At 38.3% G+C, this 122,887-nt stretch overlaps 6 protein-coding genes and 2 pseudogenes across 12 annotated transcripts; 4 read left to right on the forward strand and 4 right to left on the reverse strand.

Annotated features, from left to right (window-relative positions):
• Positions 1–11,142: 11,142 nt before the first annotated feature.
• Positions 11,143–41,870, forward strand: LOC114266090 (nuclear cap-binding protein subunit 1-like; annotated as a pseudogene). The gene is made up of 20 exons (XR_014339095.1): positions 11,143–11,363; positions 11,511–11,570; positions 19,106–19,162; positions 19,850–19,921; positions 20,179–20,241; positions 20,893–21,069; positions 21,668–21,799; positions 22,101–22,166; positions 23,175–23,375; positions 24,257–24,327; positions 29,248–29,332; positions 31,140–31,208; positions 31,348–31,401; positions 34,684–34,748; positions 35,755–35,893; positions 36,669–37,165; positions 38,050–38,349; positions 40,584–40,756; positions 40,857–40,965; positions 41,490–41,870. The product of XR_014339095.1 is annotated as a nuclear cap-binding protein subunit 1-like (transcript).
• Positions 41,871–43,607: 1,737 nt separating this feature from the next.
• Positions 43,608–48,242, forward strand: RH36 (RNA helicase 36). Its single transcript, XM_028206940.2, has 6 exons — positions 43,608–44,374; positions 44,560–44,882; positions 45,718–45,921; positions 46,001–46,082; positions 46,508–46,606; positions 47,712–48,242. The coding sequence occupies exons 1-6, from the start codon at positions 43,766–43,768 to the stop codon at positions 47,868–47,870; spliced, it is 1,476 nt and encodes a 491-aa protein (XP_028062741.2). The 5' UTR covers positions 43,608–43,765; the 3' UTR covers positions 47,871–48,242.
• A 544-nt stretch (positions 48,243–48,786) lies between these two features.
• On the reverse strand, positions 48,787–52,133 carry LOC114266051 (nuclear transcription factor Y subunit C-2). 2 transcript variants are annotated; one of them, XM_028206943.2, is made up of 3 exons: positions 51,820–52,115; positions 50,058–50,519; positions 48,787–49,910 (listed from the first exon to the last, which is right to left on the reverse strand). In XM_028206943.2, exon 3 carries the CDS (start codon positions 49,851–49,853, stop codon positions 49,065–49,067), a length of 789 nt encoding a protein of 262 aa, XP_028062744.1. In that variant the 5' UTR covers positions 49,854–49,910; positions 50,058–50,519; positions 51,820–52,115; the 3' UTR covers positions 48,787–49,064. The 2 variants fall into 2 exon arrangements, with proteins under 2 accessions (XP_028062744.1, XP_028062742.1); XM_028206941.2 differs by lacking the exon at positions 50,058–50,519 and having other exon boundaries at positions 51,820–52,133.
• Positions 52,134–64,135: 12,002 nt separating this feature from the next.
• Positions 64,136–84,824, reverse strand: LOC114266052 (RAF-like serine/threonine-protein kinase 20). 3 transcript variants are annotated; one of them, XM_028206946.2, is made up of 10 exons: positions 84,518–84,680; positions 82,461–82,565; positions 79,433–82,216; positions 79,275–79,346; positions 66,724–66,876; positions 65,762–65,925; positions 65,408–65,555; positions 65,141–65,263; positions 64,716–64,803; positions 64,136–64,561 (listed from the first exon to the last, which is right to left on the reverse strand). In XM_028206946.2, exons 2-10 carry the CDS (start codon positions 82,461–82,463, stop codon positions 64,380–64,382), a joined length of 3,717 nt encoding a protein of 1,238 aa, XP_028062747.2. In that variant the 5' UTR covers positions 82,464–82,565; positions 84,518–84,680; the 3' UTR covers positions 64,136–64,379. The 3 variants fall into 3 exon arrangements, 2 of the variants coding, with proteins under 2 accessions (XP_028062747.2, XP_028062745.2); XR_014339094.1 differs by lacking the exon at positions 82,461–82,565 and having other exon boundaries at positions 65,408–65,667; positions 84,518–84,792; XM_028206944.2 differs by lacking the exon at positions 82,461–82,565 and having other exon boundaries at positions 84,518–84,824.
• Positions 68,277–72,556, reverse strand: LOC114277331 (uncharacterized). The gene is made up of 4 exons (XM_082884899.1): positions 69,911–72,556; positions 69,240–69,800; positions 69,024–69,142; positions 68,277–68,931 (listed from the first exon to the last, which is right to left on the reverse strand). Exons 1-4 carry the CDS (start codon positions 70,875–70,877, stop codon positions 68,467–68,469), a joined length of 2,112 nt encoding a protein of 703 aa, XP_082741025.1. The 5' UTR covers positions 70,878–72,556; the 3' UTR covers positions 68,277–68,466.
• A 1,913-nt stretch (positions 84,825–86,737) lies between the features above and the next one.
• LOC114266091 (protein FAR-RED IMPAIRED RESPONSE 1-like) lies at positions 86,738–87,724 on the forward strand. Its single transcript, XM_082885938.1, has 2 exons — positions 86,738–86,810; positions 87,075–87,724. The coding sequence occupies exons 1-2, from the start codon at positions 86,738–86,740 to the stop codon at positions 87,722–87,724; spliced, it is 723 nt and encodes a 240-aa protein (XP_082742064.1).
• Positions 87,725–94,233: 6,509 nt separating this feature from the next.
• On the reverse strand, positions 94,234–111,142 carry LOC114266053 (transglycosylase). Of its 3 annotated transcripts, none has more exons than XM_082884900.1 (14): positions 110,708–111,142; positions 110,530–110,590; positions 109,256–109,464; positions 108,661–108,711; positions 105,635–105,765; positions 105,402–105,518; positions 105,110–105,229; positions 103,606–103,673; positions 100,619–100,788; positions 99,810–99,863; positions 95,447–95,556; positions 94,833–94,946; positions 94,600–94,725; positions 94,234–94,518 (listed from the first exon to the last, which is right to left on the reverse strand). In XM_082884900.1, the coding sequence occupies exons 3-14, from the start codon at positions 109,430–109,432 to the stop codon at positions 94,491–94,493; spliced, it is 1,266 nt and encodes a 421-aa protein (XP_082741026.1). In that variant the 5' UTR covers positions 109,433–109,464; positions 110,530–110,590; positions 110,708–111,142; the 3' UTR covers positions 94,234–94,490. The 3 variants fall into 3 exon arrangements, with proteins under 3 accessions (XP_082741026.1, XP_082741028.1, XP_082741029.1); XM_082884902.1 differs by having other exon boundaries at positions 110,530–110,635; positions 110,708–111,078; XM_082884903.1 differs by lacking the exon at positions 99,810–99,863.
• Positions 111,143–117,460: 6,318 nt separating this feature from the next.
• Positions 117,461–118,048, forward strand: LOC145798396 (heat shock 70 kDa protein 17 pseudogene; annotated as a pseudogene).
• The last annotated feature ends 4,839 nt before the right edge of the window (positions 118,049–122,887 follow it).

Here is a 122,887-nt window from a genome sequence, read left to right on the forward strand (position 1 = left end):
GGCGGTCCTCAAGCAGATTCAAATCTGAGGCCAATATCATGTCGTTGCACCCTGTATCAAAAGCCTTTGATTTCAAAGTGGGAAGGCCGATTTCCAGAGGGATGATAGTTTCTGTCCCAAAGCACAAGGCGAACAATGTTTCTCTAGTGGCGCGACTCGGAGTGGTACGGTGAGCCCACAATACATTAGGCAGCTCTTCAACCCACTTACCCTTGGCCTTCTTTAATCGTTTTTTGATTCTGACTAGGATTACTTTGTTTGAGGACTCGGCCTGACCATTGCTTTGTGGATACGCCAATGAGGAAAAATAAAGCCGGATACCATATGTGTTACATAGTTCCCGATAGACGTCATAGTCAAATTGAGTGCCATTATCGGAAACAAATACTCTGGGTATGCCAAATCGGATTATAATACTTTTCCATACAAAGCGTTTAACGTTAACATCTCGGATATGTGCCAGTGATTCTGTTGCGACCCACTTCGTAAAATAATTTGTTGCAATAATCAAGAATCATTTGTTTCTCGGAGCTCGTGGTAGTGGTCCGATGATGTCAAGGCCATATTGAGCAAACGGCCAAGGACTAGTAACAAAATTTAATTCTTCGGTAGGCAGGTGAGTTAGTAGGGAAAACTTCTGGCATTGTTCACACTTCTTTACATAGTTCTTGGCATTAGTGCGCATTGTCGGCCAATAATATCCCTGCGTTATGGCTTGGTGGGCCAATGAGCGTCCTCCAAAGTGGGCACCGCAACCACCTTCGTCTATTTCAACCAAGAGGTCCTCAACTCTGTCTGGTTGAACACATTCCAAATATGGCCCTGAGAGAGATTTTTTTGTAAAGCTTTCCCTGGGGATCTAAGCAATATCATAGGGCTTTATTTCGCAGCTTATGGGCTTCTTTCTTAACTGTTGGCAACTATTCTAAGGAAAGAAATGCAGTGATGGAATCCAGCTAACTCAGCTCTGAGTTAATGATGTTGACCTGACAGGTTCGGGGGAACTGATACTCGGCTCTGGAACGAATCCCACTTCGATGGTTCACTTGATTTCTAAGTTGATGGTAGAGACAGGCAAGTAAGGGTATCCGCATGTATGTTCTAATCTCAGGCTATCTGATTTAGCTCGTGGTGGTCGAACTTCGTAAGCAATGAATTTGTCGTTTTCATATAGGCTGTCATTCGGTCGTTTTTAGCTGCATATTCTCCTTTCAACTGGTTGATGACTAATTTGGAACCATAGAAAACCTGTAACCGCTTGGTGCCTAGGTGAAGTGCGTTACGGAGGCCGGTTAGCAATGCTTCATATTCGGTCTCGTTATTTGATGCATCGAAATCGAGTTTCACTGCCTGTTCGATTATTGCCCCTTCGAGGGTCATGATTACTACGCCTGCCCCGCTTCCACGTTGGTTAGATGATCTATCACGGTACATCTGCCAAATGTCTCCGACATACATTCTCTAGTCTGGTTGAGATTGAGGTTGAGGGGAGGGTTAGTCTTACTTGAAGTCGGCGTGGCACCCGATAAACTCAGTTACAAAGTCGGCCAACACCTGCCCTTTGATGGCCATTATGGGAAAAAACTAGATGTCATACTAGCCAAGCTCCAAGGTCCACTTAGAGACTCGCCCTAATGCTTCCACACTACGAAGCGCTACTCGGAGAGGATAGTCCGTTAGTACCCCTATGGTATAAGGTTGAAAATAGTGCATTAGCTTTCTAGCAGCCACCACAAAAGCCTGGATGAGCTTTTCCAATGGTATATATCGTGTTTTGGCGTCAACTTTCACCTTGCTTACATAGTAGATTGGTCGTTGCTCCCCGAGTTCCTTCTTTTATAGCATGGCGTTGCCCACTGAGTAGATACCGCTAGATATAAGATGAGCGGATCGCCTGGGGATGGGGTTTCCAAGACTAGCATCGAGTGGAGATAAGCTTTCAAGCCATCTAGCACGACCTGGCATTCGGGGGTCCATTGAAATGCTTTGCCTTGTCGAAGTGTGTGAAAAAATGGTCGGCAGCGATCTGAGGAACAACTGATAAATCTATTGAGAGCAACGGCCATTCCCATCGACTACTGAACTTCTTTGGCCAACTGAGGAGAGCCGAGTTCCATAATGGCTGTGATTTGCCTCAGATTGGCTTCTATTCCGCGATGGTTCACAATATAGCTGAGAAACTTGCCGGATCCAATGCCGAATGCACACTTCAAAGCATTGAGTTTCATTTTGTACTTTCGGATGATTGCAAAGGTCACGGATAAGTCGGCCAGATAAGCATGCTTTTCCCTGGATTTCACCACCATATCATCAATGTATACTTCCATGATGCGGCCGAGCTATTCTTTAAACATAGTGGTCACCAAACCTCTGGTACGTTGCCCCCACATTCTTCAGTCCAAACGGCATGACCTTGTAGTAATAGGTTCCCCGCAAGATGAAGAATGCGGTCAATTCGGGAAAAAAGAGAGCAATCCTTGGGGCAAGCCCTATTCAAGTTCGTGAAATCGACACAAACACACCAAAATCCATTTTTCTTCTTAACAAACCACGGTATTGGACAGCCAGGTGGGATAAGTTATTTTACGAATTGCCCCGGTTTCCAGCAGCCTGTCGACTTCGTCGACAACGACCGAAGTATGCTTCGTGGCCAACCATCGACTTTTCTGAATAATTGGTTTAACGTTTCAGTCAACGTTTAAATGGTGTTGGGCTATGCTCGGATCTACACCCGACATCTCATATGACGTCCAGGCGAACATGTCAATGTTGCCGAGTAAGAAGGAAACTAACTCTTGCCATTCAGCTGCGTTCAGGGAGGTGCCTATAGCGATTCCAGTTTTGACCTGACTCTTGTGGTATCCCGGACTCGAGTTTAATTCTTTCATATTGTTGTTTACCTCTTGTTCCCCTTGTATCCCTTTAGAATTGGCTTTCGGGTTGTGGTCGTGCGTTTGGAACAGGTTGGTGGCTTGTTTTTCCAAACCTTTATTGCCCAAATTTTGGCTCTTGCGCTCGAGCAGGCTTCACAAATTTTACTTCTCCGCTCGAGCGGCTATTCTTGCGCTCGAGTGGGATTTGTTAAGTCTCAGTATTTTTGCAAGTCTGCAAATACTGGAAGAGTGCATCAGATGCTCGAGCGTTCAATCTTACGCTCGAGCGGGTCCTTTGTCTGCAAATATTCTAGAAGTGCGCATTCTACGCTTGAGCGCTACTTTCCATGCTCGAGTGAAACTTTGTGTCTAACGCTCGAGCGTCGCTTTTCATGCTCAAGCAGACAGCGTGTATAACAGTCCGTCAGAATGTCATTTTGAATCACTTTTTCATTTCTCTCTCTCTCTCTCTCCAAAACTTTCCAAAAACCCAAATCTTAAGTTTCTCTCTCTAAAACTCACATTCTCTCATAGATTTCATCTAGATCCATTGATCTCCTCACCCTTGTGCCTTTGAGAAAAAGATAGAGCATCTCAAGATCTATATTTTGATCCAAATAGAAGTAGGTTTCGGTGTTCTTGGAGTTTCTCTCTTGTTTGGTTTATCTTCTTCCTTTGAGGTAGGGATCTTTTCCACGCCTTCATATGATATTTAGCTTAGTTATTTGTATCTTGTGTAACAATGATGTGATTTGAGGGTGTTGCAAGCAAACCTAGGGTTTAGGTATAATATGGAAAGAAGGATTGTTGTTGAATATGAATAAGTGAGTGGGGATGTGAAAATGAGATTATGGTGGGTCAAAATGGTTGAGAATGATATTTGGGTTGATGTTTGGAAAAGGGAAATTTTTGCCCTAAAATGACTGTCATAAATATTTGAAACAAATAATTAAAATTGGCATTGAAAGTGTGAAATTGAGAGGGTATTGATGTGAATGATGGGATTTGTTATGTATTAACTTATTTTTTGAAAGTTTGAATAAATTATCTGTCATGAGATTAAATATTTGTTTAGAAATAACTGTATTGGGCTATCGGTGGAGGATAGCTATGATTGTTGTAGAAATTGCATTAGGATTAGATGAATTGAAACTAATCTCTTATTGTTTGTCATTGAATATGGCTATGTTTATATACATTGTACATGTATGATTATGTCGGAGTGAAAAGGGGATGTACTCCATTGTTTGACTTTGTGTCTAAATACATTGTATATGTATGAATGATTGTTTGGGAGGAGAAAGGGGATGGACTCCATTATAATTAAGTTACCTGAAGTATCTTGGGTGAAAGTCCCGAAATTATACATAAGTGTTTAGCCCGCGGACGAAATATCCGTAAAATAGCAATTGTAGTGCTTGTATAGCCTACGTTTACATGGGCCCCGTTTGAGCCGCCCTCAGATAAAATATCCGTGAATGGAAAGTTTGAAGTGCTTATATGTTGATGATGTGGTTACAAAATTAATGAGTTGTAGTCTCATTTGGGTTGTTGAGAAACGATGAAATTGGCTTGTGTAATGAAATAAATTGAAGAGAAATGGCTTAAGGGTTGAGTTTGGTATCTTATGACTATATAAAATGTGGATGTCTTTATCACTGACATTGTATATGCATAGTGTACTTATACCTTTGCTGTATTTCATATACTGTGTTATTTTATTTCTACTAGGCTGTGGCTCACCCTATTTGGGAATAACTTTTTCAGGTAATGACAGCATGCCTCCACCAAAGCAATATCATTGGAGGAACCTTTGAGAAGCAAGAGCTTCTTGTTTTGTTTTATTTTGTATAGCTAAGGCTAAATTTGTATTGAGCGAAGCTCATTTTGTTATAACCAAGTCAAGGCTTGGAAAGGTGTAAGCCAATAGGATATTTATTTACGTTAAACTCTTTGTATTCATTATGTAATTAAAGGACTAAGACTCTGATTTATGCTATCATTCATATATGTTTGTGGATGTGTTTATGATATTATTTTTGGGGGCGTAATAGTGCCGATAATGAAGAATTTGTCAGGTTCCCCTTTGACACCGATCCGATCGAGGTCTCCCGTCGCCTTATCGCTGGGGGTTTTTCCAATGTCCTCGAGAATTTCTCGATCCAGAACTTCAATTAAGTTCACTTCCAGTTCCTTCGGCCTCTTTGCCGAAGCAATAAGATAGCATGCCTTTGCCGATTTTTGAGAACCTCAAATTTGCTTAATGCCATGTTGCGTTAGAAAATAGAGTAATTTATGGTAAGTACTCAGCACCACCTGCATCGCGTGTAACCAGGTTCTTCCCATGATGAGATTGTATGGTGATGGAAGTTTGACGACCAGAAATTACACGTCCACAGATTTGGTACCTGCATGAAGTGGCAGTATGATCTTGCCCAGTGGATACTTGGGGTTGGAGTTGAAGCCGAACAGGAGGTACTCGACCAGTAGCAAGTCCGAATCGGTGAAGCCGAGTTTATTGAATGTCTTATGATACATTATCTTCGAGGTGCTCCCCTGATCGATCAGAACGGGTTTTATGACAAATCTGCTTATGCGCAAATCGATAACAAGGGCATCATTGCGGGAGAGCGTTACCCCTTCAAGATCGGTGTCATCGAAGCTAATTTTGCCGGTCTCATAAGGCCTTTTGGCTGGTGTGAATGGCTTGGACGAGTTAGGTTGCAGCTGGATCGTATGTACCTGAATGGACGGCGGTAGGCTATATATCATATAAATTACGCCAAGTGGAGGTGAATCCGGACGTAGAGCTACCGTGCTTGGTGGATTGCCCTTTCGAATATACTGTGCCAGTCACTCGTCTTATACCAACTCCTCCAGATGGTCCTTCAGTGCATAACAACTGTCAGTCTCATGGCCATGATCTTTATGATATTCACATCGCCTATCTCTTCGTCTAGTATCAGGGGGTCCAATCATCTTGGACGACCATTTAAAGAATGGTAAATACTGGGCTTTAGGTAGGATCTTGCCAATCGGCTCTGCCAATTTTGTGTACTTTTTGTTCGAACGTCTGGGGCGTCTACTATCCACTTGATATTGTTCGTTCAAACGGCACAAACACTGTTTGCCTAACCGGCGCGAATCCCGCCGATTGTCGCATTTTGATCGGCATCGCTGTTCAAGGCTCCCTGGTGGTACGACACTTATTGGTTGAACTAGACCGGATAGTGCCATTATCACAACTTTCTGTCTGGCCTTGACACGAAAGGCATCATCTTCCACCTTGCAATACTCCTCAACTTTCTTCATTAGCGCCCAGACTCTTTTAGGAGGCCGTCTGGTCAACGAGCTTCAAAGACGACTATCGGGTTGTAATCCCATTTTAAAGGCAGTGATGGCCATGGAATCATAGCAAGCATCGTCTACCAAGATGAAACATTCCCAGTAGCGCGCCGAATATTCACGAAGGGTTTCTTCCGGTTTGATTTGCATTGCCTAGACAGAGTCGGCTTGCTTCGGCTAGACCTCGTTGGTGATGAATCTTGCCCTGAAGGACTTTTGGAGCTGATTAAAACTTTTTACTAAGGTCGGCTCCAGTTTATAATACCATCTGACGGCCAATGACCCCAAGCTACTTGGAAACATTCGGCACATAAGTGCTTCATTATCAGCATGCAATGTCATTGCTTGTTTGTAATGACGAATATGATCCGTAAGGTCTGATTTACCATCATACAGGGTAAACGTTGGTACTTTAAACTTTTTTGGCATTGCAGCCCTTGCAATACATTATACGAAAGGATTGTGTTTATATTATGAATCCAATCCATCTTCTTTTCCTCGCCTATGCCGTACATACGGACTCCCCTCGGGTGAACCGAATGCATTAACTCACCCCTTCTTCCTAGGTTCCTAAGATGACGAATCAGAAGCACTACTACTATCATGTTTCTGATGCCGACATCGTTGATCATCCTCATTCTTTTCTGGCAACCGACCTCGGCCATGGCGCGGTGCGGTTTGTTGGGATTTGGCTAATTCCAGTGCTAGCTCCTTACGTAAGCGTTTGTTATCAGCCGCTATATCCTCTAGACGTTGTTCGTTTCGTTTTGCTTAATCCATGATCGTCTGCATGGTTTCCTGTATCAAGGTCAAAAGCGAAGTTTGAGCTGCTGGGTTAAAGTTTAGGGCTCTTTGCGCAGTGATATTCTCCAGACCAAGCATGGTTCTTGGTGTAACCTCATCTCTTGGTGTAACATTGTCAGCAACAAGCGAAGGATCATCTGTTAAGTCTGCCATGAACGCATTGTAGTATTTCCACAGACGGCACCAATTGTAGAGAAGTGGTTTGGAAATACCTGTTGGTCCCAAGCAGACTCCCTTGATCCTCGTTCTTGCACCTGAAATAGGAATTAACAATTTGGTCAGGGATGCCGGAATTAGCACCCCGACAGGCAATGTAATAACCCGACCCTCATATCTGTTTCTGGCATATTTTCAGTTCCTAATTCTGTGCATTTAAATGCTCAATGTGAAATTTTATGTGACATTAAGTTGGAGCCAATGGATCTTATGATTTGAGATCTATATCTGTTGAAAAGAAAAGTATCTGTCTCAATTTAAGTGTTTGGATCAGAAATTGAAGGCCTTAGAGGCTTGATAATCTAAAATTGATTTTACATTTGAGATCAGCATAATTTTTAGGTAATAATGAGCATTTCTGTGAAATTTCAATTTGAGGTGATTAAACGATTACTTTTTGTCCTATTCACCCCTTATAGATATATGTGTGTTCTTTGGCCATTTGATAAAAAAAGTTCCTAACACAAAATAGCTCCTGAGAGAAGAGTGAGGGAGAGAAAGGTTGAAGGGTAGAGGGAGAAGATCATCAAGAAGGTTGGGAAATTAAGAAACTTAAGCACAAGGTATGTTGATGTTTATCTTAATTAACTCCTACAACTCTCATTTTTCTTAAATAGTGGGAGATATCCTCATGATTATGACACTCAAGGGTTGGAATTGTGGTTCTAGGTGTGTGTAAGAAGTTACTATGAGTGTTTTGACTTAACTTGAAATAGCTATGAGAAATTACATTCTATTCTTCAAATTGAGTTGCTTGAATTCAATTATGTGGCATGGCTTTGTGTATATAAGTTTATGTGTATGTAAAGTTAGGAATCTCATGAAATTGAGTGTGTATATGAGCTTTGGATTAATTATTTAACTTATATTAGGATTGGTATGTGTTGGAGTTCATGTTTACATGATTTTGGAACCAAAGTCTATCAATGTATAAGCTTATTTTGGGCTTTATATAAACCTATCAAAGTGGGATTGTTGATGGAATTTCAGACTGCAAAATGTAGCAAATCGCTGCACGTGCAGGGGTCACTGCTGCACGTGCGGGAACCCACGTCGCATGTGCGGGAGTCATGGCCGCACGTACGGAAGAATGGTGAGTTTTGGGTGTTTAAACACTGCTAGAAAAGCATGTGCGGGGCATCACTGCCGCACGTGCAGGACCCTTTGCCGCTCGTGCGGCCCAAGCTGGAAAACATGAGTTGCTCCGTTTTACGTGTTGGATCCTCTAATATTGTCAAAATATGTATTTGATATTGTTTTAATGTCTTTAAATTTAGTCGAAGTTAAGAGAATCAGGAAACAATGTAATAAAGAAAAGAGAATTAATGTGTGACTTCGTGTGTGTGTAGGACACGCTTCGGGAGGAACAAATGCTCCACCAGCACACTGTGAGTAGTAGTACCGTAATCGCACGTTTACTACCGTAAATACTTATTCTTATTAATGCTCTACTCTTTGCGAGTAATTCCGTTAATGTTCATGTTGTTTGGAAATCGGTGAGAACGTTAAAGGACTCTGTGTACATTGGCATGACTCTGGCATTACCTTGCATTCTAGTTACGCATTAATGAGCTACAATCTGTAAGTTACTTATGACTCTGTATATGACTTACATACGAATTATTAATACTGTGCAATTGATTGTTGAGAAGGGATTGTGAATGTAAACCCCGCTCACGAACATGATATTTTGAATGTCCTATTATGGACTCCAATAATCTGGCTGGTTCGACGCATGTTTTATGATATAGATATCTGCTCAGAAGGGATTATCGAAATGAATAATCGAATAGAACCATGGATCTCCTTATACGTCAAAGAATTGAATATCAACAACATCGTTATATGACCCATGTTATGGTGTGAGTTGGTCCATTCTCATGAATAGTACTATAATGACACATGTACTTCTGTAAACAATGATTATTAATGCTCTGTTACACATATGACCACTGTGTTAATCTGTAACATACGCTATACTTATAACTAATGATGTCCATTGGCATTCTATTATCGCATGTTGATGATGTAATTAAGTGCATGAATCAAAGAAGGTAAGTAAATGATGGTAAGGATGTGTGCCTCTGTATAACTCTGACACTAATGATATGTGTGTCTTGTGTTAATGTTTTGATATACGTAAGACACTTATGTTAACTTGCTATAAACCATGAGGTTATTCCGTTCTGTTTATTCATCCCATTTATACTGTGGCATGATATGAATTGTTCGGTCTTGAGGACCTAATATTTTCTGGTAGGGAACTAACTGCTGTACGGAACTAAATACTGCAATGCGAGTCACCTCTAGAATCCGTAAGAGCCACCTCTTGAGTCCATACATATGTGAACTGAGGCCTATCGCCGTTTTGTGAAAGTTATGAGGCCTATGGGCAAGCTGTGACATCTGGGCCTATGGCCATTCTATATGATCTGTTAGTATGAAACAAAGTGCTGCACGGAACTAAGTGTTGCCATGCGAGTCACCTCTAGAATCCATGCAAGCCACCTCTTGAATTCATACATACATGATAAGGGCTATAATGCCATTCTGATAAGGGCTATACTGCCATTCTGATAAAGGCTGTAATGCCATTCTGATAAGAGTTTAATGCCATTCTGTTCAAGGGCTTAAAGCCATTCTGGTTAAAAACGAGGCCTAAGGCCGTTCTGGAAATAATTACAGAATAAAGTTAACAATATGCTCTCTGCACTGAATATGTACATTGTAATAAGAGTTAATTGTTAAATTGTTGATGTACTACTATTCACTGAGCTGGGCTCACTTTATGTTATGTTTGTTTCTGTAGGCACTCCACTTGGAAGTCAGTCTTAACCTATGACATCCATTCCCCTTTTGTCAACCTCAGAGAGTCCAGGCACTTTTGGAGGCAGCTCATTTTATGGGGTTTTGCTAAGTTTTTGGTTTTGTACCCTGTATATCTGTCTAAGGTTGAAGTGTATATAATCCCCTTACCTTTCAATGTTTTGTTATACGCCCAATTTTGAGGGCTGGGTCTGTATATATATGTACATAGCTAAATTCTCTGATGCATGTCACTATACGTTTATTTGCCTTATGTTTTGTTCGTGATCCTGGCATAGTAGTGATAGCTCAATGGATGTTTTGTATGTTATTATATGATATTTTATATATATACAATGCTTCCGTTCAGGCCCCATATGATATGTATATCAGGTTTAGTGTTCGTTTCCGAATAGGTCATGCCCAAAATTTTAGGGACGGGTTCGGGGTGTGACAGGCAAGTTAGTATTATCTCCAGTTTTTCTTATCTCTCAAGTTATCTTTTTTCACATATCTCACTTTTGGCTGATACTCCTCATTTTCATACTACTCTCCTGGGTCCCACTTTCTAATTATGGACACTTCGTCCTCACAGTTGGGTCATGTCATTTCGTAGGTTTTATGGCCTATTCGGTTGAAAAGTGCAGGTTCTATTTGGCCACTGCCGACCCACTTGTCATTTCTTACACGACTCCTATTTATATACGGCATCTCAAACTCGGCCCCCACAATCACAATTATAGTGTAATTATAAAGCTTCTTTTCATTTTGGGACACACATTTTATGGCATTGTATAATTTAAACACCATTGGATTCTCTAACAACAGTAAATACATAAAGTTCAACAAAAAAAAAAGTTTTTCAAAAAACAGAAACATCTTTTTTATATAAATTAGGACCAAATAAATTTTTATACTAGTTTTAAAGACAAAATGGTTAGCAAACAGAGCTATCTTTTCCCATATATATGATATGGGGCACCAAACAGTTTGGGTCGGGGTTTATTGGTCTGGGCTAATGAAAACCAATTTGGGTTTTAGCATTGGTGTGGCACTCGTATAAAACTCCTTTCAATCAATCAATCAATCAATCAATCCCCTTCTTCCTGTTCCGTTCATCTCCGCGCTCTGTATGTGTGTGTGTGTATAGTCGGGGTTCACTCTCTTTCACTTGGAACATCTCAATCTCCCATCTGAGTGGTAACAGCTGGGCTTATTTAGGGTTTATTGGTTAAAATGAGCAGTTGGAAGATTTTGCTTCTGCAAATCGGAGAGAATTGTCCCGAGTATGCTGGAATTACCGATTTCAAAGATCACACTGTCAGTTTCCTTTCCACTCTCCTCTTCTTTGCACTTTTCAAAAAACCCTAACTTTATTTATTTATTTATTATTTTTCCAGAACAATTGCTTAATGTTACCAGCACTTACAAATTACGCTGTGTCTTACTTTTATTTTGCAATTGCAGGAGACATGTTCTGGTGTGGTTCGATGAGTGTTAGAGTATTCCAAAACTGATATTTTGCATGTATCTTCTTTTACTTGTTTATTTTTCTTGCATTTTTTTTTAACTCAAATTGTATAATATATATATATATGTAAGTCCTTTGGTTAGGCAGTTGATAGGCACAGGGGTTTCCTGGAGATGGTATGAGCAAAAACATAGTATGCGAAAACATGATAAGTTATCATTGAATTTAAGAAAATTGAATTAATTTTATAAAATCACAATGAGTCGTTTATTCCGAAGTAACTCTTCAGTTAGCTCTAGATCTACAACTCTGACTCCTATACTCAGTACAGATGTACTGATTAATGAAGAAGAACGTGAATTTCAAGATGTTAAAATTAATTTAAGTTGGAATATTCCTAAAGTCAAAACTAAAGAAATCTACAAAACTAGTTTTTTACAATCCACCTTTAACATAGATTTACAAGTCAAAATTGTTGAACAAGTTTATGCTTTAACTAAGATACATAAAACCTGTCAATTATTATCCAAAGAGTCAATTAGAAAACATCCCAAAGATGGTCATAATTTTATTCATTTAGGATTAATTCAAGTTGGAATCAAACCATTAACCCCACAAGGATAAAACACTTATGTTCTTTTATGTTTACGTGATGCTCGCTTTATTAATTATTATAATAATTTAATGGGTATGATGGAATCAGACCTTCATAAAGGACCTATTCATTTCAATTGTTTCCCTGAATTTACTTTAAGTCTTAGAGATCCTCATATATTAAAAGCTTTAACGTTAAATATTCAATTATTTGGTGCATTTACTAATATGTTAGAAAATGTTCATAACATTGCTTTAATTTATCGAATTTATTACAAATGTATTAAAACTAATCTGAATGTTCAAGCTTTAACCAAAAGTCCAAAGAATAAAACATTACTCATCCAAGGTAGTACTACTGAAACTAATATTTCAGTCCCAAAAATGATTTGTTGAAAAAATATTGCTCTTCCTGATGATTGAGTTACAGTTAATGAAAATTATTCCCAAAATCAACAATCTTCCACTAGTCAAGATATTCAACACATTCAACAATTCACCGATGGTTCTGTGCATATTAAATTTAATCGACCTCATAGTCAATCTTCCTGCCATAGTACTTCTAGTATCCCTACTGATACTGAAGATGATGAAATCTTTACCACTCCTTTATTTACTCGAAAAGACAGGAAACTTCACCTTTGTGAACCTTCCTCACAAAACCTGCACACCACACATAGTAAATTAAAATGAATAGATAATTCCTCTACTTCTCAAATTAGTAAACCAGTTCATTTAACCCAAACACATCTTCATGGCGAAGATACTACATCACAGGATTCACCTACTCAAACTGATTTTAAAGTTGTTCCTCCTACCAACCCACAACTATTAACTCTGAGTAAATCATTTACTCCTAATCTTAATAAACTTCATGCTGAGTTAAAATCTAAAGAAAATAAGTCAAAAAGACACACCTATAGACATAATTATGATGGAAAACAACAATAAAAAATTACCAGGAAATGGTATAAATTTATGATTGAAATCAACGCTGAAATCAATTTCTTTGATTATTTAGAAAATTATTATCAAAAAGTAAATACTGTTACGAAAACTAAATGGAAAACTTCCCCTAATACTTCTGTTTCATCTAGTCACCCTTCTTTAGAAACCATACTTTTCGAACATAAAGGTACCATAGTTCATGCTTCTCCTTTCAAGCTTCCTAGACGATTCTGAAGTTAAAAAGTTATTGAATAAAATAATTATACTAATCAATGTTTAAAAACTATTGGGAAACAACTAGATAAAATTGAAACTTCTTTTGAAAAATATTCAACGAGTCATACTTCTACAAGTAAACCTTTGGACAAACCTTTTATTAATCTTTCTAGTACTCGGAAAAGATTAAGCCTAGTTACTCAAGATAATACTACTGTTGTAGCCATTGAAAAATTATTTAATAAAATGTCTACCTCTTCTACAGACAAAGGAATTACCGTATTAACACAACAACCACCTGTTCAACCTAGTAGTGATTCCAACACATCAAATGATGAAATTAGTCACTTAACCCAACAATTCCAGACCACCTATCTTAATAGAATCACACAACCTAAAGTTAATCCCACTACTCTTTCAAAGAATTGGTATCCTAAACCTACACCCCCAAATCTTCAATTTGAAGAAACCAATATTAATAATCAATTCGTTGTTTCTGCTAAAAAATTATATGAATGAAATATCGATGGTCTTAGTGAACATCAAATTCTCTAAAAACTAAATCATTTATCCATGGTTGCAAATAGCTACCTTACTAATTATTCTGATTACACTCAACTTGAAATTGTTACTTTAATTACTTCTGGATTTACTGGTATGCTCAAATCTTGGTGGGATAAATATCTCACTTCTGACCAACGCGAATCTATTCAACATGATATACAATATAGTTACTATGATTACATTGATGCTTGGTTCAAAATCCTCCTATATCAAAATAAGTCATATAGTCATTCTTGGTTTTTCTCATTTGTCCACAAATTCAAATCAGAATTCCCTTCTTGGTTCCTGAGATAGTGGTCATAGCATGGTGCCATCCCAGAAATCATCCCTTCTGAGTTAATAGAGCAAGTCAATTACTTCTCTTCCATTTACAAGCTCAGCCAGTATAAAACTCAATTTCCTTGGTTACTCCATTTCATGGCCAAATATAAAGTCCCTTGGATTTTTAAATGGCAATACAGCCTATCCAATAACATAGTTAGTCATCAACATTTTGTTAAATGGTGGGATGCATTCAAAGCCCATTGTATTATTGAACAAGTCCAGCAGGAATTTCCAGTTAACATTCATGCCCCAACTCCTGCAATGGTCAAGTCTCAGCAAAACCCAAATGCTTCAGTCACACAAGGAAGCCCACTTCCTCTCACTATAGTTAGGCTTGGAAGCCCATCAACCAACATTGAACCTTCCAAATCCAAGTCATCTAAGGCCAAGCCCAAAGCAAAGCCCAAGTCAACCTCTAGTGATGAATTGATCCAAATGGCTAAATTATTGATGGCCCAAGCAAAGTCACAAATTGAAGATAAAACCTCGGATGATTCAGCCTCCTCTGAAGCTTCAACTAGTTATGACCCATATGGTCTACAATTCCAAGATGCTCAAGACCCATATGCCTAAAAAAGTCATTGGATTCCATATATGTACATCAGCTTCAGTCATTACTCTTACTTTGAGAAAAGTTGCTGATATATATATATATATTGATTCCCCATCAGTCAACTATGTAGTCACATTCCCTCACTGCAAGTAAAAAAAAATTAAATAAATAAGAGTAAAAAAGTTATCGGTCACAGAAATATGCTCTCAGTACCCATGTACCTCTTATTTTTAGGCTTTTTAGAAGTCACAAGTTTCACAGTATTTTCTAACTTTTGAAGTCACAAGCCTCACAGCACCAGTCACGAACCTCACAGTTCCAAGTTCACAAGCTTAACAGTTATCCACTTTGCCTATAAAAGAAGCTCCTTAGTCAAGGCCAATTCAGAGGGAGAAAGAGTTCACAATTTTCTTTCACAGTTTCTCTCAGTCTTTGTAAAATTTTTAGTTTGTTATTTTAAAATTCAGTTTTTAAGGATGCAAGTAGAAGCTGCATTTTTTAGTTACTTCCAGTAAACAATTCTGCATTTTCCGATTACTTCCACTAACCGATTGTAAGTTAATTAAACGATTGTAAGTTTATTTTATTTCTGCTTATTTGTTCTTATTTAAAATATTCTATTTATTTTATTTTAGTTTATTTAAGTTTATTTAATTTAGTTTATTTAACTTATTTTAGTTTATTTAATTGAACATCATATGGAATAGATTCGCATTGGTTAGAAGTGGGATATTTATCCCACTAAGAGTTGAGCATACCAGTAAATCCAGAAGTAATTAAAGTAACAATTTCAAGTTGAGTGTAATCAGGATAATTAGTAAGGTAACTATTTGCAACCATGGATAAATGATTTAATTTTTGGAGAATTTAATGTTCACTAAGATCATCGATATTCCATTCACATAACTTTTTAGCATAAACAGAAAATTGATTATTAATATTGATTTCTTCAAATTGAAGATCTGGGGGTGTAGGTTTAGGATACCAATTCTTTGTAAGAGTAGTGGGATTAGCTTTAGGTTGTGTGATTCTATTAAGATTGGTGGTTTGGAATTGTTGGGTTAAGTGACTAATTTCATCATTTGATGTGTCGGAATCACTATTAGGTTGAACAGGTGGTTGTTATGTTAATACAGTAATTCCTTTGTCTATAGAAGAGGTAGACATTTTATTAAATAATTTTTCAATGGCTGCAACAGTAGTATTATCTTGAGTAACTAGGCTTAACCTTTTCCGAGTACTAAGAAGATTAATAAGAGGTTTGTCTAAAGGTTTACTTGTAGAAGTATGACTCGTTGAATATTCTTCAAAAGAAGTTCAATTTTATCTAATTGTTTTCCAATAATTTTAAACATTGATTAGTATAATTATTTTGTTCAATAACTTTTTTAACTTCAGAATCGTTACTAGGAAGCTTAAAAGGAGAAGCATGAACTATGGTACCTTTATGTTCGAAAAGTATGGTTTCTAAAAAAGGGTGACTACATGAAACAGAAGTATTAGGGGAAGTTTTTCATTTAGTTTTTGTAACAGTATTTACTTTTTGATAATATTTTTCTAAATAATCAAAGAAATTGATTTCAGTGTTGATTTCAGTCATAAATTTATACCATTTCCTGGTAATTTTTTATTGTTGTTTTCCATCATAATTATGTCTATAGGTGTGTCTTTTTGACTTATTTGCTTTAGATTTAAACTCAGCATGAGTTTATTAAGATTAGGAGTAAATGATTTACTCAGAGTTAATAGTTGTGGGTTGATAGGAGGAACAACTTTAAAATCAGTTTGAGTAGGTGAATCCTATGATGTAGTATCTTCGTCATGAAGATGTGTTTGGGTTGAATAAGCTGGTTTACTAATTTGAGAAGTAGAGGAATTATCTATTCATTTTAATTTACTACGTGTGGTGTGCAGGTTTTGTGAGGAAGGTTCACAAAGGTGAAGTTTCTTGTCTTTTTGAGTAAATAAAGCGGTGGTAAAGATTTCATCATCTTCAGTATCAGTAGGGATATTAGAAGTACTATGGCGAGAAGATTGACTATGAGGTCGATTAAATTTAATAGGCACAGAACCATCGGTGAATTATTGAATGTGTTGAATATCTTGACTAGTGGAAGATTGTTGATTTTGAGAATAATTTTCATTAATTGTAACTCAATCATCAGGAAGAGCAATATCTTTCCAACAAATCATTTTTGGGACTGTAATATTAGTTTCAGTAGTACTACCTTGGATGAGTAATGTTTTATCCTTTGAACTTTTGGTTAAAGCTTGAACATTCAGATTAGTTTTAATGCATTTGTAATAAATTCAATAAATTAAAGCAATGTTATGAATATTTTCTAACATATTAGTAAATGCACCAAATAATTGAATATTTAACGTTAAAACTTTTAATATATGAGGATCTTTAAGACTTAAAGTAAAATCAGGGAAACAATTGAAATGAACAGGTCTTTTATGAAGGCCTGATTCCATCATACCCATTAGAATATCATAATAATTAATAAAGTGAGCATCACATAAACATAAAAGAACATAAGTGTTTCGTCCTTGTGGGGTTAATGGTTTGATTCCAACTTGAATTAATCCTAAATGAATAAAATTATGACCATCTTTGGGATGTTTTCTAATTGACTCTTTCGATAATAATTGGCAGGTTTCATGTATTTTAGTTAAAATATAAACTTGTTCAACAGTTTTGACTTATAAATCTACATTAAAAGTAGATTGTAAAAAACTAGTTTTGTAGATTTCTTTAGTTTTGACTTTAGGAATATTCCAACTTAAATCAATTTTAACATCTTCAAATTCACGTTCTTCTTCATTAATTAGTACATCTGTACCAGGTATAGGAGTTAGAGTTGTAGATCTAGAGCTAACTGAAGAGTTATTTTGGAATAAACGACTCATTGTGATTTTGTAAAATTAATTCAATTTTCTTAAATTCAACGATAACTTATCATGTTTTCGCACACTATGCTTTCGCTCATACCCTCTCCGGGAAACCCTTGTGCCTATCAACTGCCTAACCAAAGGACTTACACTAGACGTGGGACGAAAAGTGGGTGGCTACTGACAGAGTGGAAGATAAAGATAAGGTAACAAAAAATAAGAAAGCTGGAATTAAAATACAGAACTCAACATAAGAAGAATTAAACTGAAATAACCAAACAATAACTCAACATATCAACAACTTGGCTCTGATATCAAAGAAACGGGGGTAGCACATAAATAAAACAAGCTAAATAAACTAAAACAAGTTAAATAAACTTCAAATAAACTAAATTAGAGAAACTTAAATAAACTAAAATAAAATAAAATAAATAAAATAAAATATTTTAAATAAAAACAGATAAGCAGAAAATAAATTTACAATTGTTTAAATTAACTTCCAATCGGTTACTGAAAGCAAGCGGAAAATACAAAATTATTTATTGAAAATAACTGAATCCTTACAAACTGAATTTTAACATATATATATATATATATATTTGTGAACGTACTAGATTGCTTAAGAAGATAGCCCCAAAATTTATTATCGCTGGGAAGAATGCATAAGTTTGCATATCGATTTTACAGTTAGTCTGTTGCTAACACACTTGTGTGACTGCTTGTGAAGTTCTCTTCACATTTTTTTTGGGTACGGTTTTGAATGATTTCAATTTCATGAAGAACCCATTTATATTCTTCAGGAGTTTGTTTTGATATCAAAAGACTGGATAGTTAATAACCTGTGTTCCCCTGATTCTACGGTACCTGGGTTTGAAGGATTATTAGTCCTTGTACATTTGGCGTGGGTTTGGCATTTGAAGAGCCCCTTCATCTTCTTGGCTTTTTTCATAGGTTTTATGAAATATTTGTTAAAACATTTTATGTATTGGACTACTGTACTGTGCACAGCAATTAAACAAAAGTTTGCTATTGTCATGCCCCTCTTTTCATAATTTATTTTGACACTTGATAAAAAAAAAAAAAAAAAAAAGGTGTATCACAATTAAATTTCTTCTGGCATTGTGACGCCATTTAGTTATCTCCCACCACAACATTTGTACTTGTTCAGGGTTCAAGTGTTGGGTGCCAGTCCAAGTATATCAGCAATCATGTTGAATCTACTTTTTATTTGTCTTAGAAATGCTAGGATTGGATTGTGATGTGAGTAATATTTGTTGATCCCTTCCTAATATAGTATATTACTTCGGACTGCGTGATAATTTAGATTTGCTATTCTAGGCAACTTTATGCTGTTTTTGCTATGATTGACGACTTAAATGATTCTTTCCAATGTGCTTTGTGCAAAAACACGTAAATATCAGTCTTTTTGGCGTTTCTATATTGCTTTCATTATATTTGGATGATGGTATATTTACTTTATTCTCTCCATCTTGACAGTACATTGTCCAGTGTGCTGAACAGTTTCCTCACAAGATTCCTCTCTATGGGACGGTGGTGAGACAAATGCTCCTTTTTTATATCATTTAATATTTTTTTCCTCGTTTCATTTTGGTTGACCCGTTCTCTCTGCCTACATTTATGTATACGAGTATAGAAACTATAGATAAGTGGATAAATATAAGCGCAGAAAAATTCTTGCACTGAATTGTTTTTCAAAGATCAAGCAAGCTTTGAAGTTTACTGAAACTAAAGAATTGAATTTGAAATTGTACCATATGGATGTTGACATCTAACATGGTTAAGAGAATGCTTGAATCCAGGCTATATAGATTAGGAGTTGCAAGATAATTTTGGGCTGGGCACTAAAAAGCAAATCCCTATATGTAGGGATGCTGGACAGAGATCAGCGCAGCCGCTTGAATGAACAGTGTTAATCAAATATCTACCCTTTAAAGTCCTTAATTTTGCTGCTAAAAACAAATTAGTACAACCTTTGCTACTTCTCTTGGTATGTGTGTGTGTTAGAGCTAGTATCTGTTGTTGTCTGTTTGTAGTTGATCATTTGAGTTGTATATCTCATGGAAGGATTTCTCATCCTTTATGCATCATCTATAATGCTGTTCATTCATTTGAAAATATGACCAGTCCGATCTTTTTTATTATGCATTTTGAATCTTTGATTGTTGTCTTCTGACGTATGAAATTTTTTGAACATTGGAGAAACTTTCTCTCTTTGTGCAGGTTGGTTTGTTAAACTTGGAAAATGAGGATTTTGTTAGAAAAGTAGTGGAGAATACTCAAACTACCTTGCAGGTGAGAAAGGCTCTGACCTTGAAAGCATAAGAAGACATCTTCTAGTTTTTTTCTGCAGTTGCAAGCTTTGTTTTTACATTATAATGGGTTTTGTTAACGTATAAGATAGCGTAAAAGATTGTACATTTTTTATTACATACACTTTCATGCAAAATGTACAATCTGTTTAAGCTTCTTAAGATGTGCCCTAAGGGCACACAGACAGTATTTTGCCTTTACTATTACTTGCTTTAGGCTCCTTTCTTGTGTATTTTCAGGATGCTCTAGTTGCTGGAAATTGCAACAGGATTCATATAACGATGCGGTTTCTCACTGTTATGGTAGGTTTCATGTACTGTTATCATTTTGTCATCCATGACTTAGCCAAGTTGAAGGCAAAGTCGGTTCATTGTGAACATTGACATTGCAGTTGGATTTGTTGAATAAACAATTCATGTATTATAAATCTTTATTGTTCTCCCATTTATTTGAAATGGAAATGCAGGGATAGAGTAACAGGGACTGTAATGCAGGACCATCCATCTACAAAATTTTGATTTAAGTAAGATGGTGAGATTTAGTAGGCAATCATAGCTTATACTACCATTCTAACCTCCTTCCTCCCCTTTTGAAAATTGAGGGAAAAGCTGATTGTTCATGAATCTGGGGATGTTTCTTATTCTTTTTCTTTATTTAATTTGGTTTACAATTCTTTATCTTCCACTCCACGCCCTATTTTCAGATGAAGTTCTAGTGACCACCTTTACTGTTCTAACTAATTGGCAATCCTGTAGGGTGTCTAGTATGGTTTTTGGCTTAGTCATGCATACCTAGGTCCCTAATATTTTTTTTTTGAGTCATCATCAAAATATTGATATTTATTACTATTAACTATCAAAGCTTCAAATAATAAAATAATATATCGCTTTTAGATCGTCTAGTTGTTGCTTTGATGTTCTCTAATGGTAATTTTGCCGTTTTGTTGTCTGAAGATGTGCAGCAAAGTCCTCCAACCAATTTCGTTAGTGGTTGTCTATGAGACACTATTATCATCCGCAACAACAAGGGTGGATGAAGAGAGAGGAAATCCCTCTTGGCAAGCATGTGCTGACTTCTACATAACTTGCATTCTATCCTGTCTCCCTTGGGGAGGAGCTGAACTTGTCGAGGTATCTATCATTTATTCATTATGTGAGGTTAGCAGGTGGTCACACAGTCTGAGATTTTATCCTAGGTCTCACCAAAGGTGTGGTCAAGGGGTTCCTCCTTAAGAAAAAAAGAAACTATCATTTATTTATTATGGTTTCTACCTCCTTCCCTCCTCTTTGTTCTGCTTATTTTTCTTCTAAGTTTTTGGTTCATAATTTTTTTGAAAGAAATTAACTGGAATCATTTGCTTTCTAATATATTTAGAACTAAAGTGACTATTAAATAGTTGCATAATTGATAAAATCATTGGACTAGTGATTTTACCCATATGATTAGATTCAATTCACCGCCTCCACGATTCAAGTGATGGGACAAAATTCATCTTGCAATCCATTTATGTCAAAATAGGGAGTAAGAGGATTCATTGTTTGTAATGTTTTGTGCAATTTGGTATCCTGTCCAAATTGCTAGATCCTTTTTTTGCTTCCCGCCAAATAAACTTTTTAACCCTTATTTAGGTTTTTACGTTAAAGTATACTAATATTTGTTGCGCTTACCTTCTTTGGTTATATCTAAAAGACAACAAATTTTATTTTTCTTTTTCTAATATATTTACAGCAAGTTCCTGAGGAGATTGAGAGAGTTATGGTTGGCATTGAAGCTTATTTAAGAATTAGAAGGCATACTTCTGATATTGGTTTCGCCATTTTTGAGGATGTTAATTACACCGAGAAAGCTCTTGATGAAAAGGTATTATTTCCTTATAGTAGTTCTCTATCATTTGATGAATATTGGATGCTGTAAATTTTTTTATCCTTGTTTTGGTAAGAAACTGAAATATTATTGAGATTGAGTGGTAGAGGTTGTAATATGAGATTATCAGGCTGTTGGTCTGAGTCAGGGTAAGTTTGATTTATCAGTGTTAGTTCGAGGTTTTTGGCTGACGAGTTTATGCATAAAATTATCAAGTATAAAGCTGTCGTTTTGTTGGAATAAATAATGGGCTGCAGATTCTCCACTTTTAACTTTTGCCATTATAATTTTATTTCAGGATTTCTTAGAAGATTTATGGGGTCGGATCCAAGATCTATCCAGCAATGGATGGAAACTTGAGAGCTTCCGTTCTCATTATTCTGTCAACTTTATTCCTTCTTTGATTGTTCTCTGCATTAATCATATAAATTTGTTAGTGTAATTTTATTCAGAATTGTATGATTTGATTTCATGCACTTTCTGTGTTGATCATTGAAAACTAAACGAGCAAAAGAACTCGAAGTGGTGTAGAACTTTCTAGAGAAGTTTCTTGTTATGAAATGAGAATTGTGTATTGACTTCTTGATATGATTTCATTTCATGCACTTTCTGTGTTGATCATTGAAAACTTAATGAGCAAAACAAACTCAAAGTGGTTTAGAACTTTCTCGTGCTTCTATTTATTGTTTCATGTGATGTAGTTGAGGAAGAACTTTAGTTGATGTACTGTCATGATCTCATCCCCTTTATTTAGGTTTGTGGATGGAAAGCTTCATCGTTTACCGCATCCTTGAAAGGTGATGATGGATAAATAGACAGGTTAGCTACATTGAACGATAACCATAAAGTGAAAATCACTCAGTTTGAGCAAAGATTTTGAGGAAGATAGGGATGCAGTTATGCCTGTGTTTTTTCTTTTCCCCCCTTTTTAATACTATTTTTCTTTTAGTTCTTTGGCACAATGCTATTCATTTCCAACCTTTTTCCTTTATGTGGTTGATTTGAACAGTATGAATCAGAATATTTCAAGCCAAAGGGACAAGGTAGTTTGGATGAAAACTTAGAAAGGAGTAACATGTAGGAAAACTTTGTTTCTTGCCTTAATTGAGTTTTTGCTTAAAATTGGAAAGTATATATATAGTTTGCCGTGGGGTGGTGCAAACAGATGTGTAAAATTGTTGTCTTTCAACACATATTTGTAATTCTGAACTATTCAATTGTGGCTTATATCTATTTCTTGCATTGTACTGCACTTTATGTGCATGTACAGTGAGTTTTGACAATCTAGATTTTACTTTAAAAATTAAAATTATGTTTATTTCTTTGTTTTGTTTCTGTTGCCTGATTGTGTGCAATCTTTTTTTTGGTTCTGGTTCCCAGGCCTCACCTTTCATTTGAAGCACAGCTGGTTGCTGGAAAAGCTCATGATTTGGAGGCAATCAATTGCCCTGAGCAACCAGATCCGCCTGCAATACTCTCTGCTATCACCTGTGGTAAACAAAAGCAAGAGGCTGAATTGAAATATCCTCAGAGGATATGCAGGCTCAACGTATTTCCTGCAAATAAAACTGAGGTAGTGTATTAGTTTAACATATAATCTTGTGCATTGGTGCTTCTATTCCTATTTTTGTATTTTCTTGTATTTACTTGTTTTTATGTTTGCTATGCGCTCGCCTTCCCAAACCCCTTGTGGGGTCGAGGGAAAAGTGATGCTGTGAATAACTATGTTAGTTCCTGGACATGATACTGTATTTTTTCCCCCTCATACTGGAGGGCCACAGAAGTTGTGTGTTTAGCTTCTTGAGCTTTTTGCATACTTGGTGGTGTAAATTGTTTAATGCATGTCAATACTTGTGCTATTTCTTCTTTTTGCATATTATAATAATTAACTTTTGTCGGATTTAATGAATGTTTCCATATAGTGTATAGTTTATAATCATGTATTATGTTTTAGTGATGTAGTAGTGATTGCTCTCATCATCTTTACCAATAATACAATATTGCATTTTGTTGTCTAAAATCTGAAATATATTTTGTGAATGCTTATGAAGATTGACACCACATGCTGAACATCTAGTAGGATATAAGCTAGCTCTTTTCTTTGTATACATTTAATAAATTTTTGGGCAGACTCTTGTGACAATCCCAACTCCACCCTAGGAGTGTCAGGCATGAATGGAAGGTATTATGTGTGATGTGTGTCTCTTCTATTAACTATTATGGCAATTAGGACAAGCTTTTGTAATGTCGTTACGTTACTAAATCTGTGTATGCAGAAATGTTTTGATTGGAGTGACCTCTATAGTATTTCTTTGAAGTTGTGGAATCTTTGGCATGACTTCTTGTTATTCTCTTTAATAGTGACAAATCTTTACTTTGCAAGGATTTTATTGTTGTCCTTCTTCACCTCCTCTTCTTTTTTCCTTTTCTTTTTTACCCCCATGTGTATGACAGGATCTGCAACCTATAGATCGCTTTGTTGTGGAAGAGTATTTGCTGGACGTGCTTTTGTTCTTGAATGGCTGGTTTGTGCTCGTCACTGGCTCATTATTGTTATGATTATTAGCTCAATATCAGCATCATCATTTATGCCTTATTAACTTCATTGAGTTATTGCACTAGTAGGTTAATATTATTTCCAGTTTGTCAGATGCATTTAGTTACTTTGGGTAGATAAATGATTCAAATAGCCTAGAAAGTAGAAATATTGTTTACTTACAGTTTAATCTTTGTCAAGGATTACTACAGAGACACCTAATGAGGATGCAATTCCAAGCATGAATAGATTCCAAAACTTAATGTGTACTCTGTGTTAATGTCTTTTTGAGGGAGGTCTTATGGAAAATGTTGAAACTTAATTTGGGTGGTTTTCCCCTGGCAATGGGAACTTATTTCATGTTGATCTTGGGTATAAATTTTGGGGATGTTCGTTGTGTGTATTTTACCTGTGTATTTTTGTTGATAAGTAAAGCAATTTCATTAAGGTGCCGCTGAACCCTGTACAAACAAACAATGTATACACCAACACAGAAAGACAAAACTATACCCTCCTATATATCTTCTGTCACTCCCAAAAAGTCAACGAAAGAAGATTTAAAAAAAAAAAGGAAATCTCCGTAGCACCGAGACTCATAAGTAGTGGTTAATGGAGTTGAAGTTACCAATTTTATTTTTTATTTTTTTATAGATACAAGCATTGCTCCTTTGAATCACAAAATCATGCTTTCTTCATTTTCAATAATATCTTCTATTCCTTTGTATGAAGCACGGATACTCCAAAATAGGTGCCGTACGAGTATTAGATACGAATTCGTGTCCGATACGGCAGGATACATATCGGATACTATAAATAAGTATCCGATTTTTTTTTTTTAAATATCGGATGCAGGAGGGGTACGCGAAGGATACTTTAGGGATATGGTAGGATATGCGAGAGATATGCGAGTGATACACCAAATAGTATCCAAATATTTTTCTAATTTTTTATGTTTTATATTTTAATACACCAAATAAGTATATAAATTTTTTTTCCAATTTTTTTTATATTTATATTTTTTCAATGGTCAATACTCTCCGCTCTCGTTCTTCTTCTTCTTTTGTTATTGCCAACCCCCCCCCCCCCCACCACCACCAAAATCTATTAGGCTACTTTATTTATTTATTAAAAGTATTTCTTTACCAAATTTTTAATTTTAGAAACTTTAATGTTAGTATTTTTTTATTTAATAGGAATCTGTCTCTTTATTTATTAATTTGCTCTAAGTTTTATTTTCATGCATACTACATTATAAAAATTGTTAAAATTTATCAATAAACCTAACCCACTACACCACTACCACCTCACCTACTCCACTAAACCTAACCCACTACACCTACACCTACATCTATATAAGGAACCATTTGTAATAGACAGAAAATATCAATATAGATCAATCAATAATACAATTCTCTCTATTTCTCTATACATAATTAATTCTCTCTATTTCTCTTTATACATTAAATTTCTACATGGTATCAGAGCTATAGGTTAAAGATCTTGGTGTTCTTTGCCTTCCGGCGGGCGGCAACCTTGCCTTGACCGCCCGCCGGACCTCAACCTATTCCGCTTATTTTCTACACAACACATACCTTCACTTTGAAACCAGAGAACATTTTGCTTTCAAGCCCTCACAGTGATGCAGTGCTAAAGATTGCTGATTTTGGTCTCTCAAGAATTTTACATCCTAATGATCACGCAGAGACAGTTTGCGGGTCTCCACTGTATATGGCCCCAGAAATTCTGCAATTTCAGCAATATGATGCCAAGGTTGACATGTGGAGTGCTGAATGTCCAGTCGTGTTCATGTCTTCCATTTTCCGAGCTCATCCCTTACGGTAATGCCAGGATGAGAGAGAGAGGTACATCACCAATTCCAGAGGAATGAAGCTGTTCACACAGTTGTGTGCCCCGCTGGCAAGTCACCGTACTTGGATTCGATATATTTCGATATCGCAGACTTGTTTGAGCCGTCCTTCTCCTTCAAAGCGTCAAGGGGAAGATCATCGGAATAGTCGCCGTCGTCCACGGGTTCACCGGCGAGTCGAGCTGGCTCATTCAGCTCACCTCCGTCCTCTTCGCCAAGTCCGGCTTCGCCACTTACGCCATCGATCACCAAGGCCACGGCTTCTCCGAAGGTCTCTCTCTGCTTCCAGATCTCCAGAAATCGATTGGAACCCTCGGTCAAGCTCTCCGCTCTGGCCGTGCTCAATACGTCTCCGCCTTGTTCGCGACATGCTACGGTTGTCTGCTGCCGGTTTTGGAGGTGCCTTCAAGAGGGACTGTACAGATCTATTCTGATTTGGCTCCTTTGCTTGAAGAAATTAGGGACTTCAAGACCGATTTGAGGCCTTTAGATGTTCTTGCTGCTTCGTCTTCATCAAATTCGAGTTTCTTGTCTGATCTCACTAAGACCAATCCCTCTGCCAGAGCTACAACACCCATCTCTTCTTTCTTTCAGGTTCCTTTTCTCTCACAAGCATATGTCTCACAGACCCATCGTTCCTCACTCTTCTTCAATACCCTTCACTCTCTCATCTTTTCACTTTCCAACCCACTTTGCATCCACCGCCACTTTCCCCACTTTCTTTATTTTTTATATATATATATATATATATATATATCTCTTTTTTTATTATAAAAAAAAAATAATAATAATAAAATAAATAAATAAATAAATAAATAAATAAAAAATAAAATAAAATAAAAAAAAACATCATCTCTCCTCCGTTTGATTTCAAACTCCATTATTTTTATTTATTTTCTCCAAACCACTTTCCTTATTTCCCCCATCTTTCATTTTTGATTTCAAATATATTTTTATTATTTCTTTCTTTATTTTTCTTTCACCTTATTTTTAATCTTTTTCCAATTCCATTCATACCATCTAGCTTTGCACACCAAACCATATTTTATTCATCTCAGGGATCAACCCCAATCACAATTTTACACAAAAAAAAAAAAAAAAAAAAAAAAAAAAAAAACAAACAAACAACCACATTCACAGGTGAGATTTTTTTCTTCTCTACTCTGCCGCCGGTCTTTTCTTCTTGCCTCCGTCCTGGGCGGCCCTTGCCGGTGTTGCCTCCGTGTTTCCCACTCCACTGGGCATGATCATTACTCCCTGCTCCTCCACTGCAGCATATGGTGGCCCTCCGAATCGGAACATCACGGTGGCCTTCCGCTTCAGCTCCTTGTTTTCTGCCTTTAGCACACTTATCTCTGCTCGCGCATCCTTATACATGCGTTGGAGCAGAGCCAGCTGGGAGTTTAACTGTTGCACCTCATTTGTCCTGCTCTGCAGCCGGTGCGACAAATTTGTGACCGCAGTCATGGTTTCCACGCATGACTTCAGAGTATACTGATTGGCCTCAATATCAGTTTGCACCGCCATTTTTTGCTCCACCGACCGCATCGGAAAGTTCAACGGAGCAAACACAGAGGTGTTTGGTTGAGGTTCACTGGCCACCGCACCAGTTATTTCTCTTGTGGACTCGTTAAGGTCTGGAAAGAGAGTGAGCAGACCACGGGAAGATGAAGCCATTTTCTGGACAACAGAGTGTTACAGAGTGTCTCTCTCAGAAATCTCTCTCAGAAAACGAAGAGTTTTTCAGAGTTTTTCTAGCAGGTTTTTTGTCTCTGCTTCCAAGCCTCAGCCTCAGCCTCTGCCTCTGCCTCAGTTTATAAAGACCCTGACGAAGAGGCAGACACGCGCATCATGCGTCTCTCGGTGCTCGCCGACAACTTGGGCGGGCCTTTTGATGGCACGTCTTTTGATGGCACGCCTTTTGATGGCACGCCTTTTTATGGATTGGGCATGCCTTTTGATGGCACGCTTTTTTGAAAAATTGGGCACACCTTTTGAGGGTGCGACTTTTTAAGGGTCCGACAAGACTCTGTAAACTGTCCCGACATTGATTCCGGTTAGCTCCTTCATGGGTCCGACAAGACTCTATAAACTGTCCCGACATTGATTCCGGTTAGTTTCTACAAGGGTCCAGCAAGACTCCGTAAACTGTCACAACAACTGTCACAGCATTGTCTGCTACAACGGTCCGACATGACCCCATAAACTGTCTTCTACATCGGTCTGACACCGCCATCCAGTGTCCTCTACACCGTTATGACACCACCATACAGTGTCCTCTACAACGTTATGACACCCCCATACAGTGTCCTCTACAACGTTATGACACCCCCATACAGTGTCCTCTACAACGTTATGACACCACCATCCAGTGTCTTCACCAATGGTCTGACACGACCATACAGTGTCTCCTATCCTCTTTTATTTTTATGTATTTTCTTGTTTTGTTCCTCTCTCCAAACTCAAGTTGGTTAGTTTCTATCCTCCTTGAGTTTGCGGGGGGCTGTTAAAATTTATCAATAAACCTAACCCACTACACCACTACCACCTCACCTACTCCACTAAACCTAACCCACTACACCTACACCTACATCTATATAAGGAACCATTTGTAATAGACAGAAAATATCAATATAGATCAATCAATAATACAATTCTCTCTATTTCTCTATACATAATTAATTCTCTCTATTTCTCTTTATACATTAAATTTCTACAAAAATTATAAAATATTTTTTTTACGAGCGTATCCCCGCTGTACCCATATCCTACTTTTTCAGATCCGTATCACCATATCCCGTATCCATGCTTCCTAGATTCCTTACCCTTCAAATAAACAGTCTAATTTGCATAAGAGAATACCAAGCAAAGAGAGATATTGTGCACCATACTTGATTTGCTGTTGTGGTCATGTTTCTTACCAGTTTTCAATATTTTTATAGTCAAATACATTTGTTTATCAAAATTATGCAATGTTAGTGCTGGGACTTTTTCAACCTCATTATTCTTTTTTTTGTTGTTTCCTGGTTCATGCAAAGCTAGTCGAAAGGAATGTGCTTCCTGCATAGTTGGGCTACCCGTTCCTTTCCGACATGAATATCTCATGGCTGAGACCATATTCTCTCATGTAAAAAATGATGTTTGCTCCATTTCTGTTTCTTAAATAATATTGAGTGGCTAAGTTGTTTTTATTCAAGTTCATAATTAGTTTTTGCTCGGTTTTTATGTATACATAAATATGATATAGTTTGCCTATGTGAGAAGTAAGCCACATTTGGATATTTTTCATGTGTCATGTGTAACCACAATTGTCTTATTATTAATTTTTTTTTTCAATTTTATCGAAATGACTTTCCTTCTGTGTAGATATTGAAGAATCATGGTGTCAGAAGTTAGTTAGATGAGATCAGTAAATTCTTTTTTATTTAAATTGATTTGAAGAAGTGAGCCTAAATTTATCTTTTGGGATAACGGGAAGTAGTCTTTTGTCAAACTGTTGGTCTTTTTTTTTCTTTCTTTTTTTCGTTTTTTTTGTGATGTGGAAAAGCTAGGAGAGGAAAATGCCAGCAGGTGGTGGATATCTGCTCCAAAAAGTAAGAAAGACTATATGCAAACAAGATTGGAAAAATGAAGGATAATTACATACAATGGGGGAATGCTTATTTGCTGGAAAGGTGGCCTCTTCAGTTGGCTGTCATCCTCAATCCACTAGATTGAAGTCATCATCACATGATATGACAATTCCAACAACACCACATTGTGGATATGGTGGTTTTCCAAATACAATGATCATGATGGTCAAATTGTTTTCCATGAGGATGCCCTACGAACTTTTAGAGATGGATGTCAACTATAAATTATAAAGAACAGTAAGTGGCACAGAACCAAAAAAACAAATGGTATAATTGGCATTTGAATTGCGGTAAAGGACTAGTTGGACCTGGAAATCGACAGGTGGGTGAAGAAAAAGGATTAAAATGAAAATGGCATATGTTTGATGAATTGATTAAAGCCCTTTTTTACATAGTCTACTGAGAAAGAAGTAGAGTTTTATCACAAAAAAAAAGGGCCATGATTGGATAGCCTTCTATGAGACTAAGTGATGTCTCCCATTATGTCATTTGTGACAAATAACACTGGTTGTAGACTTCATACATGCATACATATAAACACTTATGCATGCATGAATGTGTACATATGTACAGACATTCCTATGTGAATTCATATGTGCAGGAGTTCATAAAATCAGAATCTGTAATTGAGTTTAGAAAATATAAGTCTCTAATGGAGTTCGATGTTTATCACAGATGATACAATAATTCTCATTAGGGGGGCAGTGAGGAGGTCCATTTTTACTGGTCTATGGTGTTCTGAAATGGTCTGGGAGGCTTTTAAGATGTATCACGGGCGTGAGTTGCAGGAACTTTGAACTGGGGTGTTAGGACTTGTTGGATATCTAAAAAACCACTAGTGGGTGAAGAGAACGGTTTGAAATGAGCATGGCATTGGTTTGGAGTAATGCAATAAAAGAAGTGTTTTGAGGTGTTGTTTATCACCAAAAAGGTCATTTATTGGATCACCATATAATGAGGCAATGTCAGAGTCACAGAGTTCCAAATATTATCACCATGAGATAAATAATACTCCATGCAGAGTTTAGCAGATGCATGCATAGATTCAGGCATTAATTGTATAACTATACAAATACATACAGACATTCCAACATGAATGCACATCATCTGTATGTGCACGAGTTGGGCAAGTAAAAAGGCTACTGGCATAGTTTGACTTGTATACAAAGGGTATACTAATTTTATCATCATTGTTCTTTTGCTAGTTAAAATCTATGTTTGTTAAAAAATTTCCTTATTTCAATTAGATTGGTTTTCTCTATTGACAAGAAACACCCACTTTTTTCATTTTTTTCCCTGCAGCTACTCTTGTTGCCTCACCCCCTGTTCAAGCCAATGTATTACACATTGGTTATTATTGACCTCTGTAAGGTATTGGAATCTGTTCGTTTGACTAAATGTTATGTTTTGGTTCCGGTGAATATACTATTGAGGCTTCAAGAATGCAGTTCTGTAGATTGGTGAGCTTTCTTGCATTTGCAAAGCTTCTGGCTGTAAGGTTTTATTTTAGACTCTTCCAGGGGCCTTTCCAGCTGTTGTTGCTGGTGCTGTACGTGCTCTTTTTGATAATGTTAAAATCCACCTACTCTCCACCTACTTCACCCACTTAAACCTACTCCACTTTAGAATTTCCCATCTTTACCTTCACCTACTCCACTACACACTCCACTTCACCTACCTCTACTCCACTACACACTCCACTTCACCTAACCCACTATCACCTCCACTACACCTACTACCACATTACCTTCACCTACTCCACTACACACTCCACTTCACCTACCTCTACTCCACTACACACTCCACTTCACCTAACCCACTATCACCTCCACTACACCTACTACCACATTTTCTTCTATATATAGATTGTATAGGAATTGTAATTAATGCATCTTGTAATCTATCAATCAAGACATCAATCAATAATACATAAATTCTTACATGGTATCAGAGCAAGGTTAAGAATTTAATATTTTTTCGCTTCACCGGCGGGCGGCAACCTCGCCTTGGCCGCCCGCCGGACCTCAACCTAGTCCGCTAGAATTGTCTACTACATACCTACCTCCTCATCATATCTTCATAACATCTCATTCTCTCTCGGCATCATAGTAGCCGTGATACTGCTCATACTTCTGGACAGCGGAGAGAACATCGTCTTTCTCGATCTTTCCGCCGACGCCGGTGGCGAGATCCAAGGCTCCGGCTTTCGACATCACTCTCCCCAAATAGTCCATAGCAGCTTCTCCACCGGAAAGATACTCCTAACAGCAGCGGAAAAAAGGTGTTTCCCTCAGCCAAACAAGGCTCAATAGCTGTGGTCCTCATCAAAATACGTGTAATTGCTACTCCTGAACTTGGTTTCCCTATCCTTGCTAACAAGCTTCTCAAATGCTTCCGGGCCATGTTCTTCTATGTACTTCTCAGCAGCAGTTAGAATGTCATCTGGCTTACTGAAGATGTCCTTCTTCCTTGGGACATACTAGACGTTAACAGTCTGCTGTGGGTTAAGAAAGAAAGGCCTCAAATAATGCTCATAAACATATGCAGCACCACTGATACTCTTTATGATGGTGGATATTTCAATGCCATTACAACACAGCACCTTGAAATTTATTTTATTTTATTTTCTTATCTCTCTTTCTGACCATTACAACACAGCACCAGCACACTTGTTCCCACCTTTCATCATGGTCTCCACTTTCTTTTTCTTTTTTTATATTTATTTTAATCCATCTTTTTTGAAAACAAAACCAATATCACTTTTTTTAATTCCTTAATTTATTTTAATAACATGAGTGGCCTCTCTTTTCCACCATCTCCCTCTTTTTCTACACAATATTTTTGTACCACCGCCCACTCCATGATTTCCATATTAATATTATTATTATTATTATTATTTTCACAAAAAAAAAAAAAAAAAAAAAAAAAATTCATTCCAGTTGATTTTTCTGCCTTACCACACCTACCATTCGAGTTTGCCAAACACACTTATTTTATTCATGTCAGGATCAACCCCGATCATAATTTTACACGAGAAAAAAAAAAAAAAAAAAAAAAAAAAAAAAAAAACCACCACCATAACACACCCAACACCCACAGTGGGATTTTTCTTCTCTACTCTGCTGCAGATCTCTTCTTCTTTCCTCCGTCCTGGGCGGCCCTTGACGGTGCTGCCTCCGTGTTTCCTACGCCGCCGAGCACGTTCACTCCTCCATACTCCTCCACTGCAGCATACGGCGGACCTCCAAATCGGAACATCACAGTGGCCTTCCGCTTCAGCTCCTTATTTTCTGCTTTCAGCACACTTATCTCTGCTCGCGCATCCTTATACATGCGTTGGAGCAGAGCCAGCTGGGAATTTAAATGCTGCACCTCATTTGTCCTACTCTGCAGCCGGTTCGACAAATTTGTGACCGCCGTCATGGTTTCCACGCATGACTTCAGAGTATACTGATTAGCCTCAATATCAGTTTGCACCGCCATTTTTTGCTCCACCGACCGCATCGGAAAGTTCAATGGAGCAAAACCAGAGGTGTTTGGTTGAGGTTCACTGGCCACCGCACCAGTTATTTCTCTTGTGGGCTCGTTCAGTTCTGGAAAGAGCGTGAGCAGGTTCTGGGTAGCTGGACGGGAAGAAGAGGCCATGTTTTTGGGTTGCTAAGTGTTTCAGCGAAATAGCAATTTCAGACTGGTAATGTTCGGAAGGGTTGGTGACAGAATGGCAACAAAGTGTTCCACAGTTTCTCTCTCCGCAGAGGCAGAGTTTTTTCAGCGAAGGGTTGGTTTCAGAGGTTTCAGAATGGTATGCCTCAGCCTCAGCCTTCGTCTTGGTTAAATAGCCGAGGCAGCCACGCGTATCGCGTGCCTCTTGCCGCCCGACAAACTGGCACGCCTTTTCATGGCACATCTTTTGACAAAGTGGACACGCCTTTTGATGGCACGCCTTTTGATGGCACGCCTTTTGATGAATTGGGCACGCCTTTTGATGGCACGCCTTTTGACAAAATTGGGCACACCTTTTGAGGGTGCAACTTTTTAAGAGTCCGACAAGACTCTGTAAACTGTCCCGACATTGATTCCGGTTAGTTTTTACAAGTGTCCGACAAGACTCTGTAAACTGTCCCGACATTGATTCCGGTTAGCTCCTTTATGGGTCCGACAAGACTCTGTAAACTGTCCCGACATTGATTCCGGTTAGTTTCTACAAGGGTCCAGCAAGACTCCGTAAACTGTCACAACATTGTCTTCTACAACGGTCCGACATGACCCCATAAACTGTCTTCTACATCGGTCTGACACCACCATACAGTGTCCTCTACAACGTTATGACACCCCATACAGTGTCTTCACCAACGGTCTGACACGACCATACAGTGTCTCCTATCCTTTTTTATTTTTATGTATTTTCTTGTTTTGTTACTCTCTCCAAACTCAAGTTGGTTAGTTCCTATCCCCCTTGAGTTTGCGAGGGGCTGTTAAAATCCACCTACTCTCCACCTACTTCACCCACTTAAACCTACTCCACTTTAGAATTTCCCATCTTTACCTTCACCTACTCCACTACACACTCCACTTCACCTACCTCTACTCCACTACACACTCCACTTCACCTAACCCACTATCACCTCCACTACACCTACTACCACATTACCTTCACCTACTCCACTACACACTCCACTTCACCTACCTCTACTCCACTACACACTCCACTTCACCTAACCCACTATCACCTCCACTACACCTACTACCACATTTTCTTCTATATATAGATTGTATAGGAATTGTAATTAATGCATCTTGTAATCTATCAATCAAGACATCAATCAATAATACATAAATTCTTACAGATAAAATAGCTGATTTAGATATGGAATGCCAAACACGCCTCATCCTTTGGTTCTCTCACCATCTGTAAGTTCAGGCTTAAATTTTGGCATCCATGCTTATGCAATTTGATTTCAGGCTAATACATATTTTCCTGTTTTTGATGATGTTGAATTTAACTGATGCTCTTAAGCATAATGGCACCTTATAGGCCTTGGAATGTTCTTTTGGTTCAATATAGTAATTTAAATCCATGATTCCATTATCGATGGACTGTTTTTGGATCTAATTGGGAAACCGTTGGGAATGTTTTCAGAGAGAATCGTAGAATGATTTTAATATGGAATACACCACATACATGCAGTTGAAAATGAGAAAAAAAAATCTTCGAAATAGTGTTCAATTGTCAAATATATTGGCAATTCTCCAAGGATAGTTTTAGGTACCGTTTGGTTTACTTTTCAAAACTCAATTCTGTTTTTAAATCATAATTTGGATCAAAACTCATGACCAAACAAAATTTTAAAATACCACTCAAAATTACTTTCAAAACTCCTTTCTTCTCCTTTTATTTTTATTATTATTATTATTATTAATCAATCAATCAATCACTTTTGCTCTCTCATCTCTCCTCTCTCATTTTCTCACATTTAATACATCAATCAATCAAAAAAGAAATAAAAAAAAATTACAAATCATCCAAAAACTATTTTCAAAATTCATAACCAAACAAATTTTCTCTTTTCAAATCATGATTCAAAAACTCAAAACTCAAAACACTACTCCACACTCAAATCATAATTCTAAAACTAAACCAAACGGACCCGTAGTTTTTTATTTTTTTCATTTGATGAGGTGTACGGTATAGAGGGGAAAGTTTTGGGGATCTTTAGAAAATTGCCATTGCATGCATTTGTCAACTTGTAAATGGTCTAAGATTGAGGAATTTGCCATGTCTTGTCTTCATCCTTTTGTACTGTGTGCATATAAAACAATTTTTTCTCCTGAAATTGTTTGTCAGTCATTTTTGAATAATGACTTCTTGATTTTTTATTTGTTAAATTTGTTGGTTGGTGGCTTCTTGGTTTTGCAGATCAAACTTCCAATTCATTTGGCCATGGGAAGAATGGGCTTATGTCTTAGACCTTCCAAAATGGGCGCCACAACGTGTTTTTGTTCAGGAGGTCTTGGAGAGAGAAGTCCGTTTGTCATATTGGGACAAAGTTAAGCAGGTAGTAAAGTATGCCGAACTGCTAATACATTGATGGCGGCTTATTCAATTGTCTTCAGAGATTAGATTTGAATATTGTGACTGGGTGACATGAAAAAGAGCATTTAGTAATCTATATGTTGGCAAGGGCCTCAATTTCCTTGTCAATAATGCTACAGTTGACCATCTTTTCTACCACATTTTGTTCACATCCACAACCGTTGAATATTAATGGTGCTCACCCTTTACATTTGTGGTTGTGGATGTGCCACATCCGGTGGTAAATTAAAAATTGTTTAGCCTCCTTTTTCTTCATATGAATCAATTGCCGCAACATGTAGTTCAATTGCCAAAAAACAAGTACTGCAACAAGTACTTCATATTTTCTGCATGGTATAAATTTCTTGATACTGATTGGATATTAGATTCCATTTGATATAATAGTTATATGCTGTATTGTCAAATTTTCACTTCGAAATCATACATGTGTGCCTCAAGTGGACTTGTACAAATTGTCATTAGATGGTTTCATTTTTGGACAGAAGGGGATGGGTAATTAGTTGTGTTCAACTTACACTAAGTACCCTGTAGGGATCATTTTGCATTGCAGTGCAATTATGGAAGTTGAATTTTACTTGAATGGAAACGTTCATGTATCTACCTTGTCTTCAACTAGGGGAAAGTGGAAGGAAGAGGAAAAATTTTAGGTTTCCTTAATTCTAAAATAGTATGCTTCTCACTTGCATTTGGCATAGAGGAGTTTTGATATTTTTTTTCATTGTATTTTGTCTGCATAGAGCATTGAGAATGCCCCTGCTTTAGAGGAGTTGCTTCCTCCAAAGGGTGTACCAAACTTCAAATACAGTGGCGAAGACGGTGGAGATGGAACTGAACATGCACTTTCTGTGGAACTCAGTGGCATGGTGAAAGAGAGGCAAACTATCCGTGAAGTTATTTCATGGATGGAAGAAAATGTAATGCTGGCTCATGGTTTTGAAATTACACTTGGTGTGATTGTTCAGACCCTTCTTGACATATGTTCAAAAGCTTTACTCATTTGATCACTGTCTTGGAGCAGTATGGCCAAGTGATCACAAGGATTTGTACTGATCAGGACAAGCAAGTCATGCTGATAGCTGAAGTGAGCTCTTATTGGAAGAACAGTGCCCAAATGACAGCTATAGCCATTGATCGAATGATGGGTTATCGGCTTATATCTAATTTGGCCATTGTGACATGGGTCTTCTCTCCAGCAAACATTGAGCAGTTTCACACCATTGACCATCCGTGGGAGGTACACAACTGCATCATCTGCTCTATAGTGAATTTTCTTTTCCACAGAATTCTTGATCATTTCTTTTTTCTTTGTCCGTGCAAAATTCCTATTTTTATCTGATGTGGATTTGATGTCATATTCTGGATGAGCAATTGATATTTTTGGTTATAGCAAACCTGATTATGTGGAACACATAGCCTGATGGAAGATTAGGAAACAATGTATTTTCTTCATTAGAGTTGCATGTAAAATCTAGTGTTTGACCCCTTCAAATTATATACAAGATAACAATTTCCAATTTCCCAACAGAAATTACTACCCTCGGCATCCTGTTTGGAAATATTTGATAAACAGTACACTACAAATTTAAGGGTGCTTCAGCTTCCATATGATCTGCACAGAGTGAAGGAAGCATCATCAGAGAAAATCTACCATATGGCTCAAGGGCTGCGTAATATATGAAAAGGTCATTCCCAGTATCACAATTCATATGTTTGGCCATTCCCGTCTCCTTCACTGTGACCACATAATCAGGATTTGTATTTTTCGTGATCTTCATTGAGTCAACCTTTTCACTTCTGGTTACTTGTGGAAGTAGTTATCTGTTCTTCCTTCGCATACTCACTTTTTACTGTCCAAGAATTATTCATACAGTCACTTGTGAACCAATATGATGTTTAGGTGGATGTTATCACAGCTATTATTAATAAACCATCTGAGCTGGACAAATTCTGTTTTGTGCTATCCCAAATCAAATGGGAAAGAATTATGCTGTTTCTGTTATCTTTCAAGATGTATGTGATATGTTTCTCTATATAATTATAATTTTTTTTTTAATAATTAAAACAGATACCTTTTTGACTGGTTGTAAACATTATTTGCCCTTTGTTCATGCTTTACAGATTCTTAGAAATGCTGTTAATAAGACATACAATCGTATTTCTGATCTAAGAAAAGAGATTTCAGTCCTCAAGAACAGTGTTGTGTCAGCTGAGGAAGCTGCAACTAAAGCTAAAGCAGAGTTGGAGGGCGCTGAGGCAAAGCTTACGCTTGTAGATGGTGAGCCTGTTCTGGGTGAAAACCCTGTGAGATTAAAGCGTTTGAAAGCTAATGCAGAAAAAACAAAAGAGGCGGAGGTATCTTTTTGTGAATCTTTGGAGGTGAAGGAGGCTTTGCTTGCTCGAGCCCTTGAAGAAAATGAGGTACCTTTTACAAATGTTTTGTACTCATTGTCATTCTTTTTCCCAAAAAAAAAACTATTCGACTGCTTCTTGTTACGATGTCATACTGTTTCATAGAAGAAGTGCATTTCATATTTGCAATATATGCAAGATGCGGACGATTATTAGATTGCCTGCTAGAGAGACAAGTGAATTTCCAATTACTATAGGGTTAATGATCAACCTTAAATCCTTATCTTTTTGCTTTTGTTATGAATGAGTTGACGAGAAATATTCAGGATATTGTGTCATGATATATGCTTTTTGCAGATGATATCGTGTTAGTGGATGAGATTCGAGAAGGAGTTAACACGAAGTTTGGAGACTTGGAAAGAAGCATTTGAATCTAAATGATTTAGGATAAAGCAGAACTAAGACAAAGTACACAAAGTGTAATTTTAGTAACACTAACAATGGAAGCAGAAGAGAACTGAAGCTTGAGAACCCAGAACCACTTAAGAGTGAACATTTTTGTTATTTAGACCAGCGATGTTATATAGGTCGGAATGTTGGGCAATTAAAAAACATGTAGATAAGATAAGTGTTGCTGAGATGATGATACTAAGGTGGATGTGTGGCAAGATTAGAAAAGATAGAGTTAGGAATAAATATATTCGAGAATGGGTAAGAGTAGTATCGATAGAAAATAAGTTAAGAGAGAATAGATTGAGATAGTTTGGTTATATACAACGGAGATCAATAGAGGCAGTAGTAAAGAGATGCGATACAGTGACAGTAGATGGAAATGTTAGGGAAAGGGGCAAATCTAAATTGACGTGGGCTAGTGTAGTAAATAGCGATATAAACCTCCTTAATTTGACTAACGAAATGGCCTTGGATAGAGTCGAGTGGAGAATAAGGATTCATGTAGCTTACCCGATTTGATGGGACTTAAGGCTTGGTTTGGTTTGGTTCATACAAGATGCGGAAATCTCTTGTATAAGAATTTTGCCATCGTGGCTATAATTTTCCATTCTTTTGCATTTTGTTGGTGTGCATTTGTCTGTTAGCATGGTCTTCTTTATCATTTCATGTTGGATATATTACACTAACCCTCTCTTGAGGTTTAGAGAAGATGCACTGAGCCTCCCAAATTTGGCATAATTATTTTGGGCTCCCTTAAGGTTTTAATTCCATTATATTTGGTCCTTTTTTTTAATCAATAATTCATCAGTCACATAGATGAAAAAATGATGATGTCATCTCTTCTGTATTGAAATGTATATTTTGCCTTGTTTATCACTCTGTTTACAAACCATCTACATTCGTTCCGGATGCTTTGGCCTTACTAAAAGGGAGGTTAGTGTAGTTAGAGCATCCTTATCAGACTACTTAAATTTTACCTTAAAATATTATTAAAAAATTCATTCCTTATTTTAGGAATCACTTTTTTATTTACTTCTCCCAACAAACTCCCTATTCTTTCCCTATTTTATTAAAATAAAATTTTTAATTATAAGTGATGGAAAGCAACCGCTCATGCAAAGCAGCAGCACAGCACAACACAGCAGAGCGGTCGACCGGTCAGGCCAATTTTATGCTTTTTTTTTCTTCAGTTTTACAGGACAATCACAGACGTTCGGGGAGACCGGGAGGACATCTAGAAAGAGATTCCTTAACACCTTTTATCAGATATAAGGGAGCTACAGTGACTCCCCACAAATAGAGAGTCACTGTAGCAACACTTATGTTTGGGGGGTTGTTTAGAGGAGCTGATGGAGGTGTATAAAGGGATTTCAATCCCTTAAAATAGGTAAGGAGTGGGTTTAGGGAGACTGTTAGGGATGCTCTTATGCTAAAGTTGTGGGGCTTATTGTATTTTCTCTAAATCTCAAGGGTAGTCAGTGTAATTTTCCCTTCTATATTTCATTTGTTGGTGTAGAGAGAGTGAAGCTTTTGCTTCTGGATAAAGTCAAATAACTAAAATTGTGTGCAGTCCTGGGCCTTGCCCTCCTTTTTTTATGTCTTCTATTCTGAAGTATTCCCTCCACTGAGGGTTTTGATATGTGTTACGAATTAACATAAACCATCCACCAGAGGCTTAGTTGACGTCAACTTTTTTAATTACTGAAAGGAAGGGGCCATGGGGAAGGAGCCTCTGTGTTGAATTCATTCCAAAGTCCACCTGTTTGATTGTGCAGTGAAATTGCTTACAAATCCACCTGCACCAATTTCTTTAGTCCATAGCCTATTGACATTTTAAATGGCGTGTACAGGCATTGTTCCTTTCCTTGTTTAAAAACTTCTCAACTGTTATGATGGAACGTATACATGATGCATTTAGAGATGGAACAATGCGCCAGTCCCACCAAGCAGAAGAAATGGCAATTGACCTTGAAGACTCTTCTGCGATGGAGTTGGACAAAGAGAATGGAAAACCTAAGAAAAGGTTCCCCACTGTTCCTTTCTCATTTCTAATAGTTGTATTTTTGCCAGTGGTGTATTGATAGTCTTTGTTTCTTTTGGTTTGTTTTGGGCCAAATTGGTAGCCATTCAAATGGAGAACGGGCCAATGGTTATAATGTTGGTGAAAAAGAGCAGTGGTGTTTATCAACGCTGGGTTACGTGAAGGCCTTTTCAAGGCAGTATGCTTCTGAGGTAAGTGTAGTTTATGGTAGCTCTGCCTCACTTTCTTCTTGAATTTCTCCACAGTTTTGGTTCTAGCTCGTTTTAGCCATTCAATTCTTATGTAATCTTCTCTCTCATTTTGGGACTCAGTTTCTACACAATTTGCATGTATGATTGGGTATATACATCTTTAGTGGGGCCTATATTTAAAAGACCAATTTGCCATTTTGAACAATTTACTAGCAAATAAAATGCAATGCATTGCCCTATTGACATTTCTGGAAACCTCCAAATTTACAGCTGCCTATGCAAGTTAAATTTAACGCTGGTTGACAAAAGTAGTGGTGTTGGATTTTATTTTTGCTCCAAAATTAGAATGGCTTTGTTGCTGGTGAAACAAAAATTGAACTTTATGAGATTTGTTCCGGAAATTTCCTCTACTTCATGCCCAGACAGATCCTAAATTTCTTTAGAATGAGAGTAATTGCACCTGATTCCTGATTTGAACCTTTTTAGTCCTTTTTCTTTTAATCGGTTTATAATGTTTTTGACAGATACGGCCCCATATTGAGAAGCTCGATGCAGAGGTATTCACAGAGAATGGGCACCCTCTTTTCCGCAAGGCTGTCTATTCTGGGCTGAATCGACCTTTGAATGACTTGGGATCTGGTCAATAGTTTTGGTGACATTTTCTTCTTTTGACATGAGGTGTTTTGATAGTTGATGTAAAATGAGCAGAAAGAATTGATATTGGGATGGTTAAGTTTGTACTGACTGAGAATAGCTGTATCTGTTAAATTTGTAGAATAACTGGGGATATTAGAAGTTTGAGCAGTGGGATGGTGGTAATTTAGGACTTTATTTTTTTAAAACAATTCACCTATTTTAAGACACGTTTCATCCCAATCCTGATAATAAACAATGCTTTGTGGGTATCTATTAGCATTTACCTTTTTCTTTTCTTTTTTTGGGTGAGTACTCAATCATGGTTTTCACCTCGCGGTCAAGTGTATGTTCATGGTTAAGTTCTATGTGATTTTTAGTTTTCTCTTCAATTCATAAATACAAAAAATTAAAGCTTTTAATGAAAATAGAAAATTGTGATTTATGCAAAACATAGGGAAAAAATGACTATATATGGGTTAATTGAAGAAATTAGTTGTGTTAAATTTTTAAAAATTAAGGAACTCACAAGTGTCAAAAAATTATTGGTTTATTCAAGAACGTTGCATGGTCATGTCTTCACAATTCACCATGTCTTTTTTAGGTTCCTTAATTACTCTATATAAATTTGTTGGCTTCACTCCTCCACTAATAGTAATCACCACTATTGGAATATATTCGACCATAATAATAATATTGTTATTGAGCAGATATTTATTGCACTAGTACTGTTAGCATTCAAATTTAAGATAATTTGCAAATATATTTTCTAAAATTTGATTAAAATATGAATCGTTTCCGGTAAGTTTTGAAAATTACATTCCACTTTTTGAGATTTTTAATTTCATAAAAAATTATCCTTTTTATTAATAAATTATCAAGTCAATTAACAATTTTTAATGATATTAGAAATATGTTTCCATTAATAATTTAGGTAATTTTATTATTGTATAGAAGAGTAATTATGAATTTTATTTTTTCAATTGATTTTATTAAATAAAAAATTCTCACAAGAGGGTATTCATAATTTTTTAAATTGCAAGAGGTAATCTATACTTTAAACAAACTTTAGAAGTATATTTATGATTTATCCTAAAATTTGAAGTTAATTATATTTTACTTTAAAAAGTTATTATTGAATATTATTTTATTTTAAATTTAAAAATATATATATTTGAACCCACAATTATAAAAATTAGAAGAAATCATAGTTGAGGGAATAAAAAAAAAATATTAACATACTTTATTTACACACCACTATAAACATACTTATACTCTCATGAGTATGTAATTTTTTTCTCTCCTCCTACATGTAGTTCCTCCTAAAACTACTCTCCAGTCTCATGTCTCACAAGAATATATTTGTACAACATAATATATTTTATATAATTGAAGAATTTAAGTACTACTACATGATTTTAAAATTAGAAGAGGTAAAATGATATTTGATGGTAATGAACTTATAGAGGGGATGTTTGGGATGGTAATGAACTTATAGAGGGGGTGTTTGGGAACTATGGGTAGAGCCTATTTTAACCTCAAAGTGAAAAATAGCCTTTTAGCCTTAAAAAAAAAAATCAACCTACCCCATTGATAAAAAAAAAAAAAACAAAATAGCAACCGGCAGTGTAGGTATATTTGTAATTATAGCCTAGTCCCAATTGAGTAAATGACAATTTTATCTTTTTAGATTAATTTTGAAAAAAATGAAATTATGGACAAATTTGTCATTTCACTTTAAATATCATTTCAAACATATTTTTCAATACAACAATTCAAATAAAAATCTAATCTAACTTTTCAAACATAAAAATTAAAATAATTTATTAAAATAGTCAAAAAAAACTTTTAAAATAATCGCTTCCCAAACACCCCAAAATATATAGGTCTATTTCGAAAGAGTAGTTAAAAAGTTAATTTTTAAAATTTTTTTTAAAAAAAATATATGTAAGCAATATAAAAAATGATGTAATTTAAAATAAATTAAAAGTTGATTTTGACTACTAATCCACTCTCAAAAGAGCCATAACATGAATTGCAAGCGATGCAGCAGTGTAGGGTTTCGCAACTAACGTCTCAAAAAAAAGACAATAGAGAGCGGTACGTACTTGAATTGGTCTTCATTCAGAGAGAGGAAATTCATAAATAAACCTCGGAACTCAAAAATATGGAGGATGAAGAAGAAACCCTAATCGATGAGAATTTCCCATTATTTTCCCGGAAAATCAAACCCCCTAAACAACCACCCGCCAAGAACCTGAACCCTAACCCCCTACAGCTCCTCGAAAGAGAAAGAGAAACAAATGCCAACGCTAACCCTAAGCATAATCATCTCTCTTTCGGCGACCTGGGCCTTGCCGAATGGGCAGTCGAAACCTGCAAAGAACTGGGGATGAAGAAACCCACCCCTGTCCAACACCACTGCATTCCCCGAATTCTCTCCGGCCAGGACGTCTTAGGTCTTGCCCAGACCGGCAGTGGCAAAACTGCCGCCTTTGCACTTCCCATACTCCACCGCCTCGCCCAGGATCCTTATGGAGTCTTTGCACTGGTCGTCACGCCCACCCGCGAGCTCGCCTACCAGCTGGCCGACCAGTTTAGGGCTCTAGGTTCCTGCTTGAACTTGCGATGCGCCGTCGTGGTTGGTGGGATGGACATGATTAACCAGGCTCAGACCCTGATGCAACGCCCTCATGTCGTAATTGCCACTCCCGGGAGGATTAAGGTTCTTATTCAGCAGAATCCTGATATTTCTGCTGTCTTCTCTAAAACCAAGGTTAATTACCTTACTCTGTTTTTTTCTCTTCATCTTCAATCCAATCTGTACTCTTTTTTTCGAGTGAAAAATTGATTGCTTTTTGATATATATGGAACAAACACTCTAATCCTTCCTTTTTCTATACCCTTGATTTGTTAACCAATGTATACCATGAACTCATATTTAACCATTCATTGTTTTAGTTCCTAGTGCTGGATGAAGCAGATAGAGTTCTGGATGTTGGCTTCGAAGAGGAATTGAGAGTGGTGTTTCAGTGCTTGCCTAAAAATCGGCAAACTTTGTTATTTTCTGCAACGATGACGAGCGACCTACAAACACTACTTGAGCTTTCTGCAAACAAGGCATACTTCTATGAGGCATATGAGGGCTTCAAGACAGTTGAATCTCTCAAGCAGCAGTACATTTTTGTCCCTAAAAATGTGAAGGATGTTTATCTACTACACATTTTGTCCAAAATGGAAGACACGGGTGTTCGATCCGCCATGATTTTTGTTTCAACATGCAGGTACAACTTATTTCATGTCTTGATTGTCTCCTAGTTTTTGAGTAATGCCTTAAGTGTTTGTGATTGCATTGCATACACTGGTCACACCTGCCAAGAATAATTTCTAATCAATTTTATTAATATTGTATAACATGAAGGAAAAAAACAAATATATATATATATATACACACATTAGTGGTTATGCATTCACTGTTTTGTATATGTATTGTAAAATTAAATTGTTCAGTCTTGCTACCCACCTTGGTGTAGTCTTGCAGACTTGCAGTGTGAGTGGGTTTGCATACAAGATAAGGATAATACATAATAAATTATTCAATCTTGCTACCCAAACCTTTGCCACTGGCTGGGGTGGGGGCGGATAACATTTTTCATTGCACCATGTCACAACCTCTTATTACGTAGCCTCTCATAAAACCCACATGAGACCAAATTCTATCAAACGTAAATGTGATCGTAATATCAGAAGCACCTAAGAATATTCTCAAGATTGCCTAATCAAGTAGCAAGTAAATAAACAATTTTCTTGGTGCAAAGAGAGAGAAAGTGAGACAATGGCTTAGCCATCTTGCATCAACTTGTTTATATTTTCTTTATTGGCACTCATTTAGTTGGCCTGGAAAATTACCATTTATTTTTAGGATAAATCACCAATAGGTCTTACTTTTGGGACTTGTTACCCATTAAGTCCTATTGATGTCAAGTGATAAATTTATCAGTCTCTTATTTTTATGAATAAATTTACATTGATAAATTTGTCATTAGAACCTGTAGGTAAATAAGTTTAGTTAATAGGACTAATTGGTAAGTCCTCCTTATTTTTGTACTGTTTGAGCAGGAGTTGTCACCATCTAAGTTTATTACTTGAAGAGCTTGATTTGGAAGCTGCAGCATTGCATTCATTCAAATCCCAGTCTCTGAGGCTTGCTGCACTGCATAGATTCAAATCTGGACGAGTTCCTGTATTGCTTGCAACTGATGTTGCCAGTCGTGGTTTGGATATTCCTACAGTTGATCTTGTTATCAATTATGACATCCCAAGGTTATAATTTGTAGCCAATCTTTATTCTTTTTAATTTTTGTTTAATATTTCTTTCAGTAAAATGTATTCATTACTGCAGATACCCGAGGGACTATGTTCATCGTGTTGGGCGTACTGCAAGAGCAGGCAGAGGAGGGCTGGCAGTGAGCCTTGTTACCCAGGTAAGAAGTAAAATTCCGTTTGATGTAATTTTGAAGTTGTAATAAATTTTTTTTTTTTGTGCTTCAGTATTACCAATTGTTACTGCATCAAAAATGGCAACAGTATGTAAAATTCAACTGTATAATTTGACTTGCAAATGACTTATTTACATTGTCACTACCTGTATGGAATGATGTTAATTTATTTGTTGTGACAATGTCAAAACAAACAGACAAAAAAATACTAAATGATGCAGTCATTCTATGAATGAGAAATAAAATGAATTGATCGAAAATTGTGCCAGTATGTGGTGACTCTCTCTTTCTCTAGTATTGCATAATAATACATCTAGAGTTCCTTTTGGACATCTTCGTGTATCTAGTTCAGAAATATTAGGAACTATAATTATTTTTTCAATTTGCTCACTCTGTTGATTGTTTTGCAGAATGATGTAGATCTTATCCATGAAATAGAAGCTGTTCTTGGAAAACAATTGGACAAATTTGAATATAATGAGAATGAGGTGCTTGCTGATATTACAATGGTAAGACTTTTGGGATATACTTATTTAATCATTTTAACAGTAAAGTTTACAACGAAGTATTGGTTGCTAGTTTAACTACTTTCATTTACAATGCCATTCATCACTTTAGATGCGTCTTAACAGCATAAAGCTTTTGCAGGGATTTTTTTATTTTATTTCTGATTAATAAATGGGTCTAGAGTTACTTATTGTCACCTTCATCAAATTTTACTTTTTGAAAGAAGGCAGGATCATTATATGCTTATTTTACCCTGTTTTTCATTTGCTCGCGAGGTTGTCCGGGGCTTCACCCTGCTAATCCCATGCCCTGGGTGTATGTAGTCCCCTTGTACCACATGCACTAGGTAATTATATGGCCTAATAAGCCCTAGGGTACCCTCAAGAGGGAGTGGGGGAATGAAATAACCATTAGTGTACTCCTTGAGGTTTGAATTCATGACTGCCATGTACTTATTTTACTTTTATTTTCAATCTCCTTCACTAGACAACCAAATAAATGTCGAAATTTAGTATTTTTCTGAAATGTTCAACCTCTGCATAACTGGAGTGGTTTAGGAGAAATACTAATTTTTTTCCCATCATTTTCATATTGAAAAAAAAGTTGTGTTTAATGATGGAGTACAGTATCCAAGCAAATTTACGCTACAAAATTGCTTAAGAGCTGATGGATCCTATGTGTCTAGTTCGGATATTGTCTCACTGCACCCAAATCCTTCTTGATGAATAAAACAGATCCAAAGTTCGGTATTTGATCATGCTGAACAGGGAAACAACTCTTTTTTGTTGGGCTTGGGATTGATTATTGATGAGGCTCAAACCTTGAAAAACTACTAAAATGCCTGCTGCTCCCACTTGGACCTAAGGGCCACTGGTTCATACCTTGAAAAACTACTCTCTCTCTACGTTCAGGCTTCCATGGAACTCGAGCAGGGTGGTAGAGTAGATATATGTCTCAGTATGGTAGCTGTTATCATCATTTAGTTGTCTGCATAAAAGTAGAAATATCTAGGGGGGTCAGGATTTGTCAGTGCATGTACCTGTAACTGTTTGTGCTCCATTAAACCTGTGGAGAACTACTTTTCTTGATTTTGCATGCAACTCACAGGTTTACAAGGCCAGACGTGTGGCAGCAATGAAGATGATGGATGATGGGTTTGAGGAGAAAGCAATAGCACGGAAAGAGCAGAAACTGAAGACATTAGCAGAGAAAGGGCTACTGAAGAAGAGGAGTAAAAAGAGAAAAAGAGGAAGAGCTGCTGAATAGTGGGGAGATTGAAAAACTCTTACTCTACCACTGACTCTCTAGTGTGAGTGTGAGTGGATGGGGGTGTGTAAGCTGCAAGCAGCTCTCAAGAATTATTCAAATGACAAGGTCATAATTTATAGCCCTCTCTCCAGAATGCCAATTTTCTGCATGCATTGAGGCTGCTTCTTGTGTAATTTTGCTCAGTTCCAATTTTGTTTTTGTTTTTTTGGTTTTAACCTAACTGTTCTTTGGAGAATAATTAAATGAAGATACATGAACCTTTTTTTTTTTTTTTTTTTTTTTTGTAGATTTAAGAAAAGATGTGTATGCAGAGTATACTTGTTTCCTTCACGAAAATCTGAATACTGTGGGGTTGCTGCTTGCCCGTCATTGCAGTTTCTTGTTAGGACTAGTCTGGACATTCTTTTCTTTTTTTTTTTATAAATTTGAATTTTAGAAATGCTACGTATAAAATTATAAAAAAAAAAATGTAAGTACTCATAATCTGAATTTATGGTGTAGACTTGGTGCGTGGAAGATCACACATTAAAATTTTGATCTACACATTTTAAATTTTGAGTATTTTTGAAAACATTTTTTGAATACAGTAAGCATTGCTGAGACTGGAGATCATTGAGAGATAAAAAGCGGCACAATTGCGCGTCTGCACGTAGCTATGCGGAGATGCTTTCCACTATATGCTAAACTTCACTATATCTAGCGCACCTTGGTCCACAACCTTAACCTAGTTGCAACGGTGGAGATGTGGAGATGCTTTCCCCTGTATGCCAAACTTCATGTCTAGTGCACCTTGGTCCACAACCATAGCCTAGTTCAGTTGCAACCGCAACCCTGTCAAACGTCGTAGTTCCAGCAGCATATGAGCATCATCATCTCCATCATGGATCTAATTTGGCAAACCAACAATACTGTGTATCCAACAAAACCAAGCATACAATGGGATTTTTTTATTTTTTTTTCTTCTTCAATGGATGGATGGCATAACAGGGAAATCATCAAATCCTTTTGTGGCATTAAAACCACGAGAAAGAAAACAAACAAACAAACAAACAAAGAAACCTGATACAATTGCCACAACATTTGACTTTGGTTCTGAAAACACAATTACAGACTAAACTACCACTATCACTTCCAACGGATGAGATAAAGTACAGATATATGTCTCCGCCAGTCACAGCCAACACATTCTCTCTATTCACTTTGTTGTTGCTGGGTTTGTTGTTGGTGAGTCTGAGGCCATGGCATGAATGCCATGGGGGGCTGAGGTTGTTGACCAGCGTACAGTGCTGCTTGATCAACTGGCTTTCCCATAATTATCCCTGTCGGTCCCACTGGATGCTGTGGCGGTACATAGTAGTACGGAATAGAATCAGCTGGAGAACCTACCATAGGGATACTGGCCTTGGTGACCCCAAGTCCCTCTTCTTTCAACTCATCTCTTGGTATAATGTCAACTAAGAAATCAAAGACATCAGTCCTTGAAATGGCAGCAGCAATATCGTTTTTCTGAAGGGTCCTCCTTTTATTCTCTTCCGTGTTGATCCAAGAGCGCAAAGTCAACTCCAAGATGAACATCTCACATGCCTTTGCGAATATGACTGGAGCCTCCGCTGAAATCATTCTAACATCCTCATCAGCTTTCATTATTTTCTTGATACGAGCAAGTGGAAGGCTGTGATTTTTGAAGTCAGCCGTTCTCTCAATTTCTTGCATTTGGTTGGTCCAGAATACTTGAAGTTGCTGTTGTTGCTGCTGCTGCTGTTGGTGGTGGACGTTCTGGGCTTGTTGATAGGCAAGCTGGTGCTGAGAAGTAGAAAAGGTGGCAGGAGGCTCAGTTGAAGAATGTAAAGCAACAGTGGATGAGCCTGACACCACCACAGGTGCAGTATGGTAGGGTAGAGAAGCATAGGCCATTTGACCTGAACCTGCTACAACTCCCACAACCGGCAGCTGGTGCTGAGTCTGTTCTGGTTGATCCATGTCCCAATTATATCAGTATCTATTGCCCCTTCTTACAATTATCTCCTCATCAAAACCCTGAAAAGAGAGAACAGACTGTTCAGAGTCATAGTTAACCTTTTTCTTAGGTAATATTGAATCACCTAAGGATGCAAACAAGCTAAAACTAAAAAGAAAAAAAGTAATTCTTTTCCAGAGTGCAAAGTATAAACAAGTTAAACTCACATTCCATGCACCGAAAAAACCTAGGTAAGCTCTTAGGCCACACAGACACACCAAAGAAGAAAAGAGAGAGAAAGCAATCACATGAACAAACTACTTTTTTCCACTATGAGGACTAAAAATTTAAATTAGATGTCTGCTTTCTTGCTTTTTAGAGCATCTCTAATGCTTAAGGAACCTCGGTCCAATTCACTTCAACCAGTTGCTTCAACAACCTTCAGTTTTAGTATGTCTTCCTCATATAAATGTATGCCCAACTGATGTAAGTCAACATAATTGTAACTAATTTATTTTCACAGCAGAAGCGGGAGAAAACACTGCATGGAGGCCACACCACTAATTCTTCCTGCTTTATTTTTGCACTCTCACTTTCCTTCTTAATTTGTTGTCTAGCAATTAAAGATCCTCCCCATTTGCAAAGATACTGATCTTCTGTTAAGTGACTCACTCTAAAAGTTTCAAGCTCTGAAAAAAAAACAAAAACAAAAACAAAAACAAAAAAATAACGTGCTCTAACTATCAAAAATTGACATGTAAGATAATAATAGCACAACGGTTATAACTGTGCTTCTATTACATGCAAATGTGCCATGGATTCAACTTTCATATTAGATGCATGAAAAATGAAAGGGGAAAAGAATAAATGAATGGGAGCCATAGAGAAAAACTGCCTACTGCTACATAGAAGGATTTTTCAAATCTAGGGAGGACCACCGCCCCCTTTAGTATAGACATGGTTCCGCCACTATCTGTGGATGTCTGTCTGGAGTGCATATACATGCATTATGTGCGTGCATATTCTTGTGTATATGCGTCTATGTATGTGTCCAGTGCCTGAGCACATGAGACCTGCGACTTTATTTGAAAAAATGCCCCAAGGAGAGAGACTACAGAGAAATCCTTGACACTTTATACGTGTCAGAAGGTAATTCATTCTATTTGACAATCCATGCACAAATTTTTCACTCAATACAACATTTGAAAATGCCAAAAATATTTTCACGTTGAAACAAACAGAGCATATGACATCATTCTTAAAAATTAGGAAAGTATCATCATGCTCGATTTTAGAAATATTTGAAATCATGCCTCCAAACCAATTATTTGAAAACCTCCCTCTCTGTGACTTTTACAGTAATGACAACTAATCTTGAAAAAGTATATCATATAAACTGTAGTTCATATTTTCATATGTATATCATAGAGGGTGGTGTGGTGTGGTGGCTCTAGCTAATTTTTGTGTTCTTACACAAGCGCTGATCCGTTGGTGACGAAACTGGTGCTTGAAAACTTGGGGAAAACAAAACATGTGGTGTGGTTCTCGTCTACATCACAATAGACTCGTGCGCAGGACATGCATGCGAATAATATTAATATCAAAAGATAGATCCACACTCCACTGCTAAGTGAGAGTTTAGAGAGACCTTGACAAAAATCTCTGATTTTTTTTTTTTTTTTTTTTTTTTTTTTTTTTACTTGTTGACCTCAGAATCATCAACAATTTGACATCGTTGAAGGGTAAACCTAAAAATGATATAACGATCTGTATTCACCCAAAAAAAATATAACGATCAGCATAATTCTATCTATCTGTCTATCTTAACGAAGAAATAAAATAAAAGAAAACATACAAGAGAGCAGCAAATTGGAGAATCATTTTTAAATAACCAATCAGAAATTTAACTGAAGAAACTGAACAACTCCCAAAACCTCAACATGTGGCCCAAATTTATAAAATAAAAAAAGGTTGCAAGAATCGATTTACCCATCACCATCACCATCATCTTCTTCTTCTTCTTAGCTGAATCAGGTTGAAGAGTTATTAGATCTCGCAACCTAAACCCTAAGAGAGACAGAGTTACAGAGGAGGAACACAGAAATTGGCCTTCGGAGTCGGGGGAGAGACCGAGCGAGAGCGAGAGCGAGAGTGAGTGACAGAGACAGTGCGTGTGTGGTGGTGGGTAATGGTGCCTGAGCCACGTGGGTGTGACGTGTTTTTGAGAAAAATTACTGACTGGTCCCAGGACGTCCATGTCCTCCTAAATCACGATTCATTGTCATGTCTATGTCTATGTTTTTTTCGTTTTATTTATTTTGTTTTTTATTTTTATTTATTTATTTTTTTTTTATGTTTCCAATCACTCCATACAAATTTATAAATATTATTCATTTATTAATTATAATACTATACTATTCCACACCATCATATGAATCTCTTTTATTTACCAATTATAATATTATACTATTACACACTATGTGATGATACTTCATAACTAATCGATAATTTCTATAATTTTAGAATCTCAAGTCGTAAGAATGGACTCAGATTCTTCAAGCCTGGCCCAAAAGAAGAAGAAGCTCAACCTAGTTCGTAAATTAAATTAATACTGGCCTGATGAATATGAGTCCATACAACACAACATAATGCGTGAAGGAATTGTGTCATAATCATAATCATTGACATGGGTAGACCCATAAAAGCTACAGCTCACCATGAACAGCTCAAGCCCACCACTTAGAATCCAATTACATAACCCAACTAATAAGACCCAACACCATCTGGAAGTCAACATGGCATGAAGGACCAATGATATTCAAACACATGGCAGGTAAAGGGCAAGCCACACCAGCAGACAAAGATCTGCAAAGTTATTGCCACTGCACATCGCCATGAATGCAGCCCATCACAGCATTTATTACGATAATACCTCTCCGTCGGAACAGCACGCCCTCACCCTGAACAAGGTAAGCTACAGCATAGACTTTTGTCCAAGGTGACAGGTCGGAAAGGACAACGAAATGATAGCCAAAGGATATAAACAAACGTTGAAGACAAGAAGAAGGTTAAGCTTTTTATCTCTAATTCATCTCTACTCTCTAACTTGCTCGTCGGAGGGTTCACTAGGGGACTCCCCGTTCCCCGTTGAACTCGTGTGTAGGTTCTCTGGTGGGTTAAATTATTTAGATTCCGATTCGAGAAGTGTGAATCAGTCCGACCTGCTCTGCTTGGAACCTGTTACATCATCACTGTATCATCAGTTAGCGCTGTCTGTGGGAACGCCTAGCTCCGCGCGCCAGTTGTGCTCATTGCCGCCAGAGACCCTGTCCCAATAACCCTTTCTTACTACCCATCAAAGTGTATGGTCACAACTAAATCTATGGCTTCTCACTATAACGCTCCCGACCACCAAGCCGACTCCCCCAATCCAAACAACTCACTGCAGTATTTCATCGAGCTTACCAACAGCATTAACCACATGGCCGAGCAAAACCAAGCCCTGATAAATGCCCTACTCCAAAGGAACTTTCCTATACCCCCTCTACCACCTCCCGATATTCCGCCGAACCAAGAACGAGCCCCGAGCCATACTATCCCGCAGCCCTATCCACCCAACTTGGAAGGCTTGCAACCTCCTCTTCCTAATATGAATCCACCACCCCGGCCCTCACATCCATTGCTCCTAGCACCAGACCCTGAAGAGGAGGCCAGTAGCGTCCAACCCCCGCTGCCTTCCGGTGGTGATAACATTCCTCTCTGGGATGCAGAACTTCAAGCCATGAAGCTCCAACTCCAAGGGGTCATGCAGAACATCCAACATAAACCCTCTACCACAGCAAATTCACCATTTGTCGCCTCCATCCGGGACAAACCTCTACCCCCTAAGTTCAAAATGCCCACCATCGACTCTTTTGATGGTACGACGGACCCAGTCGACCATCTGGAGACTTACAGAACCCTTATGATCCTCCATGCATTCCCTGACGAGATCATGTGTCGAGCTTTCCCCGCGACACTAAAGGGATCGGCTCGGTTGTGGTTTAGCCAGTTACCAGCAGACTCCGTCTCCACTTTCTAACATCTCATTGACTCCTTCCTCAACCATTTTATTGGAGCCCAGCACCAACGTCGTCCGGCAACCCAACTTCTCAACATCCGCCAGACCGAGGGGGAGTCCCTGCGCAGTTTCGTTACCCGCTTCAACACCGAAGCCTTGCAGGTGGCAGAAAACGATGATAAGGTCATCCTTACGGCTTTCATGGCCGATCTACGGTCGTCTGATTTCCTCTTCTCCATCTCTAAAAACCCCCCACCTCCATGGCAGCCCTACTCTCCAAAGCCCAAAAATACATGAACGCAGAAGATTCCCTAGCCGCTCGCCAAAACCCAACAACTAAAAACCTAACCTCCCGAGAAAAGCGAAAAGAACCAGAAGCCAGAAATAACCAGTACAATAACCAAACACCGCATTATACAGACCGATCCCCCTGAGCCGACCGGTTCGAGCGGTACACACCCCTCAACTCCCCCATGGAGCAAGTCCTCAACCAGATCCAGTGGGGTTACCCCCTCAAATGGCCCCAACCATCACGAACTCCCTCCGGTTGGAAAGACCAGTCTAAATATTGTTGTTTCCACCAAGACCACGGCCATAACGCCGATGAGTGTATCAACCTCAAAGATCAGGTCGAGACTTTCATACGTCAGAGATGTCTTAGCCAGTTCATGGACACCCGCCCTCAGCAGAGGCAAAGGAATGAGCCCCCTAGAAATAACCGCCGGTGCACCCTCCCGGCAGCTAGCCCAACCTAACCCAGGCCATGATCGCCCTCCACAGCAGCCTCGACCGCAAGGTAATCCCCCCCACATGTTGGAGAAATCAGAGTTATTTCACGCAGCCTTTCTTGTGGGGGACCATCCCGCTCGGTTCAGAAAGCAGAGCTCAGAAAGATAAGGTAGGGCTCAGACAAAGCAGTTGCCACGGTGGACTGACCTTCAAACAGCCCAGGCAGAAGAACGAGCCTATCACCTTCACGGACGCCGACTGCGCAGGCATCCGCTACCCTCATGATGATCCTCTCGTCATTTCTGTCTTCCTCTCCAACTACAAGGTCAGAGGAGTTCTCATCGACAACGGCAGTTCTTCAGACATCATTTTCCTCAACTATTTTCGCCAGCTCAAGATTGGAGAGGAAAGTCTTTCTCCTCTCTAGACCCCTTTGGTCAATTTTACTAGTGACCGAGTGACCTGCAACGGCTCCATCGATCTTCCTATCACACTCGGCGAGTACCCGCGGCAGACCACAAAGTTGCTCACCTTCCTTGTTATCGACTGCCCCTCCGCCTACAATATCATCCTTGGCCGCACCGCCCTAAACGCTTTTCAAGTTATCACATCAACTTACCACCTTGCCATTAAATTTCCCACCGATTTGGGGGTTGGGACAGTGAGGGGAGAGCAGACAGTTGCCAGGGAGTGTTATGTCGCCTCACTCAAAGAAGTCAAGTTGAAGGAGGCAATGATCATTGAGGGGCTTGACGTTCGAGATGAGGACGAGCTGGTCAGAGGGGAACCTGTGGAGGAGCTCGTTGAGGTCCCCATCGACCCCGCTAACTCGACCAAAACTGCCAAAATTGGCAGCCAACTATCCCCCCAAGCAAAGGCCGACCTTACTGCCCCCCTGATCGAGCACAATGATGTATTTGCCTGGACTCACTCGGACATGCCGGGTATTGACCCCTCATTCATAACGCACCGCCTCAGCATTGAACCCCATTTCCGACCTTACCGCCAGAAGCAGCGCATCTTTCATCCGGAGCGCAACACTCTCATTGCCGCAAAGGTCGACAAGCTCCTTGAGGCACAATTCATCAAAAACGTGGACTACCCTAGATGGTTGTCAAACGTTGTCCTGGTCCGTAAGAACAATGGTAAATGACGACTTTGTGTCGACTACTCTGACCTCAACCGAGCTTGCCCAAAGACAGCTATCCTCTCCCCCGCATAGATCTGCTGGTTGACGCCACGGCCGGTCATCAAATGCTCAGTTTCATGGATGCCTTCTCTGGGTACAACCAAATTCTAATGCACCCGTCTGATCGTGAACACACCTCCTTCATTACAGATCGAGGTACCTACCATTACCGTGTGATGCCATTTGGGCTGAAAAATGTTGGGACCACCTACCAACGGTTGGTCAATGCTGTTTCCCATCATCAAATAAGTCGGAATATGGAAGTATATGTTGACGACATGCTTGCCAAGAGCAAACTCTCCGCTGATCACCTGACCGACCTGCGAGAGACCTTCACCACCTTACGAAAGTACCAAACGAAGCTCAACCCGGAAAAGTGCGCCTTCGGCGTAGGATCTGGGAAGTTTTTGGGTTTCATGGTCAGTTAACAGGGCATTGAAGCCAACCCTGAAAAGATCAAGGCCTTGATTGAAATATAGTCACCCAGAACGGTTAAGAAGGTTCAAAGACTCACTGGCCGAGTCGCCGTCCTCAACCGTTTTATTTCTCGCGCAACGGATAAGTGCCTCCCCTTCTTCAAAGTTCTTCGGCAAACTTTTGAATGGACGACCAAATCCGAAGAGGCTTTTCAATAGTTGAAGCAGTGTATGGCCAACCCCCCCTCCTTTCATAGGCACTCGCGGGCGAACCCCTTTTCCTCTATTTAGCCGTGTCAAGCACCGCAGTCAGTGCAGCTCTTATCAGGGAAGACGGCTCTATCCAACGGCCGTTCTACTACATCAATAGGGACCTCAGGGGAGCAGAGCAGAATTACCCATTGTTAGAAAAATTGTCCCTGGCCTTGGTCACCGTGTCCAGACGACTCCGTCCTTACTTCCAAGCCCATTCCATAATGGTCCTCACCGACCAACCCTTGAAGAAGGTAATGCAGCAACCAGAACTCTCTGGCAGACTCATGCAGTGGTCAGTGGAACTCAGCCGGTTTGACATCTCCTACCGGCCTCGAACGGCGATTAAAGGGCAAGCTATCGCCGATTTCATCCTAGAGTTCACTAAACCTACCCCAACCACGGCCCCTCCACCCCCACCAACCCCTACCGACCCAGAATACCCTTACTCTTGGACTCTCAACGTCGACGGGTCATCCCGCAAGGAAGGCAACAGGGCTGGTCTCATCCTCACCGCCCCTGATGGTGGTTATTTCAAATGTGCTCTCCGTTTCTTGTTCGAGGCCAGCAACAATGAGGCCGAGTATGAGGCATTGATAGCAGGTCTCCGCCTAGCCAGGGATATTGGTGTCAGCCACATCCGGGTGTTCAGCGACTCCAAGCTCATTATCGAGCAAATTACGGAGGAATTCGATACCAAGGAGGACACAATGCAGGCTTACAGGGATGTAGCTCTCCCCCTAGTTCGCCTCTTCAATACCTTCCATATCAAACACGTCCCTCGGGCGGAAAACTCCAAGGCCGATGAGATGGCTCAATTAGCCTTTGCAGATCAGTCAGATCTCAACCACGGTGTTCACCTCGAGTACCTGACCCATCCTGCCATCTCCCCCGACCAACAAGCGGTCCACTTCCTTCAAAATGAACCTATCCCCTGGGCGTCCGACGTCTTTCTATTTTTGACAACGGGAGAACTACCAGAGAACAAACAGCAGGCCGCCAAAGTCAGGGCCCGGTTGTCCAATTACATTCTTGTCAATGGTCTTTTGTACAAGAGGGGCTTTTCACGCCCATACCTCAGATGCCTCAATCCTGCTCAGGCGACTTACGTGATGAGAGAAATCCATGAAGGCGTATATGGCAATCATTCGGGTGACAGGTCCCTAGCCCACAAAATACTTCGCACTGGTTATATCTGGCCCACTCTCAATCAAGATGCGACAGACTTCGTGCTCAAATGTGATAAGTGCCAATGCTTCGCCAACATCCCCCATGCTCTTCCTACAGAATTGATCACACTCTGCAGTCCCTACCCGTTCGCCAAATGGGGAATCGACCTGGTCGACCCATTGCCCACTGGCCGGGGCCAAACCAAATTCGCCATTGTCACCATCGATTACTTCACTAAGTGGGTCGAAGCAGAACCCCTTGCCACAATTACCGAGCGTAACACAACTCGATTCATATGGCATTCGATCGTCTGCAGATTTGGCATTCATCAAGCCATCGTTTCCGACAACGGTAAACAATTTGACAATGCCAAGTTCAGGAAATTTTGCGCAGAGCTCCAAATCCAGCCATGTTTCTCCTTTCCAGGCCATCCCCAAGCCAATGGCCAAGTTGAGGTCACCAACCGCTCTCTTCTGAAAATCATCAAAACTAAACTGGAAACTGCTAAGGGACTCTGGGCTGAGGAATTACCGAATGTGCTTTGGGCCTACCGCACTACCGCCCGAACTCCCACCGGGGAGACCCCCTTTCGCTTAACATACGGCGCTGAGGCAGTCATCCCAGTGGAAATCAGTCTACCCACCCCAAGGGTTCTACATCCGGATCCACAACTAACTGAAGAGCTGAGTCGGGTAGACCTAGACCTGATCGAAGAACTCCGAGAAACCACTGCTGTCCGACGGGCCTCCTATCAACAGAAAATGAGAGCACACTACAACCGCAAAGTCAGACCGAGGGACTTCACCGTGAGGGACCTTGTTTTACGAAAAGTAACTCTTGCCACTAAAAATCCGACCGAGGGCAAACTGGCAGCCAAGTGGGAGGGACCTTACGTCGTGAAGGCCAAACCTCGTCCAGGCACTTACCGGCTTCAGGACATGGAAGGCCGAGATCTCCCCCACCCATGGAACGCTGAGCACTTGAAGCGCTATTTTCAATAAAAGTCCAATTCTTGTATCAATCTTTTGTTGTATTTCTTTTTTGGCCATTTGCACACTTTATTATTCTCATCCTTCTCTCCTGTGATGTAAATTCCTGATCAAATGGGTTACACTTTAATGACGACAACCTTATATTCCAAATATGTGTGTGATTTTTCAAATAACGCTTTGATTGCAGCCTCAGCCAGACTGAGCATGACAAGTCTCAGCCAGACTGAGCATAAAAGCCTCAGCCAGACTGAACATGACTGCCCTCAGTCAGACTGAGCATGACAAGCCTCAGCCAGACTGAGCATAAAAGCCTCGGCCAGACCGAGCATACAAAGCCTCAGCCAGACTGAGCATAAAAGCCTCGGTCAGACCGAGTCTACTCAGCCTCAGCCAGACCGAGCATGACAAGCCTCAGCCAAACTGAGCATGACAAGTCTCAGCCAGACTGAGCATAAAAGCCTCGACCAGACCGAACATACAAAGCCTCAGCAAGGCGGAGCATAAAAGCCTCGGTTGGACCGAGCCTACTTAGCCTCAGCCAGATTGAACATGACTAGCCTCAGCCAGACTGAGCATAACAAGCCTCAGCCAGACTGAGCATGACTGCCCTCAGCCAGACTGAGCATGACAAGCTTCAGCCAAACCGAGCATGACACAGCCTCAACCAGCCTGAGTTACTTCAAGCCACTAAATTACTTGCTAAGCCAGTTAATCATAGCTTGACCCCAACTGAGCACGCATGCAGAACTCGGTCAAGGCCATTCATGCAGAAGTCATGCTTGTGGCATTAGGATACACACTTGGTCAACATTCCAGGTTCATGCTATTACACCACTCTTCACTTAGTCAAATTCTAAAACTCCATTTTTAAGAATAATTTGAAACTCTACATCTTTGACATTCTTACATGTTTCCTTTACAAGTCAAATTATTTTCTCATTCTTTCCTTACCGATCAAGCCTAACTTGAATCAACCCCCCCTCGCTCACTTCAGACTCACCAAAATAAAGACAGTAGTGTGGCAAACACAAACTTATAATTTTATTGCATTTTCAACTTCACTCTGCATGGAGTTTTTCTTACAAGTTCAACTTCACTTAGCATTGCGTTCTTCTTAACTTTACTTTGCATTCAGTTTTTCGTTCATTTCAACCTTGGCTTTGCATTGAGTTTCAAGTCAACATTTTCATTCATCCCAGATACACAAGTAAAAACAATGAAATGAAAACACAATTCAAATTTTATTTATTCACAAACTTATACATACGTTCTTTACAGCAATCCAAAAAAAAGGAAAAAAAAAACAAACAAACAAAAAACTTGTACAACTCACACCAATAACTCTTCCTCACTTGACACGAGGTCTTCTTCTTCAACGCCCTCATCTAGGGGGGTCTGGGCCACGTCATCTTCATCAATCCGTACACCACTTAGGTCCAAGTCTAGGAACAGTTCTTCCGCCTTCCGCTTGAACATCTTCCAGCCACTGTCCCAGAACTCAGCCATTTCGTGTTTGTAGAAGTCCGACCGCTGGAAGCTCTCAATAACTTCTGCTTCAGTCCTGCCCCCAGCGGTCGTTCCCGACGAGCCCGTCCCCCCAAACACCTCCCTTGCCAAGTTGTTGGCGACCGCGGCATCGACCGCCATCTAAAATTCAGCAGACCCCTTGAATTGCTCCACTGCTGCGACATACAAATCGGGGTATGCTGCCCTTTCAAAGGCGGTCTTGGTTTTTTCCTCCTCTAACTCCTTCTCCAATCTCGCCTTCTCCTCCATGGCCTTGGTACGCTCATCCTCCAGCTCCTACTACAACCCAGCAATCTTCAAGTCTGCTTCCTCCTTTTCTTTGATCTGCTGGGCACGCAGCTCTTTATTGCTGGCCATAGCCTCTTCAAACCGCTCGGTGGCGACCATGCAAGCATTTTGAGCATCCCCCAACTTCTTCTGCTCGCCAGCCAGCTGGAACTGGAGCGACACTACCTTGCGGCGTTCGTACTCTAGCTCCAAATTGACCGCGAGCAGCTTAGCATGGGCTCGCGCGGCAACATTGCGCTGCACGATCGCCAGTACCTCCATCTTCTTGGCCTTTTCAGCCTCTTCCAAGCCCCTGGCGCACATACTCCGCGCTGCCCTCCTCCAGCTTACGCTCTCCCTCTTGATATTTTTAAGTTGGGCCTCCACCTGCTCCAACTTCTCCCTATCGTTCCTCGCTTCGATCTTTGCAGCTGCTGCTTTCTGAAGTAGGGCTCTTGCCAAGGCGTTCGCCTCCATCTGGGCACAGTACAACCCCTTTAGCAATTCGGCCTCGGTAAAACTGGCCATCGCACGAACGGTTGCATCTTCCACCACTCCCAACAACCGATCGGCAGCAGTCCTGGCCTCCCACACTTGTCCCTCCAGCCGGCCAGACACGGCCAGGGCGTGGTAAACCGCGGTCTTCAACCTGGCCCTCTCTCCCTCTCCCTCTCCTTAGGGCGCAGGACCCCCCTGGGGCTGTTCCTCTCCCCTTGGCTCAGGACCAGTTGACCCCCTTTCCACTTGTATTTCGGGGGCAACCCTCACGACCTCCACCTCTGGAACCACCTCTGTCACCCACTCCTTCATCATCTTCAACGATGGCCCCTCCTCACTCCCAATTCTCAAACCGGGCGCATCTGTAGCAACCTCCGTGGCCACCCTCCTTCTCTTCTTCTTCTTCAAAGGTTCCCCCTCCTTGTTCGCCCTTTCCTGCACTGGATCAACCGGGGGCGGTCGCGGCTCAAAACTACCCAAGTCTTTTCCCCCCAACGGTTTGGGTAGCGGTCGGATCCGCTTCCTGGGGATCGGCTTTGGGGCAGGCCCCAGCTGGCTCTCCTTATATTTGTCCGCTCGCGCGAACAACCTTATTTCCTCCTCCTCCTCCGCCTTCCTTTGCCTCTCCAACTTCTCCCTCGCTGGATCCCCTTCCAACGATTGCTGTCCCAAGTTCAGGGAAAATAACCTTGAAGGCACGACCAACTCGTCCCATCTCACGCCATTCTCTTCCCTCCATTCCCTCACACTCTTCACTCGGTCCTCCACCGCTTTGTCCAACTTTGGCTCGACCGATTTGGTGGGCACCTTCCACGTTTCGCGAACTCCCGCCCCACCATTCGCCGTCACAAAAAACCATCTCGGCCTCCATCCCTTTACTGACGATGGAAGCCCTACGACCAACCCTCTCCCCGCCACCGCCTGCAGAGTGACCCAAGTCTCCTGCTGACCAGAGGCCTTGTAGCAAGAGAAGAACTCCTCCACTGTCATCGTCACTCCCCCAGTTGCCTGAAGCCAGGTACTCGCGTAGGCCATTATTTTCTTCCAGGCATTTGGCATCAGTGCCCTGGCGCCGTTTCCAACTTGTTCAAAATGTCCACCACCATTCGGGGGAGAGGTAGCCTCAAACCCCCTCAGAATGCCTCCTCATATAAGCTGAATTCACCCAGCCGCACGTCCGATGCCCTCTCCGTGGCTGTGGGCAATCTTAGCCCTATTTCAGAGGGCACTTGGTACTTCCTCCTTATTCCCTCCAACTCCTCTGTCGTCAGCACGGATCTATCCGGTTTAGTGTGCCAATGGTCCGTCTCCACCTGGGTAATCGGTCTCGCGACAGACATCATTGTTGTAGGGCGAGCCCGCACAGCCTAACTCGTTTCTTCTCTGCCCCTACGCTCTGCGTGGTATCGTTCCGCCAAGTCTACCGCATCATCGTCACCCAGTGGGTCGACTCTTGTAGTTGTTGCTACCTCTTGGGCCATCTCTCTCGTGAGTCTGTGAATAGCTTCAGCTGCTGGGACGAGATACTCCACAAAATGTCGCAAGAGTGTATCACTTACAACAAAGGAGTCTACACTTGAAATGTTTTGATTTTTCAAAAAAACGTAGGTAAAACGTATAATCCCAAAAGCCCAACGCTTGTCTGTATTCTAGGGGTCACAATTAATTGCCGCCAGTTTGAAAAATTTTCAACCATCCACCAAAACTGTCTTTTCAACACCCATTATGACCTATCATTTCACCTCTGGCCCAACGCCTAACCTCCCCCACCACGAGATGATGACACGTGTACGACCACAATTCACTGCACCCTTCCCCTACCTTGTCTTTTCCACTTCAAGTCACCACGTGACCCGCCGCCTCTCAAACCCCACCCCTGCCACTTCTCCCTTCGCGGTCGGCCCTCCTCATGGTCGGCCACTCCACTCGGCTACCCTTCGTGGTCGGCCCTCCTCATGGTCGGTCACCCCATTCGGCTACCCTTCGCGGTCGCCCCTCCGCCTGGTCGGTCCCTCCACTCGGCGACCCCCCTCCTGCAGATCTCTAACCACCCTCATTTTCTTCATTATTCCTTTCATTGTACTAAAGCTACACGCGGAAATGGGGGACTACTAACATGAGTAGGCCCATAAAGGCTACAGCCCACCATGAACAGCTCAAGCCTACCACTTAGGGCCCAATACATAACCCAACTGATAAGGCCCAGCACCATCTGGAAGTCAACATGGCATGAAGGACCAATGATATTCAAACACATTGCAGGTAAAGGGCAAGCCACATCAGCAGACAAAGATCTGCAAAGTTATTGTCACTGCATATCGCCATTAATGTAGCCCCTCACTGCATTTATTACAACAACACCTCTCCGTCGGGACAGTGCGCCCTCACCCTGAACAAAGTAAGCTACAGCATAGACTTTTGGCCAAAGTGACAGGTCGGAAGGGACAACGAAATGATGACCAAATGATATAAACAAACGTTGAAGACAAGAAGAATGTTAAGTTTTTTATCTCTAATTCATCTCTACTCTCTACTTCTCTCTCTGACTTGCTCGTCAGAGGGTTCGCTGGGGGACTCCCCGTTCCCCATTGAACTCGTGTGCAGGTTCTCTGGTGGGTTTGATCATTCAGATTCCGATTCGAAAAGTGTGGATCAATCCGACCCACTCTGCTTGGAACCCATTGCATCATCACTGTATCATCAATCATAATCATATTCCTTTTCTTATGTTGTGTGCTCATGGTGCATAATATGTATATTCATATTTTTAACACATCGGTAAAATCATTAAGGTATGTCCCTAACTTACACAAGACCGACAAGATACTCTGCATGAACGAAAATAATGTATATAAGCATTAGAGCAACATTACCTCAATAACCAACTTTTGAGAATTTTACCAAAGACTATAACATTACCATCACTTAAAATAATGTTGAATATAATTTACATATTAATTATTAATTTACCCTAAAATTGCCAGATTAAATATGGAAGAAATTTAGATGGCTCACTTGGATCATTTGACAATCTTGATATCTTCTGGATCAATTACCAACTTAAAATAAAATAAAATCTCAAAACTACCAAATCTGGTTAGATACTCAATCTTGCCAAACAAACTACTAGTCGCAAAATGCCAACTTTTATGTGGAGACAATTTCTATGAAAAACTACTAGGCTATCTTCAAAAACAACTGTAACTAAAACAAAACAATAAAAGACAACTCTTTTAAATATTGATGGATTCGTTGTAACATACAATTTTTGGAATATAGAATTCCTTGTTTCTTCATGGGAAAAAGAAGCCATCTGAAAATTATTGCACGCGGGCCAGTGCATCTCAAGAACACTTCTGGGATCCAAACACTATCTTTTGAGTGTACAATTGAATGAATAAACAGATCATGTTGTATGGAGAAAACAGCAAAGTGGAATCATCCAACCATTACTTCGATGTCTTATTAGCCTGCACTTTGGTCTGGGACATCACCCGTAAGCGACTGGCAATTTCTGTGAAGGGTGGCCTCACCACAGGATTAGGGGCCCAGCACTCCTCCATTAGCCTTTTCCATTCCGGATCACAGAAGCTTGGAATGGAAGGCCTCAGTGTGTTGTTCACAATGCCTCCTGCATGTCACAGAGAGAGAGAGAGAGAGAGGATCAAATTGTGTAAAAATTAGCTCATTGTTCGTTGGGATTGCCTTGAACCAATCTAACAATTGATTGGGTTTTTAAACTAAACACTGTAAGATTAAGGATAGAAGATTGTTACATATCTCACCTATAATTGCACCATAGTGCATGTTCGCATAAGGCTCCTCACCAGTGAGAATCTCCCATAGGACAATACCAAAGGAGAACACATCAACCTGCAGATATAAATAAACAAAGAAGTGGGTAGATTTGTACAGGCAGTGTGTGTCCATCCAGATCATGATCTTGAAACCAGGACAAAGAGAAGAACAGAGAATTCATGCTCCACCAATGTTTAGTTTTTTTTTTCTTTTCTTTTCTTTTTCATTTTCATTTTAGTAAAAACAGAAGACAGACAGTTTAAAGTCACCTTAACAAAGAAAAATTTAAACTTCTCTGAAGTGAGAGGTAAAGACATTATGACATCGATAGGCTTGTAAGAGATAAAAATCATATATTGGTTTCGCTAATGCTCAAGTGTTGTATGTACACATGTATACAGTGGCATCTTACCTTTTCAGAAACTTTGTTGCTGCTGCCATTCAGCAGCTCTGGAGCCATCCATGGTAGGGTTCCCCTAACTCCACCAGAAACCAAAGTGTTTCGCTTAATTTTTGACAGGCCAAAATCACCTACCTAAGAAACAATGTTACTACGAATCAGAAACTGATTTAACTTGAAACCTATCAATTTCTTAATGATGTGTATGGGATGAAGTGATGATATTAGCAACATTTTTTCAAAAGTACAAAATATGAAATGCGATTCCATCAGGATAACCTTGCAAATAGGTCGTGAAGGATCTTTCAAGTTCACCAGCAAGTTGTCACATTTCAGATCAAAATGTACAATATTCTTTGAATGTAAATACTCCATTCCAAAAGCTGCATCCATGGCGATAATGAGTCGCTTGCGACGATCGAGATGTCTGCAAATTAAATCATACGAGGAGGAAGAAGAATATAAGAGGAAAAACTGCTTCAACCTGAAAGGAGAAAATCTTCCTTTTTTTTTGCATCTGAATTGCTTGTGAAGCTAATCTGTAATATTTGAAATTTTAGCACAATTTTAGTCAAGAACATGACCACAATTATGCCAAACCCAAATTTGTGGACCATGTTAGAGATATATTACCTCTCCTTGCGAAGTAAAGCATGCCTTAGAGAACCATCAACCATATACTCTGTCACAGTAGCTAGTGTGCCCCCGGGTCCATCTTGCACTACACCATAAAATGCCACGACGTTTGGGTGGTGAAGCTTGGACAGAATTTCAGCTTCTGTCCAGAACTCTATGGTCTAAGAATGACAGTAATATTAGTATCTAATGTGCCAATGAGAAGTCTCACACACATGAATATTAACCAATGAGAAGCAAGTAAGTATTAATTGACTTGTAAATGAGGCAAACAAAAAGTGTTGATGTTATCAAACTCCCTTCAATTGCTTATTATCAACTGCTATTGATTGGTTGGTTTAGCAAACAATTTTACAGCTAACACATCATATATGCGCCAACCGCCTTGCTGCAGTCATGAGCCTAGTGGTTATGTATCATCTGCAGACTATGCACTAGTAGTTTTCTTGTCATATGGAACAGTGTCTTTTGGTAGTTTAAGGTCATTAGATAAAGGGGCTCATTCAAAAGAACACATGCATCCGTAATAAATTTTTTATAGGAAATAACACAAATACACACACAAAACACCAACTGGGCCAAAGAAGTGAACCCACAGACTTTCTCCAAAAGGGCCTAACTTTTGGGGGACTGATGGTGACTTACACAGGCTTGCTAGGTTGCACATATAATTAGTTTGATTTAACGATTTTAGCTGTCTGATTTTGAACAACAGAATACTAAATGTTATGGCAAACAGCTACAATTGTTCAAATCAAGCATAATTTCTAAAGATTTTTGCACTTGGGCAGGGTTCACCACATTAGTCTCTATTTCCGAAAAGTAAAATATAACAAATCGCAAAAAACTGAGCGACGGCACACAAAAAACATTCCCTGACCAAAAGCAACGCTAAATCATGCAACTATAAACTCTCTAGGGAAAAAGACACTAATATCAGAGAGGTAAGGAGCGCATACCAATCTCTCTTGCTCTGACAATCGACCAGTGAAGCAGCTCTTCTTGATTCTCTTAATTGCAACATCTGTTCCTCTCCATTTTCCGTGATAGACAGTCCCAAATGTGCCAGAACCAAGTTCCCTCAGTTCTTCAAGATCTTCGTTATGTATGATCTAATGAAATCACCCCGGAGAAATAATTAATGAATGTTAGATGACAAAACCTGAGGCCAACAATCTCAGACTAAGAGATTGACACAATAAGGAAGCAATAAAATAAAATCCTTGCAAGTAATCATTGTAGCATTCAATAATTCAATAATTACAAACATCAATCAATAATACAATTCTCTTTTTCTCTTTATACATTAAATTTCTACATGGTATCAGAGCAAGGTTAAGCACTTAGTATTTTTCGCTTCACCGGCGGGCGGCAACCTCGCCTTGGCCGTCCGCCGGACCTCAACCTAATCTGCTAAAATTTTTCTACACATACCTTGAAATTTCCTTTCTGAGTGTACTACTGTTCAGTCGCCGGAGACCACCACCGCTTGCACGTCGATGTCCCTTTGCCAAAGCTCCGTCGCGACACCGGCCTTCCTTGCGTCTGGTTTCAATCCCCTGCTATTCCAAGCCACAAAATAGGGCACGACTTTTGAGGGCTCGATATCTATATCCATGTATATCTTTTGGGCAGTCTATATACACACTCATACAGTGTCTTCTACACCGGTAACATGGTACAAGGGCCCAACCCTTCTTGATGCCCTCGACATGATTACAGAGCCCAAGAGGCCATCAGACAAGCCTCTTCGTCTCCCACTTCAGGATGTCTACAAGATTGGCGGTATTGGTAATTTGGCCCACTTTTTTGATCAACACCAGCATATAGTTTCAAAGAGATAACTATGTAGAAAAATTTAATGTATAAAGAGAAATAGAGAATTGTATAGATATTGATTGTATTATTGATTGTTGTATTTTGTGTTTACAATGAGTCCTATATATAGAAGATTTAAAGGAGGTAGGTATGTAGTAGGTGGAGTAGTAGGTGGAGAGGAGGTGGTAGTGGTGTAGTGGGTTAGGTTTAGTGGAGTAGGTGAGGTGGTAGTGGTGTAGTGGGTTAGGTTTAGTGGAGTAGGTTTAAGTGGGTGTAGTGGGTTAGGTTTAGTGGAGTAGGTTCAAGTGGGTGAAGTAGGTGATAAATTTTAACAGCCCCCCGCAAACTCAAGGGGGATAGGAACTAGCCAACTTGAGTTTGGAGAGAGTTACAAAACAAGAAAATACATAAAAATAAAAGAGGATAGGTGACACTGTATGGTCGTGTCAGACCATTGGTGAAGACACTGGATGGTGGTGTCATAACCAGTGTTTTTAAAGGCTCAAGGCGCACTAAGGCGCCGAAGGTCTCTTGGAGCCTAGGCGCAAGGCGCAAGGCGAGGCGCGGGCTTTATTGAAGTAAGGCGCACAGTATTCGTAAAAAATAGAAAAATTAATATAGACTAATCATTCATAGTATTATTACAATTTTTTAAAAAATAAAAAGTAATCAAGATTCAAGACAAAATATAGAATAATTCTCAAAGCCATGAAAGTGCATATTACATAACATTTCAATTTTCAAAGATCAAATAATCCACATTCAATAAAATAAAAACATAAACACTAAACATCTAAAACATAAATATCCAACAAATACTAATATATGTCTTAACACTTAAAAACATCAATATCAAAAGAAAGGGTAGGTTAGGTCGGTGTCAGTCAATCATCATCCTCAACATCAATGGCAAGCAAACTATCATCTTCTTCTCCATCAGTTGATTTGTATCCCTCAACATCTTCCTCCTCTGTGTCATCTGAGCCCGCTTCCTCTTCATCTATTAATTGAAGTGGAGTCAATGTTGATGATTTAGATATCCTCGGTTGTGCCTTTGAGCGTGAACTTGTTGCTCTACTTGCATGGCTACTTTCTTCTACTCCAGAAGCTCTAGCAACAGTGGCCCACGTCAAGCCATCATCATCATCAAACACAGGCTCATTATCTTCATCTGATTCTCCATCCATCCTCCCAAGCAACCACTCATTGCTTTCATCAATATTTTGCAAAGATATGGGATCAAGAGTGTTGCGCATGTCATACCTAAATCTCAATGTTCTATTGTATTTGACATACACTAAATCATTGAGACGTTGTTGTTCCAATCTATTTCTTTTCTTGCTATGAAGCTGCAATTATTAAAAAGATATTAAATTCTATATAATGAGAACAAAAAATATTTGAATTGAACAAAAAATTAGTTAGAATGTTAAATACTCACATGTTCGAATACACTCCAATTTCGTTCACAACCCGATGAACTACATGTTAGGCTAAGGACTTTTATGGCAAAAGTTTGCAAGTTTGGAGTATAAGAACCATATGATGCCCACCAATCAGCTGCGATAATCCACTAGTTAGAAATAATTGTTACCAAGTATTGAGTTTTACTAAAAGTATTACTAAAAATAAACTCTATGAGTCTATAATATATTACCTGGTGCTCTTGTATTTCTTTGCCTAATCGCAACAGACTTGCCAAAAAGACTCTCAGCCTTCATATAAATACTCATCTCATTAGTGATCAAATCTTGAACAGTGACATCCGGGACCAACCTTTGCATGCATTCATAAAACCCATTCATCACTTCATGATCTCTTTGCACCTCTAACGCTTTTGGGTAAAAGAATTCTGGGTTAAGAAAATGTGCAGCTGCATGTAAAGGTCGATGCAATTGAACATCCCATCTTTTGTCAATGATTTCGAAAATTTCATTATACTTCTCTTCTTTATGATCAAATGAACTTGCAATGCATTCTTTTGCCCTATCCATTGCCTCATAAATGTATCCCATGGGAGGTTTCTTCAAATTTGTAAAGCGCCTCATCATGTTTAGCAACGTAGGCCGATTGTAAATGTAGCCATGTACTGCAATACCCCTTTCAAATGTCTTTTTCAGTCTAGGTATCTTGAAAATGTCTTCTAACATCAAGTCCAAACAATGAGCAGCACATGGTGTCCAATACAAGTGTTCATACTTAGCTTCCAAAAACCTCCCTATAATGTAACAATAATGAAGAATTATTATTTTCAAGTTTTTAAATTTTAAATACAAAACAAACTATGAGTAAACAATTTTGATGTAAGAAATGAGGAAATATTCTTACCCGCCAACACATTAGCTGCAGCACTATCAGTGATAACTTGCACCACATTCTCTTTTCCAACTTTCTCCACAAACTTGTCTAGTAATTCAAATAGCTTTTGCCCATCCTTTGAATAGCTAGAAGCATCAACCGACTCAACAAACATGGTTCCTCTTGGACAATTAACTAAAAAGTTAATCAATGTCCTTCCTCTCTTATCAGTCCAACCATCTGCCATTATGGAACACCCGTATTTTGCACAATCCTCTTTATGATACTTCATCAAATCTTCAGTATGTTTCACTTCTTTTTTGAGTTGGGTAACCCGCACTTCATGGTATGTCGGTGGCTTCATACCAGGACCATATTGGCCAATGGCTTCAATCATTGGTCCAAAACTCTCATAATTTACTGCATTAAAAGGGATGCCAGCATCATACATCCACCTTGCAAATCTTTGTAGTGCCCGAGCTCTCATTTCTTTTTTATAAGGGTCATTTGCATCAATTTTGGTTTGTTTCCCTTTTGCTTGGTCTTTTCGATTTTTCACCACTGATTCAGGATTGGGTGTGAAGTAAACATCCATAGGCCCTTTTCTCTTTGGCGTTTTTGATTTGGATTTGGATTTGGATGAACCTTGGCTACTACTTGTCAACTTGCGGTGTTGATTGACATTGATCTCAACGACATCATCATCTTCATCTTCATCTTCCATGTCCATGTCATCGAAATCAGGCAACATGTTCATTTCTTCTTTTTGTGTCTTTTTTTTGGACATGAACTCTCTAATCTCTTCTCTTACATGAGAAGGACACTTCGGGCAAACAGTGACATTCCTATAACCTCCCGCAAGGTGTTGTTTCACCCGATAAACACCTCCATTTGATACTTTACCACAAAAATTACACTCAAACTTGTTTAAATTATTCTCCTCCACCAAATGGGCATATTGCCACGCCGGATCTTTTCTATTACTTTCCGATGTCATTTTTTACTTAGTACTTGCTACACAACACAAAAAATAAATAATAAAAAAATAATTTCAGTATAATGAATGTAATGCATGTTATGTGATGAATTAATTAATGTATGTAATGTATGAATCAATTTTCTATTTTTTTAATTAATGATGAATTAATTAATTAGTGTACATTACATTCCATTACATTCATTCTTATGTTACATTTAATTTTCTTGTAATGTATGTAATGTATGAATTAATTAATGTTATGAATAAATTTTCTATTTTTTTAATTAAAGGTGAATTAATTAATTATTTATCATAATCAATTAATGTATGAATTAATGTATGAATTATTTTTTTAATTATATTTTTTTAATAGAATTAATGTATGAATTATTTTTTAATGAATTAATTCATACATTACATTTAATTACATTACATTTATTTTAATAATTCATACATTAATTCTATTAAAAAATAGAATTAATTCATACATTATTTTAAAATTGATTCTATTTTAAAATTAATTCATACATTAATTGTTACATTACATTTATTTTAATAATTCATACATTAATTCTATTAATAAATAGAATTAATTCATACATTATTTTAAAATTGATTCTATTTTAAAATTAATTCATACATTAATTGTTACATTACATTTATTTTAATAATTCATACATTAATTCATACATTACATTGAATTATTTTAATGAATTATTTTTTTTACATTCCATTACATTACATTTAATGTATGAATTATTCTTATGTTACATTACATTTATTTTTTTAATTCTATTCTATTAATTTTTTTAATACATTACATTCCATTACATTCATTCTATTTTTTTAATGAATTAATGTATGAATTATTTATTTATGAATTAATTAATTTATCATAATCAATTTATTTATTTATTTATTTATGAATTAATTTAGTTATTTATTTATTTATTTATTTATCATAATCAATTTTAGGCTTCCTATTTTTTTTCAGACTCAACACAAATAATTGAAAAAAAAAAATAAAAAAATAAAAAATTAAAGCAAAACAGTTGAAAAAAAAATAAAAGAAAAAAAAATAAATAAATAAAAGAAAAACAGTTGAAAAAAAAAATAAAAGAAAAAAAATAAATAAATAAAATCAAAACAGTTCAAAAAAAAAAAAAAAAAAAAAATTAAATCACAGAGAAGTCGACATCGAAGACGAAGAAGAAGGGGAAGGGGAGAACCTGCGATCGAAGACGAATCACAGAGTGACAGAGCTGAAGTCGATCGTGATTGAAAAATGCGAAGTTGATCGAAGTAGAACATGCGAATCGAACCTGCGAACCCTAATCGAACCTGCGAAGTTGATCGAACTTGATCGTAGTCGCAGAGGAAGAGGAAGACAGGAAGAGGCGACTTCGATTAGGGTTATCTGAGCCCTATTTGGCTCATATGGTCCATGAGTCGTAATCCTCTATGATTACGAGGCCTTTGATTAGGTCGATTAGGTTGATCTGAGTCGTTAGATGGGATCTACAACTTCAACACTCAGTCGCGCATAGGCAATCGCCTTGCGCCTCTCGCGCCTTGATCCAGTCGCGTCTAAGGCGCTCGCCTGGATGAAGTCGCCTCGCCTGGTACTTCAACAGGCGCAGATGGTGCGCCTTGCCTCGCCCTGCGCCTAGGCGCGCGCCTAGGCGCGCCTTTGACAACACTGGTCATAACGTTGTAGAGGACACTGTATGGTGGTGTCATAATGGTGTAGAGGACACTGGATGGCGGTGTCAGACCGCTGTAGAGGACAGTTTATGGGGTCATGTCGGACTGTTGTAGAAGACAGTTTATGGGGTCATGTCGGACCGTTGTAGCAAACAATGTGGTGACAGTTGTTGTGACAGTTTACGGAGTCTTGCTGGACCCTTGTAGAAACTAACCGGAATCAATGTCGGGACAGTTTACAGAGTCTTGTCGGACCCTTGTAGAAACTAACCGGAATCAATGTCGGGACAGTTTACAGAGTCTTGTCGGACCCTTGTAGAAACTAACCGGAATCTATGTCGGGACAGTTTACAGAGTCTTGTCAGACCCTTGTAGAAACTAACCGGAATCTATGTCGGGACAGTTTACAGAGTCTTGTCGGACCCATAAAGGAGCTAACCGGAATTAATGTCGGGACAGTTTATAGGGTCATGTCGGACCGATGTAGAAGACATTGTATGAGTGTGTATATAGGCTGCCCAAAAGATATACATGTAGATATATATATCGAGCCCGCAAAAGTCGCGCCCTCAAAAGGCGGGCCCACTTTATCAAAAGATGTGCCCGACAGAAATCATCGAGCGGCGAGCCATCAAAAGGCGCGCCAGACACGCGGCGATGCACGTGACCGACAGAACGCGTGTCGGCCTCTTCGTCAGGGTCTTTATAAACCGAAGCGGAGGCTGAGGCTTGGAAGCATAACAAACCAGTTGAAACCTCTGCATTCTCAGAGAGCTTGTCTCGAAGAGCTGCAAATCTTGAAACACTCTGTAACCAACCTTGTCTGACAGTACCAATCGGTAATCGCTGCTTCTCTGAAACACTTAGCAACCCAAAAACATGGCTTCTTCTTCCCGTCCAGCTACCCAGAACATGGCCTCTTCTTCCCGTGGTCTGCTTACTCTCTTTCCCGACCTCAACGAGTCCACAAGAGAGATAACCGGTGCGGTTGCCCTTGAACCTCAACCAAACGCCCCTGAGTTTGCTCCGTTGACCTTTCCTATGCGGTCTGTGGAGCAAAGAATGGCAGCGCAATCAGATATTGAGGCGAATCAGTATACTTTGAAGTCATGTGTGGAAACCATGACTGCGGTCACAAACTTGTCGCACCGGCTGCAGAGTAGGACAAATGAGGTGCAGCAGTTAAACGCCCAACTGGCTCTGCTCCAACGCATGTATAAGGATGCGCGAGCAGAGATAAGTGTGCTAAAGGCGGAAAATAAGGAACTGAAGCGGAAGGCCACCGTTATGTTCCGATTTGGAGGTCCGCCATATGCTGCAGTGGAGGAGCAGGGAGTAGTGATCGTGCCCAGTGGAGTGGGTGCGGGAAACACAGAGGCAGCACCGGCAAGGGCCGCCCAGGACGGAGGCAAGAAAAAGCGACCCGCAGCAGAGTAGAGAAGCAAAATCCCGCCTGTGGATGTGGTTGTTTTTTGTGTGTGTGTGTGTGTTTTTTTTTTTTTTTTTTTTTTTTTTTTTTTTTTTTTTGTTTTGTTTTTTTTTTGGTGTAAAATGCTGATCGGGGTTGATCCCCGGCATGAAGAAATGACAAGTTTGTAAAATGTTTTTTTTTTTTTTTTTTTTTTTTTTTTTTTTTTTTTTTTTTGGGAGTGTTGTGTTGAAAAAATAAAAATAAAATGAAAGAAAACAAGGGAGAAAGAAAATAGATAAAAAAAATATGTATAGATGGATTATATGAAAAATATCAGGGTGATTGTTTCAAAAATAAAGTGGGGGTATGTAAAAAGGAGGAAAAGTGATTTGGAAAAAATAAATAAAAAATAAGTGATTTTAAAATCAAATGGAGGAGAGTTTGAGTAATAGAATATAATAAAAAGAGATATATATATATATATATATATATAAAGTAAAGAAGGTGGGGAACAATATGATAAGGGTGTATTTTAAAATGATAAATAAAAGAAAGTTGAAGACAACATGATACCGGTGTGTATGGATGTGATAATGAGAGTGAAACAAACTTGGTGAGTGTGATTAAATAAATAAAAGAAGAATGGGTGTGCTTTCCTTAGTGCTCCTCTCTCTGCCTTCAAAGTCGAGATTGGTCTCTCCAAACGAAGGCTCAACATTCAAATCATTGTAGTCCTCTGAAAAGGTTCTAACCATGTGCCACAAAATTGGCCCCACCATTATTTGCCTGATAGATAGATGGTTGGAAGCCCTTGACAACACCAGCACCACATATGGACAAATGCATACACACACAATCACAGCGCTGGCACTACCGATGAGTATGGTGGATAGCCTCCTGTGGGCCATCTCTAACACCTCATCATCTCTATAACCAGATACTGATATTAAACAGAATGTTAATATAAATATCAGCAGCCCATAATCGTATCTTGCTTTCATTCTTGGAAAAAATCTTATGAATGTCACTACTGCAGCTAGTATGAAGACGAAAAAGCCCAAGTAGTATGGGCTCACATATTTCTCCAGAAAAACTAGCAATTCGATGAGCTCCAACGCCAAGAGTACTAGCAAGCAGTGTTGCAAAACCCCTATTTACACCCCTTCCAAGTGTTGCACCCACAGAGAAGTCAAAGACAACAACAATAGTAAGAACAGCCCACATTGCTGAGACACCAAAACCATCATAGAGAGGGTCACAGTAGTAGAACTAAAAGGTTGAGAAGGTGGTTGATCTTTGTATGTAGAGAAGTCGCCTCTGGTGGCGGCGAACTGGAAGCTATATGTATTGATAGAGATGACAGCGGAATAGGTTGAGGTCCGGCGGGCGGCTAAGGTGAGGTTGCCGCCCGCCGGGGAAGCGAAAATACTAGGTTCTAAACCTGCTCTGATACCATGTAGAAAAATTTAATGTATAAAGAGAAATAGAGAATTGTATAGATATTGATTGTATTATTGATTGTTGTATTTTGTGTTTACAATGAGTCCTATATATAGAAGATTTAAAGGAGGTAGGTATGTAGTAGGTGGAGTAGTAGGTGGAGAGGAGGTGGTAGTGGTGTAGTGGGTTAGGTTTAGTGGAGTAGGTGAGGTGGTAGTGGTGTAGTGGGTTAGGTTTAGTGGAGTAGGTTTAAGTGGGTGTAGTGGGTTAGGTTTAGTGGAGTAGGTTCAAGTGGGTGAAGTAGGTGATAAATTTTAACAAACTATATTATATAATTTTTTCTATTTTAAAATATTTTTCCACCGTCCAAACCTTATTTTTTTTATCTTATATATATAAAAAATTGGATGGAACTCACGTGGGTGCTACTTTTTCTTTTTCTTCTTTCCACAGCCCAACTTTTCCTTGAACCTCAATTTTTTATTATTAAAAATAAAAAAAATTTTAAAAAAAAAATTAAAAATTAAAAAAAAAAATTCATTCCATCTAATTTTTCTGCTCAGTCTTGTACCTTCAAGCCATTCGGATTTGCACAATACACTCATTTTATTTCTATCGGGATTTCGCCCTGATCACAATTTTACACCAAAAAAAAAAAAAAAAACAAAACAAACAAACCCAAACAACCACATCCACAGGCGGGATTTTTCTCTCTACTCTGCCGCCGGTCTCTTCTTCTTGCCTCCGTCCTGAGCGGCCCTTGCCGGTGCTGCCTCCGTGTTTTCCACGCCGCCCAGCACGTTCACTCCCCCATACTCCTCCACTGCAGCATATGGCGAACCTCCAAATCGGAACATCACGGTGGCCTTCCGCTTCAGCTCCTTATTTTCCGCCTTTAGCACACTTATCTCTGCTCGCGCATCCTTATACATGCGCTGGAGCAGAGCCAGTTGGGCGTTTAACTGCTGCACCTCATTTGTCCTACTCTGCAGCCGGTGCGACAAGTTTGTGACCGCAGTCATGGTTTCCACACATGACTTCAATGTATACTGATTGGCCTCAATATCCGTTTGCACTGCCATTTTTTGCTCCACCGACCGCATCGGAAAGTTCAACGGAGCAAAACCAGAGGTGTTTGGTTGAGGTTCACGGGCCACCGCACCTGTTATCTCTCCTGTTGACTCGTTGAGGTCGGGAAAGAGAGTGAGCAGACCACGGGAAGATGAGGCCATGTTCTGGGTAGCTGAACGGGAAGAAGAGGCCATGTTTTTTGGGTTGCTGAGTGTTTCCGAGAAGGGTTGGATACAGAGTATTTACAGATTGTTTCAGAATGACAAGTTCAGAGGTTTCAGTCTGGTTTGGTTTCCTCCGCCTCCGCATTGGTTTATATTGACACTGACGACGCGGCCGACACGCCGCTCTGTCGCTCACGTGCCTCGCCGCGTCTCCGGCTCACCTTTTGATGGCTCAACGCTTTCTGTCGGGCCCGACTTTTGATGAAGTGGGCGCGCCTTTTGAGGGCGCAACTTTTGATGGCACGCCTTTTTATGGATTGGGCACGCATTTTGATGGCACGTTTTTTTATGGATTGGGCACGCCTTTTGATGGCACGCCTTTTTTGAAAAATTGGACACACCTTTTGAGGGTGCGATTTTTAAGGGTCCGACAAGACTCTGTAAACTGTCCCGACATTGATTCCGGTTAGCTCCTTCATGGGTCCGACAAGACTCTGTAAACTGTCCCGACATTGATTCCGGTTAGCTCCTTCATGGGTCCGACAAGACTCTGTAAACTGTCCCTACATTGATTCCGGTTAGCTCCTTTATGGGTCCGACAAGACTCTGTAAACTGTCCCGACATTGATTCCGGTTAGTTTCTACAAGGGTCCAGCAAGACTCCGTAAACTGTCTTCTACAACGGTCCGACATGACCCTATAAATTTTCTTCTACATCGGTCCGACACGAGCCAGTGTCTTCTACATCGGTCTTCTACAACGGTCTGACACGACCATACAGTGTCTCCTATCCTCTTTTATTTTTTATATATTTTCTTGTTTTGTTACTCTCTCCAAACTCAAGTTGGTTAGTTCCTATCCCCCTTGAGTTTGCGGGGGGCTGTTAAAACCTATCACCTACTTCACCCACTAAACCTAACCCACTACACCACTACCACCTCACCTACTCCACTAAACCTAACCCACTACACCACTACCACCTCCACTTCACCTACTCCACCTACCACCTCCACTTTACCTACTCCATCTACCACCTACTACCACCTACTCTTCTATATATAGGAATCATTGTAGCATTCAATAATTCAATAATTACAAACATCAATCAATAATACAATTCTCTTTTTCTCTTTATACATTAAATTTCTACATGTATGCTTCTGTGTGCATCTCTGTTGCACAAGGTAAGAGAGTGGAGAAGTACATGCTTGTATTAGGTTCAAAAGTTTGAAGTGCACAGGTCTCCAAGAATGCTCTAAAATAACTAAAAGTATTGATAAATTTTTAAGAAAAATATCTAGAATCTAACTAACCAATAAAAAGAAATTAATAATTTTGTATTTTAAAAAAATGTAAAAAAAATAAAATTGATTGATGACTGGAGAGATGAGTTGCTGACCAGTTAATTAACATAAAATCCAAAACTTTAAGCTGGAAATTCAGAATTCCAAGTCCATGGCAAAAGAAGTAATTAAGTTCCAGAACATGCTGTTTGCTCACGAATCTCAATATTGAGTTTTGGCTCTTCTTTTTAAGCCATAAATCAGCATAGGAGCTACTTTTCATGCCAATAAAAAAGGGGATCTCTCATATTGTTTGGAATTCAAATAGGAAAAATTAGTGAATTGGTGACATTTTATGACCACGTAAGATGGAAACTTCTCCTTGACCAATACATAACTGTATATATGATTTGGAATTGGTAAGAAGGGTAGGGATGATTAGATGATCTTTGTTGAGTTGCATAATATACACTATACAAGTAACATTATTTTGAATGCAAGCACAACCTGGAAAGGAAGGTGGGTATGAAGACATACATAATTAACCATTGTCCACATCAATATATCAATATCACTTCATGCAAAAACATATATATGATTTGTGTAACAAACCCCAAAAATTAATAGCGGAAGGTGGAGCTTATTGATATATTTTTTTTTAGAAAGAAGCCAACTGAAGAACATCCTCAGGTCATTTATCCAATAAATGAACAGAGGATACACATTTATGATTTTTGGTGTTTCTTGCATGTATACCATGGAAAGATTCATTGAGCGTCAACTATCTAGATATGCCAACAAATGATTTGTGCTCTGATAAAACATCCTCATAATTGGTTCTAGTTCAATGCTTAGCTTATAGTGCTTAACCGCAAGAAATAAGTTTGTTAACATTCCTTAAAACACGATATCAAAAAGAATCACAACCGTACACACTTCTGGGGGTTGCAGATGTCTATGGTATGCTTTTGTATGTCACTTTCAACTAAATCATAGGCTGCGCTGCAGAAGGTGGAAATTAGGTACAACTGTGACATGATTGATTCACTGAATCACATAAAAGCTAAAACAAACAAAACATTTAAATTACAACCAAAACTCAGGAAATCTCTACATTTTTTTTCCAATTACTTCATGATTTCCAAGAAAAATTTAATCCTGTAGATTTCAGTATAACTTCCTATATTCACTAGGATGGATAATTCGGAAAACTTCAACGCATAAATGATAAGAAGGCAATAGTACTTTATCATAACTATTGGACCTTCTTCACTACTTCAATGTGCAAGAACTACATGTACCAACCATCCAACACACAATACAAAAAAATGATGCATCATACCTGCAAGCTACTGATATCAAAATCTCCTAAAGACGGATCCAGAGGAGGTAGGCCAATATTCCTGGTTCCATCCTGAAAGCATAAAAGTGATTAGGAGAAAGATAGCAGAAAAGGATAGTTAGGAGAATTAGTTCTGAATTTAGACCACCATAAAGTACCTCATACTCTGAGTCTGGTGCTCTTTGGTCTTCCACAAAAATATCAGACCGCATGCCTTCACTGCCCTCCACCTGAGAAGGATTATAATCTGAATGCAAACCTGCAGTGTCAGCTCCAACCATACCAAGCGTTTCTTTCTGATGATCATCACCATAATTCATCTGGGAATCCACACAGCTTAGAGAAATTTCATCCATTAATGGTGTAAATTTATAACTTATAGGAGCTTCTTCTTCAACTTTTGGAAGTGCAGATGAAAAACCAAAATGGTCCTGGTCAATAAGAGAAACACCCGTTCGAGCAAACTCATCTCCTGCCAATTTCTGGAAAAATGACCAGTGTTTAGGATCCTGATTTTCTATGTTGAAGCTCAAACCAGCTCCGTCTTTCTGTAGCGGACTAAAACCGGATGAAACCTCAGACAATATTGCCTTAGAGAATATATCCGAAAGGAAATCACGAGGGAATCGGTCATTAATATCAATCAGGATGTCTCCCTGCTCTGGTTTGGAAACCCCGACAGATGGTTCCCTAGAGCTCTCCATCCAAGCAGAAGGTTGATCCTGCCCCTGAGTATTATTAGTAGTGAAATTGCTGTCAGCCCTGTCACTCCACTGAGGCTCTGGAAGACCATATGTAGGATTCTCACGATGCTTTACAGAAGCCACTTCGCTTGCAGCCAGAAATTCTGATCCAACTTCTGATTTTTCACCAACCAGGAGGTTCTTATCCTCATATTTGGTGCAGTTGGCTTCATTCTCATCCTTCAGAATGCTATCATCATTGGTAACATATTTATTATCTACAGGATTTGATAATCCCTGCTTCAAGTTTGGAAGTTGGGCAGCCCCATCTGCAGTGGTGTGAGGATCCGTATACAATTGCTTTGCAGTTGAGATAGGCTGCTCAGTCTGTAGAGAGACAGATTCTGTGATAAAATCCGGTGGCGCTACACCAGAAGGTGAATGGTTTATAAGAAAATGAGAATCAAGAGAATCATCTGACTTTGAAAACCTGTTCAACAACTCTGCCTGTTCTCGCGGAATTCGCTCAGAATAAAAAATCCTTTGAGGAGGCACAGGAGGCTCAAGGTAGCTCAAATCAATTGGATCGGTCTCAGAGTTACCATATCCAGGAGTGAAAGCAACAGTAGATGTGTAGCAGACATTGTCATCAGTGTTAGGAACATGTGATGGATTAATGGAACAAAGGAGTGAAGACACCTGTACAGGTTCCAGCCTTCCCTCACTCTTCGAAGGGTTCATTTCTCCCTGCAGTGTTGAGATGACAGCAGATGCTTCTTCAACTGGAAAATAATCCTTAACATTACAATCAAATGGCTGTGAGGAAACACAGTAGTCCTTTGATGAAGGTTGAATTTTTTCATCTCCACCCTCTTGCTGAACTGAACCATCACTTTCCAGTTTCAATTCCTTTGCTTGCATTTGTGGATCCTGTATGCATAAGGCACTGAATGGCTGCCCTTCAGTCAAACATCTTTGCTGAGTTGTAAGCCCATGAAGAGGCGGTGGATGAGAAATTTCTCCAAATGGTGAGTAATTAGGAGGATGAGAGTCGTAACCATAAGGCAATGGGTACTGCTTAGCTTCTCCCTGATGCACCATCTGGCCATTATAAAACTGTGAATATGTTCCGTAAGTACTGGAGAAATTTGGTAGAATCGGTTGAGAGGATTGAGTAACTGATGGTGAGACCATATAACTGGTGAATGTTGAAGTGTTAACCTCAGCAAAATCAGTTGCAGCCCCACCTGTGTCCCTCTCAAAATTCTCTCCATCTAGTTCATCTAAGTTATTTCCTGAAGAGCTCGCCAGACCATGCAGAATAGAGTTCTTCCTTGATCCCACATCTATGCCATTGACAGCAACTACATACTGAATCTCAGAATCACCATCACTGTTTCCCAGATCAAAATGAGCATCTTCTAAATCACTCAAGGAGAACAGAAACATTCTAAGTCTTTTTGGACCTTCTCCATCTTGTTGTACATTGCATTCCTCCATCATATTCCGCAGATCCTCATCACAAGACACAGAAACTAAGGCATCAAGATCCTCCTCGGGAAGCTGATATTTAATTGTACGAGTTTGATTATAAACTGCTATTGCTTTCTGCCACAACTCCTGCCAAGTGATGTCCTTTCTTATACTGATAATTCGGGTTTCACCTCCTACATACCTGAGCTTTCCATCACTTGGCCGAGGTAAGATTCTACCCCCAAAGCTGCATAAAATCTTAATTTTTGTTGATGAGCTTTCAGATGCTCCAGAAGAGGCATATTCTTGCACAGTTCCTCGATAACTGTTGTAGTCCCATGAAGTTCGTGGTACCGACTGCATGGATCCATAGTTACTTTTGTCATCATATAAAGAAGTGTTCTTCCGTTCAAACTCTTTTGGAACTTTTTCTACTGCAGCAAGCATTGAAATATCTGACCCACTTTCAGACCCAGTATGAGTGATGCCTAAAATGCCTTTCAGTTCCGAGTAACCAGTTGAGTAGTTGGGATCACCAGCAGTGTTAGGAATAAATGGCTTCTTAGGACACACCCGATCACGCATAAATTCCAGAGAAAACTCCTCACCTGTCTGTATTGAGTAATTAAGTACTACAGGTTTAGCTTCTGAAAATTTGATCTCGGGATGTCTCATATTGGAGTTTACGCAGCTAGCATGGTCAAACATGCACCCCTGAGATGTAGGTTCGAGATCCTCATTTCCAGGTTCCATGGAATTGTACTGATCATGGTCATGATTTTTTAACTGTTCCATCATAAAGTTGCAGAGTTTCCCCTCCTTATTAAACTCAATTTCAATGGGGGAAAATGCCAATGCCAGAAATTCATAAGGATTCTATAAAAGCAATACAGAAACAGCACATTTGCATATATGCCATAATAAGAACTTTGCTAGCAGACAATCAACTTAATGCATTGAATAAGTTTAAATTATAAACAAGGCTACCGAAACTTGAAATTAGCTTCAGCTAGTGACTACAGTCAGTTACCATGACTAAGAACCCTCATAGCATCAGCATTCTTGAGGATGCTTAGGTTTAGCCACAGTCTTCTCCAACAAGCAGAGGGAAGTACACAAATGTAAACATACAAAGCTGCATAAAAATATTTACACACATATCAAACAGAGAATTTAGTTAAAAATATGATGAAAAATGAAGATATAAGAGATATTCCAAATAAAATGATCATTAAAAGTCAATGAAGAGTAAACATGAGAACTCCATGTGATCATTTACCCAAATAAAGGCCCCTCACTCAATACTAGTTTTAACACATTGTGGGGTTAATAAGTGGAGGTAACTCAGTGTTACATCCTCCAATAATTTTTCTGATTAAAAGATATTGCTTTGCTTCATTTGCTTGGTAGCTTACTCATTATTGAATGAAGAAAATTCCTTTCCTAAACCAAAAATATTTATGCAACTTGAAAGTTGAGGTACTTGTTTAACGAGAGTCCACAACGGTGAGCTCCACTGAGTCTATTCCTTCCTTTACCTTATTTGATCTTTTGGTATTCCGCCTTTCTTTTTCTTTACCTTTCCCAGATAATACCCCGCTGAGGCTTGTTTGGTTCATGGATTTGGGAAGGAATTTGGAAAAAGAAAAGAAAAAGGTGTGTAAAATGTAGATAAAATGTAGTTATATTTTACACACAATTCACCTGCATTTTCCCTTTCCCTTTCCCTTTTCAAATCCCTTCCCAAATCCATGAACCAAACACAGCGTAAAAGTATTCCCAAATATTCTCTCCCATCCCAGGAATTACAGCCCTTTCTTCTGTCTGTCAAGCACAAGATATTCTTTCAATTTCTTTATTTCCAATTGGTTTTAGCAGAGAGTAGACGCCTGTTTATTTTCATTAATCATTGCTCACTTTAAGCCCTCCTTCTCCGAGAAAGTCAATCTTTTCAATCTTCTAAGACAATAAAATTTTTTAGATTTTTCTTACTGTGATGAGCTAAAATTATAGATTTTTTTCTTTAGCCCAGATTTTCATCTCACTGCAGTTGTGAGGTTACAAGTTAAGACTTTAATGTTGTGTTTGGTTGAAGGATTTGAGGAAGGATTTGGAAAGAGAAATGGAAAAGGTAGGCGAAATATGAATAAAATATGCCTAAATTTCACCAGATTTCACATACCTTTTCCCTTTCCCTTTCCCTTACCCTTTCCCTTTCCAAATCCTTCCTCAAATCTCCCGACCAAACACAACGTAAGGTTATCTCCCTATCCGTATTAGGCGTGCTATTGACTTCCTCAATAATTTCTATGCTCATTATAATAAAACAGGTCCTCCTGTAGAGGCACCACTTGTTGCAATGAAAGAGTTAGGATCTATACAACCATTCTTGGTGTGACTACTTTCTTCCTTGTGTCTATCTTCATCTCTTTCTTCCTTCTTTTATGTTATCTAAATATTCCTCATTGAACGGTGCTCTAGATGGATCCATCTAAAAAATCCCTTAACAACTCTTCCCTTGATTTCAGGTAAATCATTTTCATATTTCTCCGTCTATGAACAACCCTTCTTATGACTGTTGTTCAAGATTAGCTCACCCTGCACCCGGTCTCTTTCAAATTCAACAAATCCTTTATTCCAGCTCTTCGGGGTTGGCTACATGTATCTACTTTCACACTTTGGCCACTATATTTCAAATCAACAAATGACAACAAATCTTTCAAATTTTTGCTCTGCATTCTAGTTACAACACCAAATACCAATACCCAAAAGTCATTTTGCTTTCTGTATTCCATTCCAAGCCAAACTAGAGTAATCTCTAAATAAACCCAATTAACTATATTTCTCAACAAAAAATAAATAAATAAATAAATAAAATATCAAAGAATAACTTGAAAAGCTCAAGAATATGATGATTGAATTTGTGAAAACAAGAGTTTCCATTATTAGCAAGAGACTTGTCAGTAGAGAAATAATGACAGCAGTAGCCCTAAATCAGATCCAAAGGTAGATAAATCTAGATCTTTTTAGGAGAAATCGTTTATTAGATAATAAATCATTAATTAATTAATTAACTTGAAATTGTACCTGATAGAGCAATGGTTTTGGGTGAACTCTGGTCTGGTCTCGAAGGCTCTCAAAAGAACACAAAGAAAGAGGTATTGGATTTGGAGTGAATATACAAAGAGGCATGCATTATCGTAAATGTTCAAAAACAGAGCTCGTATCGTATCGTATCCTCATTTGCTATTTCTCTATCTAATCCAGTACTTTCTTTTTCGTCTTTTTCAACTACTATTGAAATTTCCAAAACTCTCCTTCAGACAAAAGAGGAAAATGACGGCTCACTCGATCGAACGTCTCTCTCTGTGTCTATGCGTAATCGATATATTATGGTGGTGTTTGGTGTAGCTGTTAAAACAGATTATAGATTATAGCTTAACAGATTATATATTATGACTTTAATCAGAAGCGGTTAATCTGTTTGGTATAGCTGTTGGATTATAGATTTAAGTTGCTGAGTAGTGTTTGTTAAATAAGCTGTGAAGTAGCTTTTTCAATTAATTTTTATTTTTTATTATTCACTATTTGTCTACATTTTTCATAAAAAATAATAATAATATTTAATAGTCCATTTGAGTCTTTTTCTATTTTTAAAAAAATAAAAAATAAAAAAATCTAAGAGTATAACTGTGAATTAACATGTCCACAGCAGAAGCTGATAATCAGAAGCAAGGGGTGAGCAGCTTCTCAGAATCAGCTTTTTTGACTTAAAATAAGTTGTTAGAATCAGAAGCTGTTTGAAATAAGTTTAACCAAACAGTCCAAAATAACTTTTTAAAAGCCAGAAGCCATAAGTTGGCTTAAAAAAGCTGCACCAAACACCCATATTCTGCTAAATCTTGCTTTTTAGTCAAACAATATAAGTCTTCTTTCTTTAGTCTGCACCGTCTTCCCATCTCTTTTTATTTATTTATTACGATCCTACCCTTTAACACAAATTTTTTTCAGAGCTACAAATTCTAAATTTTAAAAACAGTTCCGCTACATACCCCTACAGACGAGCTCTAACACGAGTTCTAAAGAGGTGGCATGTAAGGTGTGAAGCTGAAGGCCATTTGTATATTGAGTGCGTGTGTTTCACGCACGGTAAAGAAAAAAAAGTTAAATCATGCGCAAATATTGATCGGCTCATGTATATAAAAGAAAAAAAAAAAAAATTCTTGCACATTTGATCTGAGCTTCTCTTCCACCGTTCCGTCGCCTCCATCGTCCGGCGTTTGCCCTCTCCTCCACCGTCCGGCGTTAGCCCTCTCCTCCGTCGTCCCTCTTCTCCACCATTTGGCGTTTGCTGTCTCGTTCGGCATTTGTAGATCTGTCATCTGCCGTTTGTCTCCTCCACCGTCCGGCGTCTTCGTCGGACTTGGACGTCTATCTGGTCAGTTTCTATCTCTGTCACATAGCAAGATAGATATGGAAAAAAAAAAAAAATAGTTCAGAAATCCCCTGTTTATAAGTTAGATGTTTATAAGTTCAAGATAGATGTTTAAAAAACAGTTCAAGATAGATGTTTATAACCATGCTTAAAAAACAGGTTTGAACTCAGATGTTTATAACAGTTCAAAAAACAGTTCAAGATAGATGTTTATAAGTTTATGAAACATTTGAGTTAATGAAACCAATGGTGGTTCCTTGAAGACAACCATGGAACTGATTTCAATCATGTTTGCTTCCATTTGACACTGATTTACTTGATTAACTATTAAACCCACCACTTGATTAACTATTAGCTACCATTCACACCACTGAACACATACACCACTACCAATCAGTAGAAGCAAACTACCACCATGGAATTCATAGCCTTCAAGGAACCACCATGGCATTTTCATTTGGTCAGATAGATATGAAAAAAAAAAAAAACAACAACAACAACAACAATACAACACAACAATTCAGTTTTGGTTTAATCTATTATACTTCAGGTCCAAACATTAATCTGTTAATCAGTTTTGGTCCAAACATTGGTTTATACTTCAGGTTCATTATTCAGCTGTTATTAATTTTGGTTTATACTTTAGTTTTGGTCCAAACATTGGTTTATACTTCAGGTCCATTATTCAGCTGTTATACTTCAGTTTTGGTTTATACTTCAAGTCCATTATTGAAAGTTTAATCTGTTATTAAAACACAATAATCTGTTATTAATTTTTGAAAATAATATGTTATTAATTCTTGAATAATCTATTATTATAATAATCTGTTATTAAATCATTTGATTTCATTTTAATTTTTGAATGAGCAGAAATGGAGATTGATTCAAATAATGATGAGAATTCTTTATTAAATGAGAGTGAAGAAGTTGAGGAACCTAAGAAGGGTATGTGTTTTATCTCAAAGCAAGAAGCGTACACATTTTATGCCAAATATGCTAAACATGTTGGGTTTTCTATAGCTTGTAAAACACAAGTTATTGGCAATGATGGGGAATTAAGATACTTTGGGATTGAATCTTCTTGATTGGGGAAGAGAATTAAAAAATCAGAAGTAAACCCTTTAAAGCCATCTCTGTCCACAAAAATTGATTGCAAAGCAAGGGTACAAGCAAGCCTACACAAGGATGTGAGATTTATGTTAACCACAGTTAACCTTGAGCATAATCATGACTTGATCCCCACCGACTCACGTCATTTTGCAATAAATAAGAAAATCCTTAGTCCTGTGAAGAGAAAATTAGAAATTAATGATCAAGTAGGGATTGGGGTGTCTAGGAATTATAACTCAATGGTTGTTGAAGCTAGGGGTTATGAGTCTTTAACATTTGATGAGCGAGATGCAAGGAATTACATTGAGGGAGCTAGAAAATTGAGGCTTGGAGAAGGAGATTCTGATGCACTTCAAAAGTATTTTTTGAGAATGCACGCACAAAATTCAAGTTTCTATTATATGATTGATGTTGATACGGACTTTCGCATAAGAAACTTGTTTTCGACGAATGCAATGAGTCGGGCGGCTTATAAAGAATTTGGAGATGTTGTTTCATTTGACACAACTTACCTCACTAATAAATATGATACGCCATTTGCTCCGTTTGTAGCAGTTAACCACCATGGACAGTCGATTTTGCTTGGTCGTGGCCTATTATCTAGTGAAGACACTGATACATTTGTTTGGCTATTCAAATCATGGTTAAATTGCATGTCAGATCATCCTCCAAAAGCTATAATAACTTATCAGTGCAAAGCTATGCAAAAGGCTATAGAAATAGTCTTCCCCAATACTCGACATCGATAGTGTTTATGGCATATCATGAAAAAGATTCCGGAGAAGTTGAAAGGGTATTCCCAATATGAATCCATGAAGATGGATTTGCAAAATGCAGTCTATGACACTTTCACAAAAGATGAATTTGAGATGAAATGGAAAGAGATGATTGCAAAATTCAATCTTTATAAGAATCAGTGGTTGGGGGTGTTATATGATGAGCGACATCAATGGGTTCCTGTCTATGTCAAAGATATTTTTTGGGCTGGCATGTCAACGACACAACGAAGTGAGAGCATGAATGCCTTTTTTTTATGGATATGTCAACCCAAAGACTACATTAAAACAATTTGTTGAACAATATGACAATGCCTTGAGAAGTAAGGTAGAGAAAGAGAAGAAAGCTGACTTCAAGTCTTGGCACAAAGTCTTTGATTGCCTAACTGTGTATGGTTTTGAGAAACAATTTCAAGATGCGTACACCAATGCAAAATTCAAAGAAGTTCAAGCAGAGATGAAGAGACTAGTTTATTGTCAACCGTTTCTTGTCAAAGAAGAGGGTTCAATTTGTACATATTTTGTGAAGGAAGCCGTGGTAGTTTTTGGGAAGATGAAGCATGTGGACTTTGTTGTTTATTATTATTCGACAGAATTTGATGTGCAATGTATGTGCCCTTTGTTTGAATTTAGGGGCATCATGTGTGCTCACTCACTCGTTGTGCTCATTGCAAGAAGCATAAATGAGGTTCCAAATAAATACATTCTACCACGATGGAAAAAAAAATTGGATAGAGGGTCCACATGCATAAAAACCACATACACTGGCTTTGGAGATGATTTCAATGCAAAGATGTATGATAAGATGAACAGAAAATTGATTGGCATTGTATAATTTGCTGGAAACTCTGAAGGGAAAATAAAACTTATTGACCGTGGGTTGGATGAAATCCAGGCGAAAGTGATGAAAGATGATGAAGGTAGTGGGAGTAATATAGCACCTTCGACTAGTAATGTCTCATCTTCCCCTATTGGCAGCATTAATAGAAAGGCAATCAGTCATACCAAGTTGCTTAGTCCTTTGGTTGCTCGCTGAAAAGGTCGTCCAGTTACTAAAAGAAAGATCGCCAAAGTAGATCAAATAGTTAATCGGTTGAAGGCAAGCAAAAGAAAACATAACAAATCAAAGGTAAATTGATTGGTATATCCATCCGTTTTGTATCATTACTCTCTATTCAACTCATATTTTATTGTAATCATGTCATACATTTGAAGCATTCATTAACCTTTATCAATATAGGGTACTGAGGTGCTTGAAGTTGAAGGTGAAGGTCAATGTCAATCTCAACCTGAACGTAGTGCACGTAGAGAGCTTTATCCTTATATGGTTGGCATGGAAAATAGTATGTATGTGCTGGTACGTGTACATCGAGCAAACTGTTTTTCAATAATGTTTAGTAAACTGGTTTTAACATTTCATTTTAATTGAATAGGGACACATGGTCAATGCTATTGAAGGCACATCTCTCACCCCGACAAGTGTGGACATTATGAGAAGACAAAGTTTCATGAATGCCCCAACTCAAATTTATGGAGTTGGCACATCTTTGACCCCGTCGGACTATATTGGAGGCACACCGGGATTTATGACAACTCAACAATCCATAATTGCTACGCATCAAATTTATGGAGCCATACCGTCTTCATTTGTTGACTTGAATGTACAAATGGACTGCAATGACCATGGTGGTAGTTTTCGTTAGTTGGAAACTTGTAATTGTAATGTCTTTTATGTGACTAAACTTGGAGTTTATTTTGTTTTGAATAATTTATTTAATGTCTTTTTGGATTGTTCAGTTTCTTTATTTTTTGGTTGAAAACAAATTGATGTTGTTCCCTACTTTGTTGTTATAGTTAATGTTCCCAATTGATGTTATATTTGTGCTCTGTCTGTTATAGATTTAATGTGTTCCAAAATCTGTGTCAAAAATGTGTTCCAAATCTGTGTCAAAAATCTGTTACAAATCTGTTCAAAAATTATGTCTGCAAATCTGTCTTCAAAAACCTGTGTGGAAAAATCTGTCTTCAAAACTGTGTGGAAAAACCTGTCTTTGAATCTGTCTTGAAAAATCAGTGTGAAAAAAATATGTCTTCAAAACTGTGTGAAAAACCAGTGTTCAAAAAATCCGTCTTCAAAAACCTGTGTGGAAAAATCTGTCTTCAAAACTGTGTGAAAAAAACCTGTTTTCGAATCTGTCTTGAAAAACCTGTGTGAAAAAATATGTCTTTAAAACTATGTCAAAAATCAGTGTTCAAATCTGTGTTGAAAAGGTGTCCAAATCTGTCAACAATGTGTGTAGAAATTGTGTTCACAATCTGTCAAGAATGTGTGTTGACAAGCTGTCCAAATCTGTAAAGCACCTATGTTCAAATACACAAATAGATAAATAGAATCTGTGTTGAAAAGATGTCCAAATCTGTCAACAATGTGTGCAGAAATTGTGTTCACAATCTGTCAAGAATGTGTGTTAACAAACTGTCCAAATCTGTGAAGCACCTGTGTTCAAATAGACAAATACATAAACAGAATCTGTGTTGAAAATCTGTCCAAATCTGTCAAGAATGTATGAACAAATTTTATTCACAATCTGTCAACAATATCTATTCAAAATCTATCCAAATTTGTCAATAATCTATGTTCAACCAGACAAACAAAATCTATGTTCCAAATCAGTCCAAAATCTGTTCATAATATGTGTTCAAACAGACAAACAAATAACTTTCAAAGTTCCAATCAGATAACAAACAATCCACATGATTACATATTCATACTTCTCAATCCATAATTGTAATATATCATAAATCTTCATACATATCATCTTTATAATTAATACAACACCAATTACATGTTCTAACTTGTATAAAAATTATTACATCTTCATAACATCCATGTACAAGGATAGCATCTTTGGCCAAATAAAAAATTAGATAAGAAACTTCATTTGCTCATAAGTTACACTTGAGGAGGGTGCCTGGAGATACCACTCGAGCTAACAGTTTATCAGTTGATAATGAAATAGAGATGGTGCCAAAGCCTCTAATTTTATACTGATTGGTCATAGAAACTAATAACAACAAAAGGTCCCTAATCAAAAAGAACTATTAATATGCATTTGGATGTTAAAAGTTAAACATAAATGAAAATCAAGAAAGGATGGCTTTCCTTCTTTTCCCCCATTTTTTCTAATGTCAGAAGCTAAGTAGAAAAATAATACAAATCCAAGAAAGATTTGGCAGTGGCTTCAAGGATGATTAAGCAATTTTATATATTCTCCACCAAATATATATTTTAGATTTTTTAGGCAAATCCAATGTAATGTAAAATTGGGGCAAACCAAAACCAAAATCAAAATCAAAATCAAAATCGTCCTAAACAGATGAAATCAAAGTCAAAGACACAAATTAGGGCATATAGATATAGATATATACATAGATATAAATCAGGGCATGAAATCAAAGTCAAAAATCTCAACAAATCAGGGCGTATAGATATAGCTGCATAAATATATATATATATATATATAGAGCGAGCGAGAGAGAGAGAGAGAACTGACCTGTGCAGAAAAATCTGTGAAGACGGAGAGAGACTCGGTCGTCGTGCGTGACTCGCTCGTCGTTCTCGTGAGAAGCTGCACTCATTGGGGTTGTAGAAGCTGCGTTCAACCTCGATCGTCGCCGGGGTTAGAGAGCTACGCTCGTCGTCTCGCCACTGTTGGAGAGCTACGCTCATCAGGAGCTCCTCGACAAAAAGGCACAACAAAGAAGAGAAGAGAAGGAAGAATAGAGAGAGAGAGAGTCTTCAAATGTTTTGTGAAAATGAATTTGAAATTTGAAATGAATAAGAAAGAGGGAGAAACAGGCGAGTTTGCCTCAGCTTTCCACGTTGGCAGCCACATCATTAGTGTTGATTTAGTGATCAAGTTTTAGAGGTCGAAAGCATTTTTGTTTTAAAAAATGAAAATGTTATACCCACCCAACCACCTCATTCCCTGTAACCTACCAGCCACTCACTACCACTCTTTCTTATCCTATCATCAACGTTTGCCACCAACATTTTTTCTTTCATTCTATCAATTATTAGAAGAGTATACAAAACTATTAATTAAAAAACACTTCACACCAAGCAGTCCTTTTGCTGTGTCACTAAATTTTTTTAAAAGGAAAATTTGGCCAAAATCTCTTGATAATAAAATTTTAATGTATTAAGATAAGTATAAAAAAAAAAATTCAAAAGTCTAGCATATATCATTATTATCAAAATATTCTTAATGACTAATTTAATATTTTAAACTTTAAAATGACATAATTTTTTATTTAGATGTCGATTTTTAATAAAATTTATATTTTTATAACCCTCTCATCAAAATCTATCAAATAAAATTAAAGTTGGGTATAAAATTCTTTTTTAAAAAAAAATACCATCGAAATTGACATAAAACAATAAAATTTTACTTTGTTTCACACTAAAATTTTACTCTGCCATTACTAGAGTAAGACAAAATCGCAATATCATTCAAAGTAAAATTTTACTATGTTTCATAGTAAAATTTACTATCGTTCAGCATATCAACAATCAAAGTTTATTGTCATTAACCAAAGTAAAATTTTATTTTACAAAAAATAGAGTACATATTAGATGAACGAACCAAAAATACAGATACACAACATTTCTAAACTTGTAAAATAAAACAAAAGTGAGAAATTATTGAATTGATAAACAATTATGTTAGCACAAGCCTAGTTTAAGGTATATTAGAAGAAATAAACAATGATTACCTTCTCTTTTTATCTATTTTTTCAAATTCAGAAATTTAAATTATGGCTTGCGAGCTTTGCCTTTGATGATTGATGAATAAAGAAAACCATAGATTTTGAGGCTTTCAAAAGTAATTTGATAACACTATCAAATCCCAAATAGAGAAGGATTTCTCGAATAATTACAAAGTAAGAAATCCTCTTTGATGCAAATTTTAAATCTGTGAGATATATATATATATATATATATATAGATATATATGCATGAATAATATTGTACAAGAAAAAAAAAATATAAATTTTATTATATCCTTACTCAATCATGCACTTACTTTTTAAGAGATTTATAAAATAAAATAAATTGAGCTGTCTTTTTTACCAAAGAAAGAGTTTTGACCAAATTTTTATTTTTTGAATAACTCTCATCATTTTGCTATGTCATATATATATATATATATATATATATATATGTATATCTTGGTCTGTTGCTATATCATGTCAATGCTTGCCTTTCGGCTTGTAGGTCATCCAAATTGTTGGAGGGCCCTTTGATTAGCAAAATAGTGATAAAAAAAAATTGTAAGCTTTGAAAAGCAAAATTTGCCAAAGTTGCCATTTTTATTTTATTATTATTATTATTATTTTTCTACCACTCTTTTTAATTAGGTGACAAAAGCCTGATTTTAAAGTAGGTGTGAGTAACGGATATATCAATCTGTTTAAATCGATCAAATCGAACTGATCCACTACATTTTGGACGGATGCGTGATGACGAGCGAACGATTGTAGATTAATTTTTTCTAATCCGCCTAATTTTTTACGAATGACGGATTTGAAGTTTCTTTAGCCGCAACCGAACTGCCAAACTACGAGCATAGTAATTTGTAAGACTTTGTATTTTCAATTTATTTAGATATTCTGTTTGTGTTTTTAATTGAAAAAGAGTTTAAATATTCTGTTGAATATATTCTGTTGAAAAAGATTTTTCAACTCGAATATATTTTTTGAATTGAAAAAAATAAATGTATTATTTATTTATATTTTTTGATTTTTAAATCTAACTCTAAAAATAATAAATAAAAAGATGATATATGCTGGTTGATTTTTATTTTCAAAAACAAATATAAATATAACAATACAGAAGCATACAATCTGTATTACTGCTCTGTTTGTGAATTTAGTAGTTTGAATTGTTTTTATATTTTAAGAATTACAAATTGTAATACTTTATGTGGATAAAACATTGTGATTGTAATTTGTAGATGGGACATGCAGTGATTGTAATATTTTAAAATTTTAAACTTTTTTTCATTGGATGAAGCAGTCATTGACTGTAATAATTTTTTTTTTTTTGAAGAAATGCACAAGTTAAATTATATTAAAAATTTATAAAATTTTAAATCGCAAAACCGATTCATATTCATCTGCCAATCCGTTTAATCCACATCTACCGAATTGGCAGACGGATGTAGTTTGATTTTCTCTAATCTACCAATCTGACAAACGAATGATAGATTAGAGGTTCTGTGGCCGCAACCAACCAACGCCCACCCTTGCTTTCAAGTAAAACTTACACTCCAAAAAAGAAATATTTTTTTTGAGATGCTAATTCATCATACACCCAAACCTGATTTATTGGCCCAAGGCCCAAGTAGGGTTCTGCTACTTCCATTTTACTCCACCCCAAGTCTCCACCATGCACAGACATCACTTTAATTTGGTATTAATTGCAAAAAATTTGTAGAAATTTATATTAACCACTTTTACTGGATAAAACTTCGTTTGTATGCACTTACTACGGAGAGTACCTACAGAGTATGAGAAAGCTGCACATAAATATTATTTTAACAGTACATGATTTACATCTCTGTACAACAACCATTGTCTCTGTTTATTTGTCGTTTCCACCCCCAAGCTTTCATTCATAACATTGCAACAAAAAATAATAGATCCTCTGCAAACCACCTAAATTAAATGTGTCGGCTTATAAAATGGTGCAGCTCCCTTGTTCCCTGTAAAAGAATGTTCACCATCAAAAAATATGAACACAGAATCTTAGTGTTAACATATATATAGTATGAAGTGAAACCTACTTCTTTAAGTCTTCGTATCGACTTAATGCTTCCTCAAATTTAAGCCAAAGTGGACCTGTCTCCTGAAGGTTTACGTTCTTTGGCCCTGCAAGATAAGCCTGAACAACAAACTGTGGGGTCCTTTCCCTGATTTGGCACCAGATGATAATCATTAAGTCAGTCACAATATATTCAATCAAGAAGAACACTTGACAAGTAACAGATGGATGGTTTTTGGTAGCAAACAAACTTACCTCCCTTCATATTGTGATAACCAAGCCAAATAGGCAGCTCCGAAGTACAAGGAAACAAAAGGCTTCGTTAGATCATCAACGGACTCTACTATGTAAGCCTTGTAGCCCAAGTCCCTACACATCAGAAGCAAACATTCAAGCAAAATTCAGCCTTGGAATAAGCATGTTCTGCTTTAGTTTCACTAAAACCGTATAATATCTTATTAACAATTTGTTCAACAAGAAGCATGTGGAGGTTAAAAAATTTAGTGATTTCTAATTTTAATCAACATCAATTTGGTTATGCTCCATTTATTATGATAACTTAATTTCCAATACGAAGGCAATTGGATCAATTCAGTTCATTCTAATGAGGTATCCTGATATCCTGTAACAAGGCAAAATGACAAAGTTGCTAATAAACACCATCTTAAAGAGCATGAGATGTTGAACTTTATTTTATTTTATTCCATAGAGTAAGATGCCAAAGAGCTTTGGTGGTCAAGCAGGAGATGATAGAGGCCCCCTTGCTTGGATTCAAGTTCCCATCTTCACATACACTATGACTGTTTATCCACACCTGCATTACTATGTTCTAAAACAAACATTCAGTTTGAGCCCTGGAGTTCACATACTTGTAAAGCCAGCAAGCTGTGGGGTAGTCAATTCCCATTATTCCTGGACGAGGTCCAACCCCATTCACGAAACGCATGCTAACAATCTCAGCAAGAGCACACAAAACCGTCTGCACACCAGTGAATTTTAGGAAGGAAATCAAAAACAAAAAACAAAAAACAAAGACAATAACAAGTAGAAGAGTCGAGAAAGATAAGATCAAGAATAGAAACTTCAAGTAACTAGGATTAAATAAAATAAGCAATAGTAGCATAATGGGATTGTGGATCGATTCATAGGATCACATGATCATACTTTTCAAAGTGTTTTTGTGATATTCTACTTATCTTTCCAAATCGTTACACCTTCTACCTCAAATAACAATAATAAATAAAGCTTGTAACTTGTAAACATTGTGAATCAATCAACTAAGATTTGATTTCATTTAGATTTTGCAACAAAATCCTACAAAGTTGAGGAGGTGACCGTTAAGGACAATGTTGCATTGAGTGCTCCGATGAGGTGTCTCCTATTTTGAAATGTATGCTTTTAATCTTTGTCAAATTTGCTTTTTATTTTTATTTGAATTTTTTGGTTATTTGACTCCAGATGTTTCATAGCAGTTTGTTAGAATTTCCCATCTTTACCTTCACCTACTCCACTACACACTCCACTTCACCTACCTCCACTTCACCACACACTCCACTTCACCTAACCCACTATCACCTCCACTACACCTACTACCACATTTTCTTCTATATATAGATTGTATAGGAATTGTAATTAATCAATCTTGTAATACATCAATCAATAATATACTTCAATATTTTTTACATGGTATCAGAGCCATAAGATTTAGGCATATATCCTTTCTTTCCGGCGGGCAGCCAGCCGGCAACCATGCCTTCGCTGCCCGCTGGAGTTTTTCAACCTCCCAGGCCTCACCAATGCTGAATCAAGAACATCTGGCCGATTCGTCGCAGCCAACACAATCACACCCGAATTCCCCGAAAACCCATCCATCTCTGTCAACAGCTGATTAATAGTCTGTTCTTTGCTCAGTTTGCTTGTTTCAAGCTTGGAAACCTTCACTTTGGGAATTTGTGCTGCTTCCCACCTTACGCGCCTAAGATATTCCAACCCATCTTGTGGAGGTCCAGAATTAAAATTGGGTTTTCCTGTAACCAAAATAAGGCAGGTCTTTGAATGCTACTGTTCATCACTGTCATCTTCCTCACTGCATTCTCCCTCTAAAATTGAGTAGTCTTCACCACAAGAAGGATCCAAGGGGATCATGTTCTCAGTTTCATTATTCATGACTTGAAAACAATCTTCACCAAGAACTGCAGGGGTTTTTTTCTTCCTTCCGAATTGGTTCCATCACCTTTCTTTTCCAAGCTATTTTGAGCTTTATCCATGTCAGTCAGAAACCCGCTTCACAGTTGTTCAATTCTTTCCCTTCTTCGCCCACCGAGTGAGAACCAGACTCGGCAACAGCACCATTTCCTTCAACACCCTCCATCTTCACAAAGATGTTATTCAGAAGCGAAAATGGGAGTGTTTCGCTCAGTATCCATTTTATACTCCCTCGCAGCAGAATCAATTTGATCTGGAGAAAGAGAGAAAGAGGTCGAATGATGTTGTTGAACTGTTTGTCGAATTTCAGAGAGTTGTGAGATTTTTCGATTGAAACCTAGGCCAGTGTCGGGGCTCTCTCTCTTCTCTCTCTAGATTGCTAGGCTTCTCTCTCTCTCTCAGACAAACAACACACACTCCCATACCCACCCACGTGGCTGCCTCTATTTCTTTTAATTTTTTAATTCCTTCCCCTCTCCACTAACCTATCTACTGGGTCACCCACTCAATTTCTTTCTTTTTTCTTTTATTTCCTTTACACCACGACACCCATGTGCCTTGTCCCCTCTCTCCTCCGTTTTGATTCCCAATTCATTATTTTTATTTATTTTTCTTTATTTCTTTGCAAAAAAAAAAAAAAAAAAAAAAAAAAAAAAAAACAGACGAAGAAGAAGACGAACTGCACACCAAACTCATTTCCTTTTATTCATGTCGGGGCTCACCCCGTTCACCATTTTACACAAAAAAAAATAAAAATAAAAATAAAAAAAATAAATAAAAAAAAATAAAAAATCACACCACCACACCCACAGTGGGATTTTTTTCTCTACTCTGCTGCAGGTCTCTTCTTCTTGCCTCCGTCTTGGACGGCCCTTGACGGTGTTGCCTCCGGATTTCCCACGATCACTACCCCCTGCTCCTCTACTGCAGCATATGGCGGCCCTCCAAATCGGAACATCACCGTGGCCTTCCGCTTCAGCTCCTTATTTTCTGCTTTCAGCACACTTATCTCTGCTCGCGCATCCTTATACATGCGTTGGAGCAGAGCCAGTTGGGCGTTTAAATGCTGCACCTCATTTGTCCTACTCTGCAGCCGGTTCGACAAATTTGTGACCGCCGTCATGCTTTCCACACATGCCTTCAAAGTATACTGATTGGCCTCCACATCCGACAGCACTGCCATTCTTTGCTCCACAGACCGCATCGGAAAGTTCAACGGAGTATACCCAGCGGTGTTTGGTTGAGGTTCACTGGCCACCGCACCAGTTCTCTCTCCTGTTGACTCGTTGAGGTCGGGAAAGAGGGTGAGCAGCCCGCGGGAAGACGATGAAGCCATTTTCTGGGCAACAGAGTGTTTCAGAATATTACAGACTATCTCTCTCAGCAAAACGAAGAAGAGTTTTTGTTTTTTCAGAGGTTTTTCGCAGCTTTTCTCTGCCTCAGCCTCAGCCTCTGTCTTATAGCCGAGGCAGCCACGCGCATCGCGCGCCTCTTGCCACCAGCCGACAAACGGGCACGCAAGCCAAGGCGCCCACGTGCCTCGCCATCATGTCCGGCACACCTTTTGATGAATTAGGGCACGCCTTTTGATGGCACGCCTTTTGAAAAATTGAGCGCACCTTTTGAGGATGCGATTTTTTAAGGGTCCGACAAGACTCTATAAACTGTCCCGACATTTGATACCGGTTAGCTTTTTTAAGGGTCCGACAAGACTCTGTAAACTGTCCCGACATTGATTCCGGTTAGCTCCTTTATGGGTCCGACAAGACTCTGTAAACTGTCCCGACATTGATTCCGGTTAGTTTCTACAAGGGTCCAGCAAGACTCCGTAAACTGTCACAACATTGTCTTCTACAACGGTCCGACATGACCCCATAAACTGTCTTCTACAACGGTCCGACATGACCCCATAAACTGTCTTCTACATCGGTCTGACACCACCATACAGTGTCCTCTACAACGTTATGACACCCCATACAGTGTCTTCACCAACGGTCTGACACGACCATACAGTGTCTCCTATCCTTTTTTATTTTTATGTATTTTCTTGTTTTGTTACTCTCTCCAAACTCAAGTTGGTTAGTTTCTCTCCTCCTTGAGTTTGCGGGGGGCTGTTAGAATTTCCCATCTTTACCTTCACCTACTCCACTACACACTCCACTTCACCTACCTCCACTTCACCACACACTCCACTTCACCTAACCCACTATCACCTCCACTACACCTACTACCACATTTTCTTCTATATATAGATTGTATAGGAATTGTAATTAATCAATCTTGTAATACATCAATCAATAATATACTTCAATATTTTTTACACAGTTGAATCCACCTCTATAATTATCAACCCAAGCTTTTAAATCTCACCAAGCAAGCATCTAACAAAAAGAAGAGAAAGAACATAAACTTTAATTAAAGGAAACACAATGATATGAATTGGTTATAATTCTGAATTTAAATATGGATTAGTTAGTGAATACACCCACATAGAAATAGATGAATGTGAGAAACTATGTAACAATTTCAGAAGGATTTGCATTAAATAATAGAAAGGATAAAAAAAATGGGAAAAAAAAAATTATAGGAGGTGGCTTCAATGGCCACATCTTATGGAGGAGCAGAAATGTTGAAAAGAGCTATGAACATTATAATTAATTATAAATGAAACAATGTCCAATGGGAAATCTAAAGATAGTGGGCCATCATCTAAAATTTTTTGGTGGTGGAATAAAGAGCTTTAAAAAATAATTAATATAACATGATGTTGGATAGCTTGATATACATTGTTGGGCTCATTTCCTAACAACTTCAGCTTTTGGCGCTAGTGGTGACTTAACAATGAGTTTGTCACAAAGGATAATAGTTCCCTAAAGAGCATGGTTTGACTAGTCGGCCTTCCCTTTGAATGTATGGTGAAACTATGACCAAGAACAAACACCTCAAAGTTTTTAAATTTCTTAGGACGTAAAAGAATAAATCAGCCACATAATGGCATCTTTTTTACAAACCATGTAGAGTACTTACTGGTTTTACTCCTCTTGTACTAAAGTGTTTTGACAGTATAATTTCTGTAATTGCCTGCAAGAAAAAGGCAACATGTTAGAAAAAGAGAGTCAAAGCCACTCAGTTAAATTCACTAATCTCAACTGCAGGAATTAGTCTATCCCTCCTTCAGTCCTCGAACAACATTAGTCCAAATGATCTAAATTTTTTACTGTTATGACCTTGTGTTTTTTGTACATTTTGTACAAGGGGTATGTATGCCCCTCTTGATTCTTTGTACTTGACTTCTATTCTTTCATATATTTTTATGGAAAATCTCACCTACCAAAAAAAGAAAAAACAAGTTAAAGCTTCCCAAATGACTCAAGGAGGGCCAGAAAGAATGTGGGAGGTGATTGTCGTTTCTTGAGATAATGTATTCAAATTCTCACAACCATCAAAAGCCAATTGATGGAAAATGACAATTACTTGCATGCTGTCACCAAAAGAGCTCCAGCATGTTTTGATCAACTTGATTATGGAAGTTAGCTTATCCATATACCACTTTTTGTGTTTAAATTAAGTTCAAAACCTGCCCTAATTCAGTAGCTGATGGTAACTATTCAAAGATTGGGTGAAGTTTGTCAACTGGTCATGGAAAATAAATTATGCTTTCTTAGTTGTCTTATAGATAACCAATGAAGCGGAAAATGGCGACCAGTAACAAAGAAGATGAAGGGGGCGGGGGTAGCATGAGAATATAGCAGCAGGGGAATCATTCAAAATATCCAGTTATGATAAAAACATGCAAGAAAATAAATATTTTGCAGATCCATATTATTTAATCTTACCCTTAACTCTACCCGAGAAAGATAAGGTCTATTCTCAGCATCGTGAGAAAATCGCACTTTTCCCTGTTTCTCCCCAGATTTGCTCCACTCTTTACTAACAATAGGATGATTCCACATCTCTTCCATGTCTTCTGGAGAAGCTCTAGAGTCCCAAGTTGCGTTAGCAGCACCTGTTCCCTCATGTAAAGAAAGTAAGTGAAGTCATCTGAGGGTACATAATTGATAGTTTTTACCAAGAATGAATATATATATTTTTTTTGGATAAATTTTTACCAAGAATGAATATATTATTGAAAACATCAATACAATTAAATGTTGATAGAAACTAGATCAAAGTTGAAGAAAATATTAAATATCAGGTATTGCCCTTAACATAAAAGAATGTGGTGGGTTTGTCCCTTCTAGACCAAATCAAATGGGCACGCGGGTTTTTTAATGATTCTTTAAAGGAGCTAAAATATAACTAAAATAATAATAATAACGTCAACAATAATAATACCTACACCTGCAGAATAATTTTAATTTTTTTTATCAGAGATGACATCTCAATAAAATAAATGAAACGAAGAAAGAAGAGCATGTGTTCCCATGGTAAATGAACTTTTTTTTTTGGTAATTAAGGTTTATTAAGCAAGGAACATGGTAAATGAACTTACTAATCAATTAGCAGAGGTTAGAAAATTAAGTTTCTCGATTTATTTGCACATAGAATCCTATTCCAACAATTTGTTGCTGCAAGAGAATTCAACAAATTCCACTGTTTAATACATTAAAGACGTAAGGCCTAGTTTGATTGTCTAGACTGGATATAAGAGTTTGAGGAGCATGTATAATACCTAAGGAAAAATATGGGATATAATATGTTATAAGATATGAGATGGATTATATATACTGCGGGTAGAGATGGCAATTTAAAACCGGCCCGATGGAGACCCGACCCCCCGATCCCGAATTGAGTGGGTTTTCCCCGAAAAATACCCCCGACGGGACGGGGATGGTGATTGAACATCAATCCCCAAACAGATTCGGGCCGGGGACGGGGATCAGTGTTCCAGTCCCGTACCCGGCCCGGCCCCGGCCCCGGCCCCGATCCCCGGCCCGGTTTTATCCCCGATGTTAAATTACAATTTTACCCTTACATATATATATATAAACCAACCAGGTTAGTCCTCTCACCTCTCATTTCTCTCTACCCGTCTCTGTCTCTCATTTCTCTCTACGGTAGACTCTACCTCACTAACTTCTCTCTCTCTCAAATCCACGGCCGAGCCTCGCACCACCACATCGCAGCTCTCATCCACTCCCTCTCTCTCGACGAGCCTCGACCACCAGATGAGATCTTTTTTTTTTTCTTTTTTTTTTCAGATCTGTTTCAGATCTGATTCACAATTTTTTTTTTTTTTTTTTAGATCTGTTTTAGATCTGTTTCTGATGTTGTATAATACATCCCTTGTGATTAACTTGTATTTTCAGATCTGATTAAATTTATTGGCAGTGATTCACTGCACACAACCCTTGTGCAGACATTAAAATATGGATGTATCAACTTGTATTTTCGGATGATGTTGTTGATGTTGTTGTATATTCTGAGTTGTATTTTCTGATTTTTTCAACTTGTATTTTCTGAGTTGTATATTCTGAGTTGATGTTGTTGTATATTCTGAGTTGTATTTTCGGATGATGTTCTGAGTTGTATTTTCTGATTTTTTTTTTTTTTTTAGCCGAGGAATGCTCGGGGTCGGGGAAACCTGATCCCCGTTGGGGGCGGGGGTGGGGGCAGGGATAGGTTCCCCGTCGGGGATCGGGGCTGGGGCCGGGGGAAATTCTACCATCGGGGATCGGGGACGGGGAGTGCGATCCCCGGCCCCGCCCCGCCCCATTGCCATTCCTAACTGCGGGGTCACTTATACTATCTTTGGTTCAGATAAAATATAGGATGGGATAAGAAAAAATTAATTATTTTTGACCTTTGGATAAAAGATTTCCTATATCCGACGGTGGGGGATACACAATACCATGGGGGTGGTATCGCATATTCCCCCTTTTGCATCATATACTATCCGGACTCCTTATGTCCGAAGCAACCAAACACGGGATATAGGGAGACAAGAAAACAAGTGGGACTCACCTCACATTATATCCGGCCCCACCCTCGTATCCACCTCTTATATACGGTAAACAATCAGGGACTAAGAGAATATAATGTTTTGCCTAGGGCCCAGAAACAAACACAAAACAAGCAACCAAACAAGAAACACACAAGATTTACATGATTCGGCAAATCGCCTACGTCCACGAGGAGCGGATTTCACTAATTTTAAGAGAACAAACAAATACAAGTTGATGCTGCAGGTTTAGGTTCTGGAAATGCAACTTGTCCACTTGCTCTTCTAGAATCTGAGCCAACCCACTGAGTTGACTCAATGCGACACACAATGAATCAATTCAATTCAACATATAATACCAAGAAACATAAATATGTAAAAGCATATGCATGGACAAATATGACAGATCTGTAAAAGCATCCAATAGCTATCTTTTTCTCTCTCCTTTTTTTTCCCCTTGTTTATTCTGCAGAAATAACATTGTAATTGCAAAATGATCACTGTAATGACAACACAACCCCAGAAGATATTTGTCAAGAAGTCACAAACAGTTTTACCATTCCAAGTACGCTTTTTTTTGGGTGAATAATTCCAAGTAAGCTTAAACTTGTGCTATTATAGTTTTCCTGATCTATGTTTGATATAACAAGTTACTAAAGAAGAGTCATGTTAGATGTAAGCACCTGAATAATACAATTGAATGAACAATTTTGAATTTTTGCTAAGCTTGACCTTATGATATCATTGGACCTAAACTTTAACATACTGAGCAAAACAATTATCATCAATTAAGTAGGCAAACACAGAAAGGTTTCTTAAATGGTGTATAGTTGAAGTATGTAAGTTGAATTATTTTCATGCAAGTTGCTTCAAAAAGAGTACCTGTCGTTTGTTGAACTGGAGCAGCAGAAGCAGATGGATCATTCATGGGACCAACTTCAAAAAATTTTCTGAACAAAAATTATATATGTTGTAATAAATATCAGAAACTTTTAAACCCTTTTATTTGTGCAAGAGACGTCCAACTTCATGATTACTAACATTATCAGTAAAGACTGCTCAGTATTCTTATCAATGGTTGGGACTCATAACAATGTGCCTTCACTGCAAGTCTGAAACTGAATAGTAAATGCTAATGTGAACATCAACATAGGATAATGCACCTATACCATGGATAAAGCGAACGCAGATATGGTTAATTGAAACATTGCAAAAAGGCTTTATTTTGTGTCTATATTTTATCATTTGATACACACGTGTTGTAGGGAATGTAGACAGAGATCAAGTTCTTTTGGAGACTCAAACAAAAACAATATTAGTAATAACATGTCTTACATCTAACCTAACTGGCACCTTCGAGATAAGTAAGAATTGGGCTGACAGAATGGCACAAACATCATATAGCATTGAAAGATACGTGCAAACAAAACTTTATCATTATAATTTTCAAAGCCTGAGCCAAACAATGATAAACTCTGCCAAACTACTGCTCAAACGTCTATCCTTAGGCCCTCTTGAAAACACATATTTAACCTTATTTTATTATTGATTTATCTTTTTTGTATGTACCAATCAAAGGTCATCGAGAGTCTGTTCCTGTATACTAACGGTACAAAGCAACACCTGTGCACTTTCCAGGGAAGCTACATGGGAAACTTCCAGTGTGTGTATATATATACACACATTTTCAGTTTACCAAGTATTTTGAACATTTGCACTTCTAATCATCATTTATGAAAAAACCACAATTTATTTCTTCTTTTGCCTCCTTCTAGACAGAGAGATTTGAGGTCTTTGGACCTCACAACCCCATACAGATACCAGGCTGCAATTGGTTGTAGGCTTCTTCAGTTCACCCTATGACTTAAAAGAAGGACTAATTACATAGAAGAAAAATAAAAGGAAAGGATGTGTGCAAACAAATGCATCGTGTAACTTCATTATCTGTATATTATAAAAATTTAAGTAATGTTCTATAAGATGCACAATATAGTTTCTTATGCATCTGTTTCATTCATTAAGAGTGTCAGATTTGTGGATTATGTTACCTGGAGTTTAAGTGTGGGCATGTGTGTAGTGATCGAATAAGAAGAAGATTATCTTTAATTGTCAACATGGATACTCCAAGTTACTCAAATGGTAAATCCCATGTAAACAACCAGGAGGTCTTAGGTTCATGTCCCTAATTCACCCAATATGTAAGGCTAGCAGGTGGGTGGTTGCACATATTTGGGGTTTACTCCAGGTCTCACTGAAAGTGGGGCCAAGGGGTTCCTTATTATCAAAAAATGTATAATCCAAGTTAAAGCAGAGGGTTCAGGAAACATGGCTTGTGAAAATGTTAGGCTTGATGCTTGATGTTAACATCATGGGATGAATCAATCACCTGGATGGAAGGCTTTCTTTAACCCCAAGATATCGTCTCCAATATTGCAAAGTCGATTTGTGAGTTGCCTTCTTCGTACCACCTTTATAAGCCCTCACTATGAACTCTTCACTTCTTTCTCTGCAGACATAATTCTAATATTAAAACTTCAACAACAAACAGAACTCAAATTGGAGGTTCTTTTATCACTATTCCAATAAAGTATTGCTTGTAAAGAAAAATGACACATAGAAAACCAAAAACAGTTTTACATGAAAGATGGAACAAATTGAATATATAACTGTCAACTTACTGTTGGCTATAATTTGACAGCCAGTTAAGGTAGGAAGCACCAAGATACACATTTGTGAAGGGCCTGTACAAAAGTTTTGAATTCCCTTCCACTTCGTACGCTCGGTAACCCAACTCTCTGCAAGAAAATTCTGGTTTTTAACTTCATTTCACCAGGAAAAGAAAAGAAAAAAATAAATCATGTTCTTATCTGAGAGTCTACCCTCAGATTTAAAATCGGAACACTGGTAATACCTGACTAGCCAATCTGCTGTCTTTGGTAAAATTTGCATGATTCCCACTGTAATTTCTTTAGTTTTTTTGTTATACCGTGTAGAAATAGGCTGTCTGTCACTTTCAAGTTCTGCAATAGCACAAATCATGTCCTGCAGAATACAAAGGATGCCAAATTTCAAGTTCCACAAGATTTTGACTTTCTATTCATGTGTACTTTTCAGGTTATTGATCACCAAAGGCATGACCAAATATGCAAGGAATTCCAACTTATTGTTGTTCCAACAATGCTAGGTATCATGAAAAACCTTTCATGAAAATAATCATGAAAGCTTTGTGATCCTTGGATTACACTTAGAATAAAGTACCACACACTAATCAAGGTAATCCAAGGATCATAAATTTTTCATGATCATTTTCATGAAATTTTTTTCATAATGCCTAACTTTTCCTTTGCTAAAATATTCAAGTATTTCGAACCCAGAAAAATGTTCCAGGTTGTAATTTTGTGTAATTGCAGCTGAATCGTCTAGAGCAAATGATTGTGCCTGCGTTTGGTTTATCTTGGAATCATGATTGAAACGCAAAATTTTCAAATCACTTTTTAAAATTCATAACCAAACACAACTTAAAATTATTCAAAATTCAATTCAAAAATGAATTTCAAACTCATAACCAAACACAAAACTCAAAACTCAATTCAAAACTTTTTTTAAAACTCAAAGCCAAACTCTTTTCAAAACTCTATTTTAAAAGAAAAAATTCAATTTTTTTTTATTTTGTTTTTTAAAATTATTTTTAGAATCATGATTTGAGTGTGGAATCGTATTTTGAGTTATGAGCTTTGAAAAGAGAAAATTTGTTTGGTTATAAGTTTTGAAAAGAATTTTGGGTTGTATTTTGAGTTTTGAGTTGTATTTTGAAATTTTTTGGATTTTTTTTTTAAATATTTAAAAATTTTCTTAATTTTATTTTTTTAGGATAAATATTTTATCTTTTAAATATTTATTTATTTATTTAATGTGCACTATATTTCCTACATTTATGTGCTGTATTTTTTTTAATATTAAAATAAAATTTTGAAAAAATTATTTTTTATTTTAAATATTTTATTTTATTTTACAAATATATTTTTAAATATTTTAATTTTTTTTGTTATGTGTTGGTTAGGATTTGAGTGTAGAGTTTTGAAAGTAGTGTGGAGTTTCAAATTATGTGTTTGGTTATGAATTTTGAAAATAATTTTTGAATTGAATTTTGACTTATGTGTTTGGTTACGATTTGAGTGTGAAGTTGTGTTTTCAATTTAAAATATTAAAATTAAAAATTAAAATATTTACAAAATAAAATAAAATGTTTGAAATAAAAATATTTAAATAAAAATTATATATTTAAAATAAATATATATAATTTCTTAAACATTTTTTAATATTTTAAAAAATTAAATCCAAAAAATTCAAAATACAACTCAAAATTCAAAAACTCAAAACTCAAAACTCAAAATACAATTCCAAACTATTTTCAAAACTCAAAACTCTTTTTAAAATTCAATATTCAAAAACTCTTTTCAAAACTCAACTCACAATTCTATACTCAAATCACAACTCCAAAAAAAGAATCACAATTTCAAAACTAAACCAAACGCAACCTATATTTTTGTGTAATTGCAGCTCTATTTAACAAGAAAAAGTTTCGATAGAGAAACAACTCTAATGAAGTGAAGACTCTACTTCAAAGGCTTCAAGAGGATAGAGCTCCAGCGTTTTTTGTTCTAGTTTTCGAAAAATCTTAGGTTGCGTTTGGTAAAGGTTTGTAAATATGATTTGAGAATATGTGTTGTATTTTGAGTTTGTGAGTTTTGGAATTATGATTTAAATGTAGAACATTTGTTTTGTGAATGAGTTTTGAAAAGAGTTTTTGAATTAAGTGATGTGACATAATTTTTATACAAAAACTTATAACTCATAACCAAACACAACTCAAAATTCTATTCAAAACTCATAAAAAAAAATTTAAAAAAAAATTGAAAATATTTTTTATTTAACATATAAAAATAACAAGTGCAAAAAAAAGATAAAAAATTAAGAACACTGTTCCGGTCAACTGGCCGGACGACGGGCCGGACGTCCAGGTACACAAATTTTCAAATGCGGGTGTGGAAATGTGTTTTGAAAACCGTAAACAAATGCTGCGCTCGATGCTGAATGTGGAAATGTGTTTTGAAAGCTGTACCAAACACAACCCTACTTCTTTATTTTCCGTATTTTAATGTTTTTAATGATTTTTTAAAATATTTTAAGCAATTTTTTTTTTAATTTTTAGACATACCTAACATAAATACACTTAAAAAGTATAATATTTGTGAAAATAATATTTAAAAACACACTAAATACCAAAAAATACGAAAATTTAGTACATTTTTCATATTTTTGTGTATTTATTAGTTTTTTAAAATATTTTTTCACAAATATTTTACTATTTAGATACATCTAAGTAAGGTGCATTTAAAAAAGTAAAAAAATTACTTAAAATTTAAAAAATATTCACTAAAAACAAAAAAAAAACGTGAAACAAAAACATTTAATTTTCAGAAAATTAAAACCAAACACACTGATTGGGATTACCTTCAAAATTTTACATCACTGTAGCAAATAGATGAAGCCTTGCTGAATAATTTTGATTGTACACAAGCTCATTTGTGACATAGTATAAATACCTCAGTTGCATATAATTTCACAAAAAGAAGTGCTTGAAGATAATACAGACATTGATCAGAAGATAACTTTCACTATAATGGCCACCAGAACATCATAACGGTCCAGTTAGCCCCAAATCACATAGAAAACATGCCAGGAGAGTAATATAATTTCATAAAACAATTGAAACAAAATATCAATTTAAAATGCATTGGACTCTAGGAATTCATGCGCCACTTGATTTGAGATTCTCAAAAGATTTATGAATAACTTTGTTTGAGAAGATGATCACTTGGTGATCTTCTATAAGATCTTTGCGATACTATATATTCCAAGTATAGAAAAACATACCGAATCTATCAGCGAAACAAAATGCCTGCGGACAATTATCCCAGCTACAGCCTGAACAGACAACATTGCATGAAAGGTGAACAGAAAAGAAGGAAGGCAGAAGCACATGACTTGCACATAATCCATAATTCAACTTAACAAGGTGAAAAAATATGGTCACTTGTAGAATAATCAAAAGATGATTGCATAAGAAGTGAATTAAAAACCTCATACAACTTATGGAGCTCATAATCGGAGTGAAATGCGCAACCAAATGATGAACAAACAAACAAACAAACAGGGACACAAAAAAAATATATATATATATATATATGGTTACCACGTGATATGAAATCCGCTTTCCATAATGCCCTCCCCAACCATGGGATAGGATCTCATCGTCCATCCAATGGACAGAAATAATCCTCGTCTTATCCCATGCCATATCCTACCCTAATATTAAACATAATACAAGTACATGGTATCTCATCCAATATCCTAGGTATTACTTATCCCCTAATCCTCTAAAATAATATTGAGCAACCAAACAGGGAAAGTCCTTTATACTGTCTACAGATGCTTTATGAGAATAATATATAAACATAATTTGATTTACCTTCATCTCAGTTTGTGTAAGATAAGGCTGACCATCAGGATCCCGTGAGAGGTGGACTTTCCGTCCCTTAGTCTCTCCAGCATTAATCCATTCATTTCTCACGTCAGGATCCATCCACAGAGCTTCCATGTCAAGGTGATCAACGCAATCATCCCAGTATTTGAAGCTGACAGCCATCCTACTAAACTTGATGGATGTTTCTATCGCATCTAACAACAGAAGAAAGGCAGAATTCAGAAGAAAATAAAATTATCAACAAAAGAGCCTCTGGAACCTTTAGTTAACCATATAAAAATTTTTGGTTGCAAGCATATCAAATAATAATCAAGACCAAACTGTCAAAAGATAGGGCACGCTAAGTGGTTCTCACATAAGATTGAGATTTGAATTGGGAACTTAACTAATAGTAGCCTCAGAATGTTCCATAACAAATGCAAACATTCCAATAGGTGAGCAAATATATCATGGAAAAAAATGCATGCTAAAGATGGAAGTTTTCATTATGATCAGATCGTATCATTGCCAATAAAAACCAGACCACGTAACACTTGAATGCATCATTCACCAAAAAATAATCTGAGCCAATCTGAAGGTAATAAACATAAGAAAGAACAACTGAATCCTCATGTATATAAATAAGTAAAATTGAATGATAATATTTTTTGCATCTCTTGACTATATCAATCCCAATTATTTACAGACTGACTAACAGTAGGCAATTATTAAAAAACTACTTCAAGCCATATGACTGGCCTACCCTGTATATTGAAAATTTGTTATTCGAAGGGAAAGTATCGGCTGTATCAAAAAGCATCTATGTTCTGCAAAACATATATCACCTGATACAATAGCAATGTGATTACTAGAAGAGGGGGGCACGTGCTATAATCTGCATATTCTTGGCAGTCACAAATTTCTTTTCTATGCATTCAGTTGTTTTCCCCACATTGCAATTTCAGTAATCTTCATATATATAAATTTATTCCATAATAACACGGTTTTTTAGTAATGTTCATGGAAAATTATGATTCAATAGTTGTCAAATTGACAATCATAAAATCTGGTAAAAACACCAGAAATTAGCAAAAACAAGATCAATCACCGAAATCATGTGTCTATCTATCTGTATAACTTTAAATATCCCTGTAAGAGCAATTAGACTTCAATTCTACTACCATTTCAAGGGATTTTATTTTAAATTAATATTCCCATATATATATATATATATATATATAGAGAGAGAGAGAGAGAGAGAGTTATAGAGAAATAATCACCAGAAGAGGTGCAGCGGAGGAGGAAGCATGCGATTTATTTTTTCTTCCCTGCGGGAGGCTTCTGAGGGAGGAAGAAACGACAAATTTAAGGAGGGAAGGAGAGGGTCTAAAAAACAAGAAATTAGAAATACATAAAAGAAAGAAGAGGAGAGGAGAGGAGAGGAGGGTTTGTGTTTACCTTGGTGATGTTTTTTGTCTGTCTGTGTTTGCCCCCCAACAGCAAATGGTGAGAGGAAGAAGATAATAATAGGAATGGGAATGGGAATACTCTCTCTCTCTCTCTCTCTCTCTCTCTCTGTGTGCTGCTGCTATTTTCTAGGAAAATTTGTGAACTTGGTTGAGCTGTTGTTGTTGGCGGATGGAATGGAATGATTGCGGAATTCCTTTATCGGCCAATATTGGGTTTATTGGTGGCAGTGGCAGAGAGAGAGAGAGAGAGTGAGAGATTATATATAATTTATATGGGGACGACAATTGGCGCGCGAGCCATGCTGTACGGTGAGTCATCCTCATCACCGTCTGCCAGAAAAAGAAAAGATTTGCTACCTCACTTGACTTCCCCTCACCACCTCATAAATACTTTTTGCCTGCCGTTTTTTTGCTTATTTATATCAGTAATTAATTATATCTAATTTTGCTTTCAAACCCTTCTAATGCGGCCTTTGGGCCTGCTTTCAAGAAATCCAGCCATTTTATTTGAATCCAAAAATTATTTTAGTAGGCCTAACTTAAATTTTAAATTTTAATTATATCTTAATGTGATTTATTAACGAGGACAATATATATTAAATTTTAAAATAAAATATTATTTTTTTCTCATTATATATCCTATTCAATTGTATGTGTTTTTTTTATTCAAATCTCTTCATTTTCTTTTTCAAATTTTAATTATTTTTTCTTTTTCTTATTTCTCACTCCAAAACTCTAATCTTTCCCACCAAAACTCACCATTATCATCAATATTATTATTTTGTTACTTGCAAGTAGAAAAAAAATTAAACAAAATCAAATAATAGATGAAAATAATAATCAAAATCAGTGTGTTTGATTTGAGTTTTCTGGATTAAGTTTTTTGAAAACTAAGTTTTTTGATTTTCGTGTTTTTTTGTTTTTAGTGAATATTTTTAAAATTTTAAGCATTTTTTTACTTTTTTAGGTGCACCTTACTTAGATGTATCTAAAAAATAAAAAATTTGTGAAAAAATATTTTAAAAAATTAATAAATACATAAAAATACAAAAAAATGTACTGAATTCTTGTATTTTTTTTTTAATATTTTTGGTATTTAGTGAATTTTTAAAAGGTTTTTTTTACAATTTTTTTACTTTTTAGGTGTATTTATGCTAGGTGTGTCCAAAAAGTAAAAAAAAAAATTGTTTAAAATATTAAAAAAATTCAGTAGAAACACGAAAAATAAGAGAGTAGAATTTTCTGAAAAGTATTTTTTGAAAAATGAAAACAAGCAAGGTGAATAGTTTTTTACCCATCAAAGAAAATATAAGTATTTACATAAATATCAAAGTATAATTATTTAATTTTGTATTTTTTTTTTACATAAAAGCAAATATTCAACCTGTTTTTTGTTATTATTGTAAGGACTTTTAGAACCAAATAAATTCACTTTGTTCAATAATGTACAATTGAATAAAGTAAATTTGTTCGATTCTGAAAGTCCGAATGCAAAGTCCACCCTTTCCTTTACCTTTGTCGGTGCCAGCTTCTCTGATCGTGTTTTACGTGAACAAAAGAAAAAAATTTCAAAGGGGTTTCCTAAAGTAATTTGATTTTTTTAATTTGTTTTATTTGAGTGTACCTCAAATAATAGTTCAAGAAAAAAATATAGTGTACGTAGAATAAATTGTAATTCTAAATAATTTAATAAATTATACTGAAAAATTAAACTCACTTAGGCCAAGTTTTGCATGTCTTAAAAAAGACAAAAAAGTCAAAAAGTTACTCTAAAAATTAAAAAGTTATCACTATTCACCCAAAAAAAAATTAAAAAATTAATTTAACACATAATTACATTTCAGACAGCTCTGCGGTCCAATAGGCCAAGTTGACTTTTGGGAAAAATTGCACGGTTTTAGGTGCACAAATAACACGGTGATGTTCGCCCTGTAGAGGCCATCACAGGTCCCATTTTAATAATCTGAACCGTCAATGTGTAGAACTTATCGAGTACTATATATTTATAAGAAATCATGTTGATTGGATATCAATAAATATATGATCAAATCAGTTAAAATTTATAAAATGAATGGTGTTATAGTTAATGGTTGGAAAAAAAATAGTTCGATTAGATAGTTATCGATATCCGATCAACATGAATTTTTACAAGCATATAGTACTCGACGAGTTCTATACATTAACGGTTTTGATTAGCAAAACGGGACTCGTGATGGGCCCCCACGAGCCAAATAGCACCTCCAATTCAATGCCCGAAAAGTATGGAATCATATCCCAGGTACACTCTGCACACGCTGTCCTCAATTATCTCACCGTACTGCCTATTTCCTCACAATCTTCTCCTATACACTAATTTATATAATTTTTTAATATATATTTTTTCATAAAAAGTCAAAAAATTATCCCAAACAATCATATTTTTTTCCTTAAGTTTTTAGTTCAAAAAATCAAAAAGTGCACTTATTTAGGACACCGCAAACAACCCCTTATACATTTTTTTAGATGTAAATAGAATTCCCCCATCGGGCATTGCCTTCTCCATTTTTCTCACATACCTTACCTATATATTTTCAACAAAGGACTAGATGGTCTTCAGTCCTTCATCGGACTAGCCAGTTCAATTAGGCTCATACGATTCATTTGGGAAGTGGATTGACTTTTTGATTTTTTTTGCTATTTTAACCTGGAGTTAAAAATTCTCGTTTGGAAATGACTTTTGGCTTTTTAGTTTTTTTGTGAGAGAAAGAATATAATAATTATGAGTTAGATGTGATATTTTGTCTTATTGGGCTAAAAAACCTATTTTGTTTTTTGTGACTAAAATAGTAAAAAAAAAACTCCAAACTTGGCTTCCCAAACGAAGCCATATGGCCAAAATTTGGGTTTTGTTTTGATTATTTAAACTAATTACATTTTAAGATTTGTCAAATTTATCATCACTATAAAAAATCAAGTCAATCGGACAATGAAAAACACGTATTCATATCAATTTTCTATAAATCATTTATTTTTCTCATTGTCCTTTTTTTTTATACAAAATTGTTAAAAAAACATTATTGTCATTATTCGATCGATTTGTTTTTTTGTAGAGACGATACACTCGGCAAATAAGCTATTCGAATTGTCAAAATAGAGCTCAAAAGTAGACCTATTGGGCTAGACAACACGTCTTCAATCCAATAAAGGTCTGGAAAGAAGTCGGGCTCTTTCAACAAAATTCATGTGATTTGTTCTTTTCAAAAAAATGGGTAAATTAAAAGGAAAATGTTTAAGATTCTAATTTTTTTTTTACAAGTCAATCCACAACGATGTGATCTGACAAGTGTCAGTTTTTTTATTAGTTATACACTCAATTATATAGGATCCACCACATTTGTCACGATATTTGTAGGTATAAAATATGAGTCTCTAACATTGTTAAAATTATAAATACACATTCATTGATATTTGCTTAAAATATAAATTATTTATATAATTCTAAAATCACAATAAACAATTTATATTTTAAATAAATTTCAAAAGATATATTTATAATTTATACTAAATTCCTTTGTGAAATAATAAAATGATAAATAAAATGTAATGAGATAAATCGAATGGTATATCCCTTTTTCTTGGGGGAGGACTATCAGTATAACTTTCCATTGCCTACCCTTTAATCATATAAAGAAAGCGACATTGGCGTTGATTTTACGTTTGTACAGATATCTCTAACTCATCCGCACAAGCATCACGAGGGTATCATAGGAAAAATTATTTGGTGCTTCTGAATTCTCACATGATATTTTTTTATCAATCATAATATATCATATTTTTTAATTATTTAATACAAAATTATAAATTTTATCTTTTATATCAATCACAAAAATATTAAAACACCATTTGATGATAGCCTGACGAACCAATAACTTCTTGTTTCATAGCTTTCCGTTTTCGAATTCAAACTACACTCACGTGGACTCACCTAAAACTCACATGGAGTTTGTTGTTAGTGTAAAATGAACTGATGTATTATTATTGATTGATTACAAGATTGATGTATTGATTTGTATGTTACAAGCTATTATATAGGAGAGGTGTGAGGTAAGTGAGTGGTGGTAGTGGATGGTAGTGGAGGTGGTGGGTGGTAGTGGAGATGGTAAGTGTGTTAGGTTTAGTGGGGTGGATGTAGTGGGTTAGGTTAGTGGGTTAGGTTTAGTGTACATTAACAGCCCCCCTCAAACTCAAGGAGGATAGGAACTAACTAACTTGAGTTTGAAGAGAGTAGCAAAGCAGAAAAGTAAACTGATAAATAAAAAACAAAACAGGATAGGAGACACGGTATGGTCGTGTCGGACCGTTGTAGCAGACAGTTTACGGGGTCATGTCGGACCGTTGTAGCAGACAGTTTACGGGGTCATGTCGGACCGTTGTAGAAGACACTGTGTGGTCGTGTCAGACCGATGTAGAAGACAGTTTATGGGGTCATGTCGGACCGTTGGAGCAGACAGTTTACGGGGTCATGTCGGACCGTTGTAAAAGACAGTTTACGGGGTCATGTCGGACCGTTGTAGAAGACAGTTTACGGGGTCATGTCGGACCGATGTAGTAGGACAGTTTACGGGGTCATGTCGGACCGTTGTAGAAGACAGTTTACGGGGTCATGTCGGACCGATGTAGCAGACACTGTGTGGTCGTGTCAGACCGTTGTAGAAGACAGTTTATGGGGTCATGTCGGACCGTTGTAGAAGACAGTTTACGGGGTCATGTCGGACCGATGTAGCAGGACAGTTTACGGGGTCATGTCGGACCGTTGTAGAAGACAGTTTACGGGGTCATGTCGGACCGATGTAGTATGAGTTATGGTGGTGCACCAAGGGGGCGACTTAGAGAGTGCGCCATGAGCGACTTATACATGATACTGTGTATAACCCCCCCTCAAACTCAAATAGGTGTGAAGATAGAAACCTATTTGAGTTTGAAAAGGAATTGATAAAGCTGACCGGTGTAGAAGACACTGTATGAGTGTGTATATAGGCTGCCCAAAAAATATACATGGATGTAGATATCGAGCCCTCAAAAGTCGTGCCCTCAAAAGGTGTGCCCAATCTGTCAAAAGGCGTGCCATCAAAAGGCGTACCCGATTCATCAAAAGACGTGCCGGACATGATGGCGAGGCACGTGGGCGCCTTGGCTTGCGCGCCCGTGTTGTCGGCTGGTGGGAAGAGGCGCGCGATGCGCGTGGCTGCCTCGGCTATAAGACAGAGGCTGAGGCTGAGGCAAAAAACCTGCGAGAGAAATTCTGAGAGAGATTTTGGAGAGAGATTCTGTAACACTCTGTTTTCTGAGAGAGAGTTCTGAGAGAGATACTGTGTAACACTCTGGTGCCTAGAAAATGGCTTCATCGTCTTCCCGCGGGCTGCTCACCCTCTTTCCCGACCTCACCGAGTCAACGAGAGAGAGAACTGGTGCGGTGGCACTGGAAACTCAACCAAGCGCCCCGGAGTTTGCTCCGTTGAACTTTCCGATGCGGGCTGTGGAGCAAAAAATGGCGGTGCAGTCGGATGTGGAGGCCAATCAGTATACTTTGAAGGCATGTGTGGAAAGCATGACGGCGGTTACAAATTTGTCGAACCGGCTGCAGAGTAGGACAAATGAGGTGCAACAATTAAACTCCCAGCTGGCTCTGCTCCAACGCATGTATAAGGATGCGCGAGCAGAGATAAGCGTGCTAAGAGCAGAAAACAAGGAGCTGAAGCGGAAGGCCACCGTGATGTTCCGATTTGGAGGTCCACCAGAGGCGGGAGTGGAGGAGCAGGGAGGAGGCAACTGGCTTGGTGGCCGAGGAAGCACGGAGGCAGTACCGTCAAGGGCCGTCCAGGACGGAGGCAAGAAGAAGAGACCTGCAGCAGAGTAGAGAAAAAAACAAAAAAATCCCACTGTGGGTGTGGGTGTGTTTGTTTGTATTTTTTTTTTTTTTTTTTTTTTTTTTTTTTTTTGTGTGTGTGTGTAAAATGGTGATCGGGGTGAGCCCCGACATGAATAAAATGAGTTGGGTGTGCAGTTCGTCTGCTGTCTTTTTTTTTTTTTTTTTTTTTTAATAATAAAAATAATAATAATAATAATGAAAAAAAAAGAGGAAAAAGAAAGTGGAGTAGAGGATGGGTCTCAGCAATACGGGGAGACAGCATATTACAATAAAAAAAAAAAAAAAAAAGGTAAAGTGGAAAGATGAGAGAGACGAAAGGCATTAGGTAGTGGGATCACGTGGGTGGTGTAAAATAGAGGAAAAGAAAAAAAATAAAAAAAAAAGCAAAAGAAGAAAAGTAAAGTGGGGTTGGTGAGTTGGGTGAATAAAAATAATATATATATATATATAAAAAGAAAAGAAGAAGAAAGGTGGGTGGTGGAAACAATTATGGTGGGGGACAAAAAGAGAGAGAGAGGGAGTGGGTTGAAAAGAAATAAATAAAAAAAGCAAAATAATAAAGAAATAAATACAGACACTGTTATTCATGTGTATGGATGGTGCTGTATTGAATGGATCTGTGGAGTGTGAAAGTCTCTTTATTGCTCGCTCTTTCTTCCCTCCGTCGCTCGCTGAGTAGATATGACGAAGGTCGGACATTTGGAGGAGGAGATTGACTGCAACAGCCTCATTGTCAGAGACATGAAAAGGCAGGGGCTTCATTGATGCTCTTCAGACGAAGCTTTGAAAAGTAGGTGGTAGGGTTTGGATTCATTTGATTCCGATCCAGAAAAAATGTCATCGATCTTCTTCAGGTTAGGGTTACTACTCTCGATCATCTTCTTTGTTGCGAAACCGTCCGAATCAGCGGTTTTCAGTGTAGATCTAGGCTCAGAATGGTTGAAAGTCGCCGCGGTGAATCTGAAACCAGGACAAAGTCCAATCTCGGTCGCGATTAACGAAATGTCGAAGCGAAAATCGCCGGCATTGGTCGCATGTCAAGGCGGCAACCGCTTGATCGGCGAAGAAGCTGCCGGACTCGTGGCGAGGTATCCCGATAAAGTATATTCAAATCTTCGAGATTTGATAGGAAAGCCCTATGATTATGTGAAGAAATTTCTCGATTCAATGTATTTGCCATTTGATGTTGTGGAAGATCCGAGAGGCGGTGCTGGGATTAGGGTTGAAGGTGGTGCAATTTATTCGCCAGGGGAATTGGTGGCGATGGTATTGGGTTATGCTTTGCATTTGGCAGAGTTTCATTCCAAGGTTCCGATTAAGGACGCCGTGATTACAGTGCCACCATACTTCGGGCAGGTAGAGAGGAAGGGTTTGCTTCAGGCGGCTCAGTTGGCTTACCGATGGGAGAGAGCTGGTGATTGAGCCGATGGTGGCTCGATGTCGCCATTGATGAACAAATATGTGTGAGGCAGAGAAGAGTTTAGCTATGACTTTCTGGCAGCGGGTGTAGGTATGTGTAGAGGTCCGGCGGGCGGCCAAGGCGAGGCTGCCGCCCGCCGGTGAAGCAGAATTTCTAGCTTCTCAACCTTGCTCTGATACCATGTAAAATGAACTGATGTATTATTATTGATTGATTACAAGATTGATGTATTGATTTGTATGTTACAAGCTATTATATAGGAGAGGTGTGAGGTAAGTGAGTGGTGGTAGTGGATGGTAGTGGAGGTGGTGGGTGGTAGTGGAGATGGTAAGTGTGTTAGGTTTAGTGGGGTGGATGTAGTGGGTTAGGTTAGTGGGTTAGGTTTAGTGTACATTAACAGTTAGCATGGAAGCCATCCTACTGGCACATTTCCCTTTCCCTTTATACTTTTTCAATATCATTTTTGGGACATTTTATTTTGAGCCCAATTTCGGGTTGACATTCACCATTTTTTTTCCTTTTTAATCCTCTCATCATTTTTTATTTTTTAAATCAGATTGCTTCTTAGGAAGCGACTGCAAGTAGAGGGGTTGTGGAATTTGTACTATTTCATTTATATCTTAACTAAAATATTGCTCTAATTTTGATAGCTTTGCACATTCCCTTAATTTTACTTAAGCGACTTGGTGTAGGTTTGCTCATTTAATAAATAAAAATATTCAGTATATTTTAGGGATGCAACTCAGGCAGGTTCGGTCGGCTTCAGGGTTTGTCCAATCCCGACTATCAACCCGAGCATGACTGCCCAAGCCCGGGATCAAGCTTTATAATTTGAACTCAGGTTAGCCTGAATTGCCCGAATTTTATAAGGCAACAAACAACCACTTTACATGATAAGGCATGATTTTAATCTTGGTTTAGTGCTCTTCTAAACCAGTTTCGCACACTTAGCTCCACTCCAATCGCTAGCCTACCTCATTGCCTCGCTGAGAGGGTAATTTTTGGGAAAATTGGGCCGAGCTTCGAGTTGGGTTTTGAGGCCCAAAACGCAGAGGACTAGGTAAAAAGGCCGTACTGAATACTCCGGCCTAGAGGGCAAGGTTACTCCGGCCTTGGGGAGACAAAGTTACTTCGGCCCAAGGAGGTGAGTTTATTCCGGCTCAAGAAGAGATAGTTGCTTCGGCCCAAGGAAGAGTAAGGCTACTCCGGTCCAGAGACAACTCGGAGTAGGGCCGGTCTTAGAGTTAGTCCGGTCGCAGTATGTTCTGGGAAAACCGGTTTCGGAATTAGTCCGGTCGTGACACACTCTGGTTAAGTCGGTCAGAACTTGTTACTTGGAAGTTTGATCTAAGCATACCAAGGTTGAACAGGGGCAGCCGAAGTAATGAGTTAAAGGAGAAGACCGAGCTAAGGATAGTTCGGCCTTCTCTGTGGCTCAGCATAGCCAGTGTTATTTCGGTCGTGTGGTAGTTCGGCTATGGAGAAAACCATCCCACTTGGTTTAAGCAGTGGGGGAGGGTGTAAAAGGATAAGCATTATCCTTTGGAGTATGAATCCTAGGAGGACTCTGCATGGAGAAATACAAGTCCTACCAGGATTGTGCCACGGGAAACTTATAAAAGCCCACAAGCATCACCTTGGAGGAGGTAATTGAACACAATCTTTCTGAGAACTTAGAACTTTGTCTCTTTGTCAAGTTTTCTGACTTAGGCATCGGAGAGGTTTCCGGCACACACCCGCCGGCTAGCTCACGTTTGTGTTTTCAGGTAACAAAGCGACGTCGTACGGAGGAGCGTGGACTTGGTCAACAGGATTATACGAGGAGAATTATTTCCTCCCCGTACAATTGGCGCCGTCTGTGGGAAGAACAGACAAGAACAAAAATCTCTTGACCAAGCTTCTCCTTTTCTCATTCAATGGCACACATTGAAGACTTGCCGCAGTCCGCCGTCGACGGACTAACTCCAGAAGGGGGCGCAAGGCGTGAAGGATTACCTGCTGTCCCTCCCATGACGGACTTGGAGCCCCAACAACATAATTCCAGGAGGAGTGGCAGGGGAAGGCGGAATGGCAGCCCTCGTCATTCTCAAAGTCCCGACAGGCAAAGGAGGAGGATTGATCCTCAAGCCTTGGAAGATCGCGTAAAGGAACATGATGAACTAATTCGAAGGATGGCGGCGGACATGGAGGCTTTGAAACGCCAGATGAAGACTAAAGATGTGGCGACAGGAGAGGGGCGCAAGCACAAGACGCCCCCTCGCCACTCAGAGAATCGTAGTAGGAATACTACACCCTCCCAAGGAGAGAGCAAAAGCCTCAGGACAGGCGACACTCACTCCTTATCTTCAAGGACTCGTCACTCCAGGTCTGAGAGGACGAGATCCGAAAGATCATACACTGAAGGAAGCACGTATTGGCCTTCACATTCACACCAAACCAGATCCAGACAAACAGAGCTGCCCAAGTCATCCGACTTACGAACCGTGCTAGAAGAAAAAGCACGATGCAAGGAGGACGCCAGGGCAAGGGACCCACACCGAGTTTCGGCCTTACAACGGTTGGCTCATCGGACGCATGGAAGCGTCGAGGTTGGAATGCCAATACCGCGACCGGCCTACGAACCAACGGACAAGGCATTAGCAAGACTACAGACTTCGCCGTTTGTCCCAGCGATCGAAAACGCACCCCTACCATCAGGCTTCCTTCAGCCGAAATTCAATTCATATGAAGGGAAGACGGACCCGTATTCACACTTGAGCCACTTGAGCCAAGTCATGGCTGTGTACAGGCGAAACGAGGCCTTAATGTGCATACTCTTCCCATCAAGTCTGGGCGACCTAGGCTTGACTTGGTTTGAAAAACTCCCAGAGGGCAGCATAGCCTCCTGGGCCCAATTGGCAGAAGCGTTCGTAACAAGGTTTCGGACAAATACTAAAACACCGGTGGAGATAGACCAGTTACTCTCCATCGACATGGGTGAAAAAGAGACCCTCAGATCTTACAACAGTCACTACTGGGAGACATTCAACCAGATTGGAGACTGCCCCACCAATCTAGCCATTGCGCAATATAAAAGAGGCCTACCAGTAGGGAATCGACTAAGGGACTCGATCACCATGACGCCACCCCTCACCATGGAGGCCCTGATGGAAAGAGTGCATCAGCACATCAGGGTAGAAGAGGATGGCGCGCGTGCTAAGGCAAAATCAAGTACGACCGCAGCACCAGAAAAGAAAACCCCTGCCAAGGTCAACACGGTTGACCGAAATAACAAGAACGGACGTGGCAGACGAGATAACGGAGAAGACCCAGACAAAAGATGGTTGAGAATCCGCACTGCCATAACAACGGTGTTCAAAAAACCAATATATCGGATTCTGAGCGAAATAAAAGACAAGCCTTTTGTCAAGTGGCCAGCCAAGCTAGGGGAAGGTCAGAAGAATTACGATGACAGATCACGGTGCACCTTCCACAAAGAAAAGGGGCACCGAACTGAGAATTGCACGCCACTGAGACAGCACTTGGAAGAATTGGTGGCAGCAGGCCACTTGGACGAATACATTGAAGGAGGAGTGCAGCCGGCCCCCCAAGATCATAATGACCATCCCAATAGAATGCCAAACGATGCACCACCTCAAGGCATTATCAATGTAATTCATGGAGTTTTTGAACCCGAGCGCGTATGTGAACTCAGAGGTTCAATCAAGAAGGCTGAGCACTTTAGGGAAGTATTGAGTGCCCAACCTGCCATCAAGAAGGAGAGGACAGAGGCAACAAACGTCATGACCTTTTCAGATAAGGACTTAGAACGAATTTACTGCCCCCATAATGATGCCCTGGTCGTCACTCTCCGAGTCAAGGATTTTGACGTCAAGCGGATTCTGATTGACCAGGGTAGTTCACGTGAGATCATGTATTACGACACATTCAAACAACTAAAGCTGCAAGACAAAGACTTGGCACCTGCAGTTTCTCCCCTGATTGGATTCAACTCCATGCCAGAGTGGCCTGTCGGCAAAATAATCCTTCCAGTCAGAGCAGGAAGTGTAACAAAATAGGTGGAGTTCTGGGTATTGAAGGTCCCCTCCACCTACAACATCATCCTGGGCAGAACATGGCTGCATGCCATGCGTTCGGTAGCGTCATCATACCATCAGGTAATGCGGTTCCCCAATGACGCCGGTATAATTGAAGAAGTCTATGGCGATCAGATCATGTCAAAACAGTGCTTCGCCACAGCGAATGGAAGCCGAGCTGCCAAAGGATACGTTCATTCGGTGGAAGAGCCAGAAAGTAATGAACTATTCGCTGACGTCGGCAAAGAGGCTGATCAAAAAGCAGTGGAAGACTTGGTGGAGGTAAAAATAGATGAGAAGAACCCAGATAAGTTCTTCTTGCTTGGCTCATCGTTGTCCAGCGCTGAGAGATTAGAGGTCTTGGAATTCTTGACCTCCAATATCGAAGTGTTTGCCTGGACACCTTACGACATGCCAGGCATTGATCCAAACTTCATCAGTCACCAACTCAATGTCCACCCATCCGCCAGACCAGTCATTCAACGCACACGCAGATCGGCACTCCACCACGCCGAAATAGTGGCAGAAGAGGTAGGCAACCTGCTGGAGGCAGGAGCGATAAGGGAAGTGCACTACCCAAAATGAATCTCCAACACCGTCGTAGTGCCAAAAAAGAATGGTAAATGGCGTGTCTGCGTCGACTACAAAACAGTCAACAAGGCGTGCCCAAAAGATAGCTTCCCTCTACCAAGGATAGATCAACTGGTGGACCTAACGGCAGGACATAACCGACTTAGCTTTTTGGATGCATACAGAGGCTACCAC

The sequence above is a fragment of the Camellia sinensis genome, chromosome 8, assembly GCF_055761805.1.
Source record: "Camellia sinensis isolate YWXY chromosome 8, ASM5576180v1, whole genome shotgun sequence".
Classification (NCBI taxonomy): Eukaryota; Viridiplantae; Streptophyta; class Magnoliopsida; order Ericales; family Theaceae; genus Camellia; species Camellia sinensis.

Coding starts and splice junctions, on each gene's coding strand:
- LOC114266052 (XM_028206944.2), bottom strand. CDS start 84,622: ATGCCTCTTTGTATATTCACTCCAAATCCAATACCTCTTTCTTTGTGT. Junction 79,347..79,432: donor CACCAGACTCAGAGTATGAG/GTACTTTATGGT, acceptor TTATGCTTTCAG/GATGGAACCAGGAATATTGG. Junction 65,556..65,761: donor GCTTTACTTCGCAAGGAGAG/GTAATATATCTC, acceptor TTTAATTTGCAG/ACATCTCGATCGTCGCAAGC.
- LOC114266053 (XM_082884900.1), bottom strand. CDS start 109,432: ATGGCTGTCAGCTTCAAATACTGGGATGATTGCGTTGATCACCTTGAC. Junction 105,230..105,401: donor CTGTCAAATTATAGCCAACA/GTAAGTTGACAG, acceptor TTATGTCTGCAG/AGAAAGAAGTGAAGAGTTCA. Junction 94,519..94,599: donor CGATACGAAGACTTAAAGAA/GTAGGTTTCACT, acceptor ATTCTTTTACAG/GGAACAAGGGAGCTGCACCA.
- RH36 (XM_028206940.2), top strand. CDS start 43,766: ATGGAGGATGAAGAAGAAACCCTAATCGATGAGAATTTCCCATTATTT. Junction 44,883..45,717: donor ATTTTTGTTTCAACATGCAG/GTACAACTTATT, acceptor CTGTTTGAGCAG/GAGTTGTCACCATCTAAGTT. Junction 46,083..46,507: donor CAGTGAGCCTTGTTACCCAG/GTAAGAAGTAAA, acceptor ATTGTTTTGCAG/AATGATGTAGATCTTATCCA.
- LOC114266051 (XM_028206941.2), bottom strand. CDS start 49,853: ATGGATCAACCAGAACAGACTCAGCACCAGCTGCCGGTTGTGGGAGTT.
- LOC114266091 (XM_082885938.1), top strand. CDS start 86,738: ATGGAGATTGATTCAAATAATGATGAGAATTCTTTATTAAATGAGAGT. Junction 86,811..87,074: donor AGTTGAGGAACCTAAGAAGG/GTATGTGTTTTA, acceptor TGTTAACCACAG/TTAACCTTGAGCATAATCAT.
- LOC114277331 (XM_082884899.1), bottom strand. CDS start 70,877: ATGACATCGGAAAGTAATAGAAAAGATCCGGCGTGGCAATATGCCCAT. Junction 69,801..69,910: donor TGCAGCTAATGTGTTGGCGG/GTAAGAATATTT, acceptor GTTACATTATAG/GGAGGTTTTTGGAAGCTAAG. Junction 69,143..69,239: donor AAGAAATACAAGAGCACCAG/GTAATATATTAT, acceptor GGATTATCGCAG/CTGATTGGTGGGCATCATAT.